General features: G+C 41.4%; 2 protein-coding genes across 2 annotated transcripts; both read right to left on the bottom strand.

The window, feature by feature from the left end:
- Positions 1-42,633: 42,633 nt before the first annotated feature.
- Positions 42,634-111,559, bottom strand: TSPAN17 (tetraspanin 17). The gene is made up of 8 exons (XM_063447286.1): positions 111,201-111,559; positions 74,981-75,031; positions 69,106-69,252; positions 63,007-63,177; positions 60,759-60,884; positions 58,979-59,026; positions 50,423-50,539; positions 42,634-44,161 (listed from the first exon to the last, which is right to left on the bottom strand). The coding sequence occupies exons 1-8, from the start codon at positions 111,285-111,287 to the stop codon at positions 44,096-44,098; spliced, it is 813 nt and encodes a 270-aa protein (XP_063303356.1). The 5' UTR covers positions 111,288-111,559; the 3' UTR covers positions 42,634-44,095.
- A 2,872-nt stretch (positions 111,560-114,431) lies between these two features.
- On the bottom strand, positions 114,432-131,408 carry EIF4E1B (eukaryotic translation initiation factor 4E family member 1B). Its single transcript, XM_063445203.1, has 7 exons — positions 131,372-131,408; positions 124,525-124,625; positions 121,952-122,047; positions 120,708-120,771; positions 120,060-120,173; positions 117,850-117,989; positions 114,432-114,574 (listed from the first exon to the last, which is right to left on the bottom strand). Exons 1-7 carry the CDS (start codon positions 131,387-131,389, stop codon positions 114,460-114,462), a joined length of 648 nt encoding a protein of 215 aa, XP_063301273.1. The 5' UTR covers positions 131,390-131,408; the 3' UTR covers positions 114,432-114,459.
- Positions 131,409-144,179: the final 12,771 nt, after the last annotated feature.

Here is a 144,179-nt window from a genome sequence, read left to right as displayed (position 1 = left end):
TTTCTGGCCATCTGCTCATAAGAGTTCCCCTACAGGGTATGTGCAGAAACAGCCTTTTTCATATAAGGATATAAGGTCTTTTGGTGTGGCGGTGTGTCTTAACTCTGCCAACCACTAGTCCCATTTTTTAAATTTAAATTCTTTATCGTTTAAAATACCTTCCTCCTTGCCTCTATCTAATAGCACATCGAGGGATCCTTTTATATCTGTAGTAGGATCTTTCTTTAGTTCTTTATATATTTTTTTATCCTCTAATTGGCGGTAGCATTCCTTTAAATAGTCTGACGTATTTTGAATCACTATACTTCCGCCTTTGTCCGCGGGTTTGATAATGATTTCTCTATTATTTCTTAATTCTTGTAACACTCTATATTCATTAGGGTTAAGATTTCCCTGAAAACGTCCCTTGTTATTATTTTTGTCTAATTTTTCAAAGTCCTCGATAACAGATTTCTCGAACATATCAATAGCACTAGTTCTGTAGTTTCTCGGATAAAAATTTGACTTACTTTTTAAAGTAGTATGGGTATCACATTTTTTGGTATCGACAAATTTATTTATTTCAAAAAATCTTTTTATGGTAAGGGTTCTAGAGTATTTTAAAATGTCCACATATGCGGAAAAAGAGTTGAATTTCTTACTGGGGGCGAATTTTAAACCTTTGTTCAGAATCTGAATTTGATCTCCCTTAGGTACAAAGTCCGACAAGTTGATCACTCCCTCCAGTTTGACGTCCTTCTTCTTTTTCCGTCGTTGTAGTCTGATTCCTCCTCTGCATCCTCTCTGTTTCGTCTCCTCTTCATAGGGGAGAAAGACACTTTCCCCCTCGGTTTCTCTAAAAAATCATCCTGTTTATTGGCCTGGACAAGTGGATCGTACGCTACTTTTTAAAAACAGAAATGAAAAAGATAAGGATAAGACCCTCCAACCCTTAGTTTTAGATTTTAATAGAGATTCACATAAAATTAAATCTATTATAAATAAGCACTGGCACCTCTTAAAAAAAGATATAGAACTGAGAAACATTATTCCACAAAAACCTTTCATCACCTTTAGAGGTGCAACAAATCTGAAACAAATACTTACGTTTAATCATCCTAAAAAGGAAAGGCTAGACACGTTTTTAACAACTAACAAGAAAGGTTTTTATTCATGTGGGACATGTGTAGGATGTAAGTGCAGTAAGAATAGGACCCTCAAAGGCATTAATAAATTTAAAAGTAAACATTCGGATTATGAATTCAGTATTAAAGACTTTATTACGTGTTTTAGTAAGAACATAATTTATTTACTAATATGTCCATGCGGGCTACAATATGTAGGTAGAACGATACGCCCACTACATAAGAGGATCTATGAGCACATCAACAACATACGTAAGGGATTTGAATTTTATAACAGGACAGGAGGCTTCATATTTTGCATAATCTTTCTTTACTAAAACTCCAGCAGCACAGGTTTAACAATAAAGTTTAGTGAAAAAAACATTGCCATAGGGTATAAAAGGCCCTTCCTCTTGCATCATTTCCTCTTTCTTTGCTGCTCCAGTCAGACAGGTCAGAGTATTTTATTCTCTGCTATTGAATTTACATTTACTCTGTCAGAGTTTCCTTTCTCTGCTCATTCTTACTACTGAATTTACATTTACACTGTCAGAGCTTCCTTTCTCTGCTCATTCTTACTACTGAATTTACATTTACACTGTCAGAGTGTCCTTTCTCTGCTCATACTCAATATTGAATTTACATTTACACTGTCAGAGCTTCCTTTCTCTGCTCATTCTTACTATGGAATCTACATTTACTCTGTCAGAGCTGCCTTTCTCCTCTCATACTTACTACTGAATTTACATTTGCACTGTCAGAGCTTCCTTACTCTGCTCATTCTTACTATTGAATTTACATTTACACTGTCAGAGCTTCCTTACTCTGCTCATACTTACTGTTGAATTTACATTTACTCTGTCAGAGTTTCCTTTCTCTGCTCATTCTTACTATTGAATTTACATTTACACTGTCAGAGCTTCCTTTCTCTGCTCAGTCTTACTATGGAATTTACATTTACTCTGTCAGAGCTTCCTTTCTCTGCTCATACTTACTATTGAATTTACATTTACTCTGTCAGAATCTTGTATTCTCTGCCCATTCTTACTATGGTTTTACATTCACACTGTGTTTGATGGATTGTCTCTATATTTGATTAGCACTATTTATTTTCTTAAATTTTTCCCTTTCTCCCCTATATCCCCACCTATACTACCTTTGCTCTCACTATCTCCCTGTCATTCATTACGCGGCAAGTTACCACGATCGCGCTTATCAAACCAGGGACTGGGGCATTGGTTAGGGTCAGCGGGAGGGGGAGTGTGGGAATCCGCGTTACCGGCATTAAGATTTGCACGCGAACGGCGGCCATTTTGGGTATCGCAGACCACGAGATCCAAGGCGGCCAGCCACCTTCCCAGACCGTGATTCACACGGTCTGGAATGCTCTCATTTCTCCTACAGGGTTTTTCAATGCCTGTCAGGAGCTGTGATATACATAGCACCATGTGTATATGTGTGTGTGTGTGTGTGTATGTATATATATATATATATATATATATATATATAATGTGTGTATGTATGTGTGTGTGTATGTATATATGTGTATGTATGTGTATATATAGATGTTTCACAATGTATTTCATGCATTAGGTTAGCTCAATGGGCTAATACACTAGCAGTACACTGTCCATATCTTATGGTTCACAGGTTTTATCCCCACTGAAGTAGATAAAATAGGAATCACCTATTTGGGTAACCAGAGAATGTGTTCATGATCTTATATCTTGTGATCTATTAATTTCTGTGTATTTTTCGTATCCACGCTGGCGGGCCGCAACTGCTAGCCGCGCTGGCGTGAACGGCGGCCATCTTAGATCTCGCACCTGCGAGACCCACGACTGCCATTTGCGCCCCTAGCGGTTATGACTCACACGTTGGATATGTATAGTTAAGTATTTCCATTAAACAATAATTTACTGTGGAACATTGCTGATAACAAACTGCACTGTACATTAGCCATTACACTGCTGCAGAGTGTCTATACAGAGGTGACCCCTCTCAGTTGGGGGTGAACCCCACTCACGCTCCTGCCAATACAGGAGTGACCCCCTATGCTGGGTGACCCCCAAGCAGAGCCATACAGCACTCGGTGCAGGATTTATTCAGGGGTGACCCCCCTTTCAGATGGGGTGACCCCCCCACAGGCTCAAAGAGACACAGTGCACGCAGGTTCAACATCCTGCCATACACTAACAAGATGACTCTATGCAGTGAATATCGGACACCCACACTACGACTGGGGTGATCCACGCACCTCCTTACCAAGGAGTGAGGAAATTGCAAATGTACAGGCTCCACAATTCATATATTGTTGGGTGAACCCCAAACCAAACAGGCCCTCCACCCTTGACGGGTGCGGCCCACTTATATGACCGCTCATCCCGGTCGCACAGAGGGTGACCCCCTCTTCAGGCCACTCGACCCCATGCGACCTGAGGGTCTCGGGTCAGATAAACCCAGTCATTAGTGGAAGCCGACTGTACTACTACTCACGTACTTCAGTACCTGACATTCTCCTGTCTTTCACAGAGAGGAATACTCCACTACTTCATGTTGAGTGACTCACCACAATCACCACCATCTGACTTCCAGTCAATGATAAATTCGGCGGTGGCTGCCTCAGTGGAGAAGGCTATTGCCACTGGTGCAGATCCCGAAAACAGACACCGCAACGGCCACTGAAACGGAAGACACTGACTTCCTTAGAGAAGTCCCCAGAATAAAACTATCCAAACGCTATTTTCTGTGCACCTTATTATTGGGGCAACCCCCCTTACTACTGGGGTGACCCCCACACTCAAAGATGTGCATTCACCAATGGATTACTGTGCACTTTTTTTATTGGGGTGACCCCTTTATAGGAGGCGACCCCCACAGGCTCAAGTGTCACAATGCAAGCAGGCTCAGCCCCTGCTATACAATTCAGAGTCACAGTACAAGCAGGCTCATCCCTTGCTATATCATTAAGAGTCACAGTGCAAGCAGGCTCATCCCCTGCTACATCATTAAGAGTCACAGTGCAAGCAGGCTCATCCCCTGCTATACAATTAAGAGTCACAGTACAAGCAGGCTCATCCCCTGCTATATCATTAAGAGTCACAGTGCAAGCAGGCTCATCCCCTGCTATATCGTTAAGAGTCGCAGTGCACGCAGGCTCACCCCCTGCTATATCATATGTATATATGACTCTATGCATGGTACCCACAATACGACTAGGGTGATCCACATACTCCTCACTGAGGAAGGGGAAAAATGTTGCAGTAATCAGACTCCAACACTCGTCTGCGGACTTCTGTGCACTTTATTATTGTGATGAACCCCTTTACTACTGGGGTTATTCCCCCACTCGCAGATGCGCATTCCACATGGAACTATGGCCGGAGGTGCTCTAGGTGTCCTAACACATTTACACATGTACCTAGTCCATATATATATATATATATAGATATATGTACTCAACAGACGGAAAGGTCAACAGACGACCTCTCACTCAAGACTTTCAGCCTAGGTTAATTGCAATGGCAACCTCAATGCAGACAACAATCCCCAATAGGCTGGGTCAGGGTCTTGCAGAGACTGTGAACCATGGTACCCCATCTGCCTATAAATTCATGAGCTACTAGGCCCGGGGCCAAGCACCCATATACAAAGGACAAGTGCAAGTATTCCATCACGGACTCTCCAAATAATTACATCAAGCCTGGGAACAGAACCTCGATGTGCCGGAAAGTTATCCAAACAACATATTAAGGAAATCTCCGGAGACTCCACGGATTTGACCGCTGCACGTTCAGACAACACACAGAGATCGACGAAATGGGGGTTGCCAGGCCTTCATCCACGATCCATACAATTGTAGCCACAAAACCTGGGACAAGGAGACTGTATGTTCGACTCCGGGTCGCACGCCCTCACTCACTTCACCCCAACAACAGAACATTACCGAGAAACATCTATACTCTTACATTTCTCCGGTTTCAACGCTCTCATGGTGTAACCATGGGCAGCGGTCTACCTTATTATGAAATAAGGAAGCTACCTCTACTCGAGTAGGGAGGCTAGAATACTCCGGATGGCCGAAGGATAGGACATAGGATTCCTCTATACTCCTGGGCTGAACGACCCAGTAGGGTAACTTAGCTCAATGAACTAATGCTTAATCTGGATACCTGGTAGACCATTGGGGGTCGAAGTCCACATCTTCCAGTACCACCCCTCTACGGGTACTGGAGGACCACAAATCTCACATATGAGGAAACTTACTTATTTCCAAGAAGTGCTGGGCATTCGCTCCAGACGTCACTGATTAACTCGGGGATAATTTTATGCTCACAGTAGTCGGGAGACTACCATTCTGGCACCATCCTACAGCTTCCCCACACCTAGGTGGGTTCAATCATTAGGATTGGGCGGACACATACCCGTCCAGGATAGTCACACCAGGGACCCATTTGTCCATTTTGTTTTTTCATCGACGGGACCAAACAAATCAATTCACATGTCTATCATTAAGGTACGACCCATGGTACCCAAGAAACCTTTATAACCAGTCAGGGCGCCCTTTGCCACAAGGGAATCCACTACCTCACCTATCTAGACTACAAGACGTTACTTACTACACAAGTAATCGCTACACATACCCCTACCAGAGAACCATGATCTGGAGAAGAGACGGCCGGCGTTGAGATTACCGACAACCTACAGCTAGCCTGGGACAGATCCGATAGTTGTATTCTCCTACATTTGGACAATATCGCGGCAACCGACTACACAAAACACCTGGACGGAGTCTGGTAACGGACTCTAATAATATCGGAGGACATTTACCATTTCTAAATTACACGCAAGGTTACCTTACGACTAGGGTTCCCTCAGAAGATTACCTGTTTCGTGACAACAACTGACAACGGGACTCCTTGGTCACCATCGCATGACGGAGATCTGGGTGACACGCACCTCGCCACTACAGCAGAATCGAAGGGGCTCCCGACCCTATTGACTCCATTCTGGGCTATCCACTGCCTTCCACTTTCTCCCATTTTACGGACAACCCACAAGATACCATCGGAGACTTTGGCGGCTCATGTTCCACGACAGGACTTTTTGTATACTGCGAGGCGTCATACGCTCCAGAACCAGTATCGGAATACACTCGGTTATGGGTCTTAGTCGTGGTTCTCTCTATTCCTACGGGTTTGTCCTGTGGATTTGGATACTCACTCCAACTAACCCTCGAGGAATCTCACAATCGAGACAGCCTCTCTCTCTCCCTTTGTATACTATACCTTTCACACCAGTTATGGCCACCACCTTACCGAGTGGGCACGTTGACCATTGCTCATATGGTTGCGGTGATCGATTGGTTATCAGTCATTCGGGTCATGGATGCGTCTTAGACATCCACGACGCATCTTCCTTCGCCGATGTTCATTGGCCGGGTCACGAGAAGAGAATTTCAGGGTGTTCTACTTCCTCGGACTCTTCCCACATCCTGTGTTGTTCCATAGCGTTAAAAATGCAAAATATGAAGCCTCCTGTCCTGTTATAAAATTGTAGATTATGCTAGCGCAGTGTACCTATAATCTTAATTTTATTAAGGACAGGAGGCGAGTATTTTCCCACCCTGCTTTTTCCCTCCCTAATTATCATTCCTTGGGTTGTACTTCAATAAAAGATTTGAATTCAGGGGGTGTGGTTGTCTCTTTTTTACGTGGTTTATTTCATTTCACATCTTGAAATTACGACTGCTATCTGTTATGATTTCCTAATACATATAATTTGACTATATTAATGTCTCTATCATAGCTACCTATTTCGGTTAAAATATTCTTGTCTCATCTGATAAATTCTTTTTACGTAAAGTACTATGGAATAAACTGGCATTTTATAAACAGTAATATTGATTATGCTAATAATAATAATAATGAGGACAAACAGTTCATTTCCAAATCCCTTTCACGTCTTTTGTTTCTTTTCAGTTTGATTCTTCTTCATGGATCAATACATGGGATCGTCTTCGCACTCTACGACAATCTTCCAGTCGGGATTTGGATCATTTACAGTCTGATTCTTCGTCGTTATCATTATTTATTGTAATAGCAGGATATGTTTATGATTATCTCGCACCAAAGAAAGAGGAAATGATGCAAGAGGAAGGGCCTTTTATACCCTATGGCAATGTTTTTTTCACTAAACTTTATTGTTAAACCTGTGCTGCTGGAGTTTTAGTAAAGAAAGATTATGCAAAATACTCGCCTCCTGTCCTTAATAAAATTAAGATTATAGGTACACTGCGCTAGCATAATCTACAATTACACAGTGTCTCCGCACATTTTAAAAGGTGTCATAATAAAGATCCTAGTGGACTAACCTTTGTAGGGATACAAGAAGTGAAAAAATCATGGCGTGGAGGAGACCATATACAGCACATAGGTAGAGAAGAGATGAAATGGGTCCACAAATTAAGCACTTTAGAACCAAAAGGTCTTAATATTGAATTTGACTTGTTTAATTTTTTATAATCTTTTATAGAGGCTTGTATACATATTTTTTATTGTTATGAAGATTATGTAATAAATGTTGTAATTCTCTTTTTATGGTAGGATGTTAGTTTGTATATTGGGTGTTATTATTACCAGGAAATATACACCCAATATATTTATATTTTAATGAGCTAGTAAAGCTGGCATAATGTTGTCCAGCATATTTATATAGTTATATATTGTTTATTTTTATACATTTTTATAGTTATGTACTAATATATCTGAATATGCTTTCAAAATAGAAGAACATATGAATTATGTTTTTAATATCTGTTTAGTAGAGCTGTGTATAAGATGCAAAAGGTCTTGTGTATAAAAGAATATTTCTTTCTATATCTGATAACGATGTTTAGGTGATATACCCCCCTTTTTAAAGATCGGACTTTATACTGATTTGATTCATTAGTAGGTTTTAAAAAGTATCCAATAAAAGTTGACTTTTAAATAAAACACGCCCATAGAGGCTGTTATAAGAACGATATGGCAGCAGTATCCAGAACGTGATCTGAGGAAGCCGATTGGGCGAAACGCGTCATCACGCACGACGTTACCACGTGATTTCTCCGAAACCCGGAAGTACTGTGTATGCGGCGATCGAGCAAAAAAACCGGCAAGTTTGGACTGTGTTTGCTGTGACCGCTTTATTTTGGGGATATCTCCTGTACGGGCTGTAAGAGGCATATCACTCTGAATTTTCCTTTATATATGCGTCTATCAATAAACCAATTTTAAAGGTTGAATCTGCTGCTGTATGGATCCTAAAGGTCTCTGAGTCCTGAGAAAAGAGGACTCATGCCAACTAAGTTAGAGCAGACTTTCACTGCTCTACCATTGTGAGTGTTACTCCTTTATATCCTAGTCTTTTATTTTCGTGTATTACATATTACCCTATGATTTTTCTTTCTGTGTTTATTTTATATATTACCCTGAGGGCATACTGAATTATATGTTCCAGCGGCTATTTGTAAGTGTGCTTTACCCTTATTGAAGGTACCCTCACGTGTTGCACATTGCACTTGCACTTTAAACTATTTATGCACTACTTATTTATATTTTTAAAGATACAGCGCACCTTATATGTTTTTCTATTGTATGTTCAGTGATATTGAGCTATTTTTCACTTTGAGGTGCAGCTTTTTAGTTATACATAGTGTTTCACTGATTTGAAAGTTGTTATATTATTACTTATATCACTTAGCGCCTTTCTTTTGCTTGTATATATATATCATAATACACTGCAATACACTGCGGCCAGGCCAGTAGGTGGCCCTGCTTGTGGAGAGATGCAGGGATAGGAAGCTACATCTAATCCCTGCTTCTCTCTCTCCTGACTGAATCTGCAGAGGAGCAGCACAGATTGCAGCCAGCAACCCCCAGACTGCAGAGACAGCCTACAGATCAGGTAAGTGAGGGGTGGGGGGCAGCCTACAGATCAGGTAAGTGAGGGATGCGGGGCAGCCTACAGATCAGGTCAGTGATGGATGGGGGGCAGCCTACAGTTCAGGTAAGTGATGGATGGGGGGGGCAGTTTACAGATCAGGTAAATGAGAAATGGGGGGCAGCCTACAGATCAGGTAAGTGAGAGATGGGGGGCATCCTACAAATCAGGTAAGTGAGGGATGGAGGGCCAGCCGACAGATAAGGTAAGTGACAGATGGGGTGTGGGGTAGTCTACAGATATGGGGGTGGGGCAGCTTACAGATTAGGTAAGTAAGGGATGGGGGGAACCTACAGATCAGGTAACTTAGAGATAGGTAAGTGATGGATTGGGGGATGGGAGGCAGCCTATAGATCTGGTAAGTGAGGAATGGGGGAATCAGCCTACAGGAACGGTCAGCAAGGAGCAGGAAGGTAAAGTAAGAGAAGGAGCAAAAAGGAGAAGGAACAGAAATGAGCAGGAAGGAACATCAAGGAGCAGAAAGGGGCAGCAAGGAGCTGGAAGGGGCACAAAGGTAAAGTAGGAGAAAGAGCACAAAGGAACAGAAATGATCAGAAAGGGTCAGCAAGAAGCAGGAAGGGGCAGCAAGGAGCAAGAAGGGACAGCAAGCAGTAGGAAGGGTCAGCAAGGAGCAGGAAGGGACAGAAGGAGCACAAAGGTAAAGTAGGAGACGGAGCAGAAAGGAGAAGGAACATAAATGAGCAGGAAGGGACATCAAGGAGCAGAAAGGGTCAGCAATGAGCTGGAAGGGGCAGAATGAGCACAAATGTAAAGTAGGAGAAGGAGCAGAAATGAGCAGAAAGGATCAGCAAGGAGCAGGAAGGGTCTACAAGGAGCAGAAAGGGGCAGCAGGAGCAGGAAAAGACAGAAGGAGCACAAAGGTGAAGGAGCAGAAAGAATCAGAAGGAGCACAAAGGTAAAGTAGGAGAAGGAGCATAAAGAAACAGGAAGGGACAGCAAGGAGCAGAGAGGGGCAGCAAGGAGCTGGAAGGGGCAGCAATGAGCTGGAAGGGGCAGAAAGAGCACAATGGTAAAGGAGGAGAAGGTGCAGAACGAGACAGCAAGGAGCACAAAGGGGCATTAAGGAGCACAAAGGTAAAGTAGGAGAAGGAGCAGAAAGGGATCAGAAAAAGAATAGAGCTGAAGGGCGCAAAAGAAGCAGAAAGGTAAAGGAGCAGAAGGAGCCAAGGAGGAGAGAAATGTCAGAAGAAAAAGAAGACTATGTCAAATGAAGGAGAAGAAAAGGAGATTGGAGCAGGAAGGACAAGTGAAGTAAACCCTCCACTTTATTCTGGACACCACATCATAAGGCTTTGGTACTTGGGCCTGGCAGGGAAACTTTGGACCTTCTCATCTCTCCAGGTAATAAAAAATATCAATGTTAATGTGTTCACTTTTATTTACTGAGTGCCAGGAGCACAGAGTGCCCCTGGGTATGGGTGCCGCTGAATGGCTAGAGCGGTCAGCTGGCACTCTAAGCCAATCAGTAGCTCCACATTTATAAAAAAGTTTACAAAAACTATGAACCAGGAACCAGCAATTGACTTAGAGCGTCAGCTGACTCTAGCCAATTTGCGGCACCCATGCCTGACGTCAATCTGCACTTCCTGACATTCCGTTTCAGAAGCCAAATACCACTGAGCGACCCAGAGATCTGGAGGTGGAGGAAGCCTTTGAGGTTAAACCATTTGAGAGCGGTTAAACCCCTTAAAGGAAAGAGAGCACCCAGGGTCCTCCTGGCATCATAACATTTTCATTTAGATGAAGTTGTTATGATGACCAGAATGTTCCTTTAATTTGCTTAAAGAAACACTATAATGTCAGGAATACAAACATGTATTCCTGACACCATAGTTGTGAAAATGCTTTACACCCTGACTTTATGTGATAATGACTATGCTCCTCCCCTTCATGACACTGTCAAAAAGGGACCAAGCATGGATGTCATTACAATTATCCCATCCCCCCCCCCCCACCCCCCTTCTGGAAAAATTCCTGTGAACACCCATGCACCCTGGATGTGCAATGTCTATTGTTTTCCTGATGACCCCCTGTTGGGGACTGTGCTATATAAAGATGGTTGTCACTCAATAAAGATGTAGCTGTATTACCCTTCATCAAGCCTTGGCTGTTGTTTGGGACAAGCTTTAATCACTTTGGCTACTCTTTCCTAGGAGAGAAGGGATACGTGGCAGAGATACTGAGCCAGAGTATAGGAGCTCCGTCACAGAAATCTTTATGGTAATTAAAATATATGCATCTACCCAATAGTGTATATACTTTATACGAAAGTTTAAGAACATCTCAATTTTTCCAGTTTTTGTTGAAATAGGAGATTAAAAACAAATCATGGAATCATTATGTTTAACAAACTTTAATCTACATTTTTTTTGTCAATCTTTCTTTTATTGAAGCATTTTTGATGGGGTACAGAAGAGAAGGAGGGAAACGTATAGTTTGATTACAGTAGTAATCTACATTTTTGACTCATTAAAGAAGTCACCTTTTGCAGATATGACAGCTGGAAATACTTGTGGTTTTCCCTTCACAATTGATATCAAATAAGGTTTAAGTTCTTGCTGATTCTCATGCAGTACATACCACAAATGTATTGCACTTGTAGATTCCTTTGCTTTCATCAGTCAAGTTCATCCCAAACCAGCTCAATGGGGTTTTAGTCTGGAGCCTGTGTTGGCTATGCAGGGCCGGTGCAAGAATTTCTGCCGTCGTAGGCAAAGATCCATTTTACCGCCCCCTCATGAAAGCAAATACAATCTCACAGAGGTTTATTGACTAAACTCTGAATTGCAGTGAGTTGAAAACCAAAGTTGCAAAGTTTAAGCAAAAACAGCTTTTGGAGAATTGGAAAATTCTTCTAGATCAGCTATTTTGGCCTAAATTTTGCCATATGGTTTTCAGTTAGGTCTGCCTAATAAACACATACTGCCTAATGCGTACATCGATACACACACAATGCCTAATACCTACATCCATACACACATACTGCCTAATACCTACATCCATATACACATACTGTTTAATGCATACATCCTTACACACATACTGCTTAATGCGTACATCTATAAACACACACTGCCTAATACATGCATCCATACACACACCCTGCCTAATACAATTTAATTTTTTTGAGGCAAATTCAGCCTCCCTGCCTCCTTGGGGTCCAGTGTGAGGCAGTTTCTCACTTCTCCAGCGCACTGTTTAGTATGCCGGGCCGGAATGACGTCATATCCCGGCTCCCGGCATTACATCGGGTGATCAAGAGAGGAGTGATAAGCTGTAAGAACAGCCTCCCTCGCCGCCCACACTGCCGTCTGCCTGCTGTCCCCCTCTCCTCCGGCATTTCATGGCAGAGCAGTCACCTGCCATCAAGGTAAGCAGGTGCCTGCTCTGCCATTCCTTAAAATCACCTAATTGGGGGCGCCCTGAGGTGGCCAAATGACCACCACCTTGGCCTCTAGGTGCCCCCACCTTCGGGCGCCTAGAGGATCAGCCTGGCGCTGGGGGGGGGGGGGGAGAGGGGGGGCTCAAGAGCGGCTCGCACAGCACTGGGGCTCAAGAAAGAGGCATTCCTTTATTACTAGATATTTTCATTCTAAAACAGCATATTATTTATTTAAACATAGGAAGCATAGGGAGTATCAAAACATATCAAGCATAAACAATATAATTTATACACTGATCAGCCACTACACTAAAACCACGGACAGGTGAAGTGAATATCGTTATACTGTGTGACAAAAGTACTCCTTTCCCTTGGTACCTTGTCCTGGGATTGGGGTGTTACACACAGTCTTTTCAGGCTTTAGAGACACTTCACACGCTGGATGAGGTAAAAGGACTTGCTCTTTTATTGTGGCTCCAAAATAAATGCACAGTAAGGTATAAAGGTAACAAAAATATACAAAACAAAAGCCTTGCTCTTCTGAGTACTAACTAAACAAAATAATCAGCTAACTGGGTTGGATGGCTTGTCCATTTCCCAACATAAACAACCTTACTGTTTCAGGTTTTCAGCTCTCTGTTTCACTCACAGAAACCAAACACACTCTACCTCCCTCCGTGGCAGGGGAGTACTTAATAGCACTGGTAATTGACAATCCTTTTCAGGTGAGTTAAATTAGGATTCAAACTCTGGAACTGGACTTCTCACCTGTAGGTTACAAGCAACTTCCAAAATGTGGAGTGGAGCACTGGCCCACCCTACTCTCCAAGTACTCCACCCCAGGGCCCAAATATACACATATTTAAAGTGCAACATTCATTATAACATAACACATTTCCCTGGGGCTAATTACACAAAGTAGGATCCTTGCAAAATCTGGGGAGGTATATAGATTCCCTCCAGCACAATTCCTTGCTTTCGGTCACACATCCTCCCCCCCAGCTCAGACCTATTGGGTCGAGTGACCATGGACATTAGCGAGTGCATCCGCGAAAGACCATCTGCATTTCCCTGTTTACTCCCAGCCCTATGCTCTATGGAGAAATTAAAGGGTTGCAAGCTAAGGAACCAGCGGGTTACTCTACTATTTTTCTCCCTGTTTTGGCTCATCCAAGTAAGGGGTGCATGGTCTGTCACTAGTCTGAATTTTCGTCCCAAGAGATAGTATTTAAGTGTGTCTACTGCCCACTTTATAGTCAGACACTCCTTCTCAACAATGGAATAGTTTCTTTCTTGGGGATTAAGCTTCCTGCTTAAATATAATATGGGGTGCTCCTCACCCTGAATTTCCTGAGAGAGAACAGCACCTAGTCCTACATCAGAGGCATCTGTCTGTAAAATAAATTCTTTAGAAAAATCAGGTGTTACCAACACTGGTTGGGCACAAATGGCTTCTTTAAGTTTTCTGAATGCTTGTTGGGTCTCTGGGGACCATTTGACCACTACTGGAGCATTAGCTTTAGTAAGGTCAGTTAATGGGCTTCCAATTGTAGCAAAATTGGATATAAATCTCCTGTAATAGCCAATGAGGCCAAGAAATGTTCTCACCTGTTTCTTAGTCAGTGGTCTCGGCCAATTTCGTATGGCTTCAATTTTAGCAACTTGGGGTTTCACTAGTCCCCTACCAATAGAGTAGCCCAAATATTTTGCTTCCTCTAGGCCAATTGTACACTTATTGGGGTTAGCAGTTAAGCCAGCATTTTGTATTGAGTTAAGGACAGCCTGTACTTTTGGAAGGTGAGATTCCCAATCCTCACTGTGTACTACAACATCATCCAAGTATGCAGCTGCATAGCGCACATGCGGCTTTAGTATTCTGTCCATCATTCTTTGGAATGTGGCAGGGGCACCATGCAAGCCGAAAGGCAAAACTCTGTACTGAAATAGGCCATCAGGAGTAGAAAATGCGGTCTTTTCTTTTGCTCGCTCTGTGAGTGGTACTTGCCAATAACCTTTGGTTAAATCTAGTGTAGTGAGGTACCGGGCTCTCCCAAGTCGTTCTACTAGCTCATCAACTCTAGGCATGGGGTATGCATCAAACTTAGAAATAGCATTCAGTTTGCGATAATCATTACAAAACCGTACTGTATTATCAGGCTTTGGTACCAGCACAATTGGACTGCTCCAGTCACTTTGTGACTCCTCAATGACTCCAAGATCTAACATTTTCTTAACCTCTGCTCTGATAGCTTCTCTGCGAGCCTCGGGTATTCTGTATAGTTTGAGATTGACCCTTTTTCCTGGTTCTGTCAAAATGTCATGTTTAATCACACTAGTCCTTCCTGGGACTGGGGAGAATACCTCTTTATTTAATCTAATAAACTCCTTAACTTCCCTTGTCTGGTGTATTGACAGGGTCTCTGAGATATTTACTTCGGGGTCAATATTACACTTATCAGGGAAGGTTGAAGCCTCTGTAGTAACCAGAACTTCCCTTTCTTTCCATTGTTTTAGCAAATTGGCATGGTATATTTGCACTCCCTTTCTTCTACCTGGTTGCCTTACTTTATAATTTACCTCTCCTACTCTTTCAATAATCTCATATGGCCCATGCCAAGTTGCCAGGAATTTGTTCTCTACTGTGGGAACCAGGACTAATACTCTGTCTCCTGGTTGAAATACTTGAATTCTAGCATTCTTATTATAGCTATTCTGCTGATTTTGTTGAGCCTTTTGCATGTGTTCTCTGACTATTGGCATAATGGCTTCAATACGTTCCTGCATCTGAGTTATGTGTTCTATTACACTGCGATGTGGGTTTGCTTCTTGTTCCCAAGTTTCCTTTGCTATGTCAAGTAATCCCCTGGGGTGTCTGCCATACAATAATTCAAAAGGTGAGAAACCCGTGGAAGCTTGGGGTACTTCTCTAATGGCAAACATTAAATAGGGCAATAGAAAGTCCCAGTTTTTCCCATCTTTATCAGTTACATTGCGCAGCATAGCCTTTAACGTTTTATTAAATCGCTCAACCAAACCATCGGTTTGTGGGTGATAAACAGAGGTTTTGAGGTGTCTAATGTGAAGGAGCTTTCAGAGTTCCTTAGTAACCTTGGACATGAATGGAGTACCCTGATCTGATAGGATCTCCTTGGGAATCCCAACCCGGCTAAACATCATCATTAACTCTTTAGCAATGGACTTTGCTGAGGTTGTGCGCATAGGTATTGCCTCAGGGTAACGGGTAGCATAGTCTAGTACTACTAATATATACTGATGCCCCCTACTGGATTTTACCAGAGGACCTACAAAATCCATAGCAATACGTTCAAAAGGCACTTCAATAACAGGCAAGGGTACTAAAGGGCTACGGTAAGCCGTAAAGGGCGCAGTGACCTGACATTCAGGGCATGACGAACAGTAGTTTTTGATAGCTGCGATTACTCCAGGCCAGTAAAATCTCCTCAAAACATGCTCTCTTGTTTTGTCAACCCCTAGGTGACCCCCCAAAACATGGCTATGTGCAAGGTTTAACACAGTGCGCCAATAGGCTTGTGGTACTAACAGCTGCTTTGTAATAACGGACTCTTTTTTCTCAACTCTGTACAACAGATCATTATCCACTTCAAAATAAGGGTAAATAAGAGAATTCCCTGCATTGACAGGGGATCCATTACTTATAGAAATATTATTCCTGGCTACCAATAATGTTGGGTCAGACCACTGTGCACTTATGAAGTTACCAGGCCTAACCTCTAAATCAACTAACTCTATATCTGGTTCAAAGCTTCTAGAAGGTCCCGCATTAGTTTGTTCTGGGTTTTCACCAACTAATGTTTTTATAGGGGAGTGCTGCATACTATTAGGCTCATCATCATGATCTCTCTCATCTGCCAGAGTATCTGCAAAAGGAAATTCATCATTCTGTTCACCTGATGGGTTTTCAAAACATGCCCATAGGTCTAGAAAATGGGGAAAATCCCTTCCAATAATCATCTCATGTGCCAGTTTTGGTACCAGCCCCACTCTGCAGTTTACAGTACCACACTGGGTTTTAACAAGTATATCTGCGGTAGGGTAGTTATGTATATCCCCGTGCACACAAGCAATATCAACTTTTCCAGAGTTAACAATATGAGTATCCTGTAATAAGGATTGGTCTAGAAGGGTAACCATACTCCCTGAATCTAGCAATGCCTGTATATTTTTCCCCTCCACATTCACGGTACACCCAGGGTGACTATTCAAATAACCATTTTTTTCCACAGAACATACAACCTGTGAATAAAGTGCAATTCCTTCCCAATTATTACCAAAATTACACTCCATTGGTTCAACATTTTCAGGACAGTCTTTTGCAATATGTCCAAAGTTTCTGCATTTAAAGCATTTTATACCATAATTAGTACTTTGTGATTCATTTGTAGGCTCTTCCCACCTCCCAAAGTCTTTTTCTCTTTTAACAATGTCTCTTGGGTAATAAGACCCTGTTCTCTCATCAAAAGACCCCCTTTTCCCTGGAACAGTCTTACCAGATTTGCTGGGGTTGTAGGTTTTCGGATTCTTGGGTCTCTCTTGGCCAGAAGGTTGAAGCAGTTCTCCCGCTGCTATATACCGTTCAACCAATTGGTCTGCTGTTTGGGGATTGCTCTGGCTGACCCACCGACGAAGTCCAATAGGTAAGCCTCTTAGGAATCTTTCCATCACCAGTTGCTCTACAATGCGGCTGGGTGAGTTGATCTCTGGCTGCAACCATTTTCTGGCAAGGTGTATCAAGTCAAACATCTGTGAACGAATCGCTTTATCCAGGCTGTAAGTCCATGAATGAAATCTCTGGGCACGGACGGCTGTTGTCACCCCCAGGCGTGCCAGTATTTCTGCTTTCAGCTTCTTGTAGTCACTGGCTTCCGCTGGTTCCAGATCATAGTATGCCTTCTGGGATTCACCCGTAAGAAATGGTGCTAGCAGACTTGCTCATTCCACTTCAGGCCAACCTTCTCGCTCAGCGGTTCGCTCAAATGCCATCAGGTAGGCCTCTACATCATCTGTGGATACCATCTTTTGCAAGTAGTGACTCACTCTGATCACCTTTGGACATTGTGGTGATTCTGTGGCATCCCTGGCCAGCCTTTGTGATAGACTCTGGATCTCCTGCTGTATGACTTTGCCGTGTGCTGCCTGCATCCTCCACCATATGTGACAAAAGTACTCCTTTCCATTGGTACCTTGTCCTGGGATTGGGGTGTTACACACAGTCTTTTCAGGCTTTAGAGACACTTCACACGCTGGATGAGGTAAAAGGACTTGCTCTTTTATTGTGGCTCCAAAATAAATGCACAGTAAGGTATAAAGGTAACAAAAATATACAAAACAAAAGCCTTGCTCTTCTGAGTACTAACTAAACAAAATAATCAGCTAACTGGGTTGGATGGCTTGTCCATTTCCCAACATAAACAACCTTACTGTTTCAGGTTTTCAGCTCTCTGTTTCCACTCACAGAAACCAAACACACTCTCCCTCCTTCCGTGGCAGGGGAGTACTTAATAGCACTGGTAATTGACAATCCTTTTCAGGTTAAATTAGGATTCAAACTCTGGAACTGGACTTCTCACCTGTAGGTTACAAGCAACTTCCAAAATGTGGAGTGGAGCACTGGCCCACCCTACTCTCCAAGTACTCCACCCCAGGGCCCAAATATACACATATTTAAAGTGCAACATTCATTATAACATTACACATTTCCCTGGGGCTAATTACACAAAGTAGGATCCTTGCAAAATCTGGGGAGGTATATAGATTCCCTCCAGCACAATTCCTTGCTTTCGGTCACAACTGTTACAATGGCAATTGTCAAGTGTTGGATATATTACACAGCAAGTGAACAGTCAGTTCTTAAATTTCATGTGTTGGAAGTGGGCAAGTAAAAAGATCTGAGTGACTTTGACAAAGGACAAATAATGATGGCTAGATGATTGGATCAGAGCATCTCTAAAAAGGGCTAACAGGTATATCACCAAACATATACAAATAGTGAAAAAATAAACAATAATACTTAGCTTTAAATAACGTGTAACAGCCTCCCTAGGTCGTTACCCAAAAGACGACCTATATCATATATAGGAAACCACAACAAAAACAATTCGGGATATGGCTGTGTGAATCTACAGAGAAAACATAAAGCAAAACATAGTGTGATATTGTTACAAAATACAATATTCTGTGCGCAGCAATCTATTGCACTCACTAGATAAAGGTAAGTATAAGCGCTCTTAGGGTGCCTCCCCTGATATAATGGTGGGCCAAACGATACTTCTGTTCACCTCCGGATTCTTATTCCATCAAGAGACATCCACAGGTCAGGGTTAAAAATTTAAGAAAATGTATTCAATAAAAAATATATATATATAAATATATATAAGCAGTCACCAATTCAGCATAGCATATTTATTGCGATCCCTGAGGAAGTTCATAACGAACGAAACGCGTAGGGCTACTTTTTCTGCATTCATATCCTTTGCTGAATTGGTGACTGCTTATATATATTTATGTATATATATATATTTTTTTTATTGAATACATTTTCTTAAATTTTTAACCCTGTCCTGTGGATGTCTCTTGGTGGAATAAGAATCCGGAGGTGAACAGAAGGATCGTTTTGGCCCCCCATCTCTAAAAAGGCAAGTCTTGTGAGGTGTTTCCAGTATGCAGTGGCTAGTACCTATCAAAAGTGGTTCAAGGAACGTCAACTGGTGAGCCAGCGTCACAGTCATGTGCATCCATGGCTCATTAATTCACGTGGGACGCAAAGTCTAGCCTGTTTGGTCCGATCACACAGAAGAGAATGTGGTTCAAACTGCTGAAAACTTAATGCTGACCATGATATAAAGGTGTCAGCACAGCGCATTGCAGTTTGCTGCATATGGAACTGCGTGGCTGCAGTCCGGACAGAGTGCTCATGATGACCCATGTCCACTGCTGAAACCGTCTTCATTTGGGATATGTCAGTACTGGACCATGGAAGAAGGTTGCCTGCTCTGATGATTCACATTTTCTTTTAGATCAGATGGTTGGCTGGGTGGATGTGCATCATTTACCTGTGTAAGAGATGGCAGCGGAGGCTGTTCAGGGATGTTCAGGGATATATAAAATAAGGTTATTAAATAAACAATTTAAGTTTAGCATTTCATTTGTTCATCATTTACAGAAAATGAGGAGGTTGTGAAATAGTTTAGTGATTACATGGTATTTATTATTTTGTCACATTGTCCCACACGGGTAGGCTGTCACATCTGGTCCTGTTACTTTCTGATTTGCTTAGCTCAGTAGAGCTAAACTCAAGAGGTTGCAATTGCTCAGAGCACCTGCCCTGCAAAGACTTTTCAATGAACTGCACTGGAAAATCTGTGATTGGACAGCCACAGAAAGTATGTGCTGGTGAGCTTACAAAGGCTGCAAATAAGAGATCAGCAGCTTTTACAAGTTGTTTTTAAATATACCCCCAATAAGAAATTTTGAATTAAATACATTTGTGTTTTCATTGTAGGGCATATATAATAAATCATGTTTTTTCTGTTATTTTTGTATTTGGACAGCAAAGTGCCCCTTTAAGACTAATGCTCATCCGAAGTGGGTTTGTCTTTCTTTAGTTTAAATAAATCTCGGATTAACTGCTGGATTTTTACATTTTTTATTTTTTTATTAAGCAATGCTTTATTGAACATTATACTTGTCAGCTGGCAGTTTTTAATAAAGACGAATTATTTAATAAAATCTTTCTATGACTTGCATTTGATTTCTTTTAATTCAAACCTATTTAAAAGTTATACTTTACTTAAGACAAAGTTGTTTTAAGTAAAACTGTATTTCATGGCCCTGAAAGGCTCATCCAGCATTTTGCCTGAAAACCTTCCCATTTATATCAGCTGTTATTCATTGACAGGTGACATTATAGATAATAGCTTGACACATCTCTTGGGATCCTTCCCAAAGAATCATACGTTATCCCTGAGCAGATTTAAATACAATATTGCCATAGAACACTGTGCAGAATTCTTGTACATGGGGATAAAATATTGACACGGATGATGACATATTTTCTGGCATGGGGACTTAGAAGAAAGATGGCAGTGCCAATGGTGGCATATTTGGCAGCATTCTGTAATTATAACTCTATTTTTCCTAGAAGATGCACCTTTGGCACCATACAGCACAAACTTAGGTAGGTGGTGATCTTCAATCCTGGAGACATGTACTGCCAAGTGCAGCTGCAACTTCAAAAACATTGCCTCGATGCTGGTGGTCTCTGTCTGCTCGAGAACTTTGATGTTGGTGTGGAGACAGCGTTGGTGAAAGCACTCAAGGAATCTCAGATGATGGCGAAAGGCAACCCACGACTCAGAGCCGTACAGAAGAGTGGTCGGTACGACAGTTCTGTACACACTGATCTTTGCGCCTCTCTTTAGATTTTTGTTGTTCCAGACTCTGTTACACAGTCTACCGAATGCTCTTTTTGAATTTGCCTGTCTGCAATCTATCTCTTTGTTGATCTTGGCATCTAAAGAGATGATTCACCCAAGGTAGCTGAACTGATAGACTGTCTTCATTTCTGATTCGCCAATGGTGATGTGGGGGTGATGGTAAACTTCATGAGGTGTAGGCTTGTAGAGGACTTCTGTCTTCTTTAGACTGACTTCTAATCTGAAGAGCTCAGCAGCTTCTGCAAAGCAGGACGTTGTTCCCTTGATCCACTGTCTTAGTCTCCTCAGGTTAAATAGGCAGCCACCTGTGTGGTAACAGATATAGACACCAAACTATTCATCAAGGTCTACAGTGGCTCTTTGAAGCATCAAGCTGAAAAAGATTGTGAAGATAGTTGGTACAAGAACTCAAACTTGTTTTACACATTAAGAAAGGGTTCTGAGAGGTCATTGTTCTGTCTGAATTGGCCATGTTGATCTTCGTGTAGCCGAATAAACATAGTGAGGGGACGTACTAGGCGTTCCAAGATTTGTTAAATACCTTTTCTGCTCACAGTGTCGAACACTTTGGTGAGGTCAACGAATGTCACAATGCCTTGTTCTGTTCCCCAAATTTTTCTTGAAACTGTCTGAGAACATATACTATGTTGGTGGTGCTCTTTCTAGCTCTGAAGCCTCATTGGCTTTCTGTAAAGAGTTCTTCTGCAACAGTGGGTACCCGTCTGTTCAAAGGTACCCTTGCATGGATCTTTCCTACGACGGAGAGCAGTGTTATCCCCCAATAGTTGGAACAGTACAGGGTGGTGATTATAAGTTCACAGAGGTCCTGTGGTAGTTTACCTTGTTTCCAGCAGCAGACAAAGAAATCATTATTTACTGTGTAATGCTGGGCCCCAATACTTCTAGACTTCCATGGACTACTGTTGCCTTGCCACTTTTTGGCTTAATAGCCTTAATTTCATTCCTTTACTGCACCACATTATGAATCTGTCTGTATTACTGCACTACATTATGAATCTGTCAATATAACCCTTTCCTATTGGGACATTGAGAATACAGTCTTATTCAAAAATAATTATGTAAAAAACAAAAATGGGGAAAAAGTTAATACAATAAATAGAACAGTTTTTCAGGCACTCTCATTTTGATTCAAATATTTACAGATTTGTAGACAGCTCCACACCTAGCACTATTTGGTGAATAAACCCCCTTGCGATTTTCCTGCTAATTTCAATAAATGAAGCTTTTGAAAAACAATCACTTGTAATTGCAATAATTACTCTGAAAAAAAATAAAACACAACACTTTTTGTTCTCTGTGTTCTGCAAACACAATACAATTTATTTAGTAATAGTGTTTTAAAAACGAACATAAGCCAATTAGAATAGATTTTCTGGGTAATGGTAATTTTGAAAATTACATCAATTCACTTTTAACGAGAAACTACTATATAAAGGGTATTTTCCTCCATACAACGAGAGACATTGTCAAATTGTCTTCGAAAATCAACGTCTATGTGCAGAACTTATGTCAATATGGCATTTAACTATCTTTACAGACATCAAGACAAAACATGGGAAAAAAAAAGTCCACAAATACACAATTGCAGTTTATATACGGCTAGTTTGCCAAATTAAAAACATTGTAGAACAATTATTCCCCAAAACTGCCATCTTCACCTGGTAGCCTTGCATTGTCACATCTGACAAGTTCAAGCAGACTGCAATAGAAGAGGGCTGTTTGTGGCACAATTAGTGTCAGTGGCAATGTACCCACTTGTGAAGGATGCGCGTCATTTCAGTGTGATTGCCTGGCATAGTAGCTAGTAGTGATGTCCCGAACGGTTCGCTGGCGAATAGTTCCCGGCGAACATAGCTTGTTCGCGTTCGCCACAGACGGCAAACATATGCGATGTTCAGTCCGCCCCTATTCGTCATCATTGAGTAAACTTTGACCCTTTACCTCACAGTCAGCAGACACATTCCAGCCAATCAGCAGCAGACCCTCCCTCCCAGATGCTACCACCTCCTGGACAGCATCCATTTTATATTCATTCGGAAGCTGCATTCTTTTTTTTTTTTTTTTTTTTCTTATTCTTTTTTTTTTTTTTAGACAGAAGTGTGTTATATTTGAGCATGCTAGGCTGAACGTGCGTATATCATGGCTAGTTGCACTGAGAGTATGAGTATATAGCAGTACATTGTTGTGAAAGATGGCTGTCATGTTTAGGTTATAGCTTGCACGTTATCAACTGTGTATTTATATCAGCAGCTCCACCACTAGTTATAAATCAAGTGTGAGTCGCCCCATGAGATGAGACTAGTGAATAACATAATACATGAACGGTTAAGGTAAAGGAATGTAAGGAACTACGACAATAAACTCTTTAGGAGGTGAAATAATATTAATGACATGTTTAAACGCTTGCTACTTTACGATTAGTTAATGTGCAGAGAGCAGTTCATGTGATCAAAGGCATGGTGTGGAGGATCGGCTATAGTGGGACATGCTTGGCGGGCTGCTGTTTACTGCTTGTGCTCATCCGATCCCTTCTGGGCGCCAGGTGCAGACCCTGGGAGTCCCTGATACCTGGAACAACAAAGACAAGTCTCTGGCTGAGTGCCGGGTTTGCGGCTTGAGGTGGTGGAAGCTTGTTTTGTCGAGTGGTTGGATCTGTCCCGGTGGTGCTTCACGTCCGGTGTGGGATTGTGGTGGCTTAAGGTGGAGGCGAGTGCTTGACGTGGGGCAGGCTCTGCATTTCTGTTTGTGCCTCCGGTCCCGTCTTTGATGCCTTTTGCGTTGGTGGATTTTAATGGGGACTGCTTCGCTTAGCTGTGGTGGAGCTTGTTGGGGCTTCCTGCTTGTTATTTGCTTCCAAAATTTATGAAAGAATCTGTCTAGCTTAGACTCAATATCCTGCCATGCTTTGCTGGTACCAGGAGGACACGCGGCTGCCGCCATATTGGGAGAGTCACAGATGAGTATGTCAGCCTGGGCGGCTGTGCTCTGTGCGTCCATTAGCTCCAGACAGCCTCTCAGGGGTGGACCGGGATAACCCCCACCGGTCCGAGGGGGGGGGGGGGGGTAACGGAGCTCCTGCCGGGAAGTAGCTGCTCCTGGGCATCCCAGGATCGGGAGATCGGCCGCCTCTCCCGCCCGGTGAGCACCAGGCCACACTTGCCACGCAGAGGTAAGTAAGACTCTGTTGAGTTGCTGACCGCTATTAAGCATGTCGGGTCGGTCAGGTAGGAGCAACATTGCTGGGTCATCCCCTTCTGGGGTGAAATTCGCTTGTTGATAGCTGCTTAAAGTGAGATATTGAGGGAGCTCACACTAAGTGTGTCTTTCCTCCATGACAGCTGGGTCCCGCCCCCCGGAAGCTGCATTCTTAGTGAGAGGAGGGACAGTGTAGCTGCTGCTGATTTAATAGGGAAATCGATAGCTAGGCTAGTGTATTCAGTGTCCACTACAGTCCTGAAGGACTCATCTGATCTCTGCTGTAAGGACAGCACCCCAAAAAAACCTTTTTAGGGCTAGAACATCAGTCTGCTTTTTTTTTTTTTTTCTGTGTAATCTTATTGCAGTTGCCTGCCTGCCAGCGTGTGTGTCAGGCTTACAGCGTATACTGTGCCCACTTGCCCAGTGCCACCACTCATATCTAGTGTCACAATAGCTTGCATTAAAAAAAAAAAAAAAATGTTTGACTGTAATATAATAGCATAATGAAGATGAGACAAGGTGGGCACACTCGACTAAACGTTAGATTAGCCCAAGGAAAAGGCTAATACAATATATGTTGGGTGCTCACCCACATGAGGCTCTATCCCCTGATGAACCCAAAAAACTCTGTCCCTGCTTCTCACTGATTTTTGGTATGGTTTACTGTATTTTTTACATGTTTGGGTTTTGTTTATACTCAATATTATAGTCATCTGTTTGCATGATATTTCTTTAATTTACATACCACGCATTGCGTGTTTACATGTGTTTTTATACATATGCTTTTTTTGTAAATGCTTTATCATAGCATGACCTTGTATTTCTGTGGATAATATTTAAAGAGACAGACCTAGAGTATATACCCATGTAATAAAGTTTTTTTCATATTTATAAAGATTTTTTGGTTGTGCTCCTTACTCTATTTATATTGTAATATAATAGCAGTCAGTTTCCTTCCAGGGCCGACCTTAGGCCTTAAGGCGCCCTGTGCGAAAAATCTTGACGGCTCCCCCCATCATACCCCTTTATCCATGTACAGGGTATGTCAATAGGTGTGTAGTGTTTGTATATAGAATTTATTAAACTAATAATTATTTAAAAACAAAAATGATTCCCCCTTCCCTGTTGTTACCTTGCATGGAGGTGGGCATGCTAAACTCTGGTGATCCAGTATGCTGGGAATCTGGTCAGCGCCTCCACCGGGTGCAAGACCATAAGTAACTGTATTGTGAGCTCAGGCACTTACAGTGTCAGAGCTTTCCTGTAGTAATCCGTGGCAACGTTCTGATTGGCCAGAGCTCAGAGGACCGCTACATATTGTATTCTGTATAAGAGAGCTCTGCTGTGATAAATCTCATAATAATATGATGTAGTGTATGGTGTCTGTGTGTGATACGAGTGATGGCTGTGTGTGATATGTATGCTATGTGTTGGCTGTGTGTAATATTTGTAATTGTTGTATTGGATGCGTGTTATATGTGTGCTGATATGAAGAGCAGAGGTCGTGTACTGGTAGGTGGGGAGCAGGAGGCATAGTAGAGGAGGGTGGGGGAGCAGCGGTAGTGTAGTGGTAGGTGGGGGAGCAGGGCAGTGAAGTGGTAGGTGGGGAAGCGGGGGCACAGTGGTTGTAGCTGGGGGCACAGTGGTGGTGTATTGTTAGGTTGTGGAGCAGGGGCACAGTAGTGGTAGGTGGGGGAGCATAGGTAGTGTAGTGGTAGGTGGGGAGCAGGGGGATCAGTGGAGGAGGGTGGGAGAGCAGTGGTAGTGTAGTGGTAACTGGGGGAGCAGGGGGCACAGTGGGTAGCTGGGGGAGCAGGGGGCACAGTTGTGGTAGCTGGTGGAGCAGGGGCAGTGTAGTGGTAGGTGGGGGAGCAGGGGGCACAGTGGTGGTAGGTGGGGGACCAGGGGACACAGTGGTAGTAGCTGGGGGCACAGTGGTGGTGTATTGGTAGGCTGGGGAGCAGGGGCACAGTAGTGGTAGGTGGGGGAGCATAGGTAGTGTAGTGGTGTGTGGAGAAGCAGGGGACACATTGGGGGAGCAGGGGTAGTGTAGTAGTAGGTAGGAGAGCAGGGACACAGTGGGTAACTGGGGGAGCAGGGGCACAGAAGGTAGCTGGGGAGAGAGGGCACAGTGGTGGTAGATGGGGAAGCAAGGGTCACAGTGGGTAAGTGGGGGAGAAGGAGCACAGTGTGTAGCTGGGGAGCAGGAGCACAGTAGGTAGCTGGGGCACAGTGGGTAGGTGGGGGAGCAGAGGGCACAGTGGGTAGCAGGGGCGCAGTTAGGCCTGGTGGAGGAGCAACGGGCACAGTTAGGCTAGGTGGGGGAGCAGGGGGCACAGTTAGGCCTGGTGTGGGGGGACAGGGGGCACAGTTAGTCTAGGTGGGGGGGCAGGGGGCACAGTTAGGCTAGGTGGGGGGCAGGGGGCACAGTTAGGCTAGGTGGGGGAGAAGGGGGCACAGATGGGCTAGGTGGGGGAGAAGGGGGCACAGATGGGCTAGGTGGGTAGAAGAGGGCACAGATGGGCTAGGTGGGGGGGCAGGGGGCACATATGGGCTAGGTGGGGGGCAGGGGACACAGATGGGCTATGTGGGGGGCAGGGGGCACAGTTGGGCTATGTGGGGGGGCACATATGGGCTAGGTGGGGGGGCAGGGGGCACAGATGGGCTAGGTGGGGGGGCAGGGGGCACAGATGGGCTAGAAGGGCGGGCAGGGGGCACAGATGGGCTAGGTGGGGGCAGGGGGCACAGTTGGGCAAGGTGGGGTGGCAGGGGGCACAGATGGGCTAGGTGGGGGGGGCAGAGGGCACAGTTGAGCTAGGTGGGGGGAGCAGGGGGCACATATGGGCTAGGTGGGGGGCAGGGGGCCCAGATGGGCTAGGTGGGGGGCACAGATGGGCTAGGTGGGTGGGCAGAGGGCACAGTTGGGCTAGGTGGTTGGGCAGAGAGCATAGTTGGCTAGGTGGGGGGCAGGGGGCACAGATGGGCTAAGTGGGGAGAAGGGGGCACAGATTGGCTAGGTGGGGGAGCAGGGGGCACAGATGGGCTAAGTGGGGAGCAGGGGGCACAGATTGGCTACGTGGGGGAGCAGGGGGCATTATTGGGCTAGGTGGGGGGGCAGGGGGCACAGATGGGCTTGGTGGGGGGCAGGGGGCACAGATGGGCTAAGTGGGGAGAAGGGGGCGCAGATTGGCTAGGTGGGGGAGCAGGGGGCATTATTGGGCTAGGTGGGGGGCAGAGGGCACAGTTGGGCTTGGTGGGGGGGCAGGGTGCACAGTTGGGCTTGGTGGGGGGGCAGGGGGCACAGTTGGGCTTGGTGGGGGAGTAGGGGGCACAGATGGGCTAGTTGGGGGGGCAGGGGGCACAGATGGGCTAGGTGGGGGGGCAGAAGGCACAGATGGGCTAGGTGGGGGGGAGCAGGAACTGCTTCCCTTAACTTACCAGGCAAAGGGTTCGCCTGCATGTAGCTCCGCCCCGCTTGCAGTGTAGCTCCGCCCCTGCTTGCCATGTAGCTCCTCCTCTGATTGCTGCTTAACTCCGCCCCCTTTGCCCTCACTGATAGACCCAAGTGGGGTCTGTCAGTGAGGGCAGCGTTAAGAGGCAGGGGGGCGGAGCGCAGCCAGGCTATGCAGCGCAGCCTGTATTAAGGGAGAGCTCTGAGCTCTCCCTCACAGGCTGTCACTGGGAGACAGGGGGCTTGTTGTCACCTTTCGGGGACCCTTGGTGTTGTACGTGGCTGGGTTGAGGAAGAGACCTTCAATGACATCAGTGAGGACAAGGAACGGGACATGGCTAGCTTGGTATCCAACCTTGTGCAAATGGGGAGTTTGCGGTTGTGCAAATGGACTGTTTGCGGTTGTTTGCGGTGCGTTAAACGGGGAGTTTGGTCTGTCACTGTGAAGCGGGCGTAACCCTTACACTACCTGATCAATACAACATCATACCTGATGTTTTAAAGCACGTTATTCCAAACTATTTAGGAATGTTAGGTGATTTATGCCCTTTATGGATTAAAACCAGACTCTGCATCAACTATGTAATTTTCCATGGGAGTTTTGCCATGGATCCCCCTCCAGCATGCCACAGTCCAGGTGTTAGTCCCCTTGAAACAACTTTTCCATCACTATTGTGGCCAGAAAGAGTCCCTGTGGGTTTTAAAATTCGCCTGCCTATTGAAGTCTATGGCGGTTAGCCGGGTTCGCCCGTTCGCGAACATTTGCGGAAGTTCGCGTTCGCCGTTCGCGAACCGAAAATTTTATGTTCGCGACATTACTAGTAGCTAGTCAAATGGCAATCTAAACTGATTCTAGCCTAGTCCTTACCTTACAGTTAAAGCCTAATCAGCTAGTCTGGAGTAAGAGAGAAGGTACTGCTAGCTTATTGCTGCATTCTAAAATTGATCACTCTTGTTGGAAATCTTCAGGCACTATGACTCCACCCCAAAAGGTGGGCCCGAGAATTCCCTAAAACTCCTGACATGTCCACTAGCTCTCAACAGCTTCCCCAGCCTGCCATGCATTAAAAGGTATGCAAAACCGCAGTACTAGAATAATTAAAGAGACATAAAGTTATAAATTGAAAAGATATAAATTGGTTCTCTAACACACATTTACCTTAACACACACTTTATGAAAAACTTAAAACTCCAGGATAAATATCTGAGTAGTCCTTACCACTAATATTTTTTCCATTAGTATTGCTCTATGGACACGCCTTCACTTTTAGAGAGTGTTATGGGAAGTAGAACTCTATGGGAAAAAATAGGCCCGTCGTATACATTATGGAAGTGGTTCACAACCCAGAATTCAAGTACCCCCTACCAGTCCAGTACATTACAACCACACCTGCTACATAATATTCTGCATGTCACATAGACAGTATGTCTGGGAATTCCTGTACATTACAACATATTAAGACTATCATATTGTAAGTACATTAGACTTGTAAACATCAGGCTTTAACAGGAGTTGGTAAACTGGTAGGTACACAGTGCTTATGGTGGAAAACCTAGGGAAATGGGAAGAATAAGGAAAATATATTAAGAGAGGGACAATGAAGAGAAACAAAACTAGTCGATGGACATAGGAAGGATAAGTATATGAGAAAGGTTCTAAAATATATTCAAAAAGGAAAAATAGTTGGAATGATGGGACAAGTTAATTAAAATTTGCGTTATTCTGCCTTTTTGTTTACTCCCTATGCGACTATATATTTATTTATTTTCCCGCCATTGTTACTTTCTTCACTGTTACTTTTTCAATGCAAATTTCTGTATATATAGTGTATTAGTATTTACAGTATAGCGATTATTAATGTCTTAGGATACAGCATCTATTTGGCTAACCTTTTCATTGTAAGCACGTTTGCTTGCCCCTTTGCCCCTTTTTCCAGAAGTACATACCTTCATCTACGTAATATCACTTCATTCTATCTCATCTATGCCAAAACCACTTCATGCGACATCTGCCATTTTCTTTATTAAGTAGTTCCCATCCTCCCTCCCCATCTTCCACCAATACTGCTCTCTGATTCCTTTATTGCAGGGGTTTCCAAAACAGTCATCAAGGCACGCCTGCCAGTCCAGGATTTAGGGATTACCCAGTTGTGTCAAGGTGTTTTTTTTTTTTTTTTTAAACACATCTTACACACAACCGGGTGATCCCTAAATCCTGGACTGGTAGGAGTGCCTTGAGGACTGGTTTGGAAACCACTGCTTTATAGCATGTCTTAACAGGTAGACATCTTCCCAAATTATCTCCTTGATCACACAAAACCAGTGAAAATGTTCTAAGGCTTCCTATCCCTGTAAATGCTAGATCTCACAGGTATTACCTTCTATTAATTTCTTATTAATTTATCTTTACTGTATTGTCTTTTCCCCATGATTATACAGTGCATTGGAATACCTTTTTTGTCTCCTCACCTGTCAATTCCTGAAATACAGGCCTGTGCTAGGGATTGAGTAGCATAGGAGCTCAGTGGAACCCTCCAACAGATGTTTGCCTCGCATTCCATCACAGCAACTACAGTCAATGCGCTGCACTGGCTGTGCTAATTACTCTAAGCAACCATACGTTGTGCTCTGCTGGAGGAATATAAGAACTGAGTGACAGACACTGGTGATGTGCCGACAATAAAGCTTCTACAAGTAGAGTCCATGTTTTAGGAGGTGGGAGAGAACCCGTGTAACATCCATGAACCTGGTGTGAAGGAGGAACCAACAGCAATTGAGCGGATTTAATTACTAACTTTAAAACTCCTCAAGAAACAACATTTTTCATTTTTATGATCAACAATATATTCAAGATATACAAGCTGTTATTAGTTAAACAGAGCATACATTCACGTTAAATACTTCAATAAAAAGCGAGGATTTCTTTTTGAACTACTAGAAATATCTTCCTTTGAGTTTTCATCAATATTCAAAACAGAACTTGTATTGGAAAGAAGGTAGCGCAGCTATTCCAAATCCCATTGGCCACTCTCAGTTCTAGCCTCCCTCTCATTTTAAAAGATTTTAACAGGTTTCAGCTGTGCCTGCAGCCCTCCTCCCCAATCTGTCACACACAGCCATACACAACCAAATACTGTCAAAAAAATGACCACTTTTATTCCATGCAATAAATAAGCTTGCATCTGTGCCCAACACGAAAACTGTTAGACCTCTAAACGATCATTCATTTGCCTTCCCAATTTTGTATTCTCTGATTTTCCACATAAAACTGTACACAATTTTGTTTGCATTCTACAATTATGAATTAAGTACAACGAGCAGCTGCATGTAACGTGACCAGTCTCTCTCATTGAGGTCCATATGCTCTTGACACATACAGTGCCTATGAGGAGAAGCATAGATACGTGCAGCTATAAATTAAAGTAAATGAACAAATACTGCATGGACTGAGGTTTTTCATTCATATGGGAGCAGTGCCACCTAGTGTCAGCATTTGTTTTTTTCACTCTTTGCCGTATTGGTTTATACGTATCTATCTGTCTTGGGGGTACACACTTGAAGTGCTTACAGTTCAATCTACATGTTGCAGTGGTAGATTTGTTAGGTGCAAAGCAACTTTTTTTTTTTTTTTTTAAACCGACAGGCTTTCTTCCTACAAGCAGTTCCCTGCCTTAGCTTCACATCATCTACAGAAAATGATCTGTAGTTGTTGTGATTACCCCTGGCATGCAAGAGTAAAGGAGTCTCATTTTCAATTATAGAATGTGGTGCCAGATGTATGTCAGTTAAAGGCTATCAAGCCCCAATACTGCAGTAAGAAAGTCAGTGCTCCATCAGCTGATCGTCTGCAATAAGCAAAGGTAACCTTCTGGAAGACCATACTAAGACTCTATCCTGCACAGCATCATTTAGATTTAATTTAACCACCCTGTACATTTTATTTTATTTACCCTGTGTGCGTTGTATATTTTCTTGCCTTTATATCTTGCCTGTCATGCTAAAGTGTAGTTTTGCTAGCCCTGTATGTAATTGTTTTATTCACCTATATGCATTCCTCTATTTCCCCTCTGATTTCTGACAGTCCTCCAACCGCTCCCTTCTCTTATTGATATGTTTGTTTTTATTTGAATAATTATCCCTTCATCTCTGTGACTAGATACATATCCCCCTCCCTCAGCTTTATTGCAGCTTTATATATCACATATCTTTAATCAACAACCTGATTTCAAAACTATCAAGCCCCAATACTGCTGTAAGAAAGTCTGGCTTCCTGTAAAATATAGGGCTCAATTTAAAATTCTGGTTCTTGCTTTCAAATCTCTACATAATGCTGCTCCCACCTATCTATCCTCCCTAATACACAAGTATGTCCCGTCTAGGCCCTTACGATCTGCTGAAGACTTACGTCTATCTTCTGTTCGTACTCCCACCTCTGATGCTCGCCTTCAAGACTTCTCGGGGGCTGCACCGTTCCTCCGTTAGATGCTCACCCAGTCTCCCCTCCTTCAAAAAAATCATTAAAAACCCACTTCTTCATAAAAGCGTATCAATGAAACTATTAATTCCTCCCTTGCAACTGTCATAAGTCTAATACTATCCTTACCTTTTGTGTCACTTTACCCCACTCCCTCTGGCATGTAAGCTCATGAGCAGGGCCCTCAACCCCTCTGTTCCTGGGTGTCCAACCTGTCTGGTTACAACTACATGTTTGTTCGTCCACCCACTGTAAAGCACTGCGGAATTTGTTGGCGCTATATAAATAATAACATAATAAATAATAACATAATAAAGGGACACACCAGACTGCTAATACTTTAGCTTGCTGAAAAGCTTTATGTGTGAAGAGTGTGTCGGCTTTTTTTCTTTTGCAAACTGTGCAGATTTCAATAGAAATTGACACTTTTATATATTATACTGGTTACACCCCACAGGCTTTTCATGCAGACAACAGTCCCTATTGATCCCATATTGTTCTCAATCTACACTGCCTCCCTTTGTAAGCTCATCAGCTCCTTCGGCTTCCAGTATCATTTCAATGCGGATGACACACAAATCTATCTGTCCTCCCCTGATTTCTCACCACCCCTCCTGATTCGTGTCTCTGACTGCCTCTTTGCTTTTTACAACTGGATGGCTGCTCATTTCCTTTAAATGAACCTGTCCAAAACAGAACCTCTGGTCTTCCCTCCCTCAAGTGTTGCTACTCCCTTGTCTGTGTCCCTCCAAGTCAATGGCGCTACAATCTGCTCTACCTGTCAGGCTCGCTGCCTAAGTGTTCTCTTTGACACCGACCTCTCCTTCACCCCTCATGTCCAATCAATCGGCACATCCTGCCGCTTCCATCTAGAGCCAGTACAAGGATTTTTTAGTCCACAGGCAAAGATGATTTTGGCACACCCACCCAACAGCATCTTCACCTGTGTGCCCCTTAACCCACCTTTTGTTTCTTATGCCCCTTTTTAAATGTCTTCCCCTCTTTAGTGTATCTTATTCCCTATTTTCCCCATTGCGTGTCTTACAACTTATGTTTCCTGTACCCGGCCGGACTGACAGGAAGTTCTCTCTCAGTGAGCACTTCTTTTCAGTCCAGCTAGGTACAGGAAACAGAAGTTCCTGAACCGTGGTGCGCACTGCTCCGCTCAACCACGCTACACAGAGTGACTGGCAGAAGGGAGCACTGTGCGCCCACCTCCTGCTTGTCACTCCAATCTGGCGCCCCCCCTCGGGCATGTGCGCCCTAAGGCGGCTGCTTGTTTCGCCTCGTGGGCGCGCTGGCCCCGCTACCATCTCAAAAGCATTGTGCGCATACAACCCTATTTAAAACCTGACATGGCTAAGGTGTTGTCCATGCCGCTATCCTCTCTTGCCTTGACTACTGTAATCCGCTTCTCAGTGGTCTTACGTGTTCCCAACTTGCCCCATTAAGTCTATAATGAATGCGGTGGCGAGGCTCATCTTCCTGTCCGCCCGCACCTCCCAGGCCTCCCCCTCTGTCAGTCCCTACATTGGCTTCCTGTAAGATATAGGACTCAATTTAAAGGATCACTATAGTGTCAGAAAAACAAAGCGGTTTTCCTGACACCATAGTGCCCTGAGGGTCCCCCTCCCATGGCGCTGAAGGGGTTAAAACTTTAATCCAGTTACTTACTTTAATCCAGTGCTGGGCTCCCTCGGCGCTGGTGACCTCTCCTTCCCTGTCCGACGTCAGTTCCCCCCGTCAGACGTCACTGGAGCCAAATGCGCATGCGCAGCAAGTGGCGCGCGCGCATTCAAAATGTCACAGATGCGTCTCTAGTGGCTGTCCGGAAGACAGCCACTAGAGGCTGGATTAACCCCAAATGTAAACATAGCAGTTTCTCTGAAACTGCTATGTTTACATGTGAAGGGTTAAAACCTGGCACCCAGACCACTTCATTGAGCTGAAGTGGTCTGGGTGACTATAGTGTCCCATTAAGATCCTGACACTTGCTTACTAATCTCTACACAATGCTGCTCTGACCTTCTTATCCTCACTAATACACAAATATGTCCCATCTTGGCCCCTACGCTCTGCCGCAGACCTATGTCTAACCTCTGTACGTACTCCAACCTCCGATGCTCGCCTTAAAGACTTTTCTAGGGCTGCACCGTTCCTATGGAACACCCTTCCCCTCTCTAAGAAAGAAACAAATGAGCTAATATAGCTTAAAAAGCAACATAAGTTAAAAAAGTGGGATAGCACATATAGTAACAACGTACAGAATAGAGGATACAACCTGTATAACAGGACGTGATCTTGAACAAAAAACTAAAGGATAATAAATAATATATAGTGAAGTATATTTGAAAGGAATAATCACATCCAGGAGGTAGAGAACTTACAAAAGGTATTGATGGTCTGCGCTTATCTCCCCTTAATCTCCCCTTAAGGGTGTCTGTTTGTAGAAACGAAAACTCTCTTCAAATATGAGATCCTCAAATGGATAGAAAGAGAAATATTCATAGAATAGTACTGTTTAAAATTTTATAAATTTATTACACTGATTGCACTTACATTCAGGTCACAATCAGCAAGCATATCTCCACTGACAAGTGGACCAAGATGAAAAAATGGGTCTATGCAGAAAATGGAACAATAGCTGATCACACCATACAAAGTCCAAAAAATATATAAATAAAAATACAATGAGAAAATAAAATGAAAGTAAAAGTCCTTTTCAATACTCAATCCAACGCGTTTCGTCAATGCTGACTTCTTCAGGGATGTGAGTACTGTCCAAAATCGTTCCTTTATATATCCTTAAATGCAGGTATTTCTCATCAATCAAATTTTCAAATTTTCCCGCGGTGTTGGATACTTCCGGGGTCTGACGTCAATCGTCTTTCATTGGACAAATCTAGAGGAGCGTCATATGTCATACAGCCGTCTTCTTAACTTCCGCGTTCCAGAGTGGAACGCATACCGGAACCTCCATTGCAGCGTTCCACACTGGAGCGCACATCAGAAATAAAAACCAACGAGAAGAAGCTCGAGGTGGCAGTGGGTGAAAGAAACAAACAAACAAACCCACTGTCATCTCGAACATATATGCCCATGTATATAACCACACATATGCAAATTACAAGGAAAAAGAATATATATGCGGATTTACAAGAGACCCAAAACCTTAAAGAAATATGCACATATATACATAAAAAATACAAAAAAACATAACAAATTGTATATATAAATATATATATATCAAAAACAACGTATGTTTATACATATATATACATACATCATGAACCCTATGATCTTTTATTTTCTCCCAAAAATCTACAAGAGCCTATCCTCCCCCCCGGCCGTCCTATTAATTGATTTAAGAGGTAACAGTGTGTGTGACTATAACTGTGTGTGTGTGGCTGTCTGCCTCTGTGTGACGATAACTGTGTGTGTGTGTGGCTATCTGCCTCTGTGTGACGGTAACTGTGTGTGTGACTGTCCGCCTCTGTGTGTCGGTAACTGTATGTGTGTGTGTGTGTGTGTAGCTATAACTGTGTGTGCGTGACTGTTTGCCTGTGTGTGACCATCTGCCTCTGTGTGTGGCTGTCTGTCTGTGTGTCACTGTAACTGTGTCTGGCTCCCTGCATCAGTAGACAGACCGCAAGAGAGCAAAGCAGGAGTATTACAGCTCCCTCGCCATCACTGATTTGCTCACAGCCACCCGCCTCACAGCAGCCCCACTGGACCTCAGGTACAGATCCACTCCAGCTCTCCCAAATGTAGGGAGGCTGGATGGACAAATTAAAATAATATTAGTAATTTGTGAGTGTGTGTGAGAGAATGTGTTGTATCCATGTCTCGGGTCTTTCATTTAGAATAGGGGCAGCTTCGGTCTCCTTCAACACTGACACTCCAGTGCATATTATTAAAAGATTGGGCAGATGTAAATCCTCAGTCTACAACCAATATATTCCTCATCCCGAGAAAGAAATGAGGAAAGCTTTTAAAAGTTTGGCTTTGTAAATTTGATGCAATAAGTGTGTTTTTCTTTAATACCTTTTCACCCTCTTTGCATGAACCCAATTTACATATATTACTAATATGTTTCTGAACATATATATGTTATATTATTCACTCACTCACTCACTCACTCACTCTCTGGGCCGGCCTAAGACATCATGCTGCCTAGGTCCAACGATAAATGACTATGGGGGATAATGTATAATAAACACAGGTTACTGGTTGTGGGGGGATAATGTATAATAAACACAGGTTACTGGCTATGGGGAGGATAATGTATAATAAACACAGGTTACTGGCTATGGGAGGGATAATGTATAATAAACACAGGTTACTGGCTATGGGAGGATAATGTATAATAAACACAGGTTACTGGCTATGGGGGATAATGTATAATAAGCACAGGTTACTGGCTATGGTAGGATAATGTATAATAAACACAGGTTACTGGCTATGAGAGGATAATGTATAATAAACACAGGTTACTGGCTATGGGGGATAATGTATAATAAACAGAGGTTACTGGCTATGGGGGATAATGTATAATAAACAGAGGTTACTGGCTATGGGGGATAATGTATAATAAACACAGGTTACTGGCTATGGGAGGATAATGTATAATAAACACAGGTTGCTGGCTATGGGAGGATAATGTATAATAAACACAGCTTACTGGCTATGGGGAGGATAATGTATAATAAACACAAACACAAAAAAAATTACAAAAAATAATACAAAAAATAAATTTTAAAAAAGGATGCAGTTTCAGAATTAATCTAAATTGTATGCTGTCTAGGAAGTGGGAGGGTCTGGGAGGGAGGGTTTGCTGCTGATTGGCTGGAATGTGTCTGCTGACTGTGAGGTACAGGGTCAAAGTTTACTCAATGATGACGAATAGGGGGCGAACCGAACATCGCATATGTTCGCCATCCGTGGCGAACGCGAACAAGCTATGTTCACCAGCGAACCGTTCGGGACATCACTATTGCTGAATTATTTGAATAGATGGTAAGAATGGGGTTAAGAATGCACAAGCAATTTACACCCTAAATGGTAGTGAACTAGGGATAACCACACACGAGAAGGATTTGGGAATTGTTATAGACAACAAATTAGGTAGCAATATGCAATGTCAATCTGCCATTGCTAAGGCCAGTAAGGTTTTGTCATGTATAAATAGGGGCATAAATTCTCGAGATGAAAATATAATTTTGCCTCTTTATAAATCGCTGGTAAGACCACACCTTGAATATGCTGTGCAATTTTGGGCACCTGTTCTAAAGAAGGATATCATGGCACTAGAAAAAGTGCAGAGACGAGCTACAAAATTGATAAAAAAGGAATGGAGCATTTTAGTTATGAAGAAAGGTTAAAAAATGTAAATCTCTTCAGTTTGGAAAAACGGCGCCTTAGAGGGGATATGATAACATTATACAAATATATTCGGGGCCAGTACAAACCATTATCTGGAAATCTATTCATAAACAGGGCTATACATAGGACACAAGGTCACACATTTAGGCTGGAAGAAAGGAGATTTCATCTAAGGCAAAGAAAAGGTTTTTTTTATAGTAAGAGCAATAAGGATATGGAATTCATTTCCGGAAGAGGTGGTTTTGTCACAGTCTATACAGATGTTTAAATTGCAATTGGATAAATACTTGCAAAAACATAACATACAGGGATATAATTTCTAATTAGTGGGGTAATAGCTGTTTGATCCAAGGAGGCATCTGACTGCTATTTTGGGGTCAAGAAGGAATTTTTTCCTAGTTTATTGCAAAATTGGAAGCGCTTCAGACTGGGTTTTTTGCCTTCTTTTGGATCAACAGCAAAACAAATGTGAGGAAGGCTGAACTTGATGGACGCAAGTCTCTTTTCAGCTATGTAACTATGTAACATAGTGAGAGTTTTTAGTTCAGAAACATCTGGGAATCCTGAGTATGAGATTCCTGACCTAAACCCAACATAGTTGGACTACATTCTCAGAATGGTTTGCTTGTGAATTTAGGTAGACCTGTGTTGTTGCCTTAGTATGTTTTTTCCATTAGAAAACCACTAAAGTCACCCAGGCAACTTCCTCTCAACAAAGTGGCCTAGGTGCAGTGTCCATGTCCTTTTAACCCTTCAATGTAAAATATTTCAGTTTTATTAATTCCCTTTAAGAATAGACATTATATGGAGTGTTAATAATCCTCTCTTTTACCATTCATTGGGGTCTATCCTGTATGAGAGCTGGCCCGATCCAGGCAGGCATATATGCAACAGTCACAAACTGTTGGCAACAGTCACAAACTTTTAACCATGGCTTTAGTGCTGTAGAGGGGGTAAATACATAATTACCATATATACTCTAGTATAAGCGACCCGAATATAAGCCAAGGCACCTAATTTTACCACAAAAAAACTGGGTAAAAGTATTGACTCGAGTATAAGCCTAGGATTGGAAATGCAGCAGCTACTGGTAAATTTCAAAATAAAAATAAATCCCAATACAATTACATTAATTGAGGCATCAGTAGGTTAAATGTTTTTGAATATTTATTTACAGTGTGTGTGTATATAATGAATGCAGTGTGTGTATGTAGTGTGTATATAATGAATGCATGTGTTTATATAATGCAGAGTGTATGTTTGTGTGAATGCAGTGTGTATATAATGCAGTGTATGTGTGTGCTTGTGTAGTGTATGTATATAATGCAGAGTGTGTGTGTGTGTGTGTGTTTGTGTAGTGTGTGTAAATTGGGTAGGTGGAGGGCATTTTTATTATTTTAATATTTTTTATTTAAATATTACATTTTTTCAAACTTTTTTTTAGTCCCCCCCCCTATGCTTCATACTTGGCCAGGGAGGGGGGAATATGTCAATCCATGGTGGTCCGATGGCTTGGGCTGTGCAGTGGGGGCCCGCAGAAGCTCTTACTTACCTTCCCAGCAGCTCCCTTCAGCTCTCCTGTGTAAATCTCGCGGCCTGCGTGCCATGTGGAGTGTTGCCATGGTAACCCGTGGCAACACTCTGACGGCCGCGGGACTCGCGAGATTTAGACTTAAAATTGTGACCTAATAATCCTTTCTTACAACTACTCATAAATATGACTCAACTATCTACTCGATCTCCAATTTCAATCTCTGTCTTTTATTGTATTTTTTTTTTTTTGTTCCTTTCAATTGTCATTTCTTTAAGAAAAAAACTGCAATATTCTACGAAATTTCATTACTTCTAAATTGACATACGACCCAAAGTCATTAGCATAAAACCATGTAAAGTGTGATACCAACTGGGCTGTTTACTTCTTTTGAGGAGCAAATGATTTCGTTGAGGCCTTCTTTTATTTGAGATATACATTTACTACAGTAATTTCCTGACTTAATATGGACAAAATCAAAGAAAGATACCATTTCTTCTGATGTATGAAAATAAATTTTTTTTCTATATGTCCCTAAGATATAAACGTCTATATGTTTGTGTTATACATATTAACATGATATATGCCTTGATATACTGCTTGACTTACTGTGATCTTTAAAATATTGGAACCATGTTATTCTTGTGAAATGTTCTATCCTGTAATAATATCTTAATTAATAAAAAAAATTGATTGGGTAAAAAAAAACAAAAAAAAAAAACTACCGTATATACTTGAGTATAAGACGAGTTTTTCAGCACATTTTTTGTGCTGAAAAACCCACACTCGTCTTATACTCGAGTGAGTGTCTGTATTATGGCAACTTACATTGCCATAATACAGACAAGGGGCTGTTGGGGGCTGGCAGGAAGCGTTTACTTACCTTTCCTGCAGCTCCTGTCAGCTCCCTTCTCTCACCTCCGGTCCGGTCAGCTCCCTCTGCAAGTCTTGCGAGAGAGTGGGAGCTGACCGGACCGGAGGAGAGAGAAGGGACCTGAAAGGAGCTGCAGGAAAGGTAAGTAAACGCTCTCTGCCAGCCCCCCTCCTACACAGCCCATCCACTGGACCACCAGGGAGTGAGATTGCAATCCTGTCCATTGTCAATGTACAGTAAACAGAGCTTGCATTTCAAATGTTGTTCATTTTCTCACAACACTTAATGTAAGAGAATAATAAAACCACAATAGTATTTAGTTTTAAATTATATGTTTAAAGTTTAACCCACTTTTTTTTGAATTTTTCATACCAATGCTGCCTTCCTGGTTCAGTACAGATTCCATCTGACACTGAGTTGGGTCTACTGAAGGTGTTTTACAGAATTTATTTGTAATCCACTATATGACAATTGAGGAATGGGTCACAAAGCTACCATTAAACTTGGATAAACAGTCACCCAGATAGCGTCACCTGTGTAATTTGGGTTGGTGTCAAATCACAAGTTTAAACACCGCTCTACGGTTTGGCCCATATTCTACACCATTCTGATTATGATATTCTAAATGCAGTTTGTTATTACTTGGCTGCTTTTCAGTTTTAACATTTACATAAACCATTTGATCTTATAATAAAATGACGGTAGCTTTGGCATCCACTGTAAAATTAAATCAGTGACCCATTCAGATTGAATAAAAATAATGTTATTACTAAAGACCTTAGACTCTTCGATGTGTAAAAAAAATTTCCACTGCAACAGACAAAAGGAGTGGAAATACAACAAACAAATTATTGTGAGCAGTTCTTTAGAGTCTGTGACTATGATGGTTCGATTATTAAAGGATCTCATGGAAAAATGCATCCATCGAAAAATGAACGTTCCAGATTTCTTTGTATTTGGCATACTATTGTACCCACTGTTTTTTTTTTCTTTTTTAAATAATAAAAAAAAAAAAACACGTTTGTATAATATGGTCCTTTGTTTAGCAAGTATGGGTATTTATTGTAATTATTTTCTATTCTCAGTGCTGTTCTACATGCTTGGCGTGGTAATAAACGTTGATATTATTTTTTATTTTATTATGGAATAAAAGTTATATTTTATTTATAAAGACCCTGGAGTGCTATCCGTTCATTTGGATATATAGATATAGATATATATATATATATATATAAAATTTATTTTTCATTCCAGAACTCTGTCGTTACCCAACTTCTTGCACTTTGTTGTTAAGTTTGTTTGAATGTTGAAAATGTGGTTGGTGAATGTGTTAACTTTTTAATGTACCATAATAATGCAAATGTACCATAGCAGATGTCTCAAGAATTAACAGAAACACACAGTCGCACAAGGTGTGAGGAAATTATTTTATGTATACAGTAAAATTGCACCGTGAATTCTAATTTACATTTTCAGATTTTGACAAACTTTGTGCAGGAGTGTGGACGTTTGGGGAGGGTGATTAATCACCTTAAGTCACTTTAGTCTTGCATCTTTAGAATATATGCAAGGTCTAAAAACATTCACAATTTTTAGGGAAAACAAAAGGATGTTAAAAGAAGAAAGCAGCATGGAGAAGGTCTGAGCAAGACCCCCACCATTTGCAAGAAAGAGGTCTTTTCTAGAGACCCAATATATTCTTTTCAGAAGGAGAGAAAAAAATGATTTTAGAAAAAGTTGACAAGGTAGTGCCATTGATTATTACAGAACAACATACAAGGTGGACATTAAACACAAACACGACAGCTAAAATAGAGAATAGTTTTTTAAAGGCAACAGAAGTTTAAAAAGTAGTATAGGGAGGACAGGAAAATTAAATTGCAAGTAACTGTGCTTACATAAGCAATGAGAATATAAGACCTGTGCAATAAATACTCTAACACACAGAAGCTCATCACTCCCCAGTGTTACTGATAAAATATTGTTTTTAGGGATCTGTGTCGAGTCTCCACTTACTAACCAGGAAAGGCAACATCCACTACGGTCATGTATTGGTTGATGTCAGTGTCCAATTCACAACTCAACATTTTTCTTTTGGTATATTTGGAATGCATCAACAAACCTCTGGCAAATCTGACTCTTTGGGGTTTCTAATGGTAGGATACCAGTGTGCTTTCAGTTATAACCAAATTTAATATAGGTTTTTCCATTTAAACATTTAACATTTTGTGACCGGATCATTGGTTTCTGGATAGATACTATTAGGATATGGTTTGCATCGTTCTGAACCTTGGAAAAGGAACAGTTTTACTGTTGTCCAAACAGACATTGGTAACTAACAGATCAAGGTTCAGTTCAGATGTCAATCTCTACAACAAAATGGTACAATATAATTCAGAGCTTTTACAATTTTTTATAAAAACCTCCAAGGTAACGCTATTTGCAGAACACATGGTAACTTGAGGGTGTGCGGAACTACCCCAAGTCTTGTTGACCTCCCACCACCAGAAGAAAAAAAAAAGTAAAAACAAAAGAAAGCAAAAATGTTTTGCACTAGAACATACAAACAAAAGTAATCATATCATGTTCAGGTTTCGTGTTAAGAGACTCAACTGTAGGCTGAAAAATGACAGCTACATATACACCATGATAAGTCTAAACTGGGAACACTGTAAACAATAAATAAAGAGAAGACAGAAACAAAACAAATACAGCGTTTCACTACGCACAATCAGAACTATAAAAATTATTGGTCCAATGTGGTGTAAAAAATATATATATACCAATCGGTATGGAATGTTCTCATATGCTTGCACATCACAGCCGCTGCAAATACTAGATAATACAAGTTGTAGTTGAAGAGTTAGCAAACAAAATCTGAATGTGTAAGACCGTGGGATGAGCTATTTGATGTAACTGATGGATACAACGTCTTGCATCAGACACAGCTGCGGGACTACAACTTCAATTGGGCATGAGTGAGGATTATGAAGTGCAATCGAACAGCTGCAGAGACCTGGGTTAATACCCTTTGACCTAATCCTTGAACAGAGTAAAAATGGGCAGCTTCAAATATATCCATACAGTGCTCACAGCTGTCAGGTGAGTGTATACACTCAGTAGGTAACAGTCTGGGTTGTTTTTCAGTGAGCAAAAACAGAGCCAATGACCATAGATAAACAGATGTGGCAGTTTGTCCAGAGAAGGAAGGAACTGGTTAAAATTAAAGGTAACCAGAAAAAATTAATCCAATTTTACCAGATTTTCACTTCATTAAATATCATAGGGTATTCATCCCCTACCATGCCCATCTTGGTAATGAGTCAGCATTCCTGCAGGGGGCAGTAGCAATCACTGTGGCAGTGGTAAAAGAGTACACGTTTCTATATAAGCTCTTCAGTAACTGAGCACATTTGTGCTTTTTCTGGAAATTGTTTACTGCAGTGCATTCGGTTCCACAGACTGCACCATAAAATTAAAACAAACCTACAACATAAAAACTGGATTTAACAATAATAGGAATTATAATATTTAACATCAACTAAAATAAACAAAAACAAAACAAACATAGTACTGGACTGATAGTAGAAAAGAAAAAAGCAAAGAAAAAAAGAAAAAAAGCATAAAGCTGACGTTTCTCCAGTGTCAGACCAGAAAGGGCATTTTGGCTGATTCCCCATTTTTCATAAAGCAGCAGGAGATGGGGACATGCCGGGGACGGTCCACACAGAGTTTGAGGCTTCTCCAAAAGACGGAGAGTAGAGATGGTCTTTACAGTCTTTTCATGTTGCTTATTTATGTATGTACATACATACATATATCAACACACACATTTACATATATATATATTTAACATACATAGTCACACGGCCCTCTTGTATCACACATGCACCTATTTACAACTTGGCTTCCCATGCCAGCCCCTCCATGCCCAGGGAGAAAAGGAAGCTTACGATTGGAAGTTGGGGGGGTCATGGTACGCAACATGACCTTACCCCCACTCGTAAAATAGAGGGAAAACAAAATGAGTGGGACCACTGTCACTCTAGTTTGACCACTATCCACCAAATACTCATGAGAGGAAGCATTTCCTTAAAGTCTAGGATGGAGAATCAGTGGCTGAATCATATTACAGTGCAGTCCCAATGGGCAGGATCCAGTGTTAAACGGGTTCCGGAGACCGGGCATGGAGGGCATGAAGTCACCAGTTTGCCTTCACAGCTCTGATGTCGCTGACTAGATTCTGAGCCAAACATATACCAAAAATCTGGAAGAAAGGAAAGAGAAAAAAAACATTCAGAAGAGCAGTAAAAGTATACAGGTACAATATTTAATGAGCTCCCTGCATCCATCCCTATCCATAAAAGAGTTATAAAAAAAAGTAAGGACCAAAAATGGGACCTCCATGTTATTTCAGTGAGTCTTTAGTAGTTGGAACAGTACCCGTGCAGCTTTGGATAATACATTGGTCACATCCTTCGCCACTGCAATGAACACAGTTTATAGCCATAGGAGAGTATTATGGGTTTTAAATTCAATTAACTGTATATTGTATTGCAACTGAACAGTGGTCTTCGATCTAATATTTCTACTGAAGATTGGACTGTCAACCTAATGCTACGGATTTAATTTGTGTCGGTCAGAAGAGGTTTAGAATAATAAGATGTATTGCATTCGTAGAATATAGGAGTCTTCGTAAACTATTCGGAGTTTCTCCAGTAGAGGGCACTATTGCTCTGTCTGTAAATAGCCAAGTTTACTACTACCTAAATTATAAAATAATGGTTCCTACTGCAAATCCCATGAGAGAGTCCAAAATAATAATGTGGTCTATATATGAAGTTTATATTTTTATGTCTGCTGAAACACATACAATTAGAGGTGTACTTCTCTAGTCTTGGTTTGAAACACTGGCTAAATTCTTCTATGTAGAATTAATTTTGTTTAACTTTTTGATGATGTTCCAAGCCATTCAAAAAAAAAAAATATATATATATATGTTTTTTTTAACCTGGTTAGGATGGCATGGTATCATATTTAGTGGTCCCAGACTGACAGGTGAGCTGTACGCAGCATTCAAAGTGAGCGCTGCATATAGCCCTTTAAATAGCATCAGCTGAAATGTCACATGCCGACCGTGATCGGCACTGGAATTTGCCAGCTGCAAAACACTAATAACTTTGTGATCGTCAGGGACCGCATGCAAGAGCTGCAGAATGCAAGGGGGATCTCCTTCTCATGCTGCTATCACATAGAATAGAGCACCCACAGAATGAATCTTTTTGTGTTCACTGCCAACAAGCAAACACTTTTACATAACTATGCAACTAAACTGTAGCAAGAAAGATTTGCAAAGTATGTAATAAATCTGTCTAAACTTACCATAAAATGTGTCAGTTTGCGCATGCGCACATGCACACTTTCAAACATCCTACTGGAGGTTTAAGACAGCACAGTAGCTATTTTGTGGTAAAGCAAAAATAAATGCTTTTAGCCAGTTACTGGCAGTTGCTACATATATATTTAACAAAACTGTGGCCATGTTCTCTCCCAAAAGAAATGTTATGCTATTAGTGGATTGGACTGTGGAATTCAAATGTTTTGGGAACTAACCAGTCACGGTCTTTGCTATTATTTTTCATTGATCGTAAATAAGCGGGGGAATTTATTGAGGCAAGAAACAGGTGCCCTACATACAGTAAGTAGCAATCACCACGGTAACCAAACCAAAAGAAGTCTCTCAAGCATATACCTTATAGCTCATTGCCCTAGAATAGCATCCCTTTGCGTTATGCGAAATTTCTCATTTAGTATCCTTACCCATGTTATCTCCTCCTTCCAGTTACACACAATTCATGATCTTTTACACTTATGTTTGTAATTGTTATGGTTTTTACAACCCGGTACCATCTTTACCTTGTGTAATTTTCACTACACTATCAGGGTTTATCACTAAAATGAGGTGAATTTCAAATTTCAGGCTTAGGTACTTGAAGCATCACTTACTTAGAGATATTTTCCAATTTAGCCATTTTGTCCTTAAATTTGAAATTCACTTTGAATTTTCAATTCAATGAATAACCCAGTATGTACACTGATCAGCTACAACACTAATACCACCTGCCTAATATCGTGTGGATCCGCCGAAACAGCTCAGATGAGCTGAGGCATGGACTCCACAAGACCTCTGAATGTGTCATGTGGTATCTGGCCTCAAGACATTAGCAGTAGATGTATTAAATCCTGCAAGATGTGAGGTGGGCCTCCATGGATCAGACTTGCTGCTCCAGCACATCCCACAGATGGCTCAATGGGATTGAGATCTGGGGAATTCTGAGGCCAAGGCAACACAACTGAACATTTTTTTTGCAGTGTGGCAGGGTGCATTATCCTGCTGAAAGAGGCCACTGCCATCAGGGAACACCATTGCCAAGAAGTTGTGTACTAGCTCTGGAACAATCTCTTGGTACGTGTCAAAATAATAGCCACATGAATGCCAGGACCCAGGGTCAGGGCCGGCGCTACCTGTAAGGCGGACTAGGCAGCCGCCTAGGGCGCCCCTTGGGAAGGGGCGCCGCCAGGAGCGCCGGCCCCCCTAATGCTGCAGCCGCCCGAGCGCTCTGTAGAGAGCCTCAGGCGGCTGCAGCTTTGCCCGGGCTGGTGCGTCCATGAGGGCGCACCGCCCGGGCACAGCATGAGGAGAGGGAGGGGGCTGACAGGAGGGAAGCGCTCAGCGCTCCCTCCTGTCACTCCCTCTCTGTAGCGTGACCGAGCGCAGTATAGTCCGCCGGTACAGGGAGCATCTGTCTCCTGTACTCGGACGAACTAACAGGAAGTGAACACTGGTGTTCACTTCCTGTTAGTCAGCCGGGTACAGGAAACAAAAGCTCCCTGTACCCGCGGACCATGATACAGAGCTCGGCCACGCTACTATAGAGGTAGGGGAGGGTGGGGGGAATAAATAGAGGGGGGGGGGGGAGATAAATAAATGGAGAGGGAGGGGAGGAGGAGAAATCAATGAAGAGGGAGGGGGGGGGAGAAATAAATGGAGAGGGAGGGGAGGAGGAGAAATCAATGAAGAGGGGGGGGGAGAAATAAATGGACAGGGAAGGGGGAGAAATAAATGGACAGGGAGGGGGAGAAATAAATGGACAGGGAGGCGAGGAGGAGAAATCAATGAAGAGGGATGGGGGGAGAAATAAATGGACAGGGAGGGGAGAGAAATAAATGGACAGGGAGGGGGGAGAAATAAATGAACAGGGGGGGGGGATAAATGGACAGGGAGGGGGGAAATAAATGGACAGGGGGGGGGGAAATAAATGGACAGGGGGGGGAATAAATGGACAGGGGGGGGAATAAATGGACAGGGAGGGGGGGGGGACAGGGAGGGGGGAATAAATGGACAGGCAGGGTGGGGGGAATAAATGGACAGACAGGGAGGGGGAATAAATGGACAGACAGGGAAGGGGGAATAAATGGACAGGGAGGGGGGGGATAAATGGACAGGGGGGGAATAAATGGACAGGGGGGGGGGAAATAAATGGACAGGGAGGGGGTAAATAAATGAACAGGGAGGGGGAGGGAATACATGGACAGGAGGGGGAGGGAATAAATGGACAGGAGGGGGAATAAATGGACGGGGGGATAAATGGACAGGGTGGGGGGGGAAATGGACAGGCAGGGTGGGGGAATAAATGGACAGGCAGGGTGGGGGGAATAAATTGAAAGGGGGGGATAAATTGACAGGGAGGGGAATTGACGGGATTAGGAGGGGGAATGAGAGTGGGGAGGGGAGACGAGAGTGACAACGGGGGAGACGAGAGTGACAAGGGAGGGGGAGAAGAGAGGGACACGCAGGGGAGAAGAGAGTGACAAGGGAGGAGGGGGGAGAAGAGAGGGACAAGAGGGGGGAGAAGAGAGGGACATGGGGGGGAGAAGAGAGGGACAAGGGGGGTTGAGAAGAGAGTGACGAGGGAGGGAGAGGGGGAGAAGAGAGTGACAAGGGAGGGGGGAGAGATTGACATCCATCACACACACACAATGCACCCCTTGCACACAGAAAAACACAATGCATTACACACACACAGACACACACACACACACAAGCAATTCAACCCTTACACACAATGCATCCCTTACACACACAGAAACACACAATGCATTCCTTACACACACTCAATGCACCCCTTACAGACGCACACACTGCATCCCGTACATACACAGAAACACTCATTGCAGCCCTTACACATACAAACACAGATTCACACAATGCATTCCTTACACACATATCAGGACATCCCCTACTCCTGTGAACAAACTAATTGGTGGAACATGAAGGTGGACCCTGGGGCCCAGACCTTGAGCTGTGCAAAGGGCCTTAAAAAAATGGAGCCTTCTTCCTGTTCTCCCAGAACACAAACAGCCTCCAGAGAGCCTGTTCTACACCAGACCAGTGGAGCCAGACTGCAGGTAGAGCCCATCACCATCCTCATCTGATTGTAAGTAGGCAATCTAGTATATTATTCGTGGCACTAATCTCTAATTTACCTCACATTAAAGGGACACTTTAGTCCCCAGAACCACTGCAGCTTAATGTAGTGGTTCTGGTGTCTATAGCCTGTCCCTGCAGGCCTTTTAATGTAAACACGGTGGCACTGCAGCACTTGCGTTAGTTAACATGGGGCATTGTGATGTCATATCGGGGGGGGGGGGGATGGGGGGCGGCAAACTTTACTTTTGCCTAGGGCGGCAAAAATCCTTGCACCGGCCCTGCCCAGGGTTTACCAGCAAAACATTGCCCAGAGCATAACACTGCTTCGGCCAGCCTGCCTTCTTACCATCTTTTCCCTAGGTAAACCACTAAACAACACACCTGCACCTGGCAATCTATTTGGTTGAAAAGAAAACGTGATTCATTAAACTAGGCAACCATCTTCAATTACTTCATGGACCAGCTCTGACGCCAACGTTCCCATTGATGGCATTTTCAGCAGTGAACAGGGGTCATCATAAGCACTCTGATTGGTCTGCAGCTATGCAGCCCAATATGCAGTAAAACTGTGATGCACTGGGTATTTAGAAACCTTTCTATCATAACCGGCATTATGTTTTTCAACAATCTGAACTACAGTAGCTCTTCTGTGTGTTGTGACCAGATGGGCTAACCTTCGCCCACATGCATTATTGAACCTTGGGTGCGCATGACACGGACACCTCGCTGTTTGTCCTTCCTTGCATTAGCTCTGTTCGATAATGACCAATGCATACCGAAAACACCCCACAAGATTTGCCATTTTAGAGGTGCTCCGACCCAGCTGTCTAGCCATCATGATTTAAGCCTAGTCAAAGTCACTCTGATCTTTTCACTTGCCCATTATTCCTGCTTCCAACACATGAAATTCAAGGAAATTCAAGGACTGACTGCTCAATGTCTGCCTTTATATATTCCATCCTTTGACAGGTGCCAATGTAACTATATAATCAATGTTATTCACTTCACCTGTCAGTGGTTTTAATGCTGTGGCTGATCAGTGTATAATCTATATCATATGAATTGAGGGTTCTGTTTTCACTGTGGGATTCCTCTCTATAGAATCCCATATGGTGTAATTACCCTGTAGAGAACATTTTAACTGTTGGTTAGGTAAGATAAGATGTTACACCCGAGTAAATGAACCCAAACCGACACAGATGACAAAAGATAAGATGTTACAAACCTCACCCAGGCAAATCTAACAAGGGAAGTGATGTAAACAACACACAATGCGCATTCGTCATGGATGACGTGGCAAGATCTTTTACGTGCACGTGCGTGAGTCATGTATATACAATGTGATTTTCTAGCATACCTAGGTATAGGACACAGATTGGTTGGATCAGTGTCCCCTCCTAAGGTAAGTGTGGAAAACGTAGTGAAGTAGCAGGTAAATTAGAAACAAACAAATGGCTTTTTCTGCTTTACAGAACACTGAGAAATAAAACATTTTAAAGATTAAACTCTATCCTTATAAACGGGATTTGAAATAGCAAAGAAGCAGACACAATTTCCCATACATTCAGTGGTCAAGTAAATTGCTTATGGTATATTTGAGAGGCACATGACATTTATAGGAATACATTTTACTAAAAATCCACTTTCTGCATGTGAACATAACAGTCACATTCTGTAAATACAGTTTCCTGGCTAAAATAAGGCATCTCTATTATAACAGCATTGTAGGTTGCTATGGCAGCCTGGAAAGTCCTGTAGTGTGCACAAGGCACTCTCTCGCCTCTTCTTTGGTTGCAGCCAATGTACTTTGTTCTTCAAAGGCTTATGCAGATTTGGAGGAGGGGACACAGTCACTTTAATACAGCATTGGCAGGGAAATGTTTGCTGCTAAAGCGAAGGGAAAGGATGTGGGGTTTTACAAGCTAAATTTATTTTGGAATGCTTTTTTTAAGTGTGGTTCTTTTTAAGCCATTATGTAAGTAAAACATGGCCAACATAACTTATACAGTAAAGAAATGGTGGACATGGGGAACATACCTGTAATAACGCAACAGCAACAAATACTCCAGCCACAACTATTAAATTATCTTGAAGCCACTTCTCAAACTGGCCAACACATCCCTTGGTGTAAATGTAACTCTGCTGTTCAAGTTCCTACGGAGAAAGAAAAATAAAATATGAAACATACAAAAACAAAAAATTGTCTGTGTTTACCAAGAAAACTTTTTTTCTAATTTTAGTTTGTATGTATTGCTCCCCCCACAACCCAAGCTGGATTGTTGCAGCTATGCCCCTCTCAGCAGGTAGGAGCTACATTTGAGGAGAGAACTAGTCCACTTGTAGGACATGGGCAAGTCAGCTCCGTAGAGTGGATGGAAGGAAACCCCAATAAAAAAATCTAGACAACTTTTAATTAACTGTAAATGGGTGTTATCTAAAGATGGAAGAGTTTTGCAGGTCATGGAAGGGGAAAAATGTAAAGAACGGAAGTCAGCGGAAGAGAGAACCTCATACAGCAAACCGTTCATGAAACTAAAATCAGGTTTAAAGCCAGTACTTTAAGGTGGGCCACAGGCAGGCTAAACGGGTTATAATCAATTAGCATGCGGTCATAATCAATGTTTCAATGCCTTACATGTTCAAAGGAAACAGTTCTATTAAGACGTATGTATGATGTATTGCACATGTTCAGGGTAACAATTGCTTAAGATAATTGTAATGAATAATTTATCTTGTCTTATGCCTGATAGCTTGCAGAAGATTAAGGTCACATGATCTTCAAATCCGCTGTTGGTTATTTTTATGTATCCATTTTTTGCGGGGCTATGCACAAAATAGAATATAATAATGACAAACACAAAAGAAAATAGGCGTGCATCACTAATAAATGCTGGTTTGCAAATTTTATCATCTAGCGTTTCGATTTATATATTCAGATATATTATGTGAGGATTCGGTTCTCTGCAATGAATCATTTGTCATTTGATAGTGATTCATTCATTATAATGATTGCTTTCAGGACCAAAAAAAAAAAAAAAAAAAAAAATCTGCTTATACATTTAATTATGTTTTTTTAGACCTCACATACATTTGTTTGTTCAATATAGGGGATAAATCAACAAAAAAATAAAAATCCTGTAAAGTGATGACTGCCCTTTAAATCGGTAAATAAAGTTATATAAAATACTTCTGTATAACCTGTACTTACTGCACGTTTCCCTGCCCTATCACTGTATCATAAAAACAGATCTGATCTTTGCATTTTCTTTTCCTGGCCCAAATCAATTCAGTAAACTATTTTTATTCTCATACAGAACGTGCCTAGAAAAAGTAACACTCTCGGAAACCATCATAGCAAATATATGTGTTTAAAAAGAGTTAAACGATTCCAGGAATGAAACGTGCATATTAAAATACAAGCAATGTCTATAGTAATTATCATTCCATTTCCTCGTTCAGAGTAGACTTGCCTGGCATTTCGGGTGTGTACGGCCCTTATGAGTAGGACCTACCTAACATGTTCAAACAGAGATTTCCATTGTAATGACACAATGGAAGAGGCAAAACGTGTTTGAGATGCTTTAATTGGCATTATATATATATATGGCAAGGCTTTCTCAACCTGGCTTACAAATGTTTGTTAAATTCATTAGAATCGGATCAATATTACTCTGTTGGAAACCGTTTTAAATTGATTCATGTAAAGACATATTCAGGTTAAAGAAAGTCAATATAAGGCTTGGAATTCTGACCTCTTTCATATTTTTATTAGATAGTATTATACCGTATACTACAGAAAAATGAATCTATTAATTGAAAATAGAAAGTTGTAATATGCCGTCGGGGATCAAGGAATAAATACTGCATTTATTTTTTTTTTATTTTTTTATTTGCATTTTATAATATCAACATTCCATACATAATATCACATAGTATGAATAAATAACATTGCAGTATAATGCTTCGCAACATTCCTTTTGCGATTCATACATCATATTTATATGTTGATACAATTTTATATTACAACATTAACAATAACTGAAAGGGGATGGGATAAGGGGGGTAGGAAGGTCAGAGGAAAGAGGGGTAATGAGGGAAGGATATTATGATCGTGGTTATTGCGTATCTAGAGCAGTTATATTACTTGTACTGAGGGTTACAGGGCTTATTCCTTTCCCCTGTAGATGGATGTTTACATTACAATGTCCCTTAACTTTCTTGTAGAGGTGTCTGCCCTTTCAGTACCTCCTATTCTGGTCTTATTGGGTAGCACAGATCTCCTCTTTTCTACTTATTGTGTACACTTCCCATGTTTCCCAGGCTTTCACTATTGCTTGCTTTGGTGGTGCATTTTTACGCGCCATTATTTCATATTGTTTTGTCATTTGTAGTGCTGCAAGGCATTGAGTCGTAGATGGTGACTTCGTGTTTCGCCATTGCCTGCTAATTGTTTGTAGGGCTGCTACTATTATGTGATATATGAGGTATAATTGGGATTTTGTGATGTCTGTGGGGAAGAGTTGTAATAGATATACCTCAGGTGTTAGGGGTAGGCAGATGCCTGTACTGTCTTGTATGATTTTATGTATGTCCTTCCAATATGTGTCTAGTTTTGGACAGGACCACCATACATGTAGCATGGATCCTTTGTGCTTCATGCATCGCCAGCATGTGTCTGGGATACCTGGGTTCCCCTTGTTGAGTCTGGTTGGAACCATGTACCATCTATACATAAGTTTGCGTGTTATCTCTGCATGTGAGGCACACAAGGAGAGATTCCTATGTTCCCTAAGTATTCGGGCCCATTGATCTCGAGTGATATGGGTCTGTAGTTCCCGGTCCCATGCTTTTATGAATGTATGTTCATGAGAGTCACCCATGGAGTTATAGATTGTGTATATTAAAGAGATTAGTTTTTTCTTTGGTTTTAGGTTGAGACAGATGGATTCTATCTCTGTTAGTTGCAGACCTGATTTTGGATGGTATGAACAAATTGTCTGTGCCTTGTATCATGGCGCTAATTGCATGTATGAGAAAAGAACTATGGTGGGTAGCCCGAAGTTTTTTTTGGAGCTCTAGAAATGGTCTCAGTACTGAGCCTTGGCTTATTTGGTAGAGATTAGTGATGCCATGGTTGTGCCACATCCGAACAGGGAATCCCGGTATTGCTATGGATAGTATCGCTAGTGGTGTCACTAGGGATGTGTTCCCTTTTAATATATATGCCTCCCCGAATTTATCCCAAATTTGTAGCGTGAGTTTGGTGGATGGGAGCATAGTCTTATACTTAGGTCTGAGCTTTCTGGACATCCAACCTAACGTAGATACTTTGAAGTTATTGGTGTAATATGCTTCTATATGGACCCATTGCGGGGGACTTGGCGTACCAGTAGCCGCCACGAGCGAACCTAATATTGCCGCTTTGTAATAATTAGTTACATTCGGTAACCCCATGCCCCCTTTCCCCAATGGCTGATGTAGGGTGTTCTTCGCTATCCTAGGTTTAGCCTTATTCCATATGAACAAGGATATCATTCTTTGTACTTCATCTAGATAATGTTTTGGTAGTGCCAGCGGGATGTTTCGAAAAAGGTATTGCAGTCGTGGAAGAAGAAGCATCTTTACAGTGGCTATTCTGCCCATCCACGAGATAAACTTCCCCCTCCAGCTGTGTATCTGATTTTTCAGTTCCGTCAAAAGTGGCACATAGTTGGCCCTATAGATTCCCGTTATTGTTTTAGTTAGAGCTATCCCTAAGAATTTAATCTTATCCTTGCACCAGTCGAATAAAAATTTCCCTTTGAGGTCCTTCAACTGAGGTGGGGGTATATCAATGCTCATCGCCTGTGTTTTATTAATGTTCAATTTATAGTATGAGCATTGCCCATATTGATGTATCAAATTTTGTAATGCCGTTAGGGAAGTGTGTGGGCTTTGTAGTGTAAGGAGGATGTCATCCGCAAATAGTGTTATCTTATATTCTTCATTGTTTACTTTAATTCCTTGTATCAGGGGGTCATTCCTGATTAGGTTTGTGAGCGGTTCTAGGGCGAGTATATATAATATTGGTGACAGGGGGCATCCCTGCCTAGACCCATTTGAAATTTCAAAAGTATCCGAGAAAAAGCCCCCATTTACCACTTTTGCAGAGGGGCAGGAGTACAATGCCTCCACCAATGATTTGAACCGTGGGGGGAACCCAAATCTCCCTAGGACCGCGCGGAGGAAGGGCCAGTGAAGCCGGTCGAAAGCTTTTTCTGCGTCTAACGACACAACCACACTCGGCTCACCTCCTCCCCGCAGTCCACCCAGCAGGTCCAGCACCTTTCTTACTCCGTCCGCCCCCTGTCTACCTCTCACGAATCCCACCTGGTCTGCATGCACCAGGGTAGGAACTATCGGCGCCAGTCTGTTAGCAAAAACTTTGGCTAAGATTTTTGTGTCTGTATCTAGGAGCGAGATTGGGTGCAAGTTTTGACACTTATTTGGGGGTTTCCCTGGTTTGGGAAGTGTAGCCACATGCGCCACCAGCATCTTCCTTGGCATGACCCCTGTAGTGGTGATGTTATTGTATAATGTCGTCAGGTGTGGTGCCAATATTGTAGAGAATGTCTTATAATAAAAATTCGTGAAGCCGTCCGGGCCTGGAGATTTGCCAGACGGTAGTGATTTGATAGTGTTTAGTGTTTCTTGGGTCGTTATAGGTGTTTGTAGTTGTTCTATTTGTATCTGAGTGAGTTCTGGTAATCGTGTGCGATCCAGAAGTGTTTGGATTTCTTCGTCTGTGGGCTGATGGGTCTGATCGTCCCGTTTGAGATTGTACAGCTTATAGTAAAATTTTGCCATCTCATTGTTGATGTCTTGGGGATTATATATTTTTGTTCCTTTATTTGTTTGTATAAATGGTATTTTAGATTGGGATTGTTTTCTCCTTAATAATGTCGCTAAAAGTTTCCCTGCTTTATTGCCCTGGGAGTATTGCCTCATTTTTAAACGTTGCATAGCGTAAGAAGATTTGGCTATGTGTATGTCATTTAACCTCTTAGTGGCTGACTCTATCAGAGAGAGATGGGCAGGGTCAGGATGTACTGTGTGTGCTGCTGTGGCATCCCTGATTGTTCTTAATAGCTTTATATATTCCTCAGTGGATTTCCGTTTTAAATGTGCTGCCCTGCTGATCAGTAGACTCCGTATGGTTGCCTTGTGTGCCTGCCATAAAGAGCTAGGGGATAAATCTGGTGTATCATTGGTATGAAAGTAGTTTTCTAACTCCTGTGAGATGTGTGTCTGGAATGTGGAGTCATTCAGTAGAGAGTCATTTAGGCGCCACGGTGCCCGTCCTCTATGCAGGAAGGAGCTTTGTATCTCGATTGTGACTGGAGTGTGGTCAGACCACACAATGTCCCCAATTCGACATTTGTTTGTCTTCGTCATCAATGTTCCTGAGACTAGAATATTGTCTATTCTTGAGAACGACTTATGTACTTGTGAATAGTACGTAAACTCTCTGTCCTTAGGGTGTAGTGTGCGCCAAGCATCATACAGATTGTGTTCTATCAATAGACTATTTAGGGCTTTACTTTGTGTTTTAGTCGCTAAGTGTCGCGGGGAGATGCCAGGGAGCGACGTGTCCACCTGCGAGTTTAATACATGATTGAGGTCACCACATACAATGACATCGCCCGTGGTCGTGGTGGGTAATTTATTCAAGACTTTCTGTAAAAATTGTTTTTGATTTGTATTTGGGCAATACACCCCCACCAGGATATATTCAGTGTTGTTAATTATACAGTGAAGTGCTATATATCTTCCCTGCGTATCCTTTCGTATGCGCAATAATTCAAATGTTAGCGAGTGATGAATTAGGAAAGTCACCCCCTTGGATTTGGAAGTATTTGTTGTGTGGAACTGAGTTGGGAAGTCTCTACGACCAAAGTTGGGGACTCTGTTTGTTACAAAGTGAGTCTCTTGGACACATAGGATATCAATCTTATCTTTTTTCGTTTCCTCTATTAGTATGCGTCTCTTATGCGGGTGATTCAGCCCTCTGGCATTATGGGAGCGTATTGATATAGACATGGGTGCGGGCTAAAATTCTTAGTTGGAATCTTTGTTTCTTATAATTGGAGTTTAGCTGTGGCATAATGTACTGGTGTGTTATATAGTGGGCAAACAGATCTTTGTCTAGACCTCTTTTTTGTGAGTAAGGAGGGGGAAGGGGGAAACATAACCGGGAAATTTGAACTTGGGGATAGTGGTCATGAATACAATTCCCTCCTTTGAGGGCGTGGTGTGGATAGTCCACACCTCGGGGTCGGGGAATCCTCAGTTCTCCCGTGTTGTGGCTGTCGAACTCTATGAGATACGATTAACTTCAAATAAAGGATAAAAAAGTAATCTAAACGTTCGTATGCGAGGCTTAAGTTCCATATTTCACGTAATCTATTACAGTGTACTGGCATATGTTACCTGGTGCAAAGTATTTATGCTGTGGAGTTTCATTCCCTCGTTCCCATGCGGTCACCGTCTCCCGCACTCGCATCATTCCCACCTATTGTAAGGCGCTCGACCTCTGCCCGGCCCACGACCAGAATGCACGGCACGATCACCGTGCATAGGGGTGGTGCTAGCCTGCCTTGTCAGTCGCGCACTTCTCAAACCGCCATTTCATGGCTTTCTCGGATTCCATTCCCCCTTCACTCAACATTTGCATAAGTACACATTGATCTTGCCCAGGCATACACATTATATACATAATTTTTCCTATCTATGTCCTCTCCCGTGCCTCTAGTATGCACATGTTTGTGCTGCATGAAACTTGAACCTTATCAACAATAACTATTTCCCTGTGGAGTCTCCACTATGATAATTAAACGATTAACCGTTTTGAATGCGCTTCAATATTACATGCATTCCAATTATTTGGCAGTCTCTTTTGATGGTCCATATGTATTATGTATTACTGTATTCAGGCTGTGAAAGTACTTTGCGGTCCATACACTGGTCAACCGCTTCAGGGATGTGATATTCTAAGTGTAAGATATGTGTTACTACATGGAGGTTGATAAACAACTTAAGCATGAGTGCAGAGTTTGTATAGTGTGATGCGGCATGATAAGCTATTTTGTGGTGCATGAGTAATACTTGCGGTCCCTGCTAATGGGTTTCTAGGTGAGTCTTTTGCGAACCGTGCTCCATTCCCTTGTTATTTTCTTTACTAGGTGCAGTGCTGACTCCGTCGAGTTGAAAGGTATGTCCCATTCTTCCAAAAGTTTAAGGCCTTCCTCCGGAGTGTGGACGGCTTTGTATGCACCTCCTCGCTGGATCAGCATCTTAGTCGGATAGCCCCATCTGTATTTGGTTCCATGCTGCCTCAGTGCTTCTGCGACTTGGTGGAATGCCCGCCGTTTTTTCAGCGTTGCCGCGGATAAATCGTTGAATAGTTTCACTGTGGGAAAGCGTTCGTGCGGACGGTTCTTGTTTCTACTCGCCATGAGAACCAGCTCTTTAACGTGGAAAAAAATGTGCCCGGAGCAGCACATCTCGTGGTGTGGAGTCTGGTAAGTAGGCCGGCTTGGGGACTCTATGTATCCTGTCGATCAGCATCATATCTGTTGGGATGTCTGGTGCATAGGCCCTCAGCAGGCCTCTCGCGTAAGCTTGGAGGTCTGCTTGTTGTACCGACTCCGGTACTCCTCTCAGTCGGATATTATTCCGTCTCGCTCTGTCTTCCGCATCTGCCATTTGTGTCTCCAGATGCTCTATTTTCTCCTCCAGGTGCTGGACGTGGTCCGCCATGTTATTATGGGCAGATGCAAATTCCCCCATTTTATCCTCCATTTTGGATGTGCGAGCTCCCAATTCGTGCATCTCCTTCCTCAAAGCCTCTGCTGTTTGCTGCCATGCGGTGATGAGTTTATTAGACAGTGTGTCCAATGCATGCTCCAGGAAGCTTTTGGTGATTTGTTCCGCTTGTCCGCCATCAGCAGCGGGAAGACTCGTGTCAGAGTCTCCTTCGCCATCTTGGGCCTCTGGCCGCGAGGTCTGTGGCGGCATCTGGCTTTTGTTTCCAAAAAAATTAATTTTGTCGGTTTTCGCCGCCAATTTTTTCGTCCTATGCGTGGACATTGTCGTTTGTGTTGTTTTGGACGTTTATTTGTGTTGTTGAAGACGCTTATTTGTGCCTTTAAATGCTTATTTAGTAGAGTTCAGTGCCGGAGCAAGTCCTTATGCGGCCATCTTGCTCGGTGGTCAGCCACGCCCCCCTAAATACTGCATTTAAATGAATTATTGGGGTAATTAACCCAAACATATATCTGACATTATGCAATAAATGTGAAATGATTTTGTGCATGATATTGTGTTAGAAACATTGTCAAACATTTTGTGCCCCCAATGCTTCCAAGATTTTGAAATCGTATTCTCAACCTTTATATTGTGCAAAAAATATTGTTAGCAGTTGTTGTATAAGAAGCCGGATTAAATATTTCCAAATGATGAACATGTGTCCGCATTATATGGGCAACACAAAACCAAAGACATTAAAAAAAAAAAAAAAAAGCAAAATAAGGGAGAATGAAGTAGAAATCTTACCAGCTTTAATCTCACATCATATCCGCACTGTGTGTTTTGAACATCTTCCTGTGGGAGAAATAAAATTAAAATTAGGATAAATATGCGTCATCATAATAACCTATCCAGCTTGCAACCCCAGGGAATATTTAGCTTCCTGTAAGTGGCCGGAATGCAATGTCGAGGAAGGAAGTGTGACAGCAAATTATTGGAAGAGACTCATCAATAGGCTGTCATTTTCATCATAAATATGTATATAATGTAGCACACTTACACATCTACTTGTAGCTCCTGCATTTGAAAAAGTCTAAATCTAAATAATCATACATTTCTAAACAAAATATTTATATGCTGGTTTTCTATAAACTAGAGCTCCACCTAATTTTATTACAACACAGTTGTAAAGGGATACTATAGGCATTAAAACCACTTTAGCTCAATGAACCGGTTCTCTGCCATTTAGAAGTTAAATCAGTATTGTTTCTGTTTATGCAGCGCTAACCACACACACCCTGACGGTAACTCACGTAGCCTGCATGAGAATTTTTTTTATTTTATTTTTTTTTTTAAAAGGTTTGATTTTCAATCAGATGTGAACTTACATAGAAGGTTTTCTTCTCCTGCTCTGTAAATTGAACTTTAATCACACACAGGAGGTTCCTGCAGTGTCTATAAGGCTATTAACAGAGCAGGAGTTAAGACATTCTAAATTAAACAGACTGTGCATTAAAGTAAGTTTAAACAGCACATATTTCTTTACAGGAAGAGTTATAGGCTGTGCAAAGTCACATGCAGGAAGGTGTGACAGGCTGCATTAACAAAGTTACTTCCTAAATGGCAGAGAAGTGAGCAGCGAGACTGCAGGGGCATGATCTTTACACCCAAACTGCATCGTTAAGCTAAAGTTGTTTTGGTGTCCCTTTAACCAATAATTAAAATGCCTTTATTCATTTGTTTCTTTACTGTTTTCTCTTCTGAAGACAATGTCATTTGGAATACCTCAATTTCTCCACTCCCATCCTCTGTAGCCAAAGGTAGGTTACCAGCAGAACTACTGATCCCAGAATGCACTGCTAGTTTTAAGGCAAGAACAGCATCCAGGAATGTGTATTAAAAAACTGGAAATCTACCCTTGGCATCCATTGCTCTATATTAAATTGCCATTATACGCTAAATCAAGGCCACAACAGAAGCCACATTTATAAATAACAAAAATGGGTGGAGGGAAATAAAGGTCAAAATATCTATGTGTTAAAATACATTGTATACAGGTAATAGTATGTTCTCTAAAGTGACACCATGTCACTTTTGTTCCACAACGTGAGCACATTATTGAGAAATGCATAGAGTCAAAGAAGAAAACAAAAACAAAAACAAAGAACCATGAAAAAGTTACATTTTTAGAATATAAGTACAGATTGATAGAATGTTAGTACTGTTTTGTATCCACATTTGACTTCGGCTGGTGAAGCTATAACCTTAAAGTGAAGCCACCATTAATAAGAGGGGGAAAGAAAAAGGAACAACAATGTGCATTTTGTCCAAAGTAATCTACTGAAATGAAATGAAATATGAACAAACATTGGTTTCAGAGTAAGACATTGGCAAGAAATATTTTGCTTTCAATAGATAATCCAGGCGATGTGTTTAACCCCTTAAGGACACATGACATGTGTGACATGTCATGATTCCCTTTTATTCCAGAAGTTTGGTCCTTAAGGGGTTAAAAGGTACACAAAGTGAAAAGTGATGGCCGTAATGACATAGATGTATAAACCCTGACCCAAAAGAAGACTCTTACCGCTGGGTCTTTCACGCAGCATGAGAAGGGCACTCCACAACGCTCCCTGCTTGGATTAGAGTCTGTGCAGTTGAAATAAATGTTGAGATTCCAGTCGTTTGGTCCATGAGCACCACAACATGACCACTAGGAAAAGGTGAGAGAAGCAAGACAGTCATGTACGGCAAGCCAAGAGGAACAATTTAATCATTATGCAGACAAAAAGCAAACTTTGTTTTATTTATTTATTTTTTTACCAAAACACAAAATATTGCGAGAGGAGAGTGCAACTATTACACAATGCTCAATGTTTTAACAAATTAAACCGGCATGGCAGCATTATAGATTTAATGTCCACTTGCTGAGATTTTTTTTATTCTCCACAGGAGGGCGCTCTTGCAATGCAGAGATTAGAATTTACAGCAACAAGTTCATAACAGTTGTGTCAAACACTGACCTACCAGCTGTTGTCAGACTGTAACTCCTATAATGCTCTGCCAGCCTATGGCATCAGTGCTAGGAATCCTAATTCCAACACCCCTGAAGGACAATGGTGGCTTCAGAAGATTATCCAGCCATACGCTATAGAGGTATGCATGATGCAAAATAGTTAATATTAATCAAAGAAAAAAAATTCTCACAGCCACGCTCTTTCCTCTATATGAAAGAGCCCTCTGTGACAGTTTCAATATCTTGACAGAAATTAAGATAACTGAACCTGCAGAGTGTGGGAAAAGAATTATCTACGTTAGCTTCCTGGGCAGAGAACCTTACTCTAGGGCAGCATTTTTATGAATTAGAATTTTTGCCTCTGAGTATATGCACTCTGCAGCTGATGTGCACAACCTCTGCTATCTCTTGAGACAGCATGAGCACAGCGGGCTTTAACGGAACACTAAATAAATCCAGACCGCTCCAGCTCAATGGTTCAGTGACCCCGCAAAACTGCAATGTTATGATTACAGGGTTAAACACGCCCCTAGTGGCCATCTTCCAAATAGCTACTAAACGGTGCTTCCTCTGAAACAACTGCGTAAAATTATGTCACGTGAATTCAATGTTTTTTAATTAGATGTACTCGGCGCACTCTCTACTTCTATAACTCATTCATGAGTTTACCTTTTCACCCGCTCAACACCTAGCCCCACCTCCATGGCTGAGATCATCAACCTATAGGAAAGCATATAGGTTTGTACTCCTAACTCTACTGTGTTCCTTTAACCCCTTAAGGACCAAACATCTGGAATAAAAGGGAATCATGACGTTTCACACATGTCATGTGTCCTTAAGGGGTTAAAATAACCTGTTCACAGCACTGAAACATACCATTAAAGGCTAATGTGTGTGCATGAATGCATTTTAAGTAAAATAGGACACCACAACACCCACCCAAAAAGAAATTTAAATAAATTAAATTTTTAAAAAAATTAACTTAAAAATACATAAATGTGTGTGACAGTCAGTTTATTATTTCAGGGATAAACACAATTGAGGAATTAATGCAAATTCTTTACTTCTCTCTCACTACCAAGAAACAAACTCCTCTCGTTCTGGTACAGAACACCCGACAGTTTGCACAGAATCTTTCCTACTATACCTAACATGCTGGAGGTGCGGAGAAGACCAGGGAACGATACTACACATATGGTGGGACTGCCCACACATTACACCATTTTGGGAAGAAGTGAAGCGAAAAACAGAAGAGACCCTGGGGACAGATGGATGCTTCGACGTGGAGGCAGCTCTCCTACATTCCACACCAGACACCATCAGGACATACCGGAAAACTATCCTCCGACATCTACTGAATGCCGCCAAAGCCTTAATACCATTGTATTGGAAACAGGATGTCACCCCAACAATAGGGCACTGGATGGAACACATGGAAGAGATATATAGGGCGGAATCGACGCAAGCCTCCCTAATAGGACTAGAGGAGAGGCATGTGGAGAGATGGCGCCCATGGTTGACATACATAACAGAGCGGAGCGCTGGGGGAGGTGGCCGGCCGTGCGCCCGGACATATATAACAAATGCACATATCAAATACTGGGTCATGAAACGCACAGCAGTAACGCAGAGCGAGTCGGTTTGTGCCTTGTCAGGGAAAGTTTAATTGCGGAGTACAGGGAATTTCTGAGATCTGAAAGTCTTACTTTAAAGTATATTTCTGTCTTAATAAATGCAAGAGTTTCATTTTTTGACATTTTGAATTTCATGAAGTACAGTCAAATCTTTTGATGAAGAAAATTAATATTTTTACACTTACATATTCCTGAGCAAAGTCTATGAGGTTCTGGAGGTCGATGTCATCCCGATATGCCTTCACATTGTTATTAATGAAGAAGTTGAGCTGATCTTTGATCCAGTCTTTGAACACAAAAGCCAAGATCCCTGCAGTCAGCTCCAAGAAGAAGATCAGACCCAGGAAGACGGAGAACTGCAGAGAAAAGTATCCGCAAGGCAAGCATAAGTCATACCATGTGCAAATGGCGTGCCCATTCATATCTTAAAATATGTTTAGGAAGACCTGAAATTAAAGCCAACATGCTTCATCAAGATCCCTTCAAAACAACCTTATAGGTCAGGGGTAGGCAATCTTGCGCATTCCAAATGTTGTGGACTACATCTCCCATAATGCTCATAACGCCATAATGCTTGCAAAGCATCAAGGGAAATGCGATCCACAACATCTGGAGTGCCGAAGGTTGCCTACCCCTGCTATGGGCAATAGATCACTGCATAGCCTAAAAGTCTAGTCTCTTATTGCTGCCAGCAGTTAGAGTATCACCACTGACAAGTTGTAAACCGCTTTATGAAGTGGACCTTCTCATATCCACATTTGCAGATGACAGCTCCACTTAAAAACAAAGTGATTACATTTAATTTTAACACAGTGTCACAGATTAAAAAGGGAAACAGTTGTGTGAGCGTCCATTGTGAAAGCCATATTTGTCGTTCGTTTTTTTTGTTGTTTTTTTTCAGCACAGATGCATGACAAGTACTGGCTGTGTAAAGAATTCCTGGCCTGTTTATACAAAATACAAGTTACAACATTAAAGGGCAAAAGATACCTCAACCAATACAAGAAACCGTGCTTGTAGTTATGTCGCAGTAAAAGGACTGCATTTATGTTTCCCTGGGCCTTTATCAATTGATGAAAGAAAAATAAAAAAAAATATGTCAGAGAATGCCTCATCAATAAATAATAAGCTTCCATTTTGATCAGGTTACAAGAAAAGGTTAGCAATGTCAGAAAACGAATTTGTGCAGATCATTTTACACACTATAACAACTGTGTATCACAGCAAAGGTTATGGTGCAATTAGTACCCTGCACCAACCAAGGATTTTGTAGGGTCGCTTTTTTTAAATTTATTTTTTAACATAGCTTTAATATGGAATTGTGTTTTATTGGCAAATATACTAAACATATTTTGTTGTTGTATTTCTTTTACCGTTATGTACATTTATGTATATACTATTTATTTGAAGGTTTGAACCTCTATTGACCACTTGTGTGACTGCCACTGGTATTACTAGGCACCAATGTAAACACTCTGAAAAAGCAATGTTTATATAAAAAAAGCCTGCAAGGACATGATATACATAACAGAACCACTACATTAAACTGTAGTGGTTCTGGTTACTATAGAGTCCCTTTAAAGTCAAAATAAAAACAAAAATCTGAGTCCTCTGTGTAAAATATAGTATCAATCCCTGTATTTTAGAACGTCTGTTCTTCTTTTAATAAAACGCAATTCTCTGCAAATAAAACACATTCCCTGTTCCAATCCAAATCTTCTCAAACTTCAGTTCGCTTAATACAATGCAATTCGCTGCAAGTAAAACACATTCCATTGAACAGAGGTCAAGGGTGAACCAGTAAAAAATATAGCAAGGTCCAAATCTATGTGATCATCAGGAAAAGGGCTGTAAAACAACATTCCATCACAATGCTGTTACTTAGCAATAAGGCAAATCACATTACCGATTTATGGGCTTAAGGGGAAACTGTCACTTTCCATGACGTTTACATATATACTTTATTTAAACAGATATTCGTTTTGCAGTGCGAGAATAAAATGTAGAAATCAATCATTTCCATCTCAGCTCCATGTCAATTAATGGTAGAATTTTCAGCATTGTGGATGCATCCACAGATGGGGAGAAATAAAACGATGTATCTATTTTCTCCTCTTCAATTGCAATGTGTGCCCCAACAAAGCATCACACAGACAAAGAATTAAAGGAACACTAGAGGCACCAAGATCACTTCATCTCAATGAAGTGGTCTAGATGCCGTGACCGTCCGTCCCTCCTTTTTAACCCTGCAGATAAAAACATTGCCCTTCTGCCACAACAGCAATGTGTTCTTTACGGGGTTATCCTGTCTCTAGAGGTGCTTCCGTGATATAGTGAAATAAAACTACGATTAATTTTAGATGGTTTCAGAGAGATCAATTTATTGGTTCAGCACGGTGTTTTTCACCTCCCAATTTTTTTCCTGAGGAAAGCATTGACTTGAATGAGATTATCAATTTTGATCAGCCATGGACAGAGCAGTGTGGCGTGGGATGCTACGGAAGTTAACGCTCGAGTGGTTAACTTTTACCTCTTGCACGGGGAATGAGGAGTGAGGGTATCGCCTAAACTGTGACTAGGGTACCCGTCACCACATACATATATACATTTGGATTCCTAATGCTATGGTGTTCTTTTAGCACAAGTTATTAGTAATTTTAACAGATTATTTAGTGGTGTCATTTGTAAAGAAGCAATGGTTCCAAGTTAATGTTGCTAAATTTCTGTACCTAATGAATACAGATAGCCTAGAAATGACTGTTTATTCTACAAACAAGTAGCAGTTTTCCTCTACAGAAAAATTATACAAAAAATACATCACAGTACAAAGTCAAAAGTTGAAGCACTTTCATACGTGGGAAATTCCAAAAGAACACGTTATTTAAAAATAAAAAAATAAAGCACTTTTTAGACTGTATGTTCTGTGACAACCATTATAAATGATAGGAGCATTATTTCTAAAATAAAATTAAAAAATAAAATAAAAAACACACACACACACACCACCTGTATAAAGAAGTAAAGCAATATAAAAATAAACTATGATCAATGAAGATTAAGCACAATATAATAAAAACATCAGTGTTGTCACTGTCAGAGACATCCTGATTCAAATCTCTGACAGAGGCAGGAGGTGGGCAGAGCGGCCAGGCGATGGATTCAGTACTTTGGGATTAAACGGTTTGTTAACGGCTTGAGGTGAGCTAGTACCTCACACCAGGATAACTTAATTACGATAAAGTTGTTATGGTGTCTGGAATGTTCCCTTAATTAAGGAGGCAATTAAATCACGAGTAAATTACAGGTAGGCCAAATAGGGCATAATACATAACTGCGATTAACCGAATTCACCAAAAAAAAAAGGGGGTAAAAAACCAGAAACAAAACGCCATTAAAAAATTGAGATGCAAGAGCGGACGCAAACCTCTGGAGCTCCGAGACAGAAAACAAAATAGAGCAGGAAAAAGAAATACAGGAGCACCACTGGCGACATCCCTACTCACCCTCCGACAGAGACTACTATGGGGCGCAAAAACAGAAGAAACCAGCCGCCAGCGACCCCGAGAATGCCGGACATAAGGCTCTCCTTTGAGAGACCTGCAGCCGCGACTGCGGCTCCCGCCAAAATGGCGCCCGCGGCTCCAGCCAAAATGGCGCCCGCGGCTCGGGTTGAAGAGGAGGCCTCAGAAGCGTCCCAGGAGGAGGGAGACCTATCTACCTCGCCTGAACCGGGAGAAGAATACCCAGAAACGGATTCCGACGAGGACTCCTCCCCAGTGACTAAAGGAGACATTAAAAGCCTCCTACAAAACATAAGGCAAGTCTGGAAAGCAGATTTAAAGGAAGCACAAGCAGACATAGGAGACCTCCGCAAGAGGGTCTCTGACATAGAAGATAAAGAGCAGACTAGGGAACACCAGATGCAGGACGCCCACGACCAAATCGAGGATCTGGCCACGAAGGTGCAGAAACTTACCCGGTCGGTGACCGCACTGGAATCCCGCCACAGACGCAAAAATGTCCGCATGCGGGGAATCCCAGAAACAGTGGGTGACGAAGTCCTGCTGCCCTTCGTCCAGAGATTGGTGGACTCGATGGGCCTAAAGAGCAAAGACACCAAAGGGATGGTGGTCTCAGCGTTCAGAGTCCGGAAGGCGGCAGCAGCACCACAGGAGGCACCAAGAGACATCATAGTCATCACCAGAGACATAGGGGTGAGAACCGCTATCCTCAACAAATCCAGAGAGATCAAGGTGTTCCGGCTCGAGGGCTGCAGTGTGACGGTTTATGGAGACCTTCCCTTCGCAGCGCTGGTAGCGAGAAGACAATTGGCACCAGTAGCCAAGAAATTGAGAGAGGCAGAGGTCCGGTACCGCTGGGGAGACGATGGAACGCTGAACATCCAAAAGGCACACGAAACACTTACCCTATCAGCTGGGGAAGATCCCACGGCGTTTTGGAAGTCTATGAACCTACCGGGTAAAGAACCAAGAAATACTGCGGCCTGACCCGGAGGGATCCAGGTTCCAGCAAAGACGCCGGAGAGCCTAAGGGCAGAGCGGCCCTAAAACAAGGACTGTCCTGCCACATGCCTAACCCCATACTAGGCTACATGACTCATAGACCACACGAGACTCACATAGAGAGAGAGCGACAGCCCCACATAAGGACGGACTAGAAGGTAACCCATGACACTCTGCCCCTCAGACACTTCACAAAACACCTAAGAGACGCAAAACCACATAGCCTTGAAGCCCGACACCATAAATACACATAGCCACACAAGACTACACAACACAGCCGAAACACAACAACTCACAGTAGACGAGAACACACACCAGACAATGACAAAACCCAACTGAAGACAACCTGTGTGACATGTTTGAATGAGCAACAGAACTCTGACTTATAGAAGAGGCAAAGGACTAATACATGCCTCCAAGACATACCCTGTATAAGTTGTATTCTATGTTGCAAAACACTCAATAAAATACAAATTAAAAAAAAAAAAAAAAAAAAAAAAAAAATTGAGATGCTCACATAAAAATTTTATTAACAGAATGATATATGTGTTTGTATAAATATAAAATTTGAATTTTCCTTACTGGAATTAAATGCTCAACACTACAAGGTCTGTAAAAGTGTATCATTAATCGAATATTTGCAGATTATGAATAAAAAATTAAAGAAATGTTTTAGAGTTTGGTTGGGAATATAAACCGCAAACACTTTCTTTTAAAGTGTACATATTATACGTAAGCGCTACGGAATCTGTTGGCGCTATATAAATGGCAATAATAATAATAATAATAAATGAACGGTATTACTATAAGCAGTACATTTAGAACAGTATTTTTCCCTCCCTATATTCAGCTAGGCAATTATGTAAGGGATTAAAAACCTATTTTACCTTGATTTAGATTTGCTTAATCAAGGGAAAGGGGAGTTCTACTTACCTGAACCTGTCCCTCGTGTGTGCTGCCATCTCCTGGCGTGTCCTCTTATGCGGGTGTGCGAGAGTACATCATTGAGATCTATCGAGGATCCCGCAAGATCACGGGATCCTCTATAAATAAAGCCAATGCCATGCAGGCGTCACTTGTGACGGCTAGAGGGATTGACATTTTTAGATAGAGATAGCTCCGCCCAATGTCATGAATTGTCAGGCATAGGAAATATACATCTCTTGATTTGGAATTTAATTTCAGTGAAATTAACTTCCAACACAATCAATTTAAGTATTTCATAATACTAATTGTTCCAGGGCCAGAGGGGGATGGGGTTCCTGTTTCACGACTTTAGGAACAGCTTGTACTGCATTTAAATATTAAAAACGTTAATTACAACAGAAAAAAAGCAGTGCTGAGACCAAAACAGAGTTTGACAAATTTCACAACTGTCCTAAATTGAGCAATTTGTTTTCAATTTACTAATAGCCAAATAAGAGGGGTTTTTTTTCCGCTTTGGCATTCAATTCACTACAATTTGGAGTGTAATGAATAAAACCCCAAAGTATTAGCGGTCTATGAACGACCTTTACATGTGACATGCCAACAGCACCTACACTGCCAATGTCAACAATTAGCCCATGTTAAAAATAAAATAAAAAGAGAAGATATGTGTACTTTTTTCTTTTTTAAAGCTTTGATCGTCTGAGGTTCATAGCACGGAGTTAGTTGGCCTCACAAACCAGAATATTTGAAGAATCTGTTTGCTATCTAACAGCAAAGTACACATTTTGTGTGCTTTTCATAGCATTGTGACTTTCAAGGGCTGTTACGTACAAATTTTAGAAGCGTAGTGTTCTCCCGGAGGGCTCCGATGCAGCCAGCAAATCCCAGCACAAACATGACAGCCCCAGTAACAATGAAAATCCATACAGGGTCAAAGCCTCCAAGGTCTGTGATGGACGAGATATTGGAAAGGACACCCTGTGGGCAGAGAAGGGAACAAAAATATCATAAGCAGGGCAAAGATGACAATCACTGCTCCTCTGACTATCGCTAGAACAATATCACTGGAATGCAAAGTATTAGGCTGTAACATCTGGGTGACTCATGATCTTTTCACAAAGAAAACAAAATAAAATGCTGTTTAGATTGTGTTGTTGGTTTTGGAACGTGGTGAGCATTTGGATTTCCTCTGGTTACACCCTTTTCTATGTTTGTTTGTTTGGAAAAGGAGTTCCCATTTCTAAAACTATATTACTGTGTTCTCCCCCTAACGTGACCCAGTCACCTGAGAGATGGCTGGATTCCACCAATTCTTATAATCCTCTCCAAATATGGGCTCAGGGGAAGATACAGCCCCACAGATAGAGCACAGGTGTAAAAACAGAATACAGTGACTTAGCTCTTGAATTATTTACTAGTGTTAATTCATCCTCAAGAAAACCTCCTAGGTTACACATTGATATTTTGAACCATCCCATAATACTAAGAAATTAAGGCTTCATAGAAAAATAGAGGTTTTACTGAAATTAGATCTCTTCAACGTGGCGAGTGTGCCATGGATCCTCCAGGCTTGCACCAACTTTTAGTAACTCATTTTAAATATCCCCTTTCCACTCTTAAAGTGTCCCTCTAAGCACCATAACTACTTTTTATCTCTGCAAAGGCTATGGAGCCCAGATTACACTGCAACAGCACACCCTGATGACTTATAACTGCTATTATTTGTAAGAATTACAGCAGCTGTGAACTAGCGTCTCAGGCTTGGACACAACAAACGAAGAGTTTTCACTTCCTCCTTTCACATCTGTTTTTTTTTCCAACCTGTACCAGTACACATCTAAACGTAGAGAGAGAACTAAGCTGCAGCAGCAGTCACGCTGCACACAGCATTGTTCACAACACTGTGGACCAGGCCATGGATAAACGGAGAGCAGCTAAGGTATGGTACCTTGATCGCAGGAGTTCCAACACTGTGGGTGGGGGATAAACTATTCATCCAATGCTAGAGAGGGGTTTATAGAATAAGATTAGACCCCATAGAACAGAATGAGAAGCCTCTGAATGGTGAACCTGAGGGGAACCTGCCTGCAGCTGCTGGTAAATCATCACAGTAGTTGTGGTCCTGCGGCAGCTATAGATATACATTACGGTACCATTAGTATATCCAGTAATCAGTCTTCATAAAATAATAATCTACACTGTTAAAACAACTTTTACATTATTGGAGTGGCTTTGGTGTGTAAATCATGTCCCTGCATTATCACTGCTCAATTCTCTGCCATTTAGGAGTTAAATCACTTTGTTTATGCAGCCTTAGTCACACCTCCCCTGGCTGTGACTCACATGGTCTACCTACACATTTCCTGTAATTAGACCTGATCTCATCTAATTTTTAAACTTCCTTTATTGCACAGAGTGTTTAATTTAGAGGTTGTGTTTTATTTTTATTTCCTGCTGTTGAATAGCCTGCAGGAGCCTACTGTGTGAGAGTAAAAGTTAACCACTTAAGTACTACATCATGGCATAGACTATCATACATTAAACGTACCAGCAGGGTTAGAATCCTGCTGGCAGCAGGGAGTGTGAGGTATCACTAGATACCTGAGGGTTCCATCTGTCAGCTGGGGCAACAATTAGGGGCCCTTGTCTGACATATCAGTTGTGTGCAGCCCTCAAAGTGATCACACAGGCCTTTAAATCACAGCAGTTGAGTTTTTGCACTCATCCACAGAGATTTTAAGCGTGCACCCAGAGAGGGAGACCACTGGGGTGTGAGAAGACCCTGCTCCGGTCTCCCTGCATGCCACCCCTGCTCACACGATCAGTGCTGGGTTTTACAAACTGCCCAGCAGAGATTACTGTGTGATCGACAGTGACAGAATACAGAAACAGCAACATGAAAGGGAGATCTCCCTCTCATGCTGCAATCGCACAGTACAGCATGCTCTGTACTGTGTGAGCGGGAAAATCCCTTTGCTGCTGTCAGTACTGACGTCAGCAGAGGGAATACCTCAGAGGTGGAATAAAGGGCTGGATAAGGGCCAAAGCTATACATGTGGGGTATCATTTTACTTGATAACAGTAGCAGAATACAAATACAGGGTATGTGCAGTAGTAGGACACACGAGGTCCATGAATTAACCACCATAATAAAAACATATGTATGAAAAACACACACAAAAAAAAAAATCTAACCAGCAGATTTGACGGAGATTTGTTTTATAAAAAAAAAAAAAAAGAATAAAAAAAAAAAAAAAAAAAGGTTAAATTAAAAGTGTCAAAATGTTCAGGGATAAATAGCTGGTGGAATGTAACTTTCTACAAAAATATACTATTGTGTTACAATTTTGGATTCTGTATCTACTTTTAAAATTGTAATCTCAGCATGCCAAATGTTGTTTAGAACTTTAACTCATTTCTGACAATAGTTCTGTTTGTTTGTTTGTTTTCTGTTTTGTTTTTAGAATGCCTAGATATTAATTTAAATACAAGCCGTATCATATTGGCCATTTTAACAAATCGGGACTTATTAGTGAATCTATTTGGAGTTCATTTTCATTTGTTGCACTTGCACTTTTTTATTTTTATAAACACACACAATTAAAAGAAAGCCTGCACTTAAACAAAAAGGAGAAATTGTGGCAGAATACATGAGAAAAAGATCTAAATACCTTGGTAACAAATGTGTTACATCTCACAAGAGAGGGCTAAATTACCAGAGCAGGAGATGAAAGCTTCTAAAGTAAACACACTACGCTGTAAGATCTAATTGAAAATTAAACAATTTTTTTTCCCATTCTGGCTGTGTCAGTCACAGCCAGGGGAGGAGTGGCTAGGGTTGAATAAACAGAAAGAAAGGTGATTTAACTCCTGAATAGCAGAGAATTGATCTATACACCTGAACAGCTATAGTTGTTTTGGTACTTGGTTATCCCTTTAACTGTGCGAGTGTCTAAACAGCCTAGTCAGTATTTTATTATTTTACTCGCAGGTTAGTGGACTTTCTTTGTGCTACAGGAGAACACAAACTTACTTTGGTTATGTCTGTAACATATTTTGACGTAATATAAGGCCTTTCTTGCATTTATCTCCATTTAAACAATTCAACCTTTTCTTTCTTGCATGCCACTAATTATTACACTGCAGGGGCATGCTTTCCCTCAAAGTACTTTTTACAGGCCGTTTTGCATGAAAACAGTTGTGAAGCTGTTGCTTTTTTTTCTTTAACATAATTTGGTTGTGGGTGTAATAAAGAATCTGTAATTACTTTCATGCTGAACTTGGTTAAAGGGACTCTACAGTCACCCAGACTACTTCATCTCATTGAAGTGGTCTAGGTTCACTGTCCCTGTCCCCTTAATCCTGCAAGTTAAAACACTGCAGTTTTACAAAAATAAACTCTGTGAAACTACTGGGTGTCCTCATGCTTTGCATGAGGATGTCAGCAATTACAAAATCTCCATAGGAAAGCATTGATTTGTTGCGGAAGGCGTAATGGGCCTGCTGCATTTCCCATGCATGCGCATTAGGTTTGTCCCAATTCCGACAGAGGAGGCAGAGCCAGCGCATAGGAAAGATGCACGTGTTTAACGGGTTTTTGTTGTTGTTTGTTTTTGTTTTTTTTTAACAGTTTGTTTGGCAGGGAGAGGGGTGGACAATAAACTAATATAGCATTAGAAATACTGTTCCTTTAAGGGTTTGATTTTTAAATTCATAAAGAGTTTTATTCATAAAGAGTTACCGCTTTGAAAATTGTTTTAATCCAAGAATGCAGTCACTCCAGTTTCACTTCAAAAGAGCAGAGGAGGTCACCAGATCACACGTAAAAAAAACCAAAAAAAAACTAACACAAAACAAAAAACCCACCACAGACAAAAATGAATTTTTTGTGCTCCTGTAAAGCTCTGTGTGACTGAAAAATCAATCCCCTCCTGCAAGTTGGAGTCACATCAGGCAAAGAGGATAGGCAGGAAGGACTCAGCGATGGAATGAGAAGCGTTTTTACCTTTTTTTTATTATTATTTATTTTTTATTGCACTTGCCACATCAATGCTATTGAAGAGAAATTGGGTTTTGCTATTTTGAACAAGCTAAAAAGGTGTATATTTTTTTGCCATAACAATCTATTGAATAGTTTAAAAGATGAGTCACATTTTTATTTATTTTTTTTTTAATTACCACGGGAGTCAAAGTTAAAGTGAATGTATCATTCTCAAACTATGTGAATGAGGAGTTTGCATTCAGGTAGGATTATGTGTAATCTACAACTATACCTGTGCTGGGAAACAACCACTAGACGGACTTCCAAGCCATTAGGCGACTTTGGGTCGCCCGACGTTCTCACACTATGCATGTCTAGCATCACACAAAATCCCATAGGAAAGCATTGTACAAATACAATAAACAGAAAAAAAAATGGAATATTACATTGACATAAGTATTCAAACAGTACTTGGTAAAGTACTTGGTAAAAACACCTTTCTCAGCCGTTAAAGCCTCCAGTCTATGTGAGTACAATGACCAACATGCTTTGTACACTTGGATTTGGGTCGTTTCTATCATTAATCTCTGCATATTCTCTTAAGATATGTTCGGTTGAATGAGGACCATCAGAGAACAGCCATTTCCAGGTCTCTCTTGAGATGTTCAATTGGTTTCAAGTCTGGGGTCAGGCTGGGCCACTTAAGGACACTCACAGAGTTGTCTTCAGGCCACTCTTGTGTTGTCTTGGTTGCATGTTTAGTGACATTATCGTGTTGGAAGGTGAATCTTCGGCCCAGTCTGAGGTCCTGAACTATCTGGACCAAGTTTTCTATAAGGATATCTCTGTATTATGGTGCATCCAGCTTTCTCTCAAGCCTGCCACTGAAAATTACACACAAAGCATGATGCTACCACAACAATGAGTTACCTTTGCAATAGTGTTGTGCAGATGAAGTGCGTTGCCTCCAGACATGACGCTTTCAATTGAGGCCAAACATCAATCTTCATTTCATCGGGATCTCGTTTCTCACAGTCAGAGTTCTTTAGGTGTTTTATTTGCAAATTCTAAGCAGTCTTTCTGTTTCTTGCAGTGAGGAGAGGTTTCCATCGTGCCAGTCTGCCATAATGGGGTGTGTTGCAGCGATGGTTGTCCATCCAAAAGTTTTTTTCATCTGCTTCTCCACACATGATATCTGGCAGTCATCCAGATTGTCCATCGAGTTTTTGGAACCCTGTCTTACCAAGACCCATCGTCTCTGATTGTGGGGTAGTCGGCTTTTGAAAGAGTTCTGGTTGTTCTAAACTTTCATTTAAGAATTACGGATGCCACTGTGCTCTTTGGAACATTCAATACAGCCAATGTGTAGTCTTCTCTACATACGTGTCCCAAGTATCTGAGCTCTGCAAGCAGTTCATTTGACCTCAATAATTCTTTTTTTCTTTTACATGTATTCACAGTCGTGAGACCTTCTACAGACAGGTGTGTGCCTTTCTAAATCATGTCCAAATCGACTGAGTTTGCCACTAGTGGACTCCAAAGTGTAGAAACATCTAAAAGATTTTCTAGAGAAATGGGATGCACCTGTGCAAAAGGTTTTACGTCAATGAGATATTTCAGTTTTTGTTTTGTTTTTTTAGAATTTTTTCTGGACTAGCACTACCCCTAACAATGTGTTTATTCAAATATTTTTGCATACAATTTATCTAAAATATGTAAACGTACCTTCTCGGCCCATGCCCACAAGGCAATAGCGAGGAAAGCTGCCCCCAACAACTAGAATAAAAAAGGAGAAAAATAAATAAATAAAATGATACTATTTTCACCATAAAACTACACATTTAAAACAGATTTAGCATAAAACATGCACACACTGCTTATTTCTAAAATGGCCCAGATTCCTTAAAGGGCTCCAAGGTTAAGTATCACTCATTATAATGAACAGCATTCCAATTCCTCTTGTTCTTTATTAAACAAAGGACCACAGTATTCTCACAGTGCATTATTCAGCTCTGCACATAGAATTTACTCCCACAATAATATCAAGTTCTCCAGATCTACCACTGAGAGAATAGCCAACACCACAAGATTTACACTTAATATCTGCTAAAACTTCTGAAATTCTTGGGTTTGTTAGGGGTGATTCAGAAAAGGCTACTTTTTATCATACAAAGAACAGCATTCAAATAACGTTTTTCTCTCATTATGACTGTAGATACCAAGGCTGACCAACCGGCACGCTATGGGATTTTGTATTACTGAGAAATGAGCAATTTATATTGCATTGCAGATTTAGGTCGTGTGCACATGATTTATATGTATAATCCGGCTTGACTGCCCACCCACGTCTAACACATTCTGCATGTGGAACTTCATTTATGCACCATTTTAGGTACTTTTGTTGTGTTCTACTAAAGGAATGGCCTAGTGTTTGTGATCTATAACACAATGTAATTAAATGTTACATAATGTATTGTATATACAAATATAAAAAAAAATGTTTTATGGATTTAATAGCACATTGATGAATCTTCAAAGAAACAGGATTAGATCTACTTTAAGTGAAAAAATTCTGCTAGCGAAAGTATCGGATTGCCTTCAGGGGACAATAACTAGAACCCTCATTACAGAGGCGTCAGAATACATGTAGATACCTGTTACTCTATTAGCGTTTCCCAATTGTTGTTCGTTCTGTGGCGATTTTCCCATCGGGTGGCCCATGCACTCAGGGCCAGCCGATCGGTATCGCTGAACAAGGGGCCAGGTCAGGCGCCGCGACTGGGCCCTGTAGTGTAGGATGCTGGGAGAAACTGACAGCGTGTCACTTCCTCCCAGGCACAGAGCATGCCAAGCAGGACGGGAGAGAAGGCATGAGAAGGGAGAGAGCAGTAGCTAGCGTCAGCAGTACTTCGGCCTCAGCAGCCCATAGCACTTCAAGCAAATGACCGTAGATCCGTAGATAGCAAATCTCCCGTAGATAAAAGGTAACCTTACAGGAGGGTGACTGCAAATATAAACATTATGACCTGTGTGTGTGTCTGTAACTGTGTATCAGGGTGTGAGCCTGAGTGTGTGTAGATGCCAGTGTGTGTATGTGCTAGTGTGTGTGTGTGTACCTATGTGCTATGTGCTAGTGTGTGTGTGTGTACCTGTCAGTGTGCAAGTTTACAGCTGTGTGTCACTATGTATGTCTGATTGTAAGTGTGTGTATCTGTGTGTCAGTGTATACGTCAGTATGCGTATCTGAGTGAGTATGTATGTGCCAGTGTGTGTGTGTATTTGTGTGTCCTTGTGTATGAGCCAGTGTGTATGTCAATATGTATATCTGAGTGTCAGTGTGTGTGTGTGTATCTGTGTCACTGTATCGGTCAGTTTGTGTATCTGAGTATGTATGTACACACATCAAACACTGGCACATACATATACACACCATGACAGATACACAGATATACAGTTTTCAAGAGGGACTCTCTTCGTTACCCATTCCCGTCCGGGAGGTCCCCCATCCCCTTCCCATGCCAGAAGGATCTCCACAGACCCCCCCCCCCCCTTAATCTTTTTTTAGACATCTTTGCATTCTACATGATAGTCTTCCTAGATGCCTATCTGAATTATACCAGTTACTTTTAATTTTTGTTTCTTTTACTAAAATTATTCCTTTAAAAGTTAAGGATCAATATGGTATCACAGATTGTAATTACAATGTAAACAACATATATGTATATCAGGATACAACACCTCATTTTGATAATTTTGTAAAGTATCTAAACAAGCTTAATCCAAGCTGAAGTATCACATGAGCAGAACAACATCAAATGGAGGAGGAGAGTCCCCAGCACCGAGGGAGCCCGTCGCTGGAGAAAGGCAGTGGCGTACATACCGGGGTCGCAGGGGTCGCGGCTGCGACCGGGCCCGGCCCACCAGGGGGCCCGGCCGCCCTGCGACCCAGGTATGTACTCACTGGGCCAGCCTCTTCTCCTGGGGGGCCCAGGAGCCGGCCACCTCCGGGCCCCCCGAGGCTGGCCCTGCTTACACCCGGCGGGCAGTCAGGCTGGCGGGCGCGCGAGGGAGCACTCTCCCCTGAGTGCTCCCTCTTCAGCTCCCTCGCGCACCGCACTGAAACCGGAGCCGGAAGATGACGTCATCTTCCGGCTCCGGCATCAGTACGCGGCGCGCGAGGGAGCTGAAGAGGGAGCACTCAGGGGAGAGTGCTCCCTCGCGCGCCCGCCAGCCTGACTGCCCGCCGGGTGACACCACTGGACCCCAGGGAATCCCCTCAGCTCTCCCACAGGTAAGGAGGCTGGGGGGATTAAATAGAAAAAAAAAAAAACGTGTGTGTGTGTGTGTGTGTGTGTGTGTGTGTGAGAGAGTGTATGTTAGTGAGTGTGTGTTAGTGAGTGTGTGTTAGTGTGAGTGTGTGTTTGTGTGAGTGTGTTAGTGTATGTTAGTGTGTGTGTGTGTGTGAGTGTATGTTAGTGAGTGTATGTTAGTGAGTGTGTTAGTGTATGTTCGTTAGTGTGTGTGTGTGTGTTAGTGTGTGTGTGTGTGTTAGTGTATGTTAGTTAGTGTGTGTGTATGTTAGTGAGTGTATGTTCGTTAGTGTGTGTGTGTGAGTGTGTGTTAGTGTGAGTGTATGTTAGTGTGTGTGTGAGTGTGTTAGTGTGTGTTAGTGAGTGTGTTAGTGTATGTTAGTGAGTGTGTGTGTGTGAGTGTATGTTAGTGAGTGTGTGTGTGTGTTTGTGTTAGTGTGTGTGTGAGCGTGTGTTAGAGTGTGTGTGTGTAAGTGTTAGAGTGTTTGTCTTAGTGTTAGAGTGTGTGTGTGTTAGTATTAGAGTGTGTGTGTGTTAGTGTGTGTGTTGGAGTGTGCGTGTTAGTGTTAGAGTGTGTGTCTGTGTGCGTCTGTTAGTGAGTGTGTATGTATGTTTGTCACTGAGTGTGTGTCTGTCAGTTAATGTGTGCGTGTGTGTCTTAAGCACTTACCTTTCTCCAGCGCTGGACTCCCTTGGCGCTGGGGATCTCTCCGCCCCGACCCGCCTCTCAGCTCCGAATGCGCATGCGTGGCAAGAGCCACGCGCGCATTCAAACCGCCAATAGGAAAGCATTACTCAATGCTTTCCTATGGACGTTCAGCGTCTTCTCACTGTGATTTTCACAGTGAGAAACGCAGAAAATCCTCTAGCGGCTGTCAATGAGACAGCCTCTAGAGGCTGGATTAACCCTCAGTGAAACATAGCAGTTTCTCTGAAACTGCTATGTTTTCAGCTGCAGGGTTAAAACTAGAGAGACCTGGCACCCAGACCACTTCATTGAGCTGATGTGATCTGGGTGTCTGTAGTGGTCCTTTAAGTGTATGTGTTTATGCATGCACTGGCGTACATAACGTGGTCGCAGGGGTCGCAGCCCTGCGACCAGGTGCCCGCCGCCATGTGTTGCGGCCCCAGCCCGCGCAGAGTAAGCGCGCGCGGGGGGGGCCCACGGATCAGTTTTCGCACCGGGGCCCCATGGGTTGTGTGTACGCCACTGGAGAAAGGTATGTGTTTAACCCCTCAATCCCTCTTGAGCCCAGCGGGAGGGGGACCCTGAGGGTGGGGGGGACCCAAAGACCATGTAGTGCAAGGAAAACGAGTTTGTTGCACTATAGTGATCCTTTAAGTGAAGCTTTTAAGGCATTAAATACAAAAGGCTAAATATAAAGGAAATAAAAGGGAAACAAATGGTACAAGTAGCACTCTAGGGTGAGAAAAAGACAGTGTGAACAATTAGAACCCAGTATGAAAATAAAAACTGTATAGCATCATCTCTATGTGTGGCTCGGACTCCTCAAGCGGTAGTTAGCGATTTTAGCAATTGCCTCCAAAGTAAGATGTGCCTGGATAGGTTGTGGGGGGAAAATTAACTAAAATAAGTCAGGGTATGGTGTCTCGTGTTCGGGATATCATCCAATTCCAGTGAGGGCGAAAACGTTTCATGGTGCGCTGTCTGCAGTTGCTTTTGTAGGCTGGAGCAACAAATCATGGACATGTTGAGATCATGGAATTTTAGGGAGCCCCAGGCGCTTAGACTTCTTCCCCATGCTGATAAGATTCTGCACATCTGATTTAGATTGGATATTATACGATAAATTAGGTAAAAACAGGCTCTCTTGGCTCAATAGAAACAAGTCCAGTCAGTTTAGTTGTTAGCTCCATGCTAGTAACTTATCAAATGACACTCTACAACCTCCAATGATCACAAGCTGCTAGGAGGATGCACTGAGATGAAAAGTGGACAAAAATTTTCATTCTGAATCTTCAGAGTATTATATCCTCGAAAACTCCAGAAACAAGCTCTAAACTCACTTTGGGTTGGATAGGAACCCTCAAACTCTTGCATTCTATGGGAACCAACCTAACTATTTCAGGCATAGCATGGAGATTAAAGTTTATTGCACATCTGGTGGTGTATTCAGAGATTGTGCAATTTTGGAAACTCTGTCTTGTCCCATCTACTGGAGAGTCCTCCTCCTTTGAACAAATTGGCCATCAATAAAGAAATCCCTTACCAAACACCTCAAACCTTGATGCTAGTCCTCTGGGAAGCGCATTCACTCTCCGACATTATACCAATGGGTTGTGAAAGATGTGAAAATTAGGACTATGGAGGGAATGTTGACATCTCTATACCAGAGGCCGATGTACTTGATCCCCATGGCTTGACAACTTAAAGGGACACTATAGTCACCAGAACAACGACAGCGTATTGAATTTGTTCTGGTGAGTAGAATCATTACCGTCAGGCTTTTTGCTGTAAACACAGTATTTTCAAAGAAAATGCAGCGTTTACATTACAGCCTAGTGATAACTTCACTGGCCACTCCTCAGATGGCTGTTAGAGATCCTTCTTGGGTCATGGCTGCCTAAAATGCATCCAAACATTCAGTATCTCCTCCCTCTGCATGCAGACACTGAACTTTCCTCATAGAGATTCATTGATTCAATTAATCTCTATGAGCAGATGCTGATTGGCCAGGGCTGTGTTTGAATCCTGCTGGCTCTGACCATGATCTGCCTCTTTGTCAGTATCAGCCAATCCTATGGGGAGGCATTGTGATTGGATCATGCTACCACTTCTGATGATGTCAGCAGGCAGGTCTAAAGGAAAAAGTCACAAAGCATGTAAGATCTTACAATATTTAGGGAGGCATGAGGGGACCAGGGTGGCTAGATGGTTGTTTTAACCCTATAGGTTTCACAGCTGATCATGCACCCATGTCGTATTTGGGAATTTTTTTAGGCCGGCCAATGTAATTTACCCGCAACAAACCATATATTTTTGAAAAGTAGACAACCCAGGATATTCAATATAGGGTATGTCCAGTCTTTTTAGTAGCCACTTAGTCACAAACATTGGCCAAAGTTAGCATGTATATTTTAAAATGCAAAAAACAAAGTGGCTACTAGAAAGACTGAACATACCCCATTTGCAATACCTTGAGTTGTCTGCTTTTGCAAAAGGTATGCCTTTATGGGGGTAATTCTCATTCCTGGGCTACCATACGCTCTCAAAGGCAACATAACCACTCTGACAAATTTCTATGTGAAAAAAAACGGCCTTATATAGTGACCCTGTAACTTTCAAAAAACACTATAAAACCTGTACATGGGGGTACTGTTCTACTCGCTGAACACAAATATATTATGAAATTATTTATGTAATCATGTATATGGACATATGTATATTTTGTATTAATTTTTATTTATAAATATATAGTGATTCTAATTCCTGACCCTATAGTGATCATTTAACCTTGTTACACCACCTTGTTACACCACCAGTAAATCTAACCTCAAGAGGCAGCAATTGCACAGAGCACCTGCCTTGCAAATACTTCTTATTGAGCTGCATTGGGAAGTCTGAATAGACAGCTACAGGAAGTCTGAATAGACAGCTACAGGAAGTCTAGGTTGAGGAATAAGGGGAGGGCTTTCAAATGTTTCAGACAAGAGGTCTAACTTTTGCAAGCTGTTTTTAGATATACCCTCAATGGAAAAATAATAATAATTCAATGCAAGAATGTTTTAATTTGGAACATTTCTACTAAACAGTGATTTTTATTTGTAGTTGATAAGTGTAATATCCCTTTAAATTATGTTGGTGCCTGGAGTAATGTGGCATCCTTTTAAAGTAGACCAGCTTTTTATTTTTCTAGAATGCATTTTGAGGGCGTTCAAAGTTTATTTTTTATATTTTTGAACTTGCCAGGTTAACCTTCGTCCGTCTCTTTAACTTCTAAGTGCCCGACAACTACAGCAGCAGCAGAATAGACAAACATTTGCACTGTATTGCCAGTGGGTTTATGAAGTTCATGTATGTAGAATTAGTGATAGTGATGTCAGTCAAGGGTTCTGTACTGAAATAACGGTTTACATGGCAATGTGTTGTTGTCTGACTCACAAATTATTTCATGCCTCCCTATTTTGAGCCCAAATCCCGCTGTCTCTTTTCGATCCTAGTTTGAGTCTTATTAAAAGTCTGGCAGCATTGCTCAGATTATGTACGATGATAACACTTTAATTGTTGTTTTTGTGCTCATCTCTTTTAAAACGCTAATTAAGCGTACTAAATTCCTCTTCTCAAAACAGCTTGATCTAATCACCCACAAGGTATTTTCAGAGTCTCTTATTGACTTGCCCACTGTGGAAAAACCTTGTCAAAGCTGGGATTAAAAGTAAGACTCAGCTAGCAAGCTCCACTGAGTTAAACTATCGTAAAGTTAGTGCTGTGTGCATTGGCATCTGCCAATGAGCGCAACTCATTGGCAGAGCTTCCGGTTTTACCTACAGTGGGAGTGCACCAGGGCTCTTCTGAAAGCATAACCAGTACAGTGGGCTGTAGCAGTTTTGGTGCTTGCAGTGTTCCCTTAAGTTGCAGGATTTTTCATTAATAAATAAAATATAAAAAAAAAAGAAAAAGGGAAAAATTAAAAACACAAGCTTTTTTATTTTTTTATTTGTTTATTTTTTTATTCAGAGATGAAAAGAAAACAGACTTCAAACCTCAACGTGCAAAAAGTAAATTACAACAGTTCAAAAAGAAAAACAGGAATCACAACACCCCACAAAGCTTTACTTCCCCTTTGTGAACTGGTTAAAGCAGGTCACTTACTGCTATTCTTTGTCAACCTTTATGGGTTCTGAATTGTTAAAGGATTACTTCAAGCACCATGACCACTCAAGCACCGGGATCACTTCAAGCACCTGGATCACTTCAAATGACTTGAGTCTGTTTGTGCAGCGTTCCACTTTGGAACTCCAACTCCAGCAGCTGACATACTCAATGAATGTCGACTGCCGTGTCTTCCAGCTTCTGAAGCTCTGCAGAAGCCAGAAGCAAGTCACTGGACCACATATTATTATTATTATTATGTTATTTATATAGCACCAACAAATTCCGCAGCACTTTACAATGGGTGGACGAACAGACATGTGAGCATCGGAGCCCAGTGGGGGCAAACTAGGCAAGGATACCCCTGGCGTCATAACCAGGCTTTAGTAGCCATGATGCTTGGAGTAACCCTTTAAGTTATGTTTAATTCAGAACAGAATTGGTGAAAAGTGTGGAGAATACTAAATCAGATAAGAGATTAGAAATATGAGAGAGCCATTGTTCTTCTCAGAGCAGTGAGTTTGGGGAATTGCAATTTAGAGGTCAGCTTACTACATAGAAAAGTTGTTTGTTGAGCTACAAGTCCCAGAAACCTTTGATGTGCTTACTGGTGACACATAACCGTGTTTTTGGAGTTAGAATAGAATTGGAATAGATGGATTAAAAGGGAGGTGTGATATCACACACAGGTACCAGCAAAAAAAGTCGCATTTTGCAAACATAGAACAAAGCTAATTACGTATGTCAAAAAGACCGTAGGACTGATCTCCCCCATTGCACAATACTGCAAAAAATTTGCATTTCTCTTATACCAAAATATAGTTTTCATAATAGCCATGCTCAAGAAATGTTCCTGTTCAGATTTTAGATCTGATTGCAATTTCCTTGTTGATGCTTTAGTATTGCTGGATTACTGAATAATCATGTTCTATTTTAATTCCGGTTAACATACAGCAAACGAAAGCCCACTATGTTCTTTAAAAGCAGCTTAGCATTATTTCACTATATAAGAAAGCAGATTCTTATCACAAAGCGTATACGGTAAGTGCCCTTATCTCAGGATTAATCTAATTTACAACAGTTTTTCAGTATATGTTTTTTGTTAACTTTATAATGCCTTATTTGGCACTATTATCCTAATGAAAATGCAGGAGGACTGGGAGGAAGGGAACATTCAAGCTTACCCCCCTACAAGGCCACTTGCACTACTTTCAAGGGTAGAAATGCATTATGCTTGTCGCCGACCTGCAGTGCTCGCTCACGACAGACATAATTGTTGCACAGAATTCACGACAGACAGCCCAAAACAAAGTTGTGGGCTGCCTAACTCACATATGCTGGGGTTGTAAATCAGCCCCCAGCAAAAAGTGCAGACTGCTCTGTATGTGAAGCAGAAACATTTAACTTGCAGATTCCTACCACCATGACCACTTCAAACAATACAGAGAGAAGCGGTTATTTGGGTTTGTATTATTTATTTTTTTATGTGACCACCAATGTAAAAGCTGACATGTTCTGGTAAATTCACTGTCGGTAGACTGCATGCACATTTCAGAGTAAACTATTTTGAGGTGTAAATTGTAAATGCCGACGGTCTCATGTAAACAGCAGACAAAGCAGAGTGGAAAGCAAGTTGAAAATGAGAAAAAAGGTATGTGCGCATACTTACACACACAAAAATGCACTTTATTTGCTTATCTACAAAATGTGAATTAGCAACCAAGCAGAAAATTAAAAAATGTTGTTCCAAATTTAGCAACTTTGTTGTCAGTTCACCAGAATGTAGAATGCCAGATATTCCACAAAACTCTGTAGTGGGTAACCAATAAATACCAGTAATTAACAAACGGCAAGTGAAACAGGAACAAAGCTGTGATAATAGAGCTGATGATCTAGTAAATAACTCCTACAACATTAAAATGGTAGACACATCCACCAGGAAAAAAACATAATAGCAAACCACATATTATGAGGAAAAAATGCAACGGAGGTATTCTGGCAACATCGTGATAAGCCATGAGAACAAAGCTCAAAATGGCCGTATTTATCATAGATAAATGCTTCAATATCATGCATCATTTATATTACATGATGTTTATAGGGTTCTGGTGAGTGGTAAGGTATTTGCAGCTGTCCAACTGTTCAGATTAGAGAAGGGCTAAATTAAAATGGCGGCATCTTTCATCAGGGAGCACAAGTCCCATTATTCTCAGGCAGGCTGTGAAATGTGTCCCATCACATGTCTGAATTTAGTGTTCTGACCATTCATTACAGGAATAAATGCACAGGTTAAACACCTGTGCAATACAGCATTTGAAATAACATGCAGATAATGTAATATACATATATATATATATATATATATACACATACACACACATACATACATATACACATATATATAAAAATATCGCCTATTACAGGACGTCATGCCATATCTGTGTTCTGGAGACATCATAAAAACCCATTAGACCAAATATCCCCACAGAACCTCAAGATTGAATTTTCATCTAATACATACTTTGCCATTATATAGCTTTTATAGATTCAGGCTAGTGTGTATTAAGGCTAATGTAGGTTTTAAGAGGATGTGTTTAAAGGAACACTCAGAGCACCATAAACAAAAAAATATATGTTTTATACATTGCAGGATTAAAATGACAGGACCAATGCACATTTACACTTCTTCATTGAAATGAAGTGGTCTGGATGAGATAGAGTTCCTTTAATGTTTGGGTTATATCAGGATTAGAACACTAGCAAACCATATGGTATGAAATTGTTAAGAAAACATATAAGCCTACAAAGTCATGTGTGATGTGCATACTAAAGCAGTAGCTATATATAGTAGTAAATGTGTCCTTTTTAAGCGGTCATGTTGCTGCTTGGAATTCATAATCTTCACATGTAATAATATTGCTTCCTGGAATCCCCTAATGCACTAGTTTGCTCCAATCCACTGTAGGCATTGGTGCGTGTTATGGTAGATTGCTCAACAGGGGGTGGATAGTATTAGCTGGAGGGATTGGGGGTTGGGATAGAAAAGAAACCATAACGACTTAGGACCAGGGAAAGCCAGGAACTGGGAAAAGATATTTCCCACGGCGATCTAGCCAGTTCCCATGGAAACCACTGCCCTCCCTCTACATCCCGTCTGTAACCACGGAGATCCCTCAGATCTACCATAGAAGATGGCTATATCCTGAGGAACTGAGGTAGCTGCAAGCAATTGTAATGGTGTGCAACGAGGACAGCCAAACCTCAGGCATGCTGACCAGTTACAACAGCAGTGCCTAACTGATCAGCTGGCTGAGCATCATAGGAAATGTAGTTCACCAGAGCTGGAGTGCCGAAGGTTTGCAATTACTGAGTTACTGCAGTCATGCTGCTCTCTGTTTTCTTATTGCTTTCATTGACCTGCTAATCTCACTGTAACTTGGTCTGGCATTTATTTTAAATTGTATAAAAATGTCATCATACCTTGTAGAACATCATACTGGTTCTAATTAAATTATCCTCGTTAAAAGAACAAAGTGTAGAAATCAATTTAAAGTAATGGGTTCACTGCTGGGATTAGAATCCCGAGGCAACAGCAGATTTCTTGTGACTGAAAGCACTGAACAGGAGATGTTTATCACAGATGATTATGAGTAATACATTTTGGCTAAACTTTCATTGGCCTGGGAAACACACTGGCAGAAAGAAAATCCAGGGAATCCCTCAATGGGTACAGAGGTGGGGCAGTAGGGGGGTTTGCGTGCCAGTGCAGAACGTGTAAATATAAAAACAAGGACATTTTAAAGAATGTTATATACCAATGAAACTGCACAAACAAAGTAGCTATAAAGGAACACTTCAAACACATAACCACTACAGCCCAATGCAGTGGCTGTAATACCAGTAGTACCCTGATGCCCTCCCGGAGTACTAATTGGCTGACAGTACTCAGCTGATTTTCTCAGTCAGTGAGTTACACTTCATGCCAGGCTTAGCACTGTGACAGGACTTTTTGTCGGCAGGAGAAGTGACGTGTGCTTATTGCATCCCAAGTATGTAGTCAGACTGCTCTAAAAAAAAAAAAAAAAAAAAACAGTGTAACTTCTTACTCTGGGAGGGTGCCATGGCACTACTCACACCATAACCGCTACCGCAGGCTGAAGTGGTTATGGTGCTTGGAGTGTACCTGAATACAGGGATTGACAAAAAAATGGTCAAATTTATTAGCCAGGCTGACCTATTACATGAACCAACGTTATCATTGTTAGGAGAAGAGGACGAAATACATCCATGGAGTTTGAAGGAATTCACCGATATTAAAGGGACACTGTAGGCACCCAGACCACTTCAGCTAATTGAAGTGGTCTGGCTCTAGTGTCCCTTTTGCACCTAGTGCTGCAATGTTAAACATTGCAGTTCCAGAGAAACTGCAATGTTTACATTGCAGCAATAAGTCAGCCTTTAGTGGCTGTCTACCTTAGGTCTGGTATCTGACACTGGATGTCCACAGGCTCTGCACGAGGACACCCAGGGTCAGATATTTCCCCATACAAAAGCACTGATTCAATCCTTTCATATGGGGAGGTATAATGTGCACGCAGCACATGTGCATTAGTACCCACTCATCGTGGGCCGCCAAGAATGCCCGGAGCGTCGACCCAGCGCCAAGCGCTGGGATCAGGCAAGTCATTACATTTTTTTTTAAACCCTTTATTTACCTGGGTGGGGGGCACAAGGTTTTCCAGCTTTGTATTCCTGGCACCATAGTATCCCTTTAAATAAATCATTTTATGGACAGTGGAAACGGTCATAAAGACTTTGATTGCCCCACTTCCATTCTCACACACAAACTTTCAACCTTTCAAGTAAGAATTGTTTAACACCATTCTGAGAAGTATTATCTAATGGTGGTGGTGGGGTGGCTTTGAGGAATGGGAGGGGGTCTGGATGCTGAAGCAGGTGAGGATCACCGGCGCATAACAGCCTTTGATTTTTGTTGCTCTTGGGCTAAATATCTGAGCAATGGGTGAGCTCAGGAGTCAGACTTTCCTCCATTCCTATTTCAAGGAATACTATTTAAAGGACCACTCTAGGCACCCAGACCACTTCAGCTTAATGAGGTGGTCTGGGTGCCAGGTCCCACTAGGATTAACCCTTTTTTTTTTAATAAGCATAGCAGTTTCAGAGATACTGCTATGTTTATACTGAGGGTTAACCCAGCCTCCAAAACCTCTAGTGGCTGTCTCATTGACAGCCGCTAGAGGCGCTTGCGTGATTCTCACTGTGAAAATCACAGTGAGAGCACGCAAGCGTCCATAGGAAAGCATTGTAAATGCTTTCCTATGCGACTGGCTGAATGCGAGCGAGGCTCCTGCCGCACATGCGCATTCAGCCGATGACGTCGCAAGGAAGAAGGAGAGGAGGAGTAGAGCTCCCCGCCCGGCGCTGGAGAAAAAGAGGTAAGTTTAACCCCTTCCTCCCCCCAGAGCCCGGCGGGAGTGGGTCCCTGAGGGTGGGGGCACCCTCAGGGCACTCTAGTGCCAGGAAAACGAGTATGTTTTCCTGGCACTAGAGTGGTCCTTTAAGATTCACTATAGTCCAAAGGTTATTCAGCATGAAATAGGGATTAGTTATGTAGCATCTGGCTGTATATTCATGCAATATTTACATTTTTGGCTAATTAATTCCATTAATCCAAGTTAATTAAACTCTTGACTGCAGAGATAGCATGCACTTTTTCCACAGTAAAATCTTTTATGCGATGCTGTTAAACTGAAAAAAAATCTGAAAAGTTATTTTAAATATGAAATCTGTATCTGGTTGCAATATTAAAGATTATGACAACCAGCAACAAAGAATCATTCCATTAAAAAAAAAAGTTTTATTTGCTCAGGCGTATGGGATGACATGAAATTTTTAACTTGGTTCAAATGCATGTGATTATAATGCTGTTGTTTTGCTGGATATTGTCTGGTCTGTTTTTTGCTGGTATGCGCATCGAGACCCTATGGGTAATAAGACTGCGTTTTCTTAAGAATTTTTAATAAATAAATAAATAAATAATACAAAACATGATTTAAATCAAGTTTTAATGACTAGCAATTTAAATGAAATTCACCCTGTCTCCCACACATGTAACCCCTTCATAATATATCCTCCTAAATTTTAAGACTGTGTCCTGATTTAACCTTTCCCACATTTATACTTCACAAAATCACTTACCCCTCACATGGTTCTTAAAGGAAAACCACATCAGACATAACATACCCTCTGTTTCAAATTCCGTTTAGAGGTTTAATTTAAGATTTACTCAGCGACATTCTTTGTATATGATCTTCAATGTAATCCATGCCTCCCAACTGTCCTGCTTTTGGGAGAGAAAAAAAAAAAGTGTTCCCTGGTATCCTACATCCAGGGACACCAGGGAATGGTCTTTGTGCAGCACATGAAGTGTGCATCCTTAGACAAGCTTGTGTTGCTCAGTGGGCACTAGGACCATTTACAGCAGGGGTGCCCAAAAGGTAGATCCTTATATGTTTTAAAACTACAACTTCCATGATGCTTTGTCATTCTAAAAGAATTCTAAAGGCATGCAAAGCATTAAGGGCGTTGTAGTTCTACAACATTTGGGGGATCTACCTTTTGGGCACCCCTAATTTAGAGAGTGCTTCAACAGCACTCTCTGCGTGGACCTCTTTGCCAGGGAGCGGCCAGGAGACTGTCTCAGTCTGGCATGCTGATATCAGGCTCACATGCCCCTTCAGAGGGTGGACATTCCGGACAGGGTCGCCCATTCTTTCCACCACGAGTGACACCCCCCTCCTGAAGCTGGGAGATGGCAATGACGCATCCATACGGAGACACCTTTTGCAAGTCCTTATTTTTTGCTTTTGCTGCTTTTCGTAAATTCTACAATTGTATTTGTTTATTCATATTCAATTAGATAGTTGGTGAAACGGCAGAAAATTAAAACAAAAAATAGATACATTGAATGGGTCAAAAGCAGGCAGGATCATTCCGTTCAAGTATTAAGCCACAATGACAGACTAGACAATTCTCAGTCATTAGGTTTTCAATTTGACTAATTTAGACTAAAATTTTAAATTCTCTTTAAATTCATACTTCAGAAAAAAACATGCCTGTTTTACAGTTAAGACACAAAGAAATAGTACCTTCTTGCTTACCTAAACCAACCACAAGTTGATAGCATCAGCACTACGCCACAACCATTATAGTTTTACTTTAATTATTGACTTATAGCAACAAATACCAATTAGACTATATTTATACATTATGTAACCATAGTGCGCTCTATCTTGGGGATTTCTGTATAGTAAGTATTTATTATCAGTACCCTTAAAATAGTCAGCCTAAACATCAAACCTAATTAAGCTTAAATGGATCCTATAGTGCCAGGAAAACAAACCTGTTTTCCTGGCACTATAAGCTCTTTGAGTGCCCCCCTCCCTCGGCACTCAGCCACTTACCATAATCCAGCGCTGTGCTCCCTCGACGCTGGAGACCTCTCCTCCCCGCGTGGAGCCGAATTCGCATGCGCGGCCAGAGGCGAGCACGAATTCAAACCCTCCCATAGGAAAGCATTACTCAATGCTTTCCTATGGGGATCTTATTTGACGCTGGACTCCGTGAGGTCGTCCAGCGTCAGATAAGTGCTATTTACTCAGTGTAAATAACGGAAGTGCCTCTAGTGGCTGTCAGGGAGATAGCCACTAGAGGTTGGATTAACCCTGCAGTGTAAACATAGCCGTTTTTCACCTGCAGGGTTAACACTAGATGGACCTGGCACCCAGACCCCTTCATTGAACTGAAGTCGTCTGGGTGCCTAAAGTGGTCCTTTAATGAACTGGTTTTGATTTTAAAGATCATATCCTTACAGTCTCACTGCTCAATTATCTGCTGTTTGGGAATTAAATTGAAACCTCCAAAACTCTACAGCTCTTCAGGTTTATTTAGGGGTTAACACGGTGCCCCATCTGTCTTTCTTTATAAAAGTGCTGAATTTAAGAAAGAAAAATTGCATCTTCACAACACAACTTAAAGGAACACAAAGCTGTATTCCAAACACTATATTGCCGTATCGCCTCCCCTGGTATCCAGCCAATGTAAAGTATTAGATAACCCTTTTTACACTTGTCTGTTTCCTGGGTCGGGATAAGACAATGTCAGCGGATGGGTGGAATCTTATGTGTATGCACTGCACACGCATTAGGCCTTATCCATTGGAAAGCATTGACTCAACGTCCTTATGCAAAGCATGAGGATGTCCGTCGTTACTGTAGGAAGAGCCTTTAGACAGCCACTAGAGGCAGTCTTAACCCTGCACTGTAAACATTGCAGTTTCTCTAAAATTGGAATGTTTTACATGGCAGGGTTAAGGGAACAGGGACAATGCACCCAGAACATTTCAATGAGATGTGGTCTGGATAGTATAGAGTCCCTTTAAGTGGCTTTGATTGAATTTGGTCATGCTACGTTTGTATTCACATTCATATCTTAGTTTTTCTAGAAAGAAAAGGATTTCCAGCTTTCTGCAGCATAGTACTGTACTTTTACCAAGCTTCCTCTTTTCACAAAGTGTGAGGCCAAAATCTATAAAAACCTATGAAATGCACTTAAAGAAGCATTATAGCGTTATGAATACAAACTTGCATTCCTAATGCAATAGTGTCTCTTTCCCTGGCTAGCTATAAATCCCCACCTCGTGTGCAGTAAATTTCACCTCTACGCCTCACGCGACATCATCGAGGAGGCATGGCCTCTTCCAGTGATGGTCCAACATATAAGGAGAACTAGGAAATTATGTACGTGTGCAGCGAGCGTCACATGCGCATTCAATGTATGCAATTCTTTCCTAAGGGCTTCTGCACCATGTGAGTTCTACTCTTTAAGTGTAGTGGAAGACAGCCACAAGAGGTTAAAAGGAAAGGGACAGTGCACTCAAACTTTCATTGAGTTGAAGTGGTCTGGGTGTGACCTTATGTCCCTTTAAGGCATGTTGGTAGCAGGAGTATTCTTTTACGCAAACTATTCAGTTGCCAGGGTAATTTACCCACAATCCAGCAGTCAAAGGAATCCCACAGAAAGGAAAACTGCAGCTTTATAGGGAGGATTTTACTGCGTTGGGCCGCACAGTAAACTGCACAACACAACTCCAGCCTGAGTGGCACCAACTCTGAGTCAGAAAAGGATATATGGTCATGATAAAAGCAGAATTAACATTAAATCTATGGTTCACTTTGGCTTGTTGTGTAGGAAAGAAAGGGGTAATCAATGTACAGTGTACAAAAAATAGAACATTATTTTAACTGGCGAAAGAATAAAGCATTGCTCTTATCAGGCGCAGAGAAAGAAAAACAGTCTCTGTTTAGATAAAGCGCACTGAATGCCTGTGGGTACATCAAAGCCAGGACAAAACACCTGTGCACTTTCCACTTCTTATCTGTGACATACAATGGCCATACTATAAAAGATATCAAGTGTTGGACAGACATGCATTTATCGCACATCCTGTGCCGCCACCTCACTGTCATTAAAATGTATTTGGTCTAACTCTTATAAACACATTGAAACCACGGGAGGTGCGTGTTTGCTACGCATTTAGTATATGCGGCCTGATTTGATTGCCAGAGATACATTTTCCCATGCTAACTGAATAGCATGTCATACATGTTTATCTATAGTCTCCAGACCTATCACGGCATGCTACATAAGATTCATCTTGGTCTTATCACTCACCAGTCAAATTAAATTTCGACCAACACCCACATATGTGTGCACGGCAGCTCCACTTTAAGACAATCATAAGTGTAATTAAAGGAATACTCCAAGCACCTTAACCACTATAGCATGCTGTAGTTTTTATATTAAAACCCTGAAGTTAAACACTTGGGCATGCGAACGGGGATTTCATCTATTCATTCGTCAGAAAGACGAATAAAGGAATAGGAATTTAAAACGAATACACAAAAGAACTCTTCGTTTGGTTTACTACAAGGAGGGAGCTATAGGCGTGCAGATGCAGCCACGGCACGGATTGGACTTCCATTCATTTGAATGAAATTCCGATCCGAATTGCGTCCTAACATGAATGAGAACAAACTGTTCTCATTCGGTTAGGATGAAATTCGGTAATTTCGACAGCATTCTGTCTAAATGACAGGACGTTCGGGAATACTGACAGGAGGCATCGCAAGATCACGGAGGAAAGGTAAGAATTGTGGGGAAATTGCTTTTACCGCAGGAAACGGAGCACACTTTGCTCCTCCGCTGGTCAGAGATGGTCAGGCGTAGGAAACCTCCATAAGACAAAGTAGTCCCTACTTTGTCTTCTGTTTTAAAGAAAACTAGAGCAGACAGGAAGAAATTAAGAACAGATCCTGACAGGAGAGAAGAGGAATCAATTAAAGAAAGGCAAGTTCGGCATGACTGTCCCGCTTTAAACACGGCCATGTAGGGCTAGCTCAATGGCTCTAAGCATGAGCTGATTACTCTCAGCTAATGAGCGAAGCCAAGCATCACCGGGCTTTGCTTAATGGAGAGCGCTTGTAGTTCTAACAAAGCAGGTGTAAGTTGTCAAAATCAGCACACTACATTAGTTATGGTACTTGGAGTGGTCAGTGAAACAGCTGCCACCACCCTTTTCTGTTTGCAATCAAATAGGAAAATCCAGAGCTAGTTTTCATTACAAGTTAGACACATTCCAAAATCCTGCTAAAATGAAAAGCAGTCAAAATTCAGCTTTAAGTTTCTTTTAGGTTTGGGGACTTTTACAAGACTGCATATCACAATTTGTTCCAGACTAATGGGTGGGATAGGCAACAATTTACATAACAAAGCATTACCTTTAATTAGGTGTCTGGCAACCTCTAATTACTTGTTCCCATGTGGACACAGACCATCAATTTACATACTGACAAAGGCTTAGCTTCAATCACTGCAAGAGCTTTAATCAATGTTTACATGTGATAAGCAAAATGATGGGCTTCTGTTTTAAAAAAAAAAACACCCCCCACTCCATGAGACCTTCATATACAGAGATACTGAGCGATGCTGCCGGATGTGTAACTCCACCACCAACGGTGACAATAGTACACCTTTAGCCAGCCTAGAATAAGAATTTTGTGTTGGCTAATGTCAATCCTGTGTATATTTCTCAGCACAGAATGCTATTCATTGGCTGAGAGTGCCCAGTTGATGCTCTCAGCCAATGACAGACCGGCAAGATCGACATTCAGCCCCTGCAGTCTGCAGAAGCTGGATGTGCGTCACAGGCTATTAGAGGACCCTCGGCACCCGGCGGTGACCCGGGTAAGGGGCAAACCACTGTAAAACAGTTTGCCCTATTATTGGGGAATAAGGCCAGGGTAATCCTGTCATTAAAAACACTAGAGCGAGCTACAGTAGTTATGATCCTTTGAGTAACCCTTTAATCACGAATTAGACTGTCACTTGAAATGTTCCTGTTATCCAGATATGTTTTACCTACCTCCTACAGCGCACCCTCTGCTGCACTTTCATGTGAGTTGTGCTACTATCCTCCCAAAATGATCAGCACATATAAGCTTGTTGGGCATCTTCACGTGACACCATGTGTACTGCTGTGCTGTTCTCCATAAATCACAAGCATTCAATCATTGGTACTGAATACCAGAAGCACCTCAGATGCGTTATATAAACTTGCACAGCAGGTCATCACAATTACTGACCCTGGAAACCATGGTGCTAACAATGAGAAATAGCCATCACCTACAAATTTAATACACTCCTAATAGTTGAAAAGGTACACACGGCTTCACTTGTTCATACACTAAACATTAAACTACAGAGATTCTGGCAGGAAACTGCACAATCTGCATCAGCGAGCCTAAAAATACTTTGGTTTCCCTTTGTTTTTTATATGGGCTACATGTTGATTACTATACACACAATGCACATTTTGTCTTTGAAAATGTAACTGCAGAGAGACCTATTGTGGTCACTGTAAATGGCATGTCCTCTGTGCATACAGGATACCATTGTATAGACCACAATAGTATAAAGCAAACACACACAAAAAATAAAAAACACACAAAGCAGCGGGGACGCAGTGAGGTAAATAAATGAAAATTAAGTCCTCATATTAAAAACAGTCCTTTGAAAAATAGCACTGGCCTCCTACAATTTATTGATCAGATAAAGTATTGTCAAGAGCTGCATTCATAATGGTGGGATTTTATCAAGATCAATATTTACCAATTGTAAATCTGATTTCGACCTAGAAACCATTACACCGGCGAACAAAGGAGTGGAGAACCAAAAACAGGCCAGGCATTAAATGACTGCAAGAACATGGGAAACTGATTACATTGCTTTTATCCATGGTGGTCAGCGACTGACGCAACCGCTTGATCACTTCACACAGATGTATATGGAGTTAGTAGATTTCAAACGCAATAATGGGATAACAAGGTAACATTAGACAATAGAACAGTGAGATAAATAATCAACAATCATGTACTCCTGAAGAAGGAATAAACACACAATTAGATCATTGCAAAATGAGATTACAGAATAAAAGGTGTTCATTCACTACACTGAAAAGTAGTGAAATGAAAACCCAATCAGAATGTTGGGGGGGGGGGGGGGGGGGGGAGAGATTGATCTAAACATATCCAATTTATCATCAGCAAAAAAAATCGTGTTTCTGACATACTACCTTGAGAAAACAACAGATCTCAAGAAAACAAGTATTTTGGGGAGATAAGCCAGAAAAATATTAAAAATACACTACATCTCCCCTTCCTCTCGAACGATCACTTGGACATGATACTTAGTAATACAAAATATCAAGCAGCATAATAAAGCAAATACAGTCCACCAGAACCATTGCTTAAAGGGATCCTATAGTGCCAGGAAAACAAACCTGTTTTCCTGGCACTATAGGCTCCTGGAGTGCCCCCCTTCAGCCACTTACCTGAATCCAGGGCCGATGTCCCTCGGCGCTGGGTCAGGCTCCGCCCACGCTCCTCCACCGCCAACGTTAGCTGCGCGTGCAATAGACCTTCCCATAGGAAAGCATTATTCAATGCTTTCCTATGGGGGAAAATCTGACGCTGGAGGTCCGTGAGGATGTCCAGCGCCAGATAACGGACCAAAAGTCTGTTTAGATTCCGGAAGCGCCCCCAGTGGCTATCTGGTAGACAGCCACTGAAGGCTGACTTTGAGCTGCATTGTAAACATGTTTGACATTGCAGCACTAAGTGCAAAAGGGTCACAGCACCCAGACTACTTCAATGAGCTGAAGTGGTCTGGGTACCTACAGTGTCCCTTTAACCACTTAAGGACACAGCTTCAAAACCTTGTCTTGCACTTAATGAGACAAGCAATTTTTGCATTTTTTGTTGTTTGCGTTCACCTGCAATTTGCATTTTACTAATTTATTGCAACACATATTATATACCGTTTTTTAAAGGACAAAAGGGGTTTTAATTTGATGTAACAGATACATATATAAATGCTTATTTATTTAAAAATAAATTTTACAAAAATGCAAAAAAAGGATAAATAGTTTGTGTTTTTCTTTACACAGTTTTTGCAATAATAATGTGTGCATAATTAGTGCAGGTTAAGGAAAGTAATAAAAAATAAATTAATTTAGTTGTTCTAAATTACAGAATATATAATGTGTCTAGGATTTTAAGTTTTTTTTGTGGTAGTTACAGGTCAAAAAACACAAGTAGTAAAATAAACTTTTAATGTGGAGCGATTTTAGAATTTGGTATGTTTGTCTTGTAAGCTTAAAGGGACTCTCCAGTGCCAGCACTGCAGAATCCTGCAGTGCCCCTTTCCCTCCCAGTGACTTATCTGAATCCAGCGCAGTTAGGCTCCGCCCACGCTTCTCCCCCGCCGACGTCAACCAGCAAGGGAGACCTAATGCGAATGCGCAGCAATGGCCGTGCGCGCATTAGACCTCCTCATAGGAAAGCATTATTCCATGCTTTCCTATGGGGATTCCGGCGACGCTGGAAGTCCTCATGCATAGCACGAGGATGTCCAGCATTGTTTAAAACACTTTTTGTGTTCTAAGAACACGGAAGTCCCTCCAGTGGCTGTCTGATAGACAGCCACTAGAGGAGCACTTAAACCTGCAAGGTAATTATTGCAGTTTATGAAAACTGCAATATTTACAGTTGCAGGGTTAAGGGTGGTGGGAGTTGGCACCCAGACCACTCCGATGGGCAGAAGTGGTCTGGGTGCCTGGAGTGTCCATTGAATAGCCATAAAAGAAAACAAAATTGCCACACAAAGTATATATTTATATAAAGTAGACATCACAGGCTATTTACCCAAGGGTATTTTGACACTTTTTACGTAGCCATTTCACCGCCAATCTCTGCTAAATATTGGAGTACAATTGTGATTTTTTTTGGGGGGGGGTTGACACACAAACTTATAACAAAGATCCAAATGGCTCCAAAACTCGATGCAAAAGCTGCTCCAACACCTCCACACGCTATCTACAGACTCCAGCATGCACAGGGGCGGCGCTATAAACCTCCCAGGTGCAATGCATCCTGGGAAACTTGCTTTGTATTGCAAATTTTTTTTGTAAACCGAGGCATTGTTTTTAATGGATTTTCATTTGTAAACTGAAGATTATGTTAGCCGAGGCACCACTGTATTTCCTTTCTTTCTTAATACCACAAATATGTGATAGCTTGATAAGGAGTACTAGTTTATTCAAACGTGCGCTGTAATCTGCAACAATGACCTGATGTTGTTACCCTATTGTAAATTGACGTTTTATACAATTGTCATCTTGCTACGTTTTGTTTGCTGTCACGCAAAAATAAAGAATTTACTTTTTTTATTTAAATACACGCATCACTGGGCTTCCATAAACAAGTCCAGAAAATGTATCAGTAATGTGGCCTGTTGCATGAGCATCATGCTTGATGATCTCTGCCCATGGGCAATGGCCCTGTGCCCAGAGTCAGCATTCTGTGCATCCTGATGCCAGATGTAAAACCGATAGAATCTTATTAATTCAGAAGCCCCAAATGGTTGTCGCATGGCCACTAGTGGAATGAGGATTGAAAAATATATGCAGCACCACATTTTTCAGAAACAGCACTGTTTTCATATGCTAAACTACAGGAGCCGCACCTACACCCCAAAAATCACTTTATTAAAGGTAAAGTCATAATTACTGTCAAATGTATCTGTATCTTTACATTTCACCTAAAATTAATTATTTTCCCTAATTCTGCACGTCTTCGTATTTGTTAAATTTATTGATTTCCCGGGTTCAAAACCACCCATGATCTCTTATATTTGCTTAACTTGTTTGTGTGTACTTGTAAGTATTGTGAACCCACCCAAGGGTATCTGTATTTTTGAGATGGCAGAGCATGACTGTTGCCATCATAACAGATTTATTGTTACTTGTACACAGAACATTATTCTGTTTTTAGGACTTTTTTTCTGGTCACGGTCGTTATTCACTGCATTATGGAGTACCCTAATGTAAAAATACAATTACTAAAAACTCAAAGAAATGCCTATGCAACATGGGCGGGTGTACCCTGGATGCTTTCAGAGTTATCTGGCAATGCCCATAGGTATAACTTACATTATAGGTAATTTACAATGTGTGTTATTCAATAGTGTAAAATTGGGGTAAAAAAAATAAAAAATAAAGTGCAGTTATTCAGTCATAGTCACACATGTGATGTGCACAGCCTTCCTAACCTCTTCATGTAAAGTGAGATCTAAAATTTACATTTCCTTTACTGCAGTCTGTTTAATTTAGAATTTCTTGCTCTGATAATAGCTTACCAGACTTTGCAGGAGCCTCCTGTGTCTGATTTAAGTTCAATTTACAGAGAAAGAGATGAACATTTTTAAAGTAAGTTCACATATGATTGCAAATGAAACCATTTTCTTTTCATGCAGGCTGTGTGAGTCACAGCCAGGGGAGGTGTGGCTGGGCCGTATAAACAGAAACAAAAATGATTAACTCCTAAATGGCAGAGAATTGAGCAGTGAGGCTGCAGGGGCATGTTCTATACACTAAAACTGCTTCATTAAGCCAACGTTGTTTTGGGGACTATAGTGTCCCTTTAACATACAGCAAACTAGACCAAGTGTACAACGTTTTCCATGAATTGAAGATAAATAAAAAGATCTTTAGCCATGATTTTTAGGTAATTAAATCTGCAATTAGTACGCTAGTGCTACAAGATTATTTCTAGGAAGGAAATTAAAATGAATTCTAAAATCTAGGATTGCACTTAGCTGTGTGAGAAATCTTGTAAGTTATATTAGGGAAAATAATATAGACGATTTTAAAAGGAATTCTAAAGTTTAAATAGTTTAGTTTTACAGTATTACTTAATCCAGGATTCGACAAATACCGACAAATACCAGGATGCCATGGTACCTACAAATTTCGCCCTGGGGCCCGGGATGTCAGCCCTTTAAGGTGGCCGCCCGGGGTAGCATTGAAGTCGGCTGCAGTGGAGAACGCCATGGTGAGCATGGAGGCGGCCGGCTGAGGCAGCAAGGAGGTGGCAAGTGAGGGAGCAGTAATCTACCTGCCTCACTGTTCCCCCGCACGCTGTTTAGTGATGCTGGGAGCTGGTACATGACGTCACTCCGGCATCACTACAGAAAGAGCAAGGGAGCAGAGAGGAGCTGCAGGTAGTTTACTGCTCCCTCGCACGCAGGAAGAGAGTTCAGCCCCACTGGACCCCATGGAAAGATCCACTGAGCTATTACAAAGGTAGGGAGGCTGGGTGCATTTCAATTAAAAATATAATTTTCAGTTTGTGAGTGTGTGAGAAAATGTTTGTGTGTGTGTCTGTCAGTGCCTGTCAGAAAGCGTGTAAGTCTGTCTGAGAGGGTGTGTGTCTGTTCAAGTACCTGCCCTCCTCCAATCGCACGAGAAAGGTGTTTTTACTCCTTTTTTCCCCCAAGTTGTGTCAGTTTCGCCATGGCTGAAATCAGTGTTATGATCTCAGTTATGGGAGGATATTGCACACGCGCAGCAAAACAATGTGCCAATCAGCATCTCCTCATAGAGATGCATTGAATCAATGCATATCTATGGGGAACATTCAGCGCCTCCATAAAGAGCATGGAGACGCTGAACGTAGGTGCTGCACACGGACGCACTGACCAAGGACTCTCTAGTAGCCATCTGAGTGACTGTCACTAGAGGTGTTACTAGGCAGCAATGTAAACATTGCCTTTTCTCTCAAAAGGCAGTGTTTACATTGAAAGATCTGCAAGTACAGGCTATATACACAAGAACAACTACATTAAGCTGTAGTGGTTCTGGTGTCTATAGTGTCCCTTGCGAATTGTGGTTTTCTAATAAAAAAATAAACCTAAAATTAGGTTGTTGGTTTTTTTTTTTTTTTTTTTTTTTTAAACTGGCTACTAGATTCTAAACACATTTGTCAAGTCCGATCTTAAACACTGTACATTTATTCTATATTATTTCTAAAAGTCATCACGTTTCTACAGAAATCAGTGATCAACCTCTGTAACTAAAAGATCAGCTGCAGAGCTGTAGGAAGGGTGAGGTGAATGAGTCAGTAGCCTCAAGCACAGCTGCGAGGGTGTGCAGTCACAGCCGGTCTTCGGGGTGCGCAAGCTCAGTGAGCTAGGGAGGCCCAGACTGTGACATGGCCTCCCCCTACATCAATCCATGTGTCCCCCCCTTTATTTGTTTTTTAAACATTATTGCGCTCTGTCAGCTTCCTACTAAATGCATGTGTATCCCTATGATGTGTGTGTGTGTGTGTGTGTGTGTGTGTACACACAGCTCATAACTCCTTAATTTGGTGTAATTAAATATGGTAATTCCACATAAGGATAACAAATATGGGAGTTATATACTAAACAATTGAAATACCAAAATTAAAAAAGGGCATTTCTTAATTTTGATCTTTCCGTTCTTGTAGATAACTTCCAAAATTGGCACCTTTACGTGAGATTTCCAGAAATGAGGGCACGATTTAGCAGCTAGCTTCCTTAAATATGTAAGTCCCACATAAGGATAACAAATAATTATCTGCTACACAAAGATCAAAGTTAAGAAGTGTCAATAGCAAGCCAAGAACAAGAAATCTGTGCGGCTAATGTGAATTCTAAGCACATTTGTTGTCTGATGCCAGCATGCTTGCACCATACTGCCAATTACCACCACCCCATAGAATAACTTATTAGTGCCCTCCCATCCCTCCTCCACGCCCTTTTGACTTTGCTATCTTATATGACCCCCTCCTATATATTGTTCCTGCTCTCACACCAAAGGCAGACCACTGTTTTGAGACTAGCTGCAGTCAGCTAATGAGACCTATGACCAGAGGGATCGTGAGGGATCAGACACCAACAACTGCTCCCTCAAAAGGACCTGCATACTGCGGGACAGAGGCACCATCGTACGTCTATCTAAAGGGGCACCCCTCCGGCATCAGAGATAGCCTGTCTCTGATTCCAGCGGACCAACGGGTTGCAATGGTAGCTTATATAATGCAAGTGTTTATTGCTGCCTGGAGTGCATTGTAGTGTTGAAACTGGTTACCGTGGCAACACTGATTCTTCAACTATGTCTGCCCAAGGAGCACTGCACTCACCATGCAGGGTGTGCACCAGCTGGGGCTATTTATGGTCCACCACGGATAAACTTCATCCCCTCCCTCAAGATAAGCAAGAGAGATTAACAGACAATAAAATATACATAAAGTATATCAAAAGCGCCAAGTTAAAAACACAGGTATAAATATATAAAAAAAAAGTTGGGGAAAAAAAAAGGGGGAGGTGGGGGGAGAAATACCAAGTGATATACAGGATAAAATATTAATCAAAACCTGGTGTACAAATCTAATTAGATACAAAACTGCATATAGTGTAATAAAGTTAAGACTGCAGGGAAGAGGGAAGTGAGAGCACTCACAAGAGGTAGAAGTATGCAGGCATGAGTAAGCCTTCAATCTGTCAATGTGGATAAAAAATAGAAGACAAATAGCCATTAGCGAAAGGGAATTAAGATGTATTATTTTAAAACTTTTTTTTTTTTTTATCATGCCCCCCCCCAAAAAAAAATCCAACCCCCCTACACAACAGCCCATCTCTCTCAATATTGCAGCCCATCACTCACAATCTAGCACCTACCAACCACAAATACACATTACTGCTCATACCTCCATACACACTACAGCTCGTATCCTCACACACATTACTGCTCATACCTCCATACACACTACAGCTCCTATTCTCCCACACATTACTGCTCAAACATCCATACAAACTACAGCTCCTATCCTACCACAAACACACACATTACTGCTCATACCTCCATACAAACTACAGCTCCTATCCTACCACAAACACACACATTACAGCTTATACCTCCATACACACACTACAGCTCCTATCCTACCACAAACACACACATTACTGCTCATACCTCCATACACACTACAGCTCCTATCCTACCACAAACACACACATTACTGCTCATACCTCCATACACACTACAGCTCCTTTCCTACCACAAAACACACACATTACTGCTCATACCTCCATACACACTACAGCTCCTATCCTACCACAAACACACACATTACTGCTCATACACACTACAGCTCCTATTCTACCACAAACACACACATTACTGCTCATACGTCCACACACACACACACTACAGCTCCTATCCTACCACAAACACACACATTACTGCTCATACCTCCATACACACTACAGCTCCTATCCTACCACAAACACACACACATTACTGCTCATACCTCCATACAAACTACAGCTCCTATCCTACCACAAACACACACATTACTGCTCATACGTCCACACACACACACACACACTACAGCTCCTATCCTACCACAAACACACACATTACTGCTCATACGTCCACACACACACACACACTACAGCTCCTATCCTACCACAAACACACACATTACTGCTCATACCTCCATACACACTACAGCTCCTATCCTACCACAAACACACACACATTACTGCTCATACCTCCATACAAACTACAGCTCCTATCCTACCACAAACACACACATTACTGCTCATACGTCCACACACACACACACACTACAGCTCCTATCCTACCACAAACACACACATTACAGCTCATACCTCCATACACACTACAGCTCCTATCCTACCACACACACACACACACACATTACTGCTCATACCTCCATACACACTACAGCTCCTATCCTACCACAAACACACACATTACTGCTCATACGTCCACACACACACTACAGCTCCTATCCTACCACAAACACGAACATTACAGCTCATACCTCCATACACACTACAGCTCCTATCCTACCACACACACATTACAGCTCCTATCCTACCACAGCTCCTATCCTACCACAAACACACACATTACTGCTCATACCTCCATACAAACTACAGCTCCTATCCTACCACAAACACACACATTACTGCTCATACCTCCATACAAACTACAGCTCCTATCCTACCACAAACACACACATTACTGCTCATACCTCCATACAAACTACAGCTCCTATCCTACCACAAACACACACATTACTGCTCATACGTCCACACACACACACACTACAGCTCCTATCCTACCACAAACACACACATTACTGCTCATACCTCCATACAAACTACAGCTCCTATCCTACCACAAACACACACATTACTGCTCATACGTCCACACACACACACACTACAGCTCCTATCCTACCACACACACATTACTGCTCATACCTCCATACACACTACAGCTCCTATCCTACCACAAACACACACATTACTGCTCATACCTCCATACAAACTACAGCTCCTATCCTACCACAAACACACACATTACTGCTCATACGTCCACACACACACACACACACTACAGCTCCTATCCTACCACAAACACACACATTACAGCTCATACCTCCATTCACACTACAGCTCCTATCCTACCACACACACATTACTGCTCATACCTCCATACACACTACAGTTCCTATCCTACCACAAACAAACACACATCCCATAGCCTCTATTTTCTCACAAACACGCTACAGCCTCTATCGCTCCCCCTCCCAAACACTACAAATCTTATCTGCACACAGACAACAGCACAGCTCAATCCCACAAGCAGGAGTCATGCTATACCACCCGCAGTGTCTGTATCAATATACAGCTATGAATCATGCTGTACCACCATCTTTGTCTAGATCAATATCATGGAGAGGGGCACAATTTTCTGTTCTTTCCTTGGTGGTAGCTACTGCTCTGATCAGCTGCTTTCCAACAAGTAATGCTAAAATTTTATAATAATATATGGCAAGACCTCCATTTACTTATCCTTTAACCCCTTAAGGACACATGACATGTCTGACACGTCATGATTCCCTTTTATTCCAGAAGTTTGGTCCTTAAGGGGTTAAATAAACATGATTGTAATCAAATCCACAGTAAAAAAAATAAAAATAAAAAATATAAATAATAGGATGCATGCATTTCAGTTTCCACTATTTACTCCAATTTTACAGGTACTGCAATGTGCTTACTAAAGCAGGATGTGAATTATCCCATCCAGACACCCTCATATATTTTGTGCAGAGCGGATACCTCCATTGAGCAAAGCGTAACTTAAGACATTAACAAACTAAGTTTTAAATTTCAGTCAATGAGCTCTAAAAATCTGTATCTGCTTAAGGTGAGAGCATTTGCGGTCAGTCGGCCAGCCAGCTGATGAAGAGCGTGGGGTGTGCGCATGGGAGGGAGGCTCCTGGAGGATTGAGACAGTGACGTAGGCGCGCGAGTGAGCTGTAACCTCCCTCCCTGCTCTGCTCCCTCGCGCATCCACCAGTGATGCCGGGAGCCGGAATATGACGACATTCCAGCCGTGGTATCACTAAACAGCGCTCTATGGAGCTGAGCAGGGAGATGACTGAAGCCCCATTGGACCCCAGGGAAAGCCGAGTAGCTCCAGGTAGAGAGGTTGGGTGGTCACCTTAATGTGTATTGTTATTGTAGGGACAGTGAATGCGTGTGTGTCAGTAAGTGAGCGAGTGTGTCAATGAGTATGTGTGGGTGTGTGGGTGTCAGTGAGTGAGTGTGAGTATGTGTGTGTGTCAGTGAATTCACATGTGCATGGGGATTTTATTCACCTTTTCCCCCCCCACGCTGTACTGCTCTCACCGCAGCTGGCCCTGTCTCCATGACTGTGATCGTCAATCTTGATGATCTCAGCCAAACCAATGCTTTCCCATAGAAAAGCATTGGGAAGCTATTGCGCATGTGTGGCAAAACGCCATGCTGCGCCAATCAGCATCTCTGAAAAGGCAGGGTTTACATTGAAAAGTGTGGAAGGGCAGGTTATAGAGATGAGAACAACTACATTAAGCTGTAGGGGTTCTGGTGACTATAAGGTCCCTTTAAGAATTGTATTTTTGACATTGAAAAACCTGGCTCCTAATTTTTTGCTGGCTCCGATATTCAAAGCAAATTTGTCAAGCCCTGTCATATAAAACTCAGTTGTTTACTGCCAGCTCTCATTTACGTTTTGAGGCATTACCTCGCGGATCACAAATTAACTAATTTAAAGGAACACTACAAAGACCATAACCACTACAGTCCACCGTAGTAGTAATGGTGCCGGAGTGCCCTGGAACCTTGCCGGGGTGGTAACTTACTGGAGGTTCAGGAAGTTACTTACTGAGCTAGCATGGAGGTGCAGGACTTAGTTCAGCTGGTGCTCTCAGTCCATCGAGCTAATGGCTACAGAGGAGGCTGCTCCAAGCAAAGTGTCAAACCAATCTACCCACTACAGTAGACTTTAGTGATTATGGTGCTTGGAGTGTTCCTTTAATGAAAGCTGAAAACTTACACTGGGCGTATTACAAAGCAGGCAAGATGTTATGAATGGAACTGTTGCTTGGGGGGAGATAGTGAATTCAATATCATAAACCCTTCCTGTACTGGGGTTTATCGGATAAGATCAGACGTCAGCGACCAGAGTGAGGCTCTTGATTTGTGGAGCCTCCTTCTGGTGATGAAGACTGTCTGCAGAGCAGCAATTTATCTTAACTTTCCAAAATCTGGGTATGTTATTTTAATTCAATTTATTGTATTATATTTTAATACATTATCTACAGGGAGTCACTTTACCCCATTCCTTCGTTTTAATAAACTGCCATAGCAGTGCTTGCTGTAGCTGGCTACAACTAGAGTTATGGAAAAGCTCTGACTAACTAGCTTGTGGTTCCGTTGAGTCAATAATGAACTACCAGAAATAAAAATTAAAAAAAAAAAACAAATTAGCTACAGGTTTCAGAAAGCCAAATCCAGTCATAGTTTGTGTGCAGAAAATTCAAAAACTAACCCCAAGAATACAGCAACAATTGTGATACGATTAATACTTTTTTTTTTTTTTCTTTTTTTAAAGCATAAGGCCTATGCAAGCATGGGGATATTTTCCTACAGTGATCTGATAGAATCTTCAGACATAACCACATCCGAGAATGCCCGGTATAGCCATAATTATACAGCCATGTGTATTTTATACAAGGCCATTGTGTATGACTAACAGTGATCCATTTCCCATTGCGTTTTCCGGTGAGGAGACTCACTATTGCTCCAGGTATTGGACTTGCAAATACTTGAAAATAATTATCTGAGCACAAACGTATCTAGACATCTGTGTAAAGGATTCTTTACACTTCAAAAGATCTACAAATGAAGATTTATAATCATATAGATTTCTAAAAGTGTCCAAACACGCAAGCTGCTGACAAGTATCCCACACACAGGTGTTCTTATTCACTAAACTGGGAAAAGAACTTGGTGGGGCCTATTCACAAATTTAATTTTTTTTTTTAATTAAAAATAAAATTTAAATATCCTAGTGGACAGAAAACCTTAACTGCAAAATATAGCCTGAAATGGCAAAAACATAAATAAATCTCCAACTCCACTTTAGTAACAGCTTGGCTATTTTGGTCTAACTTTTGCAGCAATTTGATGTTTGGAGAATTAACTCATTAGTAGTGAATTGCAGATATTTAACCCCTTCAGGACGGAGTCAATAGTGCACGTTCTGATCAAAACAAAACGTAAACAAAAACTGGAATTTGCGCTATATGTCTGTTCACCCGTAGTTCACCTCTTTCATATTAAATGCACCCACACTTATTATATATCATTTTGTTCAGGAGAAACAGGGCTTTCATTTCATATAAAATATTTATATATGAAACAATTTATTATGAATAAAATAAAAAAAAACTGTAAGAAATTTGAATTTTTTTTTTTTAATTTGTAGTTCCGCCTCACATTTTAGCTGTAAATGTCATAATACTGTTAGGTTTTACTGCAACAAAATGCACATATTTGTAATCAGCGATGTCTCACGAGTACAACAGTACCCCCCATTAACAGGTTTTATGGTGTTTTGGAAAGTTACAGGGTCAAATATAGAACGTTCCATTTTCAAATTGAAATTTGCCAGATTAGTAATGTTACCTTTGAGACGGTGTGGTAGCCCAGGAATGAGAATTACCCCCATAATGGCATACCATTTGAAAAAGTAGACAACCCAAGGTATTGAACGTGGGGTATGTTTAGTCTTTTTTAGTAGCCACTTAGTCACAAACACTGGCCAAAGTTAGCGTTCATATTTGTTTTTGTGTGAAAAAAGCAAAATACTAATATTTGGCCAGTGTTTGTGACTAAGTGGCTACTAAAAATGACTGGACATACCCCATTTGCAATACCTTGGGTTGTCTACTTTTGCAAATGGTAGGCCATCATGGGGGTAATTCTTATTCCTGGGCTACCATACGGTCTCAAAGGCAACATAACTAATCTGGCAAATTTCAATGTCAAAAAAATGAAATGCGAGCCTTATATGTGACTATCTAACTTTCCAAAAAAACATAAAACCTGTACATGGGGGGTACTGTTATTCTCGGGAGATTTCACTAAACACAAATATTAGTGTTTTAAAACAGTAAAACATATTACAACAATAATATAGTCCATAAAAGTGCCGTTTGTTTGTAAAAAAATGCAAAAAACGTCACTTTTACTTAAAATATCATCGTTGTAATACAATTTACCAGTTTTAAACACTAATATTTGAGTTCAGCGAAGTCTCCCGAGTAAAACAGTACCCCCTATATACAGGTTTTATGGTGTCTTGGAGAGTTACAGGGTCAAATATAGTGCTTGCGAATTAAATTCTCTGCACTTTCTCCCTGTGTTGTCAGGCATGTCAATCAAATTTTAATTAATTAAATGACATAATTATGTTAAAAAATTACTTAAATATACACGTAGAATTTTAATATATATGCATTTATAGGTATTTAAATTCTACGTGTATACTAATGTAATCTTTCATGTAATTATATGTATTTATCTATCTATATATATTTGCGGTTATTTGTATTTTATATATAGATAGATATATATAAAATGTCATTCTAAGTGTATTCTGTTTCCAATATATATATATATTAATAACAAAATACAGTTAGAATGAAATTACATATGAATATATAATTTATTTTAAATTTTGTTTCAATATTTTATTTATTTATTATTGTAATTATACGTATATATATATATAATATATATGTAGATCTATTATATATATATATAAAATATATATATACATATTATATATGTAACGTCATTCTAAGTGTATTTTAATACTAATATATATACTAATATTAATATTAAAATACATTACGTATGACGTTACATATATATAATATGTATATATATTATATATATAATATATATACATATATTATATATATATAAATACTTGTATTTTATTTTAACATGTGTATTTAATTCACATCACATGGCCCCCGGGGGCCTCATTTGCCGGAGGGGGGCTGCCTGGGCTCTCAGGCAGACCCCCAGAAGAGGATCGCGGCGGAGGTAAGTATAGCTTACCTCCTGGGGGCTTCAGCCGTTACGGCGTTCTATGCCGCCGCAACGGCTTTAAAGCCCTTTAAAGCCGCGACGGCATAGAACGCCGTAACGGCGTTAAGGGGTTAAGGAGAATTATAAAACTGGTGAAATTCTGCCTTTTTGCAGGGTGCCCAATTTGGCCAACAATTTGCATTTCCTGGTCAAACCTTCTCAGCAAAAGTAAAAAATAAATTTTAAAAGAACAAGCTTACTTATGGTGACAATAATGTTAACACATATCAAAAACAAGTCTAAACTGTCCTGAAATCATTCAAAGAAAAGGCAGTGTTTACATTGCTGCCTAGTAACACTTCTAGTAGTGGCAGTCACTCAGACGGCCACTAGAGGTGCTTCCTATGCAGCACTAACATCCAGCGTCTACACTCTGCATGGAGGCGCTGAATGCTCCCCATAGAGATGCACTGATTCAATGCATATCTATAAGAAGACGATTGGTGCAGAGTGGCATTTTGCTGTGCATGCGCAATAGCCTCTTAATGCTTTCCTATTGAAAAGCATTGGGTTGGCGGAGATTATCAAGTCTGATTATCTCAGCCATAGATGCAGAGTGAGGCGGAGCCAGCCACTGGCAAGACTAACACTGCGTGGACTGAGGCCTATATAGTGGGTTTAACACTATTGTGTGAGGAATATGCTTGTCTTCCTGACACTATAATGTTCCTTTAAGTAAAGATTCTTGCTGCCAGCAAAAGTAGAGCTATGCCACTGGATCGCACCATACTAGTTAATACCAGGGATTGGAGCACTGTTTGCCATTTGTTCTGCCTCCAACATTTTATCATTGTGGAAGCGTTTAAGGTTGCCAGGGACCAAACAGTAAGTAAACAGTTTAGTGTGATGCATGACCCGGTGCCCAAAGATTTCAGGCAATATAACCACATCAATCCATTTATGTGGTTATGGTACCTACAGTGTTCCTTTGATAATTCAGCATGCTGTTGGTGCCCTAAATTGTGTAAACGTTAAATTACAGGGACCATTGTTATAGGAAAATATTATTATGGAGTACATAGACCAACAACTGTAAACATTGCTCATTAACCCCTTTCAGTGCCAAAGATTTGCGTTATGCATTTTATTCCTCATTTGGAAAACAGATGGTTATGTCCACAAAAAAAATAATAATTAAAAAAACACCCCTAAAACCAGCATACCTGAGTGAATGTAGAGTGAAATATAATCATAACCAAAATAAAAGATGCAATTAAAAAAAAAACAAAAAACAAAAAAAAACAGGAAATCTGTTAGATTACATTATCTACACGCGAGTCAAAGTTCAGATAATATTACTATTATCATTGTTTCTATAGTATCAATATATTCTGGAGCACTTATAAGGTGGAAATACATACAAGCACGTAATTGACAGACAAAATGTTGACAAATAGAAGTGAAAAGGTCTCTGCTCAAAAACTTAGTCTACCACCGCGTCTGCAGCAACCCAGACGTTTTTTTAAATTTGCTTATTTTGATCTCAACAACCTCTCCAGGAAAGCAATAATATAGATCTAAGAGTTTTGGTTTTATTTTAAACGAGGTTACACGTTTAATTTCAAATCACACAAGCAGATCTAGTATGGACAATTTTGTGATTTCTTTATAGGTTTTCACAGCCATATTGTGATCCCCATATTGCTAGAATATATAGCACTACCCTGAATTATATCTTAATAACAAGAAATATAAACAATGAGGTGTATTCAATTAAAACAAGCAATTAATATCGACACAGGATTAGAAATTCTAGGACAAAATAGTCAAACATGCCCTTAAAATATACAATTACATTGTAAGCCTCCAGAAATCCCAATTCAGTAAAAAAAAAAAAAATAACATGTGAATAACTGGGAGAGTAAAGAGGGTGGGTTCACTTATAATACAAGCCTGTAATCCAAACAGCAGTAGCAGATTACACCTGCCTACAGTACTGCAGTACCACATGATCCAACAGATAAACAATGACCAATGTGTACAGTACTGAATCATTCAATTCATTCTGATACTGCATACCCTGTCACCATAACATACACACATCCATTGACCTCTATCTACCATCAGAGCTGCAATCCTCCTATCACCACAAGCCTTACACAGGATCTGGTGTGTGTGTCCCCAGCCCACTGAGAGATTGCAATCAACTTCAAATAGGACAAAACTCAAAGATCCTGTAATCCCAATTACCCACACATGGATACAAAGATCCACTGTGCTGTTAATATTGATCTATATCTGGGAAAGCAAAACACTTCCACCCACACCAATACACAGCCTACACAAGTTAACCCTTTGTGAGACTGCACATCAGCCAATCTGTTCACTGATATGGCCTTTTGTGTGGTCCAAAACAAAAGTAAAAAGGGGATTAAAAGGTAGCCTGTGGTGGCCCCTTGGAACCTCAGATGTTAATTGACTGCATTTCCTATCATGCTGGATGAGGATCATAGGAATTATAGTTCAGAAACACATGGTTTGCCAATTTTGAGCATCAATTTTAACATATACATCTCTATTTCAAACACCACATAAGGATTTAGAGAATTTTAGATGCTATGTAAGAAGAGATGAATACAAAGGAAATCAGAAAACGAGTAATAATGGAGCCTCTTCCAGCTCATTACACCGGCTATGTACAAACAATAGAAAGTGTACAGAGAGACAGAAAGGCCAGCTCTCCCTCTCAGGCTACATTACACCCCCAGGCAGCAAACAAAAGCCTGAATATCCTCCTCCCCCTCCATACAAAGTGCCCATCAACAAGGAAACTCACCCAAAATACTATGTTGAATCCAAACAAGAAATATTTGACACAACAGCTGACTTCGGGCCCTTTAAAATGCTGGTGTTTCCCAGACATGGTTTACATCCAAAGCCCACCCAGCAGACCAGGGGGGTGAGGTTTAATCCCAAACACAGGGCGATGGGTGATCAGAGATAGGATGCTGGGGGGAAGGGAGCAATGTGCAGGTTGGAGGGGCGGCAGAGGAGGGGAGGGTGTGATGCACAAGCTGCCCGGGAGCTTAAAGCTGGCATTGAGAGCACTAGAAGCTCGGGGCAGCCTATTGTTATACCGCTTCCTGGGGTCTCAAGCATGGGAGATCCATGTCTGTTCTCTTGCCTTGTCCTGGATGCAGTGACCACAGAGTCTCCTCCCAGTGAGGGGAGGTCCCACAGCGCGCTCGCAGCTACAGCGGCATCTTCTGGTGGGATCGAGGTACTGCAGTTCTCAGTATATTGTTGGGCCCTGGGCCCCAGTGAGTTGTAAAAGAAAAAATTTATTTTATTTATTACTGCTATTTATAAAGCGCCAACAGATTCCACAGCGCTGTACAATTAGTGGAGAAACGTACAATATACACAGACAAAATACAAGAGGTAGAGAGAGCCCTGCCCGTAAGCTGATATCTACCCATTGGCAGTGGTGTATCCTGGTTTTGTGCTGCCCTAGGCAGGACAAAACTCAGGCGCCCCCCCTCCCCCCGCGCCACCCCCACCCAACCTTTCCCCCCGCCCCGCATTCTAAATACACACACACTCGCTAACAGAAACACACACACTAACAGACACACTCACTAACAGACAAACACACTCACTAGCAGACACAAACTAACATACACACACTCACAGGCAAACACACACTAACTGACACACACACACACACTAACAGACACAGACACAGACACACACTCACCCACCCACATTAACCCTTTTTTTTAAATTTATTTTTAACACATTAACACATTTTTTTTTAATTTATTTTTTTTTAACACGTTTTTTTTATTTTATTTTTAACACTTTTTTAAATTAATTTTTAACACATTTTTTTTTAATTTAACACCCCCCTCCTTACCTTTGGGAATGCTGGGGAGGGGGGTGTCTCTTCCTCCCTGGTGGTCCAGTGGCTGCTGGGTGATCGGGCAGCACTGCCTGGCGGGCGGGCGGCCGGCTGGCCGGCGAGGGAGCACTTCCCCTGAGCTGTCTGCTCAGCTCCCTCGCCAGCCGCAGAGTGAGGCTGGGAGGCGGAGCCGGAATATGACATCATATTCCGGCTCCCAGCCTCACTCTGAGGCTGGCGAGGGAGCTGAGCAGACAGCTCAGGGGAAGTGCTCCCTCGCCGGCCAGCCGGCCGCCCGCGCCGCCCGATCACCCAGCAGCCCGCCGGCATGTCTGTTAGCCGCAAGGCTAACAAGACATTTGCCTTGGGCATTTGGGGGCGGCTTTTTTTGCCGCCCCCTGGAAAATGCCGCCCAAGGCAAATGCCTTGTTTGCCTCGCGGCTAATACGCCCCTGCCCATTGGAGCTCTTTTATACAAAGTGCTTGGCTAGATGGCTCGTGAGCTTACAATCTAAAGAACTGATACTGAGAGGTTAAAAGTATACCAAACTGTCCCTATATTTTGGGCTCAAATCCCTATGTCCCCCCTTTCTCTTCTCCTCAATTTTGTTGAGCCCATTCACAAGAAATGTAGTAGGGATGAGTCGGGCAACTATAGGTCAGTAAGCCTTACTTCAGTAGTGGGTAAAGTAATGGAAACCATGTTAAAGGATAGGATTGCTGATCTAAAAAAAAAAAAACAAAAAAAAACCCACACATGGATTTCAAGATCAGAGACATGAGTTTACTTCAGGGAGATCATGCCAAACTAATCTTAATGATTTGGTAACTAAAATAGATCAGGGTGGTGCAGAAGACATTGCTTACCTAGATTTCAGTAAGGCTTATTATTAAACTGCAATCTTTAAGTTTGGATTCCAATATTATTGAATGGGTAAGGCAGTGGCTGAGCGACAGGCAGAGTGTTCTAGTCAATGGAATATATTCAAAGCATGGGCTTGTCACTAGTAGGGTACCTCAGGGATCTGTACTTGGACCCATTATCTTTAATATTTTTATTAGTGATATTGCAGAAGGTCTTAATGGTAAGGCATGTCTTTTTGCTGATAATACGAATATATGCAACAGGGTTGATGTTTCAGGAGGGATAAGCCAAATGGCAAACTGACATTAAATGTGGATAAGTGCAAGATAATGCATCTTAGACGTAAAAACCCAAGGGCAGAGTACAGAATATTTGATAGAATCCTAACCTCAACATCTGAGGAAAGGGATTTAGGGGTGATTATTTCTGATGACGTAAAGGTAGGCAGACAATGTTATAGAGCAGCAGGAAATGCTAGCAGAATGCTTGGTTGTATAGGGAGAGGTATTCGCAGTAGAGAGGGAAGTGCTCATGCCCTTGTACAGAACACTGGTGAGACCTCACATGGAGTATTGTACACAGTACTGGAGACCGTATCTTCTGAAGGATATTGATACCTTAGAGCGAGTTCAGAGAAGGGCTACTAAACTGGTTCATGGATTGCAGGATAAAACTTACCAGGAAAGGTTAAAGGATCTTAACATGTATAGCATGGAGGAAAGACGAGACAGGGGGGATATGATAGAAACATTTAAATACATAAAGGGAATCAAAGTAAAGGAGGAGACTATATTTAAAAGCTATTCCGCAGTGTTTTCAAATTCTAGAAAAAGGATATTTAGAGTTGAGAAAGTCCGTTTTCAAACAAGTTTACAATCTATAAGATTTGAGAGATAATGGCAGCCAAATGACAGTACCACCACCCTGGTATAGCACTTGACATTTGTCCTACTCTGCCAAAACCTGGGTACCAGAACACAGAACAGTCAATCATTTTCTGTTCAGCCATTCTTGACTTGTGCTACCCGTGTTTATTTATAATCCATTTATTCAGAGACCGGTTTAGTTTTGCAACATTCCTGGTATGTACGGTGGAAGGATAGACAGGTGAGCAGTGATAATTGGAACACCCACTTGAAAAGGTGACATGTACAAAAGAAAGACTGACAGTTCCCACAGGTTTCTATTTTTTTTTTATTATGCAATATAAGCACACTACACGGCAAACTTAGTTCATACATCATTAATGGAGTGTATTTGTCAAAAAACAAAACAAAAAAAAAAAACCATTATAAGCATGGGCAAATTTGAGAGAGTGTTCCTCTGATTTCACACCACTAGTTTGTTCTTGGCAAGGGAGCTGCTTTTTGTAGCAGTGTCTGCATGAGCTTGATAACCAATGACCACCTTTGAAGATAAACCCAATCTCTCCTTATATACTCTACTGTAAGAGGGAAAATAAGCATAGTTAGCAGAAACATTTGAGAGATAAACGTTAAAAAAAAAAAAAAAGCCAATCCCATAATATAACAAGCCTGTAAGGGGTGTAGAAATGAATACAGGATTACAGTATAACCATATTTAGTTCTATACTTCATAAGGGAATCAATTCATTTAACATACAAGATGAGGTAAAGCCAGGTTGTAATCTTTAGTAGTCACATACCTGAAAGGGACACTAGTCACCAGAACTACAGCTTATTGTATTTGTTCCCGTGAGTAGAATCCCTTCAGGCTTTTTGCAGTAAACATTGTATTTTCAGAGAAGGCTTGGAATTACCCCAGAAGGAGGCATGGAATATACAAATAATTGAATTTAGATTGAGTTCCAGGTGAAAGTGCCTGTCAGTTGTATCAACGAGGCATCATATGGAGACTTGAACTGCAAACGTATTACCCGAGAGTGGTAATTACGCTGCAGAGAAGAAACCAGAAATTCATCATCCTATTAAGGGTGTATATAAATAGTCAATGGTGAACCAAGGATTATCAGACAATATATCCGGCTGAGGAAGCTACACTGTAGTGAAACGCGTTCCGGTAAAACTTATGACATTGTTCCTTTGGTTTTATAGAGATTTAATAAATTGTAATATTTTATATCCTGGTTCCCAGTTTTTACTACCAACTACTCATCTAGGGAATGCAGTCCCCAACTGCACAACACGCTACAACTGAGCCATAGGGGGTTCTATGTATTCAAGTACCCACTTGGCATCTGGATTTATTAGAGTGTGCTACTCTATTTTTTTTGTCTTACACATTTCCCCCAGGACAGAACATATATTTCCTATAGGGGTGGGTCGCCTGCACAGACCTGGACTTTATGTACACCAGAGCTAGGTTTATCTCTAAGTTTTTTTATGCATTATATTCTATATACATTTGCACTATGTTCTATTAATATTCATGGGTATCCAAGGTGTTTTCCACAATATCTGGACTATTCTGAAGATGATTATTACCTTTATATCTTTATTCCTACATTTATTTATTGCATTATCAGTTGTGGTATTTGGAAAAGTTTCACATGAATGTTAAGCCGCTATTTTATATTTTTTGGCAATATTCCATTTAATTTACATAAAGCACTAGTACCCATCTATTTGTTATGGTTTACATTGCAGCCTAGGGATTCATCCTGTGGCCACTCCTGAGATGGAGATGGCTGCTAGAGGTGCTTCCTGTTGTGGTGCTGTGCACTGCCATTCAGTGTCTCCATCCTCTTGCATGCAGACACTGAACTTTCCTCAGAGATACATCTCCATGAGGAAATGCTGATTGCCAGGGTTGTGTTTGGCTTGTGCTGGCTCTGCCCCAGATCTGCCTCCTTGACAGTCTCAGCCAATCCTATGTGAAAGCATTGTTATTGGTTCACAAAATAATTTGAGGTCAGCTGTAAGCAGGCAGGTCAGGGACAGAGGCAGCAGCTGTAGACTTTAATACAAGCAAGATTTAAAGGAACACTAGTCACCAAAACAACTTTGGCTTAATGAAGCAGTTTTGGTGTATAGAACATGCCCCTGCAGTCTCACTGCTCATTTTTCTGCCATTTAGGAGTTAAAGCACTTTGTTTATGCACCCATGTCACCTCCATGCATGTGACTTGCACAGCCTTCCTAAACACTTCCTGTTAAGGAGATACAAACATTAGATGACTCTTTATTGCAAATTGTTTAATGTATAATTAATAGCTTGCTAGACCCTACAGGAGCCTCGTGTGTGATTAAAGTTCAATTTAAAAAAGCAGGCAATGAAAATTTTAAGATTGTTACATCTGATTGAAAGTGAAAGCATTTTTTTATGCAGGCTGTGTGTCAGTCACAACCAGGGCAGGTGTGGCTAGGGCTGCATAAACAGAAACAAAGTGATTTAACTCCTAAATGGCAAAGAATTGAGCAGTGAAACTTCAGAGGCATGGTCTATACACAAAAACTACTTCAGTAAGCCAACGTTTTGGTGACTATAGCGTCCCTTTAATTTTTCAGGATGCAAGGAGGGGCTAGATGATGTTTTAACACTATAGGGGTCAGGAATACAGGTTTGTGTTCCTGACCATGTAGTGTTCATTGAAGGAACAATCACACTGGAATTCTCATTTATAAACCTGCATAATGTGTCCTGCAGATGTGATCAGAGGTAAATATGGATCCATGTGACAAGTTAGTGTCAATAGTTAACCCATAGTTTATATTGAAAAATGCTCCACCGAAACCAATTTAGATACAACAGAATAAAGAAATCACAAATTGCACAGGATGCCAATGGGTTAAAAGTCATGCTAGAACAGCAGTGTGTCATACAGAGATGGTTTTCTATCTAGCATTACAGAAAGCCGTTGTGTAAATATTATAACCTAGTTGACTATACATTCAGTCTATATGAAGAAAGTGGGTCTGCTGCTTCAGGACCAAGCTATTTGTACACAAATTGTAAGGCCACCCTAAATAGTATCCAATAGTTCCTACAATACAGAGAAGCAGACAGTTTCACAGTAACCAGCATCTCCAGCAATTCAGGAATCCTATATGGTGTGTCCTTTAGGAGTTCCCTTAATATTTACCTGTTTTAAGATCAATTAACCATTGCACTGTGAATCATTGCTTTATTCTGTTATTTCAGTATATTTTCACTATGGTCAAAGTCTTTGCGTGGTTAAAAAAAAAAAAAAAAATCAATCCTAGTGGAAGATTTATTTAAAGGGAACCTATAGTCCCAGAATATTTTTCAGGAATACAGGTTCCCTTTTGTGAAACCCACTGAAAAAACCCAAACACAAAGTGATTTAACTCCTAAATGGTAGAAAATTGAGTAGTGAGACTGCATGGGCATGATCCATACACCAGAAGTATATCATTAAGCTATAGTATCCCTTTAATCTTGTAATGTAAATCATTTACTACAAAACACAATTGAAATAGTGGTCTGGGTGAGTCTAGTAGCCCTTTATCAGACTCTGGTTCAATGCACCTAAAGACTTTTAGGAACAGTTAATTATTGCATTCTAGTCTGTTACCCCAATGCAATAAACATTAATCTTAGCTAGAAGATAATCTGAAAGTGGTAAACCTGTTTAGTATCCAAATAAAACACGGCATCCATTGCATTTAGATTAGTTGCTCTTCACTTGTGTATTATAAGCAGTGTTTTGGTCATGCCAATGTGTAAAAGTAGTCAATGTTCACACATAGGACTTTACAATGGAGGAGAGGTTTTTACCCAATATGTGTGACAGCTTCTCTGTTCTCGGTTTCTCTGGTCCAGACTGCAATTTTATCTCCTTTTGCCCGAATGTTAATTACTGCACCACATACTTCATCACTATGTTCATCAAATGCTTCTCCAATTAGACACAGCAACTGCAGGGAGGACAAATCATAAGCAACTTTGTGTCAGCAATCAAAAAAAGGGGTCAGATATACAAAGGCCGCCATTTTTCAACTTTCTGCTAGTTATGGCTTTAAACCAGGTTTAGTCAACTTAATACCTGCCGGTTGATTGTAAAATTTCCTTACCGCCCACCAGTGCCGCAGTAACCAATTTTATAGCGCAAGTGTGATTCATTGTTTTATTGAAAGGTTTTGGGGTTTTTTTTTTTTAAATATGTACTTACATTTATCTATTTTCTATTCTACTTCTTCCTGTGTGAGAGAAGGGGCAGTGTGGGTGTAGTGTGTGAAGGGTGCATAGAGTCTATGCTGTGTGTAGGTTGGTGAGATGTGAAAATCTATCTAAACGTTCTCCCTCTCTTACCTTTTACCAGGAAGGGTGGACAAAATGCTGCAAGCCCTGGTGGTCCAGTGATGTATGTTCACTTTACAGGCTGACTCGTCATCCTGCAAGCACAGCACTGTATCGGAGCATTGCCATGGCAACACTGATCAGCCTGCACGCGGGAAGAACAGAGCCTCTCAGGCCCTTCCCTAACTCTGCTGGAACCAAGTGCTAGCAGGCTGGTGAGGGAGTTCTCCTCACCAGCTTGAGAGCTCTTACAGCAAGGCCTGGCAGGATAGATGAAAAGATCTCCGCTGCTGGCCTTGCCCATTGGGCATTTTCTGCAGAACCCACTACTGCCTACCTGAAATCCCAAACCGGAAGGGACAAGGTTGACTATCCCTGCCTAAACACTTTAGGATGATTTTTATGCAATTTCATTACCCATGGTCTTGGGGAAAAAAAACCCCAAAAAAACTCCATTTGTTTAATTATACATAGGATTTAGGAGAAAGCTCAGGTAACTTTTTCTTTGGTTTTCACTATGTATTGGGGCTGATGTGTACTGTGGTTGTTGCTGCCGCCCAGGAGTGATGGGAGTGAGCGCAGGACTTCTCTTTTTGTATTTGTTTTTGTTAAGAGCCTGCTCGTCGTGGGACATCGGCGCTGGGATAAGGCAAGTAAAGAGGTTTTTAACCCTTTATTTACTGGTTAGGAGGGGCACAATCGATCGTAGTGCCAGGAATACAGTTTGTATTCCAGGCACTACAGTATCCCTTTAATTTTAAGACTGCACCACTACTGGTTACTTATAAATCACTTGATCTGTGAACCAAGTAGCATGAAAGTGCACCTATCGATGTACTGCAAAATTTATACATTGTGTATAATTATTTTGTATTACACCGACATGCTAATTTTTGGCACCAGTTTGGGTACCCTGAAAACTAGGGTCATGGGAGTTGCACAATTCAAGTGTGGCATCAACATACACACAATGCTAACCAACCATTCTGTTTACCAATGTGTCTTGTGCTAGTCACGAGAGTGGTAGTATATAATAACAGAATGAGGACAAGGTTCATGCCAAGACATTAAAGGAACACTATAGTCACCTAAATTACTTTAGCTAAATAAAGCAGTTTTAGTGTATAGATCATTCCCCTGAAATTTCACTGCTCAATTCACTGTCATTTAGGAGTTAAATCACTTTGTTTCTGTTTATGCAGCCCTAGGCACACCTCCCCTGGCTATGATTGACAGAGCCTGCATTAAAAAAAAAACTGGTTTCACTTTCAAACAGATGTAATTTACCTCAAATAATTGTATTTCAATCTCTAAATTGAACTTGAATCACATACAGGAGGCTCTTGCAGGGTCTAGCAAGCTATTAACATAGCAGGGGATAAGAAAATCTTAATTAAACAGAACTTGCAATAAAGAAAGCTTAAATAGGGCTCTCTTTACAGGAAGTGTTTATGGAAGGCTGTGCAAGTCACATGCAGGGAGGTGTGACTAGGGTTCATAAACAAAGGGATTTAACTCCTAAATGGCAGAGGATTGAGCAGTGAGGCTGCAGGGGCATGTTCTATACACCAAAACTGCTTCATTAAGCTAAAGTTGTTCAGGTGACTATAGTGTCCCTTTAATGGCAGTTCGGAGGACTAACATACAAGTTCACTAACCCCTCTAGAAGTCAAAAGCAGTTCACTTACAGTCTCAAGCCAGAGTGTATCTAGATCACTGTGTCTCTGTTGCTTAGATAGAGTAATCAACCACCTGCCACCTCGCTTGTTCCGGCTATCTTCCCACATAGGCTCAATCCCATCCTGTAAACAGAAGAGTGGTTTAGTCAGAGTACAGAGTTGGAAGCATAAAGGTTACCTAACTTGGTCTTGTATTTACCTTTCCCTGGATGTCCGGTGGGGAAGCTTACTGGTCTGCACCTTTTTGGAGTACAGATTACTTTAAGAGGTCACTCACACGCAACAAGTCAGCTTCTCAGAGTGCAACAAATAAATCCTGCTGGGGACTAAAGTAACTCTTAAAGCAGTCTGCATGTGATAGAAGTAGATACAAAGCTCCCTCTGGGATGGGACAAAGTCAAGCAGGGAGATTTTTCTCTACAAATGTTACCATACTTGTAGGTGACTTGGATTTTTTGAGAAAGTTCTAGAAAAGTAGCCATTGCATAGAATATTTGATACATTTTCAGTATATTTTGTATGGTTGCCAAGAGACATTTCCATAATTCCCCCCCCCCCCCCCCCCCCAGCTAAAGGTTCCCCAATGTAACCTTTGGGTGTATCTGCAAAACATTTCTTGCTTTGCTTCCCCCCCAGTCATTCAAAGACTCATCTCACCTTAAAAATAGAGTAGTCACAGCCAGAGGACAGGTTACTTGCAAGCTGGATATGTGTATATAGTCTGATGGACACAGAATCTGGATTAGTATTAGCATGGGATAGTATACAATAGCGTACTGTAGATATAACAGCGCTGGACCACACATGTAGTTCAACTCTAAAGCTCACTGCTGCATTTGCAGTCAACACTAGAATTTCAGAAGTGACAGACAATACATACAAGCACACTACAAGACAAAGAAGTGTGAGTTAAACTGAGCCAGGTGTGAGCCTTGAAGAAGGAGCTAAATTTCTCACATGATGATATTAGCTTAGTCACATTCTTCATTTGGAATGGAATACAATAAGGTTATAAGAGGCATGTTTGGTCGTGTGGCCTGCATTGTACTTTGAGAGCAGTACACACTACTGGAAGAAGCTATGTTTTCCCCCACTAGTGCAAGAAAAACAGTGAAAGTTGCTAGGGGACAGCACACATAAAATGACCAAAAGCAGGATTTAATAAAATAAAATTGGACTGCTCATTTTTCCTCACTTGATCTGTGAATCAAATGGCTGGAGAGTGGGCTTGTGTACTAACCAAAATATTTGTCGCAACACTGACTAGCCCTTTTCCATGCTTTTAGTTTCCACATTTTTTCCCTCCCCATGGATGATATTCTGCTGAAAAGGCACATGAATGAGGTCAGGATTCTCAAACAAAAAGGCAGGTACCCGCTAACAGAGTGTCCCTAAATGTTTTTAGCTTGCACCCTTAAAAAAAAAAAAAAAACCAGGTAAGGCAGTGTATCAGGTTCTGTAATAATTAACCCATATATGCACAAGCAGCATCTTAAGGGGCCCATGTTATCTGGTGTTGACACGGGCAGTTGCTGGGGGGGGGGGGGGGGGGGGGGGCATAAATTGGACAGAAGTGTCAATCCGATCACATTCTTCAACATTTCAAGTGAACAAAGAAGTACACTAATTTTAGATGTCTGAGTTGGAGTGTGGCTGTGCTGAGAGAAATTTGTTGACTTACTATTAACAGTTTATGCAACTGCAATGTATCTTATCGACAGACTGATTTCTAAATACATTTATTGTAATTTAAAGAAACGTATTGTTGTGGAGCTCTGTTATACACCCAGAAACACCAACATGGACATAATAACCCCACTAACATTAGAATGGAACACAAGAACAAGGAGATTACTCTAAATAATGCTATTTCAGAGGTATGCTGTGTAGACTTTACTTACGCCCAGAAATCTTCTACAGTACCGAATGTAGTGACAAGGCGCAGGTTACATTGCCACGGCTGGCTCTTGACATTTTTGAAGAACCACAGGGCCCACCTGAAAACCAGATCACAGATGGTGAAATAACCATTCAAGGTTACTATGAACACGATCTGACATTCAATAGTGTAAACACGTTTGAGATAGACACATCCCTAACCCCACCAATGTACACAGTGTTTAAAAGGGGCAAGCTGCCATTTTAGATTTGGCTGGGAAAATAAACAAATTTAAAACAGTTCCTTTTATGCCTGCCTTCCCCTTCTCAATAAGTTGAATTACAGGTCATTGAGAGGCATTGGAATGCCAAACAAGAAACCTCTGATTGGTGTATCCCCCACATTGTGTGTTGGGGAAAAGGGGAGGGTTTGTAAAGTTTGCAGTCAAAATGTTTTTTTCTATACCCACAGGAAAGGGATGGCAAGTGGTGCTTAGATTGTACTTTGAATCCACTAACAGAGAAAAGCCAAAAATGTAAGTCATTTTTCCAATCAATACTCTAGGACAGGGGCACTCAAAAGTAATCCCCAGAAGTTTTAAGACTACAGTTTCCATGATATTCAATGTTCCACCACTTTTGTCATTTATTTACTTCAATGTGGATGTGGAGCCCAATATGTAGGCCGCACCACTAGAAAACTCCATATTAGACTTTTGGAGCACTTTAATAATATCAAAAAAAGTAAATTGGACCACAGCGTGTCAAAACATTGCAGTACCTGTCCTCTTTTCCAGTGGGAACAATTACAAGCGTTTGGTATAGAACACATCACATTAGGATGTAGAGGAGACAAACTTCAAGAATTAATTCGTCAGGAAGCGTTTTGGATTTACACCCTCAAAACACTACATTATGGCCTTAACGCTGAAATAGACCTGTTAGGTCTGATTTAATTAGATGCAGATATTATTTATCTATTATTCAATATGTTCCCCTTTTTCTCATTTTATGTATTTTTACACTTTTATTCTTATGTATTGACATCTGGTTTTTTGATCATAACCATATATTTATTATCTACATTAACAGGTTTATTATGTTAATATCAATATACTCTGAGACTATGGTCATTATCAACATTGGCTGGTTTACTCTGTTTATTGTACTATGCTGCTTTGAGATTATTATGTGTAGTTTAGAATATTACATAGAGTAACTCTGAGAATATGGTTGTTATCTATACTGACTGGTTTATTTTGTATATTACACTATGTTGCTTTGAAAGTATTACATTTGGGTATGTATGTATACAGTGACTGGCATTGGGATATTCATACTGGGTATTGATATCTATATCCAGTATGTTAGTTATATTTATGTCCATCTGCTTGTCGAATTTCATGCATTTAATTCTGTCATCATCTTTATTTTATAGCTCTATACTAGCTAATTTCCGCGGCGGAATTTCGCCGTTTTCTGTCTGTTTTAACTTTTCACTAATCTCTATGGCGACATTTCGCCTGTTGTGTATGTATTTCTCTCTATTACTTAGATCTTAACACATGCACATTGAGGCGCTGTTTTTTTACAAGCGCATAGAACTCTTCCTACGACCACGCATGCGCAATTCAGACTGATGGATGTCATGGGAAGTATGCTTTTGCGTTCCAGTGTGGAACGCACGCCGCCGGTGAACGGCATTGAAGAAGATTGAATTGGATATAAAAGCTCTTTCACACTCGAATCGACATATATCCCTGAAGAAGTCCTTTATTTACCACGGACGAAACGCGTTGGATATTGAACTTTTCAGACTGTTTCTTGCTTTTATTTGTTTTATTATCATTTATTGTTCCTGTACTCTGCTGCTCCTATTGGATCTGTGTCTGGTATTTCTACTCTGCCTTCCAGTTCCACTGAGAGTGGAGACATGCTTACCACTACTTTATGTTTGTAAGTGTAACCATTAAATTCCCTTTTGATATTTTTATACATACTTCACCATGTATGGCTCTTTTTTCCCCCCATTTCTTTGAAGACACTTTTATATTTAGATCTACTATCAAGTCCAATACTACATATACCCCAGGGGGGGTGAGAGGCCTGATTTACACTTCTGTTTGTGAGTGCATTACTTACTCCATATCTTATTATTATACCTCTACTGTGTTACGCTATGATATACACTTTTTTTATCATTTCAGATATTACATTCTTATATAGAATATTCCAATTTTGGATATATTCCTCAGGTTGTATTTTTATTCTATGTGAAGGTGGTTTCCACTTTGTTGCTACAGTTTCCATGATGCTTTGTCATTCTAAAAGGCATGCAAAGCATCATGGGAGTTGCAGTTCTTCAGCATCTGGGGATCTACCTTTTAGGCAACCCTACTCTAGGCTTTTGAAGAGCAACTGACTTCAAGGTTTGCTAAAATAATGTTTAGGATGAGCGGTATGTCAAACAGTTGTAGATTGACGCTAGATAGTTTCTCAATACAGCTTTTCTGCTCACACCACCTAGTGGTATAGGATGATATTTAAAGCAACATTTAGACATCTTTTAAAAAAAGTTCCAGTTTGAAATCAGTACCTTCTTTGCAAAGGATGTTTTTCCACTTTCTCCAGTGTATAGACTTCTCTCTTTTTCCTCCTTTTTTCATTGTCTCTCCGAGGTAGACTTTTTATGTTGAGCTAAATTTAAACCAAAAAAAAATATAAATAAAAAATAAAATAAAACTACAGACAACCCACTAAAAGTTAGTTGATGGAACCAGTCAACCAGTACTTTATTCACTAAATATCAAATTCTAGTTAATTTAAGGCTAAATTACAGCATTTAGGTAACCAGGCTGTTTTTAAAACCAAGTTTGAGAATATTTCTAAATCAGCAGTTTTTGCAAGTCAGTTTTCAATCAATTAGAATTCTCACTTTAGGGAGTAAAACCTTTGTCATATGTAGTAGTTGCCATATTATTCATAATTTACCAAGTTAACACTCCAGGCACCATAACACCAGAGCCGGGAATGCCCTGGTATGATTCTAGCATAATCTGTGGTAGACATGTGCAATTCGTTACTGTCATGACATGAAGGGGTGCTGCCCTGCAACAGCACTGTCCCTTTAAGTGTGGGAACCAACTTAGCAGAGAAATAATTCTAGGACACGATAAATGGAGTAATAAAGAAAATGTATTAAGGCAAACCAAAAGGATATAGATATATATAATATATACAAAACAAAATATGACAATGCCACAAATATATAAATATATACAATAACCCAATATATACAATAGAGCAGGCAGAGTCCACGATAGTCCTAGGCAAAGGTAAAGGCTTAGTCAGGTGAGTGCAGCCACCAAGTACAAAATGAACATCAAGGGGCAAAGTCCTAAGCAGGTCACACAGAAATAATGCAGCAAGGTCAGAATCACTGGAGAAGGAGTCTAGACAGGAACACTGCAGGCGAACACTGGAACAGGAGGCACAGGACACAGGACCAGGCAGAGACAAGAACACAGGACCACAAGGACATCGGAACACCGGATCAGGAAACACAGGATACTCAGGATACACAGGAAACAAGACACAGGAGACAGGAGCCAGAATCACAGGAACCAGGAAACAGCAGGTACAGGGTCAAGGATAGAGGACAATGATCTGACAGGGAGTGAGGGGAGAAACCAGAATATATAGGTGCTAAACAAGGGCCAGGTGTAGTGCCTAACGAAAGGAAATGAGAACAGTGCCAAACAGAAAGAGTGGTGAGTGCGAGTACTGCACGAGGGCATGTCGACTAAGGAGTGTCGTTGTGGTGGAATCTCAGTAAAAATAAATTTACTAGGACAAGATTGCCATGTGGCATATGTGTAAATGTTGTATCAGTTAGTTAGTTTCACGTAGCTAAGATACAATCAACACCGTATTGAGCAAATGCAGGAATGCAGAAACTGAAAACACTTCCCCCCTCCTCCATTGTTCTGGGTGAGCCATGTGGTCTAACAAGTTAGGGAAGTTAGGCTTTGTTCAGCTGATTGTGTAAAGAATATATGTGGGTAGAGTTAACTATAGGAGGAGCTATATGTCTATATCATGCATTTACACAGTCAGTTCTGGGCTCAGATCTTGTTGTATTTTGGTGACATAAGTCCCTCTGAGCCCCGATCGGTGATCCAATAAAGAATCTCTTCCTTCCTGAAGAAACCTGTGTCCATCTCTCTGTGCTTGGCTTCCGTCAGTTTCTCCGGTATCATCGTGACAGTACCCCCCCCCTTAAGGAGCGACTCCCGGCGCTCCAAAACCCAAAGATCCCCCACGGGTGACAGAAGAAAATCAGGGCCACCCAACCAGTAGAGGAAAACAAGGAGGAGGCTTAGGAGGAATGAGAGGTGGACAATCCCATGGGAGAAACCAACGAGGCAGAATAGAAACATACAAAAGCAAGGACTGTAGAGTAACATTTAGCAATAGAAGGGCAGACACAGAAACAGAAGGTAAAGGCACATAAGATAAGAAACACTCCATACCAGTGACCGACAAATGTGTTAACCCACTAGATCTGGGACTATTGCTAGTAACAGGTTCATCACTCAGAAGTCCTGGGTCTGACTTGGTTTCTGGCTTGTGGGATCCTCGGGACAAACAAGGAGAATCCCCTAAATTAATAGGTACAGGATCAAGAACATTCTGCGAGCCTTCCTCCACAGACCGCAGATATGCATCAAGGAAGGGTTCCCCAAATTTCTCCGAGCACGGGGCTAACCGAAGCAGAGACGACTCTCTCTCAAATTGACATTTTTCTGTAGCGGCTAGAGATACCTGATTAATGAAATCATTCTCTTCTTCCCTTGTGAACTCAGCTTGAGGTAGTTCTTTATTTGTCGTAGATAGACTTTCAACTGAAGGCAAGTCTTCATTTAATACTTGCTGGAGTTTAGGTGGAGTGATAGACATCATGGTAACTGAAATGTCATAGAAGGAGCTTCCTTCATCATGGGAACAGGTACCTCCTTGTTCGGTTTCACTCCCTTCCTTTGGCGTTTGGTTAAGCGGCTGATTAGAATAATCTTCGGCGCTTGGTTCAGGTACAAGCTTGGTAGTTGGGGTTTCCTCTTGCAGCAGAGAAATTGTTCTACCAGAGCATGTAACTTGAAGAACTGTAGAGTCTTCTTCAGGCTGTGGGTTTAGAACAAGCCTGGTCTCATTTAGATTCTTCTCTTGGGCTTGATCCATCACGGGTTTGTCACGTTGCACCCAGTCTGAGTCTTTGTCTTCTATTTGAAGATAACTGTCTTTACTTGGCGACAACTCATTTTCCACAGTTGCGGTTGTGAGAGGGGTGCCAATCTTCAAACCCCCAGAGGTAGAAGGGTTAAAATTGGAATCATCAAGCCTCCCCACATCAAAGTCATGAGCTGCCTTTGGCACAATAGCCTCTTCTTCCACTGGTTGTTCTGAAGTTTTCACCTTTGGTTCTTCAGCCTTCTCAGCCAGTGTCTTGAAAGAAGTAGGCCGTTTACCATGTCTCCTACGTGGTGACTTTTTGACAGGAGATTCACCTTCAACGAGATTGGTCCCCAATTTCAATGGTCCAACCTTGTCGTCACTTGCATCACCCGGAGCACATTTTATAGGTGACTCTTCTAGTTCGGATGCATTGTCCTTTGTGGGACAGGCCTTCAGATCAGATCCCGTTACCTGGTTAAGGTCACTGGTGGTCTCCTCAATTGGCACGGTGAGGTAGGAATTCGTATCTCTAGTTGCAGACTCAGGGGAGTCTGTTTCTGCTTCGTGGTTGGGCAGAGTTTGCTTGAGACTTTCTCTGACCAGACATGTACCCTCTTGAACGGTGTTGAGATCGTTCATCTTGGTAGCTGGTAGCTTCACCTTGGGAATAGGCGAGTGGATCTTGCAGAACAGAGAGGGTAATATATGGGTACTATGTGTCTCGGGTACTGAGACAACATTGGGAAACTGCGTACTGGTACTACCTTCCCATTCAGACTGCTCGTCCTCTAAAGCTGCTATGCAACGAGCACCCAGTTCATCAAAGACTTGGTCCATGAGGGGATCGCCAGTGCTGTATAACCCCTCAACATCTTCATCTTTAGTTTGGGCAGGAAGGCATTCAGCTTTAATTTCCAGAGGGACTTCGGTTTTGCAGTCGGGAGGACCAACAAGCCATTTTCCCAAGTCAGAGTCAGGAGGATTTGTTATGCTATGTACATCAGAAAAGGGAATACCATCATTATTATCAGGCATAAAGACAGTCATTCTTTCTTGTACAAGATCAATAATAAATTGCACTTCAGGTAACAAGGCAACAAGATTATTGTGCATTACTCTCACTTGTCTCTGCAAATATGATAAAGATTTTTTATGTGATATCTCTTTAAGAGACATACGGATAAGTGTATACACCCTACTTATCACAGGAGGCTCTCTCAACCATATATCGCAATTAGGTAACTGAAAAAGCAATGAATCACATATGTTTTTGTGAAAAGTTTGAAGTTCATAGATAAATCCACATAATACAGATTTCTGGATTTGACAGGAGACATCGATAATAGATAAGCATAAATTAGAGGCCTTTCCAATCTGCCGCTGAATTTTTCCTAACTGATTACAACAAGTCTCAATGAGAGCACACTCTTGCTGTGAATCAGCATGAATACCAACAAGGTTCTTCATTGTGATCCTAGACATTATACTCTGCCGGTTCCAAGTGGTCAGATCATTCTGTCATGACATGAAGGGGTGCTGCCCTGCAACAGCACTGTCCCTTTAAGTGTGGGAACCAACTTAGCAGAGAAATAATTCTAGGACACGATAAATGGAGTAATAAAGAAAATGTATTAAGGCAAACCAAAAGGATATAGATATATATAATATATACAAAACAAAATATGACAATGCCACAAATATATAAATATATACAATAACCCAATATATACACAATAGAGCAGGCAGAGTCCACGATAGTCCTAGGCAAAGGTAAAGGCTTAGTCAGGTGAGTGCAGCCACCAAGTACAAAATGAACATCAAGGGGCAAAGTCCTAAGCAGGTTACACAGAAATAATGCAGCAAGGTCAGAATCACTGGAGGAGTCTAGACAGGAACACTGCAGGCGAACACTGGAACAGGAGGCACAGGACACAGGACCAGGCAGAGACAAGAACACAGGACCACAAGGACATCGGAACACCGGATCAGGAAACACAGGATACTCAGGATACACAGGAAACAAGACACAGGAGACAGGAGCCAGAATCACAGGAACCAGGAAACAGCAGGTACAGGGTCAAGGATAGAGGATAATGATCTGACAGGGAGTGAGGGGAGAAACCAGAATATATAGGTGCTAAACAAGGGCCAGGTGTAGTGCCTAACGAAAGGAAATGAGAACAGTGCCAAACAGAAAGAGTGGTGAGTGCGAGTACTGCACGAGGGCATGTCGACTAAGGAGTGTCGTGACAGTTACGCGCCGAATGTGAATTCGGACGAATTTCGGGAAATTCGGACATTCGGGTACTTCCGAATGTCCGAAAAACCGAAGTGCCGAAGCACAGTATTGCCTAAGTACTAATATACTTACCCAGTGGAAGAAGAATGTTACACTGTATACAATTTTAAATAAATTATACAAACATAGCCAGGATTCAGCTGTAAGCATTTGCAACACTTACAACAATCAAGTAACATACATATAAAATGTAAGTTACTTGGCCAGTCAGTGTAATGACAGGAATGAATAAGTAGATAACTCCCTAATTCCCATGGTATTAGGGAGCTATCTACTAAAAGGCTGGAAGACCTAAATTGGTCTTTCAGCCAAATTTACTAATACCAAGTAAAGATTACTTAGTATTAGTAAATTATGCCCCTACTTGCTATACCGTGAGTAGGGGCATGTCTATTAAACAGTGAGCAGCCTGTGGTTGCTCACTGTAAAAAAAACAAAAAACAAAAAAACGTCCCCCCCCCCCCCCCCTCCTAACCTGAAGGGGGGACCTATTGCCCCCCCCCCAACTGAACGGTGGGTTGGGGCATTAAACCTCCTCATAGGAAAGTAAGAATAAGTGCTACAGGGAAAATTCTGACGCTGGGTGTCCTCAGACCACGAGGACGTCCAGCATCACATACCGGACCAAAAGGTCCATTTTGATCCAGGAAGCCATCTGGTATACAGCAACTGAGGGCAGACTTAGTGCTGCAAAGGGCCACTGCACCAAGACCACTTCAGTTAGCTGAAGTAGTCTGGGTGCCTACAGTGTCCCTTTAAAGGAGTTTCTATATTGCCATGCTAGTAGTTACTTTAATGCAAGCCATACTTACCAACATTTTAAAAGGACAAAGAAGGACACTTTAAATTTTAGTTATGTGAGTTGAGTGTGTGACTATTTTGAAAAAAAAAAAAAAATTTAGATCACTTTCTAATCATTTATACAGCTAAGATGTAATGTACAACAGGATCTCATTTACATACACTGATTTCTAAAGATATGGATTGCAGTTTAGAGACACATTAAAGGGACACTATAGGGTCAGTAACACAAACATGTATTCCTAAACCCTATAGTGCTAAACCCACCATTTAGATAGCTCCCCTATCAAAAAATAAATAAAATTTCAGACTCACCTTATTTCCAGCGGCAATTGGATTGGCTAAAAATTGGCATGGGGCAGGACCAGATGCCATTTTGGCCAATCAGGAGCTCCTCCGAGATGCATCTCTATGAGGAAAAAAAAAAATTCAGCGTCTCCATGCAGAGCGTGGGGATGCTGAACGTCAGGGCTGCTTTAAATCGGCAGCACCTCCAGTGGCCATCTAAGGGAGTGACCACTTTGAGAAGTACCTAGAGGCAATGTAAACACTACCTTTACATGAAAATGCATGACGCATTAAGCTGTAGTTGTTCTGGTGACTAGTGTCCCTTTAATAGCAGTATTATTGCTATGGGGTTTGGCTATACACACACACACACACACACCACTAAATTTACTCCTATTATAGGTTTACATGGCAAGCTGAGCACACGGACGGCAAAAAAAAAAAAAAAAAATTTAACCCACACCCTATGTCTTCCTGGATACATCAAGAAGGGCAGCCTTATTATAATGAATAAGGCTGCTGTGCAATAGATAGACATTATGATGAATTAGCAGGCATAAAGTCAGTTTGCTAATCAGAGGAATCCTATTACAGTGAATTGATAAACTTCTTCTGTATTAGTAAAGCACATTCATAAAAACTTTAACATGTGAATATAAAATGAAGGACTAACTATATATTCAATGCTGATTATTTAACACCTGCACATATACTCCCAAAATGGTTTGCTTCAACAGACACTCACATAGTGGATGAAATACACATTATTCTAAAGCAAAAACATTTATTTTCATGTGTGATTCAAAAATCTGCTTTTACTCACTGTTTCAGCAGTAGCCATGTTTACTATTCAAAAGAATATTCTGGAATTAAAAGCAGCCCCCCGCCCCCTTTTTATATGGAGCACAATCAGGCCATTAAATCACCTGAATAGCACCTTCCAGGTAAATCCAAACAAGCTAAGAATTGTGGGTGTCCCTACTTGAATAAAAACAAGTGGATCAGCATTACTCAAGTTCTGTTTAAAGTGACACTATGCGGGTGGGTTATAAAAAAATGAATAAAAAAAAATTAAGCAGTAGCTTAGATGCCAACATTTTGCTTTATATGCGACACATTTTCCCTGTTTGCCATAGTTTGGTCCTGTGCCACAGAAATAGCGGTGATCTTTATATATAAAACAGAACTGCAATAAAGCCCCCTTTCTGAAACAGATAAGCAGCCTTCACAGTCTCTCTTTGTTTTTAAGGAATACAAAAATAATAATAAATTTAACTACTCAATTTGCCTTATTAAGTGAAGTTAGTCAATAGTATAATCATCAGAATAAAACAATCTGAAAGAGGAGTAAAACAAAATAAAATTACAGAAAAGCAGAATTAAAGTCACCAATAAATAAAGGATTTACAGAAAGGATGTACACAACACCATAGGGGTGCGCAGCCTATTGCACACTAACAGGACCCTAACAAACACAAACACCCTCACCCACATAGCACACACCGCGCGTATGTACGCACACACACACTGATGTTAGTGTGCGGTGTGAGGGTCCTGTGTGTGAGGGTGTTTGTTAGGGTCCTGTTAGTGTGCTGTGTGTTTTGGTGATTGTGGGGGTAGATTAGTTAATATCCCCCTCCCTTCTTACCTTATGTAGGGAGGGGGGATCCTTGTTGCTGCTGCCATCCCTGGTGGTCCAGTGGAGAGTGAGCAATGCTCATATCTCGCAAGAGGAACCCGGCGGAGCTGCTGGCTAGAGCTCCCCGGGTCCTCTCCTGCTGCTGCTGGCTAGAGCTCCCCAGGTCCTCTCCTGCCTCCCTGGTGAGGTAGATCTTTGATCTCTCCACCGGCCCATGGAGGGATAGCACCGGCTCTACATGAGTCGACAGGGGAGGTCTCAATCCATAGGTGTGCCGCAGGGACAACACTGACACAAATGTGAAAGTAAATTAGTCAAAGTGTCACAGTTCTCACCGTGACATCCATACGGCCAGACAAGGTCACCCCAGAAGTGCCCAACAAGGTACTTTGTGGTCCTGGGCCTGCTGTTTCTCCTCTGAGCCACCATACAGCTCAAGTGATAACCTGAAGTCTGATCTTGCCTTGTATCCAGCACTGGGGGTTGGAATTTACCTGAGACTGCTCCTGTCACTCATGGTTCACCTGTGGCTGATCACTGAGGGCAGTGTCAGTTCATTGACTCTGGTTCCTGTTTTGGTGTTTGTGTTCTCCAGTTGGCTCCTGACCTTGGCTTTCTATTCGTGTATCCTGACTTCTGGCATCCTCTGACTTTGGCTTACCCTCGTTTATCCTGACTTCTGTCACCCTCTGACCTTTGGCTTACCCACGACGATTCTCCTGCTTGTGTCCGTACCTGTACTGTGACTTGGAGCACTATCCTGCACAACCCCCATGCACAGACTCACAGGCCAGGTGATTTCTTACCTGACCACCTTGGCCTGTGTTTAATTGCAAGGGTGAGCACATATCTCTGCCTACCAGACTCCCAAACAAGGTAAGCTGTGACACAAAGTCACCACTGTCATCTTTAATGCATTATAAAAATAACACATTTTACAAATAATACCATAACTATATACATAAAATACTTTGATATTTGTGCTTATAGGTAATAGTTTAGTAATGGGCGCTACCGCGCTAGTGATTTAGGCACAATCCTCCTTCCCAGGAAGTGGCCTCATTAATTAGGAACATCTTGTTTTGGTCATTTAAGTCTTTTCCTGTTAAATTTATGCAAAGTAAAAAATGTTTGTTGTTCTAAACAAAATTTTCTGAATGAACCTCTGACGATTAAAAACCTGAAAGTCTGTTGAACCGATATTCAAGGGTCAATCTTGTGGCGGCTGGAGGACCTAAGGGTGGCAAGTGAGCTCTAATATTGATAACAATGTTGACCTAGTATGCCCCAAACCAAGGACTTTAAAGGGACACTCAAGGCACTCAGACCACTTCTGCCCTTTGGAGTGGTCTGGATGCCAACTCCCACTACCCTTAACCCTGCAAGTGTAATTATTGCAGTTTTTATAAACTGCAATAATTACCTTGCAGGGTTAAGTCCACCTCTAGTGGCTGTCTTTTAGACTGCCACTAAAGGGACTTCCATGTTCTTAGAACACGAAAAGTGTTTTAAGCGACGCTGTACGTCCTTCCGCTATGTGAGGACCTCCATCGTCGCCGCAATCCCCATAGGAAAGCATTGAATAATGCTTTCATATGGGGAGGTCTAATGCGCATGCCCCCATGACATCAGCCAGCGGGGGAGGAGAGTAGACGGAGACTGACCCCTTCAGCAACTTGGGATGAGGGGTGGGAGGGAGAGGGTCACTGTAGGGTCCTGCAGTGCCAGGAAAACTAATATGTTTTCCTGGCACTGGAAAGTCCCTTTAATTTTGCTAACAGGGACAGCCTAGTCCACACTACCCCTCATGGGCAGCAGGTGGGGGCTCTGAATAAATAGAGAAGGAGACGGGTGGTCATGCCATTGTCCACCCCAGGTGACAAGGGTTCCTCAAGCCCTTATCCACGCACCCACCCCAAAAAATAAAAAGTGAATTAGCCCCTGACCATAATAATATTGTGTAATGCCCAGTAAGTCTAAATAAATAGCTTCCCTCTTGAGGGAGGCCAATTGCCAAAACATTAGGGCTTTATGGTCTCCTGCTCTAGGTCAGTATACCTTAAAGATATTAAATGGGTTTATGGTGTTAACACTTTATGTCTAGAGCACTTCATTGTTATGAATGCAGTAATTTATATGTAATTGTACTTTCTTGTATCTTTGTTTTGCACATTTGCACTTTATCAATAAAAAATATAATAAAAAAATTAAAACTATTTCTATGCAATAACTATTGGTGTGCTTGGGTATTATTTTATTTTATTACTTCTATGTACCTGGTGGGAGAACAGGTTTTATTCCCTTCTAACACCCTATAAAAACAAACAGCTATAAAAACAAAACAACTAAATATATTATCTCTTTCCATGTATTCATATATAGTCAATTTTTAAGCCCCTCCCTCTAACACCTTATCTATGACTTGTCTATGAGGTCATAAGGAGAGGCATTACATCACCAAAGCCTTGAGGGCAATTAACATAGACTTGAGCTGCATTTGAAAGAGGAGCCTGATTAAGGAGTAAGTACTGATAGCTATACATTGTTGTTTTATTATAATAACTGCTTATTAAGAATATGTGCTTTACAGCTTCATGTGGCAAGCTCACTGCAGTATACTGAACTATATACAGGAGGTGATATATACTGTATACTGAATAATATAAAAATAGTAAATATTAAGAATTGCACTAGCTGAATTAGGTAACAGTTATTGTCTATTACGTAAAATTATATATATATATATTTTTTTTGCTTTTTTGTTCTCTATAGTATATTTTTTCCTATATAGTCAATTCCATTGTACAGCGCTACAGAGTCTGATGGCGCTATATAAATAATAAAATAATAATAACTTGTGTTTTGTCTTTTATAGCTTCACCTCGGCCTATACACCTGTGTGTCCTGTGAGCCAGCACTGGCTGCAACTGATGAGCACTTTGCATTATATTAGTTTTCTGAGGTATGTATGGGCAGCCCTCAAAAATTAGGAATGACTAATTGCAGGTAAGTATTTTATACGGGCACAACATGATGGCAGACTTCTTACTATTGTATACTGAACAGTATTCAGTTAGGGATATACACTGTATACTATACAATAGAAGTAGGAACAATTACAATCTCTCCTCCTGCGACCTGGGCTCCGATTCATTTCCTGTGATGTCCAATTCTCACAGAAAGTGTGTAAAACAAAAGTCTGTCAATCCTTAAGTGACCGACTCACTGGATGACAGACGGAAAAATCTATCAGGTTAAATTACGAGCTGCAACAACATGGTGTATAGGCACTAATAGCGCAAAACAGGACATTTTGCCTTGTAAGCAGCGCTCAGTATATGGGGAAACCTTGATTGAATAACGTGTCATCAATCTGAACCTTTGCTGGATGGCACCCACTTGCTGGACTGGCAGGTAGGTTACCTGTGAAACTGAGTCACAGGTAACCTACCTCATCCCACCACCTCTCTTTCCTACCTGACAGATTTGGCAGGTCTGGAAACTGATTGATTATCCTCATAGCCAACCAAAATCATGCCCCGATCCAGGGTTGTAAAACCGATCGCTATTTTTCAGGGTCAGGAAGGAATTTTTGCTTGTGAATCAAGATTTTTTGCCTTCCTCTGGATCACTGGGCTTAGGTATAATATGCTTAATCTACTTTAAACTAATAAACTAATTAAAAGTAAGCTAATAAAAGTAATTTCAATTAAAATTATAGTAATTATGAATAATATAAAATATATAATAATATAATACATTTTAGATAAGTATATAATTCTGAACCATAATATCTATATCGAAGGTGACAATGTGATTTAAACAATTCGTGGATGAGAGAGTAAGATTATTTTAAACTAGAAAAGCTACAATTTCTGGGGAAATTGTATGAAGTGTTCTTGCCTCCACCAGTAGTCTACAACTGGAGTGGGCAGAGTAACTGTTATTATTTATTTATATAGCACATTTAATTGCAACATTGTTGCCCAAAGTGCTTCACAGTTACATTAAAACATACATTTATAAAAACATTAGCAGGTGTACAAAAGGCCCTGTTTATGACATCACTTGCTGCTCCAGCGTGGCACAGGTCAGAGTATTTTGGCGGTTGCCATTTTCAAACGGTCGTATTTTAAAAATCCTACAGCAAGACCTTTATATTTATATTGAGAATCACAAGACCCAGACCTTTTTAGTAACAACAGGGATAGCTGAACGTTTTGATATAAGATTTGTGTAGGTGGGCTTGAAAATGAGGGAGTGGTGGCAGTTTAGAAATCATGTCCTGATTTTTCAGCTTTTGCCAGCTCCCACTCTAGCTTTGAACATTTTGCCATTCATTCCTATGGGACCAATTTCGCCACAAGAACGACGATATTTCGAGAACCATTCGGCGAAACGTTCCACAAAGTAACACCACAAAATAATAATAATAATAATAATATATATGTGAGATAACAGTAAGTGGTCTTGCTATGCAAGAACACTTAATAATATATATGTGAGATAACATTAAGTGGTCTTGCTATGCAAGAACACTTAATAATAATAATAATAATAATAATAATATATATTTGAGATAACATTAAGTGGTCTTGCTATGCAAGAACACTTAACAAATTCAATAAGTAGAGCCAATACAAAATAAAATGAATTGAAATTCAAATGTAAATGCAAAATATCAGCCCAGATTGTCAGTGTGCTCAAAATCTGAATATAAATGTAAATCCTTGGAGGTACAGCATGCTAGGACAGCGGGTGCTGTGGTTCATTGGCCATCAATGTGATGCCACAATGCATGAGGCAGCATGACACAGTCCCACAATGCCTTGCAATCTGTATTGTGGAAGCAGGGGCTCCAGCACACTAGTCAAACCGCTTGTAAGTAGTTTTTTTTCTTGTGCATATTTAATACCTTACATAACAGAAATAAGTTAATGAAGAAAAGGTTTTTGCTTTTTTTTAACGTGCAATATTTACAAATAAATTTGTTAAAGGAACCCTCTAGTGTCAGGAATACAAATGTAAGATTACTTACTTTTTTCCAGCGCCGTGTGGATCTCCTTACGTTGGACCAGCCCCTGCTCTGACTCCTTGACCGAGATGATCAATTTTGATGCTCTCAGCCAATCCAATGCTTTCCCATAGGAAATCATTGGAAGGCTAATGCGCACACGCGGCCAATCAGCGTCTCCTCAGAGATATGCATTGAATCAGTTCATCTCTATGAGGAATGTAATAAGGGAATGGATTGGCCAATATAGTTGTCTAAATATGACTGGACAGGGAGGGGGTAACCCTCAAAAGTTAAAGGTGAAAAAGAGGAGAAAACTGTCCTGAAAAATGAGACTCAATACTAAATATTGGTCTAGCAAAAGACGTTCCAAACAAAAGTGTTGCAGTTGTCAGAGTGTCGTTTGCTCTAGAAAATAAAACGTTAAAAAAAATCTTTAATAAGTAACAATTAACGTTCCTAAAGTAAACTGTCCCCAGTCCCTGAATCCAATGTATCCTGACTAACTATTGTCCAGTGGCCAGAAAAGCGGACACAGGGACTAAGAGGCGTGTACTTCGGGGGTAAGGGTGGGAGAAAAAGAGGAGGGGGGGGGGGCAAAAGACAAAAGGTGTGACCAAAATAGTATTGCCACAATTTGTTTACCAGAGAGTATTAACAAAATGGTATGCAAGAGTATTACCACAATTCATATACCAAAAAGTATTACAAAGATGGTATGGTAAACCACTGAGTAAAGCACTTCTAGTAAATGTGCGAGAGGTTATATTGCCATAATAGATTTATCCACCAAAATGTATTGCCAAAATGGTATAATCAACCACCAAGTGATCAATTATAGTGAATAAACGAGACAAGTCTAATCATTCATAGGACCCGTCAGTCCCAATGAAAGTAATCTGGACAAACCGGGGTGAGGATGTTCCTCTAGATATCCCCGGGGTCCAAGCAATATAACCGATGTCTTTGCCAATGTACTAAACTCTGCCGAAAGACACTAAGCCAGTCTTTGACATAGTCAAGTATAGTGATTGGTCTAGTGGACACAATGTATCTGTAACACTTCCAAATCTCTGTTCTGAAATAGTGACTGTTATTGTGTATCCCTTGTAAGCTCTATGAAGGAGATGATCCGTATGAATGGATCTAATGATCTCCGTATAGCAAGGCTCCTAGGGTAGAAAAATAATTCCTTAGGGATGGTCAGTGTTGAAGATATAGACTGACTTAAACCTGGATTTTCTGCTGAACCGAAACAACGCCTCCCTGTGTGTGCGAGGCTGCCTCGTAAATAATTGTATGGAGCATGTGAATGGGTAATGTAATAAATATCTCAATGTGTGATGGGAACGGTATGGGATACAAACCCGTTAACAAAGTCCCAGAAATTATACTCGACCCTTGTTAGAGTGCTCTGGGAGCTCCATAAGAGAATATCCATAAGCTAGAACATCGACAGCCTGCTGGACCTAGTGATTTAAGATGCTATATGATCCCCGGCTAGATGATAGGTATGTTGAATAAACCCAGCACAAATATATATAGCCTAGAAAGCACCTAAAGAATACTCCTAATAATACTAGATTCCAACAAAGGAGGAAAAATGCCTTCATGGGCATTGGTTATAGGAAAGAAAGAGTTTGAAAGAGTTACCGGTGTACAGAGTTGGTACTGGCAGAATTTAAATGGTATAATTGATTATTCTGTAATGGCACCTCGGTCGGTATGACACTCAATGCGATTCGTTATTTCACTGCATCCCCGGTGCTGCGGTCAGACATGTGAGCAAATATAGATTGCTGTGATTCCGAAGGAGCAGTCATAAGGTAAGTATGTTTAACGAAAGATGCAGAGAGCTTGTCCGAGTGTATAGAAACCCTCTGTAATGGCACCTCGGTCGGTATGACACTCAATGCAATTCGTTATTTCACTGCATCCCCGGTGCTGCAGTCAGACATGCGAGCAATTATAGATTGCTGTGATTCCGAAGGAGCAGTAATAAGGTAAGTATGTTTAACGAAAGATGCAGAGAGCTTGTCCGAGTGTATAGAAACCTGACGCGCGTTTTGCCCTGTTTAGGGGCTCGTCAGGGGGAAGAAATGATTCCCTCCAATGGCAGGGTTATAAATCCCGCCCTTAAAGCCGATTGGTCCATTTTCGGCCGTCCAACAGAGTGAGAAACTACGGTGGCTCAGTGGTGTCAGAAAGTATCCCGATGTCAAAATGACTATAATTCTGCTTGAATTTTCCGTCATTTGTATCACTGAGTGCATTTATAGTGTTGGTAGTCCTCCCTGGGAGTTTGTTAAGGATCCTAGAGTATAGTGTAATATACAGTGTACTGTTGTTATACTTGGAGGTGGTGAGGTATAATATATTTAAACCAGAAAGGTTTAGAACAACCCTCCACACCGGGTGCATAGAGGTACATTGGTACCAATTTGCAAGGTTCAAGGGTAAAACCTAAAAGTTGGAGTATATTGAAGGAAGGTCTTTTGATAAGAGAAAAGTGTACAGATAAGGGATGGCTGAATTACAGCCCTTTCTGAGATTAATTAAAGAAAAGTTATTTTGTAACAATTTGTTAATTTAGACCATGAAGTGTATGAGAGCACTTGAAAAAGATACTTTGGTCTATGTTAATTATTTGCATTTTTTTGCATATTTGAAAAAAACAGTGGAGAGAGGAGGCAGGAGAGTAGTATACCATGGCCTCATTTCACTGGTGTATGAATGGTGTGTAATTAAATTCTTCGTTTAAGCCACGAGGGGCTAAAGTTTTAAAGATGAAGATCCAGCGAGATTCTTTTTGTAAAAGGATCTTATTGAAGTCGCCTTTTCTTGGATTGGGCATTTGTTTCTCAATGGCTTGAAAACGTAAATTATCCGCGATGCCGTCGTGGAAATTCTGAATGTGTCTCGCTACTGTAGTTGGGGTGACCGTATTTTTGATGGAATTGATGTGCTGCAGAATCCTTCTTCTAAATTGTTGAAAAGTCTTTCCAATATATTGGATTCCACAGCTACACGTGATGAGATAAATCAGTCGGGTGGTGCCACAGTTTATCAGAGCATTTGTGTCAATGCAAATGTTTGTTTGAGTGGAAACCACCGACTTGGTGGGTGAGATGAATTGGCAGGCTTTGCAATGGCCGCATTTATAGGTTCCCTTAAGATCAGACAGCCAGTTAGATGGTGTTGAGGGGGACGGAAGGAAACTGTGAACCAGTTGATCCTGTAGGTTAGAGGGTCTCCGTGCAGTTAGGGAAGGATGGCTAGGTAATATTTTGTGGAGTACTGGGTCATGTTGAAGAATAGGCCAGTTCCTCTTAAAAATATTGGTCATATGTTCCCAGCCTTGATCGAAGGTGGCGATGCAGCGTGGAGCCTTAGAATCCTGAACAGGTCTTGTGAAGTGGAGACTAGATTTTCTGTCAGTGCCACTTGCTCGTTGGAAGGCCTGTTTCAAAACCCGGTTTGGGTATTGTAATTCTTTGAAGCGCGATTTGAGGATCCTGCATTCTTTGTAAAAGGTTTCGTCTCTTGAACAAATCCGTCTTGCCCTCAAATATTGGCCATAGGGAATCGAGGCTTTGAGTAGATAGGGGTGGCTGGTCCAATGCAGTAAGCTGTTCGTGGATGTCTCTTTTCTAAAAAGTTCGGTCTGAATAGTGCCGTCTTGTTCTAAGATAATCTTAAGATCCAGGAACACTAATTGATATTCATCAATCACATACGTCAATTTTAGATTGATATCATTATCGTTTAACATTTGTACAAAATCTTCAAACATGGTCACAGAGCCTGTCCAGAAGAGCAGCATGTCGTCTATATATCTGTGCCAGCTTAAGATGAATTCATGGAACTGGCTAAACCTTGTGGTGGTGACGACATGCTGCTCCCACCAACCCAAAAATAGATTTGCGTACGTGGGTGCACAGGCTGTCCCCATGGCTGTGCCGGAGACCTGGAGATAATAAGAGCCATTGAACACAAAGTAGTTGTGCGTCAAGATGAACTCAAGTGAAGATAAGATGAAATCCTTTTGGGAGTCGTTATATGATGTGTTGTCTAGAAAGAACCTACAGGCCCTAAGCCCCATCTGGTGGGGGATATTGGTGTAAAGGGAGACCACATCCAAGCTTGCTAGTTGGGTATAGGGAGGGACAATCATGTCCTGTAATGCAAGTAAGGTGGATTTGGTGTCCTGCAGGTAGGATGGTAGTTTCAGTACTAGGGGGTGTAGAATTCTTTCAATAAATTTGCTTAAGGATTCTGTTAAGCATTTGTTTCCAGAGACAATGGGTCTACCAGGGGGAGGTCGAATACCCTTGTGGACCTTAGGTAGACAGTAGAATGTCGCGATGGTTGGCGTTCTATTTGGAAACAACTATTTTAGTTCATCCTGGTTAATGATTTGTTGGCTCATGGCATCTTGTAGTAGAGTTTCAAGTTCTTTAACGTAGATGTTAGTGGGGTCTGAAGGGAGTGTTCTGTAATGTGAGGTGTCATTGAGATGTGACAAACACATCTGGACATATTCTGAACGTTTGAGGAGCACGATATTTCCGCCTTTATCGGCTGGTTTTATTACAAGGTCAGGTTGTTGTTGTAATTCTTTTAGAGCTCTACGTTCAGAGAAACTCAAATTACTTTTTCTGTGGTTCAGGTTGCTGTAGGTCTCGAATTCGTTGAGTGACATCTGGAGAAATAGGTCTACGTGGGGGGTATCAGAGAAATTAGGAGTAAAGTAGCTTGGTGGTTTACATTCAGTGAGAGGTCTCATTGGGTCATTTTCATACAGGAGACTGTCCAGTGTTTTTGACATTTCATATTCCTGAATAGTTAAACCTAGTTCATTTGCTGCTGATTGATCTTTCTTGGCATGCATGATATTGAGTGCTAACTTTCTTCCAAAAAGGTTAAGGTCCTTGGCCCAATTGAATTTGTTGCAGAGGGGGGTCGGTACAAAGGATAATCCTTTGTTTAACAGACTCATATGGTGTACTGAAAGATGTACATCAGACAAATTGATTATTTTGTCGGTTGTTACTGTTTTTGGGTCCGATTTTGGGTCTTGTATGACCATCGGTCCCTGTCTCTTAGGCGACCCCGCAGTTGGTGTGGCTGTACCTGGTCTAAAAAAGGATTTGCAACTGGGGCAATAGGTTCCGAGTTATTGGTGTCCCCTGAGATGGGTTCATCTCTATGAGGAATGTTCAGCGCCTCTGTGTAGAGAGTGCAGATGCTAACCCAGAAAGCACCTCCATCTGAGTGACTGCCGCTGGAGGTGTTACTAAGCAGTAATGTGATCCCTGCCTTTTTTTCTGAAAAGACAGTGTTTGCATTAAAATGCCTGCAGGGACACACTATACACACCAGAACAACCACATTAAGCTGTAGTTGTTCCGGTGACTATAGTGTCCCTTAATACATATTGGTCAATACTGGGCGGCAGTTCAGTTCATTAGATAACATGAATGGAATTAATGCTTGAGCTAATAGCAACTGTATCTAAGCTGTTGTTGGTTTACATGTAAAAATTGATTTGCCCCATAAGGCCAGAATTTTCTCCTCTCCCTTCAAAACTGCAGTGTTTCCTTTTTTTTCACCCCAATATACCTCTGTGTCATGACTGGTGGGAGTTATAGTTCAGATTTTGGCCTTCTACAGTAGAAAGCTGACTAACTATACATTTTCAGATAGTTGTCCTTCAAGCACTGCTTATGGAATAAACTCAGATGTTCTATAGACTTTCAAAAGGCCACTGTAAGCTCTAGCATGGAAAAGGTTTAAAAACCCTTTGTGTATGCGCCTATCTCCCTCGGCACTGGGTCGGCACTCCTCCGATGTCATCCAATGGGGTGGCTAGATCATGAGACCCTTCAAAAAGGAAAGCATTACCTCAAGGGGATTTAACTTAGCAGAGCATGAGGACATACGGTATCTTTTAGGCGACCAAAAGTCTCCTAGAAAGGAGGAAGTTCCTCTAGTGGCTCATAGACAGCCACTAGAGGCAGTCCTAGTCCTGCAATGTAATTATAGCAGTTTCTTAAAACTGCAATGATTTACATTGCAGGACTAAGAGGGACAGTGACACTTCACCCAGACCATTTCAATTAGATGAACTGGTCTGGTGCCTGTAGTGTCCCTTTTTCAAATTTATTTTAGTTAGGCTTTAAGTTACTTAGCACTGCAAGCCTGGAAGACCCATGGCATATCGACCAACCTTTGACTTTTATACTCACCAGAGCTAGATTTTACACCCATTCCTGAGTGGAAATTCTGAGCCCTGATTTTATCCATATAACAACAAGCAAGGTGATAGACCGCGCCCCAAAAGCAATAAGATATAGCATAAATATATAACATAAGAAATATAATTACGTCAGTTGATTCAATCTACATACGCTGAGGTAGGATGGTTTCTGTACCCTTGAAGGAAATAGTGCAATATGTAACAGTTATTTAAACTATTTGAGGTAGAAATATAGTGTGCAAACTCACAATAGATAGAGCTCCTAAGAGCTATGGATATTTGTAGCTTTGCTTGATAGTACTTCCGTCCAGTATATATGAGAAAACACAATAGAAAGGTATTATGGTATAGTATGTATATACACAAAGTAAAGGATAAAAAGTGGTATCCTACTTACAATATGCAGAGCAATGGCCTGCTCTGGTATGAGAGCATTGGTGGCATTATCCCCACCTAGCATATGCAGGATACACCAGGAGATGATGACAGGAATTTGATGATAAAAAATGAATAAAATGGAAATATACCTTTACCAATATAAATACTTTATTTTAAATAAAAGATATATAGAGAGAGGGTATAGGGAGTAAATTCTTCCCGTACCAACACTTTACGGGTTTCACCCGGCTGGGCTTCCTCAAAAGTGTTGGTAGTCCTGTCAAGTCCTGGTTTATATGTGGTATCTATCTTCAATTGCTGAAATCAGGTGTGTAGGATTC

Source organism: Pelobates fuscus, chromosome 3 (assembly GCF_036172605.1).
Source record: "Pelobates fuscus isolate aPelFus1 chromosome 3, aPelFus1.pri, whole genome shotgun sequence".
In the NCBI taxonomy this organism is placed as follows: domain Eukaryota; kingdom Metazoa; phylum Chordata; class Amphibia; order Anura; family Pelobatidae; genus Pelobates; species Pelobates fuscus.
Note: the sequence above shows the minus strand (reverse complement) of the source record. Positions and strands in the feature narration are given on the sequence as shown.

What these genes read in the sequence shown, in the direction of transcription:
- TSPAN17 (XM_063447286.1), bottom strand. Translation starts at nt 111,287, where the DNA reads ATGTCTGGGAAACACCAGCATTTTAAAGGGCCCGAAGTCAGCTGTTGT. An exon ending in GATTCAACATAGTATTTTGG is followed by an intron (nt 75,032 to 111,200) that starts GTGAGTTTCCTT and finishes TTTTTATTCTAG; the next exon opens with TTGTTGGGGGCAGCTTTCCT. An exon ending in TGTGGGCATGGGCCGAGAAG is followed by an intron (nt 69,253 to 74,980) that starts GTACGTTTACAT and finishes CTCTGCCCACAG; the next exon opens with GGTGTCCTTTCCAATATCTC.
- EIF4E1B (XM_063445203.1), bottom strand. An exon ending in AAACATCCTTTGCAAAGAAG is followed by an intron (nt 122,048 to 124,524) that starts GTACTGATTTCA and finishes TCTGGTTTTCAG; the next exon opens with GTGGGCCCTGTGGTTCTTCA. An exon ending in ATACACTCTGGCTTGAGACT is followed by an intron (nt 117,990 to 120,059) that starts GTAAGTGAACTG and finishes TCCTCCCTGCAG; the next exon opens with TTGCTGTGTCTAATTGGAGA.